General features: G+C 38.9%; 2 protein-coding genes across 3 annotated transcripts; both read left to right on the forward strand.

Annotated features, from left to right (window-relative positions):
* The first annotated feature begins 9,240 nt into the window (after positions 1–9,240).
* Positions 9,241–30,480, forward strand: polr2c (RNA polymerase II subunit C). The gene is made up of 9 exons (XM_028809899.2): positions 9,241–9,410; positions 9,585–9,634; positions 11,464–11,532; positions 15,429–15,481; positions 15,828–15,956; positions 16,760–16,811; positions 19,151–19,319; positions 29,071–29,145; positions 29,497–30,480. Exons 1-9 carry the CDS (start codon positions 9,325–9,327, stop codon positions 29,639–29,641), a joined length of 828 nt encoding a protein of 275 aa, XP_028665732.1. The 5' UTR covers positions 9,241–9,324; the 3' UTR covers positions 29,642–30,480.
* Positions 30,481–41,633: 11,153 nt separating this feature from the next.
* kiaa0895l lies at positions 41,634–114,460 on the forward strand. 2 transcript variants are annotated; one of them, XM_028809900.2, is made up of 7 exons: positions 41,638–41,875; positions 61,172–61,912; positions 84,389–84,532; positions 85,521–85,653; positions 89,662–89,967; positions 105,247–105,344; positions 111,958–114,460. In XM_028809900.2, exons 2-7 carry the CDS (start codon positions 61,190–61,192, stop codon positions 112,120–112,122), a joined length of 1,569 nt encoding a protein of 522 aa, XP_028665733.1. In that variant the 5' UTR covers positions 41,638–41,875; positions 61,172–61,189; the 3' UTR covers positions 112,123–114,460. The 2 variants fall into 2 exon arrangements, with proteins under 2 accessions (XP_051787795.1, XP_028665733.1); XM_051931835.1 differs by lacking the exon at positions 61,172–61,912 and having other exon boundaries at positions 41,634–41,875.
* Positions 114,461–144,179: the final 29,719 nt, after the last annotated feature.

Raw genomic sequence — 144,179 nt, forward strand, 5'->3', positions numbered from 1 at the left:
ATAAAAGAGAAAAGTTACGAAATGCTATTAAAACTGAAGGTATGTAACCGACACTGTGATTTTAAAATGCTGCCTAACACGTAATGCTGGGGAAAAACTCTATGCGCTAGCAGAAGGGAGAGTTGTTACAATGTGAAGAGCTTGTAGTGAACTGTACGGCAGCAGTAGTACAGTAAGTAGTAGGCGCTGGCATGTGATTTTTTTTGTTTTTGTTTCATTTTTTTTTACTCTGACGGTTAATCGAGTGAAGGATAATCAGTATTTTACTGTATTAAGAAATGGCAGTTAACAGGAATGGTGGTAGTCAAGTTGAGGTCTGGAAGACCAAGGAAACTTTCTGAAAGAACTGCTTGTTGGATTGCTAGAAAGGAAAATAAAAGGCCCATTTGACTGCAAAAGACCTTCAGGATGATTTAGCAGACTCTGGAGTGGTGGTACACTGATCTGCTGTGCAGCAACACCTGAAGAGATATGAAATTCATGGTAGAGTCAGCAGTAGGAAACCTTTACTGTGTCCTGAAATTTGCAAATGAACATCTAAACAAACCTGATGCATTTTGGAAACAAGTCCTGTGGACGGATGAAGTCAAAATAGAACTTTTTGGCCACAATGTGCAAAGGTATGTTTGGAGAAAAAGGGGTGCTGAATTCCAGGAAAAGAACACCTGTCTAACTATTAAGCATGGGGGGTGATCGATCAGGCTTTGGGCTTGTATTGCAGCCAGTAGCATAGGAAATGTCATTGGAAGAGAGAAGAACTGATTCAAATAAATACCAGCAAATTCCAGAAGCAAACTTCACACCACCTGTAAAAAAAAAACATCCAAGTTAAAAAACAGGATAGGTCCTATAACAAGATAATGACCCGAAACACACCTCAAAATCTACAATAGAATACCTCAAAAGGTACAAGATGACAGTTTTGCCATGGCCCTCACAGCCCCCCAATCTAAACATCATTGTAAATCTGTGGATTGATCCCAAAACAGCAGTGCATGCAGGACAGCCCAAGAATCTTACAGAATTAGAAGCCTTTTGCCAGGACAATTGGGCGAAAATACACCAAAGTAAGAAGAGAAAGACTCTTAGCTGGCTACAAAAAGCATTTACAAGCTGTGATACTTGCCAAAGAAAGTGTTACAAGCTTTTGTTTCAGGCCCTTTTCATTTTTTTGGTATTTTGTACCTGTAAATGATGGAAATAAAAATGTAACCTTGCTTTAAATGTTAAAGAAATGTGTCATCTTGACATAACGTGTTTTGGTGATCATTTCATCTTCTGTACACTTACTGTAAATACTCCCAGTAACAGACAGTTTAGGCAAGGGTGCCCAAACTTTTACATACCACTGTATGGGCAGAAATGTTTGAAAAATTAGTGTTGGTTAACTTCCTCTACTAAAGGACTTTACTGAAGGCACATTATGCAGAGGTTCAGCTGCCAAAAGTTATCCTTACAGACCTCTGTCGGCAGCTGCAAGTTCACAGATAGTACAAGTTCTCTCGGTACTTGGCTTCCTTGCAACAGCAACGTTTCAGAGAGAACATGCAGACAATTGGGAATATCTTGGCCTCCTCTCAGTTGAATTGTGCCTGCTATAGAGAAGGCTATTATTTGCTTTGTCCACAGTTCATCAATTTCTCCATACTGCATTCAGTATTCTGCGGTGGGTTGGCACCCTGCCCAGGATTGGTTCCCTGCCTTGTGCCCTGTGTTGGCTGGGATTGGCTCCAGCAGACCCCCGTGACCCTGTGTTCAGATTCAGCGGGTTGGAAAATGGATGGATGGATGCATTCAGTATTGGCAAGAAGAAATACAGTTGTGTGTTATTAAAGCAGATTGTGTTTGTCTATGATCATGACTGAGTGGAAGATTAAACTACATTTTTATGAGTAATTAATGCAGACGTCCAGGTAATTCTAAAGGATTCACACAACTTTTCTTGCAACTGAAGGTAGCCATGAAGTTCAATTAATATTAAATGTGTCACTGTGGCCTGCGTATTCAATAAGCTTTACACTATATAACCTGCATATCAAATATCATTATGACATATACCATTTCTAATTATTATTATGTTATACTGCTTTGTTTGTCTTTCTGTCAGACTCTTCTCTGCCATGAAAAACAACAAACAGACTCTTCATTTCCAAATATTTTCCAGCTTGGACACTCTCAGTTAAACAGCAATTATTTTATTGTAACAAAACAGTATCAAAGACCTGTTCGACCCCAGGACTACTGAATTTCGACCATCCATTTACCTTCAACCCTCTAAACTTCTGCAGGCCCTGACAGCATCTGGAGAAGATAGCAGCCAGAGCAATGAGGACAGCACCTTAGCTACCTTCAGTGTTCAAATCTGTTAACTTTATTTTTGGAGGGGGTTCCCAGCATCTAAATACAAGATCAGTATAAAATTATTGCTGGTGTCATGATTGTTTGTATTGTTTTGACGTTGATGCAGCAACACTGTAAGAAGAATAACTCTTTCACATGCATATCCCACCCAGCATTGAACCTGGTCCATCCGTGGATCTAGTGCTTCCTGCTGGACATAGTAACTGCATGTGAATAGGAAATGTCAACATTAAATCATTCAGATCACCAGTGATGTTAATGTGACCCTGCTGAATGTGGTAGACTTCTGCCTGGTTCAACTCCTGATGCATTTATTCAAGGGGAACCACAGCAGAAATCACGTTGAGAATGGAACTGTTAAAAACAGCTGACTTCTTGGTGAGTGATCCGCTAGATTCAGGTAATATAAGTTTGTGATAAGAACATAATCGGACTTTAACATCTTTATTCTAGATGGTAGAGACTATCCACTAAAAAAGTGTCTACCTATCCCACTGGTTAGCCCCAAAAATCAAGGTCTGTTGCAGATGATTCAATTGGAATGTTAAAAGGCCAGTGACTATTCTTAAACACATCAGGCAGAAGATTATGTTATTATCCTTAAAAGATATGTTAAATTATACTGATATGCTGCAAGCACCACAATGCGGATTAGAGTCATGGCCTTGAAATGCTCCATTAATATTGCTAAAGAAGTGGCTGAAAATGATTTTCTGGCAGCCCACCAGCCCAAGTCAGTTTCCATCCAAAAAAGGCAGGAAGTAATATAACTAATATGATTTTAACAGAGTATGTGAACACATCAAGCAAGTATGTAATTTGTCACACATGCACATCTGGGAGCTACTGTATCTTCCATATTCTGAGGAGGTAAGCAGTCCTGCTCCAGGACAAAAGGGGGTGCCGACACTAATGGTACCCTCTCCTTTTTCTCCAGCGGCGAACTACCACCCAAAGAGAATACCTAGCTACATGTTGAATGAGAAGGCTCCACCCCTTCCAGTCCCACCACTATAAAAACAAGCCATTCCCAGAAGGTGGCGTCTCAGAATGACCTGACTGTCACTGAATACAGAGCTCCCTGTAGTTAACACTGAGTTTCAAGGCAATGCAGCCGCTTGTTTGTTTTTATGTTGTACGGGCCATTGTGCCATCTTTTTTTGTGATTTATTAGTAAAGAGAGTGACCCAGTTGGTACTCCAATCAATTTTTTGAAGTACTCTAGTTTCTCTTTGGTCATGTTACACATTTTACAGGCAACATGCTAGAAAAGCACAATATAAAGGTTAATTTGTTTTTATCAATATCTTCAACATGACCACCAAGAGTATTTTTGACATCAAGAAGGACTGGGTTAATTCTCCCTGATGTTATATTTCTGCAGGGTTCCTCCCCGGCTAGGATTCATTTCTTTGCTTCATGCCTTCTTTGTTTCTTTTTCATTCTTTTATTTGTATTGCTTTTGTTTATTTTTGTTTTACTTTTGTCTATGTCCATATTTCAATGCCATGGATTTGTGGGTGGTCCCCCAGGATGTGGGGCTATTTGCCAGTCACTGCCAGTAACTGCCCTCTGCCATATAAATCTGGAAGTTCTCCAATAGTTCCCTGCAGTTAATTCTGAATGCACTTAGGAGTGGTGAGAGTTATAGTGATTTTTCTGTGCCTTGTGCTATTTGTGACCTTTTGCTCTCTATTTTGACTATTCTTGATACTCCATTCTGGGACTTGTATGCTTGGATTACATTTTGTTTCAAGCAAATCCTTAATGTCTTTTTTTTTGTGCTACAGAACTTCACTGGGTGACAGTGCATTTTGTGAAAAATAAACCTTTTTATTTTTAATAAAGATTTTGCGTTTACCTTTTTATCAGCCCGGGGATTGTTGAAATATTCCCCTTTACTTGGCATTTTTGGAAGTGATTTTTAGGACTTATGCACCTTGGAACTCCTAATCTGCTAACCTTTTCTGTAGTTTCAGGACAGTACTGGCCAAGAAGATCCAGCACACCTGAGTTTGTTTGATACAGCAGAAGAACCTCATATGGTATGCTGTGTTCTGAGAGCCCTCCTGGTAAGCAACAATGTCTGTGAGTGCTGCAAGATTAGTAAGGCATCAAAAGGACCAGGAAGGAAGCCGTGATGGGAGTGGTCCAAGACTACTACAGCAGCCTCTACTTCCCAAAGTCGACTGAAGCAGACGCAACCAACTGATTCCTAGTATTAACAAAACCCTGGACCCTGCAGATAAGTCAGTCTTAAATGCACCCTTCACACTGGGGGAGCTGCACTTCGCCGCCAGATCCTTCAGACCAGGCAGGACCCCAGGATGTGAAAGAATACCAGCTGATCTCTACATCACGCTTTGGTACCTCATCAGCTTGGACCTGTTGGAACTGTACCAGGAGATGCTGGCTGAGGGCGGGATGCCTCCATTATTGAGAGAAGGAATGATCACTGTCCTGTACAAACAAAAGGGAGAGAGATGCAACCTGAGAAATAGGCGTCCCATCACCCTCCTGAATAATAATAATAATAATTCTTTGCATTTATATAGCGCTTTTCTCATATGTTGTATAGAAATCCTCACAGAATGCATCAGACAAAGGCCAGAGATCAGAGAGATCAACGCACCAGGGGCCTCATGCATAATGCCATGCGTAGAATTCGTACTATAACATGACGTAAGCACAAAAGCCAAAATGTGCTTACGCACAGAAAAATCCAGATGCAGGAATCTGTGTGTATGCAAACTTCCACATTCTTCTGCTACATAAATCCCGATCAGCGTGAAAAGTAACGCTTGGGCACACGCCTGCTGTGCCACCCCAACTCCTCCCAGAATTACGCCTCTTTGAATATGTAAAGCAATATAAATAGCCCTGAAGTTCAGCATTCTGTGAAAAGACAATGGGAAAAGCAAGAGGGAAAATGGAAGAATTTCAGCGAATACCAAGTGGACGCAAGGAAAAACTTACTATTTGTTGGTGTAAACAGTGATATAAACAACAAAAGGAAGCTCATCGACTGACAACGTGTCGGAGAAACTCGAAAGCTCAAGTTCACAAAGGTGCACGGTGCCCGAAATAAAAAAGAAGTTGTCAGATATCAAAGTCGCCGTGAAAAGGCAAGACATAGCCCACCATCTGAGTGTCACATGAAAGCTTATTAGGGTACAGAGAAAAAAAAGGCACACAGTGGGGAAAAAGCACGAAATGTCAACTTCAATCTCGAAATTTCCACTTGAATTACATAGTTTATTTTGTCATTAAAGTAGAACATCGTAAACTTAATCTTAAAATCGTTTAATTAACCAGTTTCTCAAATCACATCGTAATTAAAGTAGCACGTTAAATGCTTTGTTTTGTATGTGTTCTTCTATGTGGTCTATGTGTATGAATCATTATGTGCTTCTTAAACCGGCTTTCTCTTCCTCCGACAGGACACAGAATCCATTACGTTCATGATATTACAGCTCTCTGAATAACTAAAATACTGAGATGTATATGTGATATAATTTTCATGATGATAGGAGTTAAAGCACGTTATTAAACATGGGAACACGGTGGCACAGTGATTGTGCACGACCTTCGATGAAATAATTTATTGCAGCAGTACTCCGGGGCGGCTATAGGCTCGTGGCGGCCCTGGGCAGAGAAAGAATCGGTGGCCCCTTCACCCGCCAATGTCAATATGGTATCTTATGCACGGCGGATGGCCACGTCCGTTGCTGACACTGCATAGCCGCCTCGTGCTCATGACACAAGCGTTTAACTTTTGCCGAAATTTGCCGCTGCGTTTTTAGCTGTGTCATTATTTTCTCTTTCTGTTTTATATTCAGTATATATTGGCATGGCGGCCCCTGGGATTTGGCGGCCCTGTGCAGATGCACAGTTTGCACATGCCTAAGGCTGCCCCTGCAGTACTGTCTCTTTCAAACGTACTAACCTCCAATTCCTATCCTTCCTTTTCTTTCTCCAAGTAACCGATCGCCACACAATCAGCTCTGTAATAGACGTTAAGCCATCTGTAAGTTTATAACGCCGATTCTTCAAAACGTTTAAGGAACATTGAAATATCTTCATAGTACATGTTTAAATATTCTATCGTTCATGCCTGTCCCAGTGAAGCATACAGTGTTTTTATCTGTATAATATAATAAACATATTTTGCTGCATTTCATCTTAAAAATGATATCATCATCATATATAAATACTTGCTTTATAAAGTGGCTCAGGTTGTGCAATATTATAACTGTAGTGCAAGTTTACAGTGAGGTGATTGTACTTATAAGTCCAAACAGTTCTACAAGGAGCACTTGATGGACTGATTGAGTGCATTTAGAGCTCTTGGGATGAAACTCTTTCTGAACCGCGAGGTCCGTACAGGAAAGGTTTTGAAGCGTTTGCCGTGTGAGAATCAGTTCAAATAAGAAGCATGGCTGAGGCAGCGTGTGCTTGATGCTGTATACCGATAATTCTCTTTCCAATCAGCTGCTCCGAGGGGTGCAGTGAGAGTAATATGGAAAAAGATGATCTGCTGTGGCAACCTCTAACGGGAGCAGCTGAAAGAAGAAGAAGAAGGTGCAGTGAGAGTAACAACGTTAAAGCAGTTATGGTATTTGGAATAGTTTGACCATTCCGTGATCCATTATATTGTTACTGGTTAATTACAATCAGATGCATTAAACTAATAAACAATATGTGGTTAATTTCAGTGTATTTATAAAGCTGCATTAGGGACATGGATCTGAAAAAAAAATGGAAACCACACAAGAACAGTAGCACTGCTTTGACGCTGGGTGCCGCCAGTCTGCAAAACCGAGCGAAGAACTTGTGTACGACAGGGTAGATAGATAGATAGATAGATAGGTATGAGGTACCGTGGAAATGTGGGTGGCTTTATGCCAAGTTTAGGTTTTATACATCGCGATTTGAATCTGGAAACTCACTCTACATGGACGACATCATCATGATCTGCGCAGATCAGTGATTGATGACGGCACAGGCAGAGACCCAAGAAGACTTTGGATGAGCTTCAGGGGCAAAGGCCAACTGCGGCAAGTCAGAGGCAATGCTTCTTCGAGAATGGCACCGCCTCCTCCTCTTCACCATTGGACCAGACTCTATCAAGTTCCTGGGCAGCTGCTTCGTCGGAAAAGGAGTGCCCAGAAGGTGTGGCAAAACAACCTTGTGTGTATTTATCAGTGTCTATATGGAAACATATTCCATATGTGGGACAATGGTTTATAGTTTACCTATCACCTTTGCCTCCTCATATGACCTTCATTGTTGCTTTGTGATAAAAATTTTGCTCAAAGTTTTTTATACCTTGTCTAGAGTATGGTTCAGTTACCAATTTTATTGATTCACTCTTACAAACAAGCCAGCAGTCACCTAAACCCGTGGTGCCCAGTCAATCTGGGACAGTCCCAATTTCAGGCTATGCATCCCGGTGTCCCAAAAAATTACTAAAATGGAACAGTATATCCTGGTTTTAAAAGGTTGCCCATCAAACAAAGTTTTATTGTGCAGCAAACATTATTCAGCAGAAGGAGACATCAAACCCCCAATCACACAAAAGGAAAGCAACACCATTTATGCTTCATACAGCTGTTAATCACAGTTGTCAACCTTAAATGGTAATTTACGTTAGGTTTATGGTTCCCAGCCAGTTTGGATTTAGCCTTAAAGTGTTCCCATCTTGCAGGAAAAAAATACAGAAACAAGGATGCCAACCCATGCTGTTAATCTCACAAATTAACCATGCCAAAGAGAAAATGCATTTTTAATCAGGGGCTGCAGTAACTTCCCTTTTCTCATACCAATACCTATAGCGTTGTCTACTTAATTGCAAAAGCACTTTTTTTGTCATGTGTTGAGGAAAGTCAGACATTGATGACCACCTGTCCACTTCCCATCCACAAAATGCTACTGAAGAGCATTCATTCTTCAGGCGAATATTCTAGCACACCATGTCAGTAAACTAGGCTAACAAATGAACCTAATGTTTACAGAAAGATATAAATTAATGCATATAATAGCGCATTCACGTTAAATACGGACCTTAAAAAAATGCTCTGGACTTGCAATAGTCGAGGTTTATCCATCCATTAAGAATCCAATTTAGAATCGCCAATCCACCTAACCTGCATGTCTTTGGAATGTGGGAGGAAACCAGAGCGCCCGGAGGAAACCCACGCAGACACGGGTCCCCAGGTGTCCCAACTGCGAGGCAGCAGCGCTACCCACTGCGCCACCGTGCCGCCCAGTCGAGGTTTATGCAAAATGAAATGCACCATGTTTGTCCCTGAATGTTTATGCAATATGTTTTGGCAGTGTGATCTCCAAAAAGCAGTTTGTCCATTAATGAAATGTACTGAATGCCCTGAGATATTTAAAGGAACATGGATGAAATATAAAAATTCAGTTTCAAAAATGTCTAGTGATTTGATGTAGAAGCATATGTTCTTACTTTTGAAAATGTGTTTTTTTCCCTACACTGATCGCTGTCTGATGATGAGGAGACAAAGTAAGCATTAAACAAATGAGAATGGAGATTATGCGTGGGCACGAGTTAGCACGCAAACATAGAATACATGATACTCCATTGTCCCAGTTTTGGATTTCGAAAATCAGATCATCCTACCGAAACCTTATAAAATACATTCATTACAGTTTTCCAGATATATGAATTCATTTACCTTTGGTAGAACGTAAAAGTGAGAAGTGTGAATTTACCCAAGAGAATGCGGCTGCAGAGCGACAGTTCCAAACTTTTGTTTCCTTTCTCACAATTGTCCGTTAGTTTTCTGAACAGGTAATGAGATATTCAGCCTCCAGACGGTAGATGGCAGTAATAACAGGGAAGCGCAAAATTAGTATTTGCAATAACGAAAATAAAGAAAGAAAAATAACTTGACCCGCGAGTTCTGCACGGTTTAGTTCATTGTTAAGAATTGTATCATGCCGTATGCTAACCAGCCAACGGTAAAAATTACGGAATTGACAGATGAGAATGTGAAGTTTGTGATCGAGAATACTGATTTGGCGTAAGTTGGATTATGAATTTCATTAGTGCAGTTCTGTTGAAAATATGTGCTCGACGAAGCTGAACGTTATCGGCATATGCAGGTGGTCTTGTCACCAAATTCTCTTCATCTCTAATAATTTAAGATGCTCGCGTGATACACGGTATTGTACATTAACTTATTTTATTGTTTCAGGGTGGCCAACTCTATACGCAGAGTCTTTATGTCTGAAGTACCAACGATAGGTAAGCATCTTGATAATGCTGCTTTGTATTTTCATTGATTTATTTATCCTTTTTTAATTCTGTTGTTCGTAATGCTCGAAGGGCTGAATAAGTATGGGTTATTGTTTAAATCAATCATGGCACCAATATCCAGTCTTTTTGCAAATTTTTATATTGTAGCCGATCCTTTTTTTGATAGTACCTAGAAAAACTACTGGATAGAACTATGCCCATGCTATTAAAGAGAAACGTGTAAGTGCTGATTTTCAAAAAAATTAATAAAGTATTTTATCAGGAAACAAAGATGGATTATGAAACAAGAAAATGTAAACATTTATTTAGTTTAGTCTTAAATCTGTTTTATGATGGACAGGCATTTTTGCATGAAGGCATCTTTTATGTTGTTCACGATCTCACATAATATTATTATAGTAAAACGAACAAAATATTTTAAAACCAGAATGTTTTAGTAGCTAAACTGGCAAATCAGATGTATAATCTTGTGCAGAATTTTGACTGTTGATATAAATGAAGACAACGTTAAATATGTAAAGTTTTTCATGGCCCAATGGCATTCATATATTCATCTTCTTTCTCCATGCTTCTCATTTCCCCCTAGTATATAGGTTTTCATAAAATACTAAATACATCACATACTGAAGGATTTTTAGTATATTGTACTGTATGATACGTTTTACAACGAAAGCAAAAACAACAGTATCAAATGTACTCTTCTGAGGGAGCTAGCAGCAAATCATTAATATAGAAATGTTATTTTTCTTTTTCATTTTGTGAGCAACCATTCAGCTGAAAGCCTTATGTATACACAACTATATGTAGCCTCATTTGTACATCTTAACTTTTCTAAACCTGTTACTGTTGATTGCATATTTTTCTGTATATGAATGCCTGGAAATAATGGTAAAAGTTAAAACCTTTAAATATAAAAAGTGTACATGCTGTAAATACATTTGAAAAAGTGGATCCAGAGTTGCACGTTTAATAATCTTGTAGAAGAGAAAACATATGAGCCACATTTAACCTCATGTTTTGGTACTTTTACATTTTAAAGTGACAATACCATGATTTGAAAAATGGCTTTTATGAAGATGTATGTAATATGTACATACTGTACATCTTTTTAGGCAAGACACTATACAGCTGATACTAACACAATCCAACCTATTGAGTTGTTCAAATAACTTTGAGTAACTTTTTTTCAGAATCTGTAAGACTAAAACAGTATCCATCTTTTAATATATGTATGTAGGTATATACAGTACTTTAATACACACATACACTGTAGGTTACATAAATCTGCACACCTTTATTGAAACTTATCTTATGATGATGTAAAGCTAAAGCAACCATTACTAAGATCTTGTGACTGGTAATATTTAAGATCACATTAAGAAAAAAGATCATTCAGGCTAAAAACATCTAGTGCCTGGTATGCTGAAGTTTGCACAACCTTTAACCAATATTTTATGGGCACACATTTTGCTTTGATTGCAGTTGTAAGTTTGCTTGATAAGTCTCTATATATAATTAGTATCCTAGAAACGTAAACGTTCCAATATAATATTTACATTCAAGATCCAAATGAACAAAAATATAAACAGAATTATATGTTTAGGAAGCCTAGTGAGTTCAACTTTATAATAAATGATTTTATAGATTCATTTTATTTTAACCTTTTACTAAATGGAATGTACATGTTTACTGTTATAATGTTAATAATGCTAGAACAATGTTTTTTTATATATAATGCTTAATAAGAACAAAAGAGAAAATCACTTCTGTCCTTGTCATCTGAAAACAAAATCTCAGATGTTGCTTTTTCATTTCAGCAATTGATTGGGTCCAGATTGATGCAAACTCATCAGTTCTTCATGATGAATTTATTGCTCACAGAGTTGGTAAGCACACACCATCATGTACAAAAATGTTTCCATAGCGTGTATGTGTTGGTCTTAAAATTTTCTTTTTTATTCACATATGAAACTGTTTATGCTCTTAACTTATTCATTGATTTATCTTTGAGGAATGTATGTAATGACCTATTCATATGTCAGATAGAAAAACAAAGCATCTCAAATATTTGGTAAGTCTTAGCACTGGGAAATGTGTTTCACCCAATAAAAGAAAGTATTGGGTAGGTATGTTTCATTATTCCTTTTTGTAAAAATACTTTGAGCACTTCTGAGTTAATTTTATTTTTGAAATGGAGTGGACTCGTCCTTAATCAATCCTAAAAAGAAAATAATTCTTAGGCTTGTTATATACATTTAAGTAAAAACCACAATACTGGAAAGTAAAATTAAGTGACCAGAAATCAATTTGAACACTCCTCCTACAGCTTGACAAGTCATTAGTAATACAAAAGATAGCTCACAGTACAAAAAAAAATATATATATGTACTGGTTGCCGGGAAAGGCAGTGGTTTCTAATTACTCCATACCAGTGAAGGTGAATTTAAATAATGAAAAGACATATCTGTTTATAGGGTCATAATTGTCACATTTACAGAGAACTGTAAAATTACTTCTTGTGTAAGCTAGTCAACAATCAACATGTCACCACAGTTACTGATTATAACTGCCTTACTCTGAAAGTCATGTTTTCCTTGCTTACTATAACAGTATTTTCAGTTGTGCAGTTCTGTTAGTAATGCAATTAAAAATTAGAACTTAGGTGGATGCAGTACACACACACACACAAACACACACACAAAAAGTGTTTGTTGCAGTTCTTTTAAACCAAATCTTTTATGTTTATTTTACAGCTTGTATAGCGAACAATACAGAGAAATGTAATTAAGGTTCACTAATTAACAATCTGTTGTCCAAAGGTCTTTGCTCACTGGGGTACTTTCAACAAGGACCACTTAAGAAAACTGTGGTTTATTATAAGCCCATTAAAATTAACAAAATACATTCCCCTTATTCATTTTATTTCAACCTTGCAGCAGCACCTTAATGCAAGTTCTGCCCTCTAAAATTAAGCTTTGCCACATGTCTGGAGTATTTGAATTCAAGAATATTTCTATAAGAAACACCTACACCTGCTATTGCTATTTTTGATTAATTTTACCTGCTTTACTTATAATACATTTTTGATGTTTTCTTAAACTTTTCTTAAGCTTTATTGCCCTGTATGATGTTTCAGGGAACATACTTCCACCTATACTCTGACCTACTAATCCAAATTGAAAGTTACTGGAAGCTATCCTAGCAGCACTAGGCACAAGACAGCAACTAGTCCCAGATCAGGCTTATTGCAAGTAACACTCGCTTACACACATATGTCCTTATCATGTGATCACAAAGTTGCCAGTTAGTCTGATCTTTACACCTTTGTTATAAATGAGGAAAAACATGTTTTGTTATGGTGTAAACAGCTTGTTCATCTGCAGTATTAAGCATATGATCACAATATGATCTGGAGAATGACTGCCTAAATACATAAAACATTACAGTATATTGCAGTGATCCCCCCCACCCCAACCATTTACTACATCTTGTCTATTTGTTAGTATATCATGTTTACCTGTGTGCCATATTTAAGTTCATTTCCTAGATACATCTGAGGATATGAAGTGTGTTTGAGTTTTTAGGTTACAGTAATATGAATTTTTTTTTCAATTTAATATATATGGTGTATCTACAGATAGTGTTTTCACAGTAAATGATATACGTAACATATATAAGATATTTGTTTTTGAAAGAGGCCACATCTGTTGTTTTGTTCACTTGCCTACCACTTTCTTATTAGTTCAGAATGCATTAGCACAGAGTGTCTGATTTATGTTCTACAGTTGTGCTTGAAAGTTTGTGAACCCTTTAGAATATTCTATATTTCTGCATAAAAATGACCTAAAACATCATCAGATTTTCACTCAAGTCCTAAAAGTAAATAAAGAGAAACCAGTTAAACAAATAAGACAAAAATATTATACTTGGTCATTTATTTATTGAGGAAAGTGATCAAATATTACATATTTGTGAGTGGCAAAAGTACAGTATGTGAACTTCTAGGATTAGCAGGTAGTTTGAAGGTGAAATTAGAGTCAGGTGTTTTCAATCAATGGGATGACAATCAGGTGTGAGTGGGCACCCTGTGTTATTTAAAGAACCTGGATCTATCAAAGTCTGCTCTTCACAACACATGTTTGTGGAAGTGTATCATGGTACGAACAAAGGAGATTTCTGAGGATCTCAGAAAAAGAGTTGTTCATGCTCATCAGGATGGAAAAGGTTACAAAACCATCTCTAGAGTTTGGACTCCACCAATCCACAGTCAGACAGATTGTGTACAAATGGAGGAAATTCAAGACCATTGTTACCCTCCCTAGGAGTGGTCGACCAACAAAGATCACTCCAAGAGCAAGGCGTGTAATAGTCGGCAAGGTCACAAAGGACCCCAGGGTAACTTCTAAGCAACTGAAGGCCTCTCTCACATTGGCTAATGTTCATGTTCATGAGTCCACAATCAGGAGAACACTGAACAACAATGGTGTGCATGGCAGGGTTGCAAGGAGAAAGCCACCGCTCACCAAAAAAAAACATTGCTGCTCGTCTGCAGTTTGGTAAAGATCACGTGGACAAACCAGAAGGCTATTGGAAGAATGTTTTGTAGACAGATGAGACCAAAATAGAACTTTTTGGTTTAAATGAAAAGCGTTACATTTGGAGAAAGGAAAACACTGCATTCCAGCATAAGAACCTTATCCCATCTGTGAAACATGGTGGTGGTAGTATCATGATTTGGGCCTGTTTTGCTGCATCTGGGCCAGGATGGCTTGCCTGCATTGATGGAACAATGAATTCTGAATTATATCAGAAAATTCTGAAGGAAAATATCAGGACATCTGTCCATGAACTGAATCTCAAGAGAAGGTGGGTCATGCAGCAAGACAACGACCCTAAGCACACAAGTCGTTCTACCAAAGAATGGTTAAAGAAGAATAAAGTTAATGTTTTGGAATGGCCAAGTCAAAGTCCTGACCTTAATCCAATCGAAATGTTGTGGAAGGACCTGAAGCGAGCAGTTAATGTGAGGAAACCCACCAACATCCCAGAGTTGAAGCTGTTATGTACGGAGGAATGGGCTAAAATTCCTCCAAGCCGGTGTGCAGGACTGATCAACAGTTACCAGAAATGTTTAGTTGCAGTTATTGCTGCAAAGGGGGTGTCACACTAAATACTGAAAGCAAAGGTTCACATACTTTTGTCACTCACAAATACGTAATATTCGATCATGTTCCTTAATAAATAAATGACCCGAGTGTAATATTTTTGACTCATTTGTTTAACTGGTTTCTCTTTATCTACTTTTAGGACGTGAGTGAAAACCTGATGATGTTTTAGGTCATATTTATGCAGAAATATAGAAAATTCTAAAGGGTTCACAAACTCTCAAGCACAACTGTATCTCTTTATAAATCACTATTGTCCTGTGGTGTAAAACTACACAGTAATTGTCTTTGAAGGAAACAGTTATCGGTGGGTTATACTTAATGTGTTCATGAAACATAATGCCACAACTGTACTTTTAGATACTGTAAAATATCCATCCATCCATCCATTTTCCAACCCGCTGAATCCGAACACAGGGTCACGGGGGTCTGCTGGAGCCAATCCCAGCCAACACAGGGCACAAGGCAGGAACCAATCCCGGGCAGGGTGCCAACCCACCGCAGGAATACTGTAAAATAGGAGAATATTAATTTTATAATGCAGTATAATGTTTATTTGCACATTTGTTCTTTCTAATATAAATAAAGTCATTAATATTAATTCTTTTTTGTTGTAGGACTTATTCCTTTAACCAGTGATGATATTGTGGACAAGATGCAGTATTCTAGAGTAAGCTGGGTTTTTTTCTTACTGCTTTTATGTCATTGAAGAATATGTTTGGTATATCCATGTTAGAACACAATTTCCAGTAGCAAATTAAAGTATACTGTGATTATTAAAAATAACTTGGAAAAATGCCCAGTTTATCTTTTAAGTGCAACACTGTTAAGTTGCATTTTAAAGAGTCAACACTTAAGTTTATTAATATTCAAATTAAATAGAAATTACTTGTATTTGTTCACTTTTTAATATTATATGAAGTTTGCATTTTTCTGTTTAAATTATGAACTTATTAAGGCCTTTAATCTGATTACATAAGATAGATTCCTTTGTGTGGTATGTTTTTTGTTTTAAGGACTGCACATGTGATGAGTTTTGCCAAGAATGTGCTGTAGAACTCACTTTGGATGTTCGGTGTACAGAAGATCAAACTCGTCATGTTACGTCACGTGACCTCCTTTCTAATAACCCCAGAGTGATTCCTGTAAGCAATTTCTTACCACATTCTACTACTGAAATATAAACACAGATAAGTAATGATGTACATGTGACAATTATGACCCCATAAATCTATAGGTGTCTTTCTATGCAGACATAACAGTTTTTATTTTGAAATCAACTAACAGAAATTTTGATTTTGGTGATTGTAAAAATGTTTAAAGAAAATTGCAACTTTAGGTTCTATCCATGAATTTTTAGATCGATTACTTTCATGAAAGTTGAGCAAAAACTGAGACCTCACTGATGTATTCACACTATTTTCCTAGTTTAGTCTTGCAGATTTTTGTTTGTCTGTATTCTTCATATTTGTTCAGTAATATTTTGTGCAGTACTGTCCATACATTTCCAGAATAATTTTCAGAAACCAGATGCACTTACCCAAAATATCAGAATAGGTTTCTGCTTAGTATAATTACTTATGAGTGCATTCTTTTTTGACAGATATCTTTTTTGCATGGTACAATAAAATCTTATGTTTAAGTAATTAATTTCAGATTATTAGTGGTGTGACATTTCAATACTAACCCAAGCAGTCAGCAAGTATGTTAAAAAGAAGAACATAATGTCAACAGGGTTACATGTATTAATGTAAAAATAAAATGGTTTACTCTAGTTCCTTTCAAGAAGAATGTTTAGTACATTTGCTTCATGTATAAAAATTGTGTTTCATAATTACAACTTCATGATGCCTAAACATAAAAGCTGTTAAATTTGATTTGAAAACCTTGAAAGTTTTTTTTCTTTACATTTTTTGTAATTTATAATCAAAATTTTTGATTTTCCTAGGTAACATCCAGGAGTAGAGATAATGATCCCAATGATTATGTAGAACAGGATGGTAAGAGTTGCTTCTTAAGCTGTTTTCTTGCTAATATACAGTTTCACTTAAATACAATGTTGACACACATAAGCTGATTAACTCTAAGTGCAGAAAGACGAGAAAGAATAGAAAAATTTTAAAGTAAAAAAATCCATCCATCCATCCATTTTCTAACCCGCTGAATCCGAACACAGGGTCACGGGGATCTGCTGGAGCCAATCCCAGCCAACACAAGGCAGGAACCAATCCCGAGCAGGGTGCCAACCCACCGCAGGACACACACAAACACACCCACACACCAAGCACACACTAGGCCCAATTTAGAAGTAAAAAAATCTCCAGATGATTTTGTTCTTCAGTAATTATTCAAGTCGTAACCTCACATCTATATGTTGAATAGATTATCGATTGCTGTGAAATTCTTAGGCGCCATATGATAGAAAGCAAGGAAATTAAATTCATCCTGATTTTCTGCGGAAAAAACACCATTTGACATAACAGGTATGTCCACTGTTGTTCTGAAGAGACAATGGGAATATCCTTTAAGGTAGAAATAATGAAGCTGGCTTTATGAGATGTAGTAAGTAGGCTATGTTAAAACTCTAAGTAAAAGGTTAATCTGTTTTCAGCCTTTTTCAGTTCTGTCTTTAAGTTAAAAATGGATAGGTGGCCTGGAAAGTTTCTTATTTGGATGGTGTCATTTTTTAATAATTATGCAAAAAGAAACACATTGCCGTGATATCTTTAGGTTTAAATACCACCAAATATCAACAAGGTACAGAGATTAAATATAAGAAAATATAACTTCTTTATGCATTTCCCTGTGCTTTCTATGCACTCTTGTCATTCGGTATACCAGGTCAGGAAAATTGAACTGAAGCAAAAAAGAGCACTCTCAATGTAAAGTTTGTTTGCAGAAGAGCAGAGCCTCTGCTGCTGATGTAACAGCCATATTATATAATGGAAGTAATACAGGGTGAGTGGTACAAAATAAATGAATTCAGTCCTGTCTGTTAATTTCATGGGGTGTGTTCAGTTAACCTTTAAATGTCATGTATGATTATAAGGTTATGAAATTGGTCAAATGCCTTAATATGCATGTTGGATTTAAGAGTAATAAGAATAAACTGCAAATTGGTCTGTTTAATTCATTAACATACATACACATAAGACTGTTTTTTTTTATTATTTAATTGTGCAAGTTAAGGATTTTTTTTCCAGAGTTCAATATTAATGTATTAGGGTTGACTTTGCTAAAAATACGCATTGGTATCTTTGTAGTATAATAATGCAATTTGTATCTAAATAAAAGGATTAAAGTAAGACTAAAATACAGAGTGCCCTTTTTTATATCTGGTATTTCTACCCAAAACTGCTTTCATGATTTGAATAATAGAACTTCTTGTATTTCACACCCACTGGTGTCCACGCATAACAAATTCAGAGATGTCAAATGACCTGGCCTACTTAAAGGTATGAACCAACTTTGGACAAAGTGTCAGTTTATAATGGAATGGAAATAATCTAGCATACATACTGAAGTGGAAGAACATCAGACTACCTTGACAGAACCATGTATGAAAAGGAGGGGATATGTAAACTGAAAGACAGTTTACAGGAAGTGAACCCAGGCGCTGTATATAGCATAGCTGACCATTGTATTTCCCTCAGTTTTAATTTACATAGCTAAAGGGTTTTTTTTTTTTAAAATGCCACAGCTCCACCTATTCATTTTCCTAATCCTCATTTTCCATTACAGGGTTACAGATCGGTTAAAACAGATTTATATTTTTAATATATGCATTCATTTTATATTAAGCACATAACAATTGTAAACGATTACAGTATTTTATATAAGAATGTTATTGTGAGATTTAAACTGCAAAAAAAGAAAATTTATACTACGGCCAAGTATAAATCATCCATCTCCACCTCAGTCTGCCTGGCTGAGTACAGTGTTTAAGTTATTTTGTAGTGCAGGAGTTGTATGTTGTCAGTAGCTTGTTTTCGATGATAAAGTTCAACTACATTTGTGTTCATTAAATTATCAGTTAAATTAAACTTGCAGACAATCCATGTCCACCTCAATCTACCTAGCTGAGTACAAAATGTTTAAGTTATTTTGTAGCATAATAGTTGTACCTTGTCAGCTTGTTTTCATTTGTTTTGGATGATAAAGATCAACTTCATTTTTGTTCTTATCAATTGAATTAAACTTATAGATATTTTGAGCCTGTCAGCGTAATGTTTAACCAGTAATATTACAACCTTTAATGCGTTATTTATTTGATAGTTGTGTATCTAAATGCAAATATAGTTTTCTTGCTTTGATTCTGCTGTTCTTCTTCCTTTCTAAGACATTCTGATAGTAAAACTGCGAAAAGGCCAAGAACTAAGACTAAGAGCTTATGCTAAGAAGGGATTTGGCAAAGAACATGCGAAATGGAATCCAACGGCAGGAGTCTCATTTGAGTATGATCCTGATAATGCCCTCAGACACACAGTCTACCCACGTCCAGAAGAATGGTATGTTCAATGATATAATTATATATCTGAAGTCTTTTTTTTTTTAATATATATCTCAAGTTGGAACTGGCGTCTATTACATGTCTTCATAAGTTCTGAGATAGAAAAGACAAAATTATTGTTTTTCTGTATATTTAAGCTATTTTATCTGATACAAAAGCATAAATATGTGAACAAGTTATATAAAAAAAGTGGCTCCACTGTCTCACCTAGAAAAAGCACAGTTTCCTGTTTATTTGAATGATGAAATTTGGCCAAATTGTACATCTGGGGCACTAAATACTGTTAAGAAAGGACATTTCGATGTTAATATTTGGAGGTAAACCAAACCCACAGAAAAACTAAATACACCAGAATCTCACAAAATGCTTTGACTGATTTGAATGAAATTTGGTGATGTTGTAGAAAGAAAGTAAAAAAAAAAATAGCCAATGTGAGTTTTTTGTAGATTATTTTTTATATTTATTATTAGTATGCTAATGTAAATGCTCTGTGCTACACTAACAGGGGATTTATGCAAATAAAGGACGGAGCAGAAGCAATTGACTGGCCACACAAATAGCACCACCAACTAATACTGAACGACTGAAGACAGGGGGTGCCCTTAACAGGAAAAATTAAATATGATAACATTGTGAATTGGAAAGAAAAAGTTCAGCAAGGCTCAGTAGTTAGCAAGTGCCATTTTTTGCTGTCCGCTGCCGGCACTGCTAGATTTGTACTAGCTCTCAACTTGGTTGTCTGTTCCTGTCTATTGACCTCCAGCACCCCTGGTCAAGACACTGGAAGTGACTCCCTTCTGCTCCTCAACCCTCCCACCCAAAACGCTGGCTCTTCAATCAGGGAACACAAATTGTGCAAAATTCCAGTATCGGTCTTAGATTGTGGTGCTTGAATTTATAATGGGGAAGCCACAGAAGTTGCATTGCAATGCTCAAAGCTACTGCACTAAACTCCTTGCTTTTCATAGTAATACATCACTGTAACACTTTAGGGTACAAGCACTTAGTACTTGATTGAATTTTGTAAACAAATGAAAATCATAAACATCCAATAATGGTAAAATAAACTTGGATGTCACATTATTCCTACTAATCTCCCATTTCAATTCAAGGAATATACTTTCCTGTAAATTACGTTTTACAATGATCATCAACAAAAGCCAATTCACTAGGAAAAAGTAAAATTACTAATGGACAATTGTATACAGCATGTTCAAGATTAACCAGTTACCTAATAATATTATTACTTATTATTTGACTGGTGCCTTTATCCAAGGTTTACAACATTTGAGATACAATTAGTTATATTTCTTTTGTTTTTTACAATTGGATCACATGCAAGTGAACCAACCTGCTCATGGTCCTATAGTGTTAGTAGCAGGATTTGAATCCACAATCTGAGGATTTATAGTCCAAGGTTGAAAGCCTTAACCACTACACCACACTGCCATAATATTAACCCTTGGTATTTAAATAAAAAAAAAAAAACTACAAATATTGAGTGCAAAAACTACAAATATTGTATACAGAAATGCACTTAGTTACACAGTACTTCTGTACAGCCGATTAAATGACAGCACCATAACTGTGGCCTAGTGTCTTATGAAATTAATACTGCTAGTATTACAATGTGAATGAGTGAGTTTAGCTTTAGGTATAAATACATTTAATCAATTTAATATTCTTTATTGTATTATAGTGTGCTTTCTAATAAGCTGCATTACAATGAATTTCACCAAGCTAATAATGTAGTTAGGTGAGATTTAAATGTACATGAATGGTTTTACTGTAGCTTTACTCTTCTAGACCCCTCTAAAATGATTGGAAATCTTAAAATTGAAAAGAGACTATATAAGATGTGTAATAGAAGTACCAAGCTATATTATAATGTACGCTACAAAGATATAACTTGGTGGCTAATTTATTAGGTGCCCTTCCAAGGGCCTCATGTATAACGCCATGCGTAGAATTAACACTATAACATGGCGTACGGACAAAAGCGGAAATGTGCTTACGCACAAAAAAAGCCAGATGCATAAATCTGTGCGAACGGCAACTTCCACATTCTTCCGCTTCATAAATCCCAGTCAGCGTGAAAAGTAACGCACATGCACGCGCCTGCTGTCCCGCCCCAGCTCCTCCCAGAATTACGCCTCTTTGAATATGCAAATCAATATAAATAGCCCTTAAGCTCAGCCTTCTGTGAAAAGACAATGGCAAAAGCACAGGGGAAAACAGAAGAATTTCAGCGAATACCAAGTGGAGGCAAGGACAAACTTATTATTTGTTGGTTTAAACAGTGGTATAAACAACAAAAGGAAGTTGATTGACATAGCGTGTCGGAGAAACTCGAAAGCTAAAGTTCACAAAGTCGCACAGTGCCCGAAATAACAAAGAAGTTGTCAGATATCAAAGTCGCTGTGAAAAGTCGAGTTGTAGCTCACCATCTGAGTGTCATATGAAAGCTTATTAGGGTACAAAGAAAAAAAAAGGCACACAGTGGCGAAAAAAGCACGAAATCTCAACTTTAATCTCGAAATTTCCACTTTAATCATGTAGTTTATTTTGTCATTAAAGTAGAACATCATAAACTTAATCTTAAAATCGTTTAATTTACTAGTTTCTGAAATCCCATCTTAACTAAAGTAGCATGTTAAATGCTTTGTTTTGTATTTGATCTTCTATGTGCTCTATGTGTGTGAATCACTACTTGCATCTGGGCTTTACATTCGTAATATTACAGCTCTCTGAATATTTAAAATACTGAGATATATACGTGATATCATTTTCATGATGATAGGAGTTAAAGCATGTTATTAAACATGGGAACACGGTGGTGCAGTGATTGTTCATGTCTCACGCAAAATGCTTGCTGCGTCATGCGCGACCTCCAATGAAATGCTTTATTGTAGCAGTACTGTCTCTTTCAAACGTGATAACCCCCAATTCCTATCCTTACTTTTCTTTCTCCAAACACCCAATTGCCACACAATCAGCTCTGTAATAGATGTTAAGCCATCTGTAAGCTTAGAACGGCAATTCTTCAAAACTTTTAAGGAACATTGAAATATCTTCGTAGTAAATGTTTAATTATTCTATACATTCAATGTCGCGTCAGACCCAGCAAGAATACAGCGCGAGGCAGGAAAAATCCGTGAACGGAGCACCAGATCCTTGCTAGCGCAGCGACAGATTATTTAAATGAAGTTAAAGTTTTATCTGTATAATATAATAAACATATTTTGCTGCATTTCATCTTAAAAATGATATAGTCATCATATGTAAATACACGATTTACAAAGTGGCTCAGGTTGTGCAACATTATAACTGTATCACAAGTTTACAGTGAGATAATTGTACTTATAAGTACAAACAGTCCTACAAGCGGCACTCGAAGGACTGATTGAGTGTGTTTATAGTTCTGGGGATGAAACTGTTTCTGAACCGCGAGGTCCATACGGGAAAGGCTTTGAAGCATTTGCCGTGTGAGAGCAGTTCAAATAGGCAGCATGGCTGAGGCAGCGTTTGCTTGATGCTGTATACTGATAATTCTCTGCTGTAGATCTGCGATTCCCCACTCAGATATAGTGATATAAATACTCCGAGTGGTGCAGTGAGAGTAATATGGAAAAAGATGATCTGCTGTGGTAACCCCTAACGGGAGCAGCTGAAAGAAGAAAAAAAAGGTGCAGTGAAAGTAACAACGCTAAAGCAGCTATGGTATTTGGAATACTTTGGCTATTTCCTGGACCATTATATTCTTACAGGTTAATTACAATCAGATGCATTAAACTAATAAACAGTATGCAGTTAGTTTCAGTGTATACGATAAAGCCGCGTCAGGGATGTGGATCTAAAAAAGAAAGGGTAAAGACGCAGGAACAGTAGCACTGCTTTGACGCTGGATGCCGTCAGTCTGCAAAACTGAGCGGAGAATTTCGCGATTTGAGTGTGGAAATGTTCGTACGTAGCATTCTTGTACGTACGCACCGTTTATACATGAGGCCCCAGGTGATTTATACATGTGTGCAGAAATAGCTATTTATGCAGGTACTGTTGGTTCATTTGTAAAATTTAATGGGAGAATGACCAAAATTAAACATTGAATTGACTTTGAACAAGTATGGGCTACCTACTGTAGTTATAATGCACCAAAGTGTCAGGAATGTGCCAGGACTGTAAGACTAATTGGTTTCATCTCAAAATCACAGTTTGATAGAACACAATTTTAAAAATGCAAATAACACAATTTTTAAAATACAAGAGCTATAACTTTAGTTAGCTTAGACATTTATTAAAGTGTTTCAGCATGTAATGCCAAGTCCCTGAAGTATTCCCATAAACCCACCCCAAAATAAAATAAAAAAAACTTGCTGTTAGATGGCAAAGAGCAAATGTGTTGTATAGGGAAACATAGCTCAATAACAATAAGAACATGCACTGCTAATGGAGTTCAACTAGGAGCAGCCAAACATATTATAGTTGCATAATTGAAATTTCTAGTGGCTTCAGTAGATCCCAATGCTATTTATTTGTGTATGTACATTTAAACAAGTAAATGTATGAATGAATAATTACGCACATTATAAATTATTTTATGAAAATTCATTAACCCATTGTTGAAGTCGGTCTCCCCCCATACACTAAATACAATAAGCATATAATTACAGTACATCATTAACACACTCTTAATGAAATAATTACTCTCCATATAAAACCAGTTATTATGAAGTCAGGCAAAAATGGTATAAATGTCATGTAAGCTGCAGAAGATCATCAATCACCAGATCCTGTAAAGAAATAAATTGATTTGTCCTACATTGTATTTGCTACATAATGGATTAAAATGCAGCTTCCTTCTACTTCACTCACTCTACTGCTGCCGACAAAACACTGCCTTTTCTTGTAATCTCTTGTGGGATGAGAATGAGAACTATAGAAACATATTTATTCTTTGCTCTTCAAAGAGATTAGGTGAACCACCACCCCTACCATCACTAACACCTCAGCACAAAAACTGCTCCATAAAATCAAGTCACTGTATTACATGTAACATTCAGCGTGGCACAGTGGGTAGCATTGCCCTTCACTAAACAGGCATACTTAATAGGTTATTTTATTAACATGTTTCATATAGTGTTATCCTGTCAGTATGTTGTGAGAAAAAAATTTGATGTTCTTTTTCCCCACTAACCTCTCTCTTAATGTTTTTTTTTTCATTGTTCATTTTATATGCAAAAGCATTTGACATTACAGTAATCCCTCCTCCATCGCGGGGGTTGCGTTCCAGAGCCACCCGCGAAGTAGAAACCATATGTTTATATGGTTATTTTTATATTGTCATGCTTGGGTCACAGATTTGCGCAGAAACACAGGAGGTTGTAGAGAGACAGGAACGTTATTCAAACACTGCAAAGAAACATTTGTCTCTTTTTCAAAAGTTTAAACTGTGCTCCATGACAAGACAGAGATGACAGTTCCGTCTCACAATTAAAAGAATGCAAACTATATCTTCCTCTTCAAAGGAGTGCGCGTCAGGAGCAGATCATGTCAGAGAGATAGAGAAAAGCAAACAAATCAATAGGGCTGTTTGGCTTTTAAGTATGCGAAGCACCGCGGCACAAAGCTGTTGAAGGCGGCAGCTCACACCCCCTCCGTCAGGAGCAGAGAGAGAGACAGAGAAAAACAAACAAGCAAAAATCAATACGTGCCCTTCGAGCTTTTAAGTATGCGAAGCACCGTGCAGCATGTCGCTTCAGGAAGCAGCTGCACAGAAGGTAGCAACGTGAAGATAATCTTTCAGCATTTTTAGACGAGCGTCCGTATCGTCTAGGTGTGCGAACAGCCCCCCTGCTCAATCCCCCTAGGTCAGGATCAGAGAAAGTCAGCGCAAGAGAGAGAGAGAGAAAAGTAAGTTGGGTAGCTTCTCAGCCATCTGCCAATAGCGTCCCTTCTATGAAATCAACTGGGCAAACCAACTGAGGAAGCATGTACCAGAAATTAAAAGACCCATTGTCCGCAGAAATCTGCGAACCAGCAAAAAATCCGCGATATATATTTAAATATGCGGAGTGGTGGCTCTGAGGCTAGGGATCTGCACTGGCAATCGGAAGGTTGCCGGTTCGAATCCCGTAAATGCCAAAAGGGACTCTGCTCTGTTGGGCCCTTCAGCAAGGTCCTTAACCTGCAATTGCTGAGCGATTTGAGTAGTGAGAAAAGCGCTATATAAATGCAAAGAATTATTACATATAAAATCCGCGATGGAGTGAAGCCGTGAAAGGCGAAGCGCGATATAGCGAGGGATTACTGTATTTATCGTATTGTTATGCTTTTCTTCTTTCATTAGAGGTTGCCACAGCGGATCATCTTCTTTTGTATCTTTCTGTTCTCTGCATCTTGTTCTGTAACACTCATTACCTGAATGTCCTCTCTTACCACATCCATAAACCTTCTCTTAGGCCAGGGGTCGGCAACCCGCGGCTCTGGAGCCGCATGCGGCTCTTCAGCCTCCTTGTAATGGCTCCTTTTGGCCTTGACAAAAAAAAAAAAAAACATGAAAATGAATAACGGCAATTTCTTAATTTAATTTGTATATAATATATGTAATATATATAATGTTTATTTACTACTACTACTGTTATACACTTTAACATCTAATTTTTATTTTTATTTATAATTTGTCAACTAAAATATGCGTCACATCTACGTCTATAGCCCTCGCCTTTACCTGCAGGTGGCTTCTGGAGTGTGCGACCCCTGCACTAACCATGAATAAATCCCAAAAATGAAAAATCCCAGAAGAGAACAGAGAGTTTAATTCTGCGTGGACAGAAGCATTTGCCTTCACCGCCAACGACGCTGGCTTACCGGTGTGCTTAATATGTGGCGATAAATTATCAAACAACAAAAAATGTAACGTTGAAAGGCATTTTCGAAACAAGCACTCAGCATTCACTGAAAAATACCCAAGTGAAGATGAGCGAAAGAGAGCAATTTCGGAACTGCAACGGAAAGCTGAACAGAGCAAACATACTTTCAAAAAGTGGATCACTTCTCCACAATCAACTACAGCTGCTAGTTTTGTGGCAGCTCAAGAGATCGTAAGGAGGGGTAAGCCGTTCACAGACGGAGAATACATGAAAGAATCGTTCATAAAAATATCAGAGCATCTATTCTCTGACTTTAAATGTTTTGGTGTTTGAGCGCATGATGACAGTGTTTGCCAGAGATATACAGAAAGGTACACTCTCTCACTTCCCCTCCCTGAGAGAGTTCAAAGCAGTGAACATTCACATAAATTGTGATTATTTCCACCGTACAATTATTGCAATGCAAGCTGCATTTAGAGAAAGATTCAGTGAGTTCAGAAAGAAAAAAAACACTCTCTCCTTCCCTGGACATCGACCCATCCCTGCTGAACACATCCGCATTCACAGGAGTAAGTAAGCCCGATCTAGAAATTGAACTGGCCGCATAGCGGATAAAGATTTATGGGTGTCCAAGTTCAAATGCCTGACAGCGGATCTTGAAGAAGTCGCCCGTCAGAAGGCTACTCTCGCTAAAGAGCACAAATGGACTGATATTGAAAACCTCCCCAAACCCGACAAACTTGTTTTCAATACATGGAGTGCCATTCCCGAAACATATATGAACATGAAAAAATATGCATTTGGAGTCCTGTCCATCTTTGGCTCAACATACTTATGTGAGCAAGTTTTCTCAAGAATGAACTTCATAAAGTCCAAATATCTCTCCCACCTCACACATGAGCCTGCAGTCCTGTGTGAAGGTCAAAGTCACATCATATAGCCCCGACATAGAACAACAACAACATTTATTTATATAGCACATTTTCATACAAAAAGTAGCTCAAAGTGCTAGAGATGATCTGCAGCGAACTTCAGAAACAGAAGTCACATTAAACAGGTGAGAACAATAGCATTTAATAGGCTAATATTTAAAAAAAAAAAAAAAAACACATTTATTTCAGACCCGGAGCTGATGTAGGTTTTTTTGTATGTTCAGGTGCTTCAGTTGATTGCTGGCTGAGAGGGAAACCTGAAGAGGATGAGAGCATACTGAAATGGAATTTTATGTTTACTTTTTTAAAGCTGCTAAGCTACAGCTAAATGTTTTATTTATATTAAAGTGGGCTAGTTTTTATTTTAATTTTATACAGGTATAGGAAGGACTCAAATAGGCCTGCAGAGTTCAGTTAAATTTATTTCAAAGTAGGCCTACACATGCACACTGCACTTCTGTTTGTTGTATTCCGTGGTTGTAACATGTAAAATCTAAAAAAAGATTAAAACTTAAAAGTTTATAAGCTGTGTTATGTTTTGCGGCTCCAGACTATTTTTCTTTGGAGGAAGAGGGAGCAAAATGGCTCTTTTGATAGTGAAGGTTGCAGACCCCTGTCTTAGGCCTTCCTCTTTTCCTCTTCCCTAGCAGCTCTATTTTTAATATCCTTCTCCCAATATACTCAGCATCTCCCCTCTGCACATGTCGAAACCAACGCAATCTCGCCTCTCTTTGTCTCCCAACCATCCAACTTGAGCTGACCCTCTAATGTACTCATTTCTAATCCTATCCATCCTCATCATACCCAGTGCAAATCTTAGCATCTATAACTCTGCTACCTCCAGTTCTGTCTCCTGCTTTCTGATCAGTGCCACCGTTTCCAACCCATATAACATAGCTGGTTTCACTACCGTCCTGTAGACCTTCCCTTTCACTCTTGCTGATACCCATCTGTCACAAATTACTCCTGACACTCTTCTCCACCCATTCACCCCTGCCTGCACTCTCTTTTACACCTCTCTTCCACAGTCCCCATTACTCTGTACTGTTGATCCCAAGTGTTTAAACTCATCCACCTTCGCCAGCTCTACTCCTTGCATCCTCACCATTCCACTGACCTCCAACATTGCCTGATGTGGTGACTCCCAGTTCCTCTGGTATCATGCTAGTAGAAAGACCATCATATGAGTTAATATATTTACCTTGACAGGTTTCAACATTGCTGGTTTTTGATTGCAGTGTAATGGTATGGAATGTTTTCATGGGACATTGTTTTCAATGATCCATTGTTAAAAATAGATCATGTTTTGTTGATAGTTCTGCGCCAGTACATTTTGGAAGTGAGGAGAAAGTCCAGATGAACAGTTATTCCCACAGCCTTGCTATATTATGTGCATTATTCAAGGGTGTTATACCATGTTGGCCATTATGGATGTAATGAGAAGTCGAGCAAAATTACACCTTTTATTGGATATCTAAAAAAATTACAATATGCAGGCTTTCAAGGCAACTCAGGCCGCTTCTTCAGGCAGGATGGAAGGGCAGGACAAGACAATAACACCTACCATAAGTAACTCCCTTCCATTTATGTATCTGTTCGAATATCATTCTTTTTATTGTTGTGAAGCAGATTAACTTGTGAAATTCCATATCCTTTTCACAGAAGTACACAGATCTCTAGAGCTGAAAAACTGAAAGAGGCTCATGATAAAACACATTTATATCAGGTAGTCTGAGGGATTAGTATCATGTTTTAGTGTGTAACAGCATCTAATTGTGATAAGAAATGCATTACCTTCTGAGCCAGTCAAGATTAACGGCAGCAATAGTAATGGAACTGCATAATTGTGTGTGTGTTTGCAGAGCTATTGCACAAAAGTGCACTATCATCTTTAAAAAATTGCTCAGTTTCTCAGAATTTTTAAACATAATTAATTTCTTATGTTTAGGCCAAAAAGTGAGTATTCGGAGATTGATGAGGATGAGGCACAGGCCCCCTATGACCCAAATGGAAAACCTGAGCGGTGAGTTTTATCTTTCATCTCTCTGTTTTTTTTATACTGTCTTTCTAATAAGACTTGCAGGAAGTGGGTGCTTTTACCAATAGAGAAGAAGGGATGGTATCATAATTTGTACTGTATATTTTTTTTCATGTACTCTTAACACTTTAGGGTCTTTTCAAAATTAAAACAGACTTCCAGAGGAAAATCTAACCGATCATGGGAAGAACATGCAAAGTCTTCTGCAAGTCACCCTACATATTACATACTTGCTGTTATACTGTGCTGCTGCTATGATTTTTTTTACATTAAGAGCTGTCTTTGTCAAAGCTATAATTTTCTGCTAATTTTTTCCCCTCTGTATCTGTTTTCAAGGTTTTACTACAATGTGGAGTCCTGTGGCTCACTACGTCCAGAGACTATTGTATTGTCTGCTTTAGCTGTCCTGAAGAAAAAGCTTAGTGACCTGCAGACCCAGCTTAGTCATGAGATCCAGAGTGACGTCCTAACCATTAATTAAATTGATCCTGACCTTTGCACTGTTACCAGGGTTATATTCTGTGTAGGCAAATACAAAGCTGAAAACCTTGAAGCTGTAGGTGGCTTTCTTACTGAATTCACTGCAGTTTATTTGAGACAGTGTGTTGTATTTTCTTATTTGGACAGAATCTGACACAAAACAACTGCATATACTAAAGGACCATCAACGGTATATTTGCAGTCAATCATCTGTTCAGAGCAGTGCAGCTCTGAGTCTTGTTTTCCTATTACATCTGTTATAGGTGTTTTTAAGCAATACTTTGTTTTTGTAATTACTTTAAGAATGAAAAACCATCCTTGGTATGGCTCTGAGAAGTATATTAAAATTATGAAATATGTGAAATATAATTTATTTTTGCTTGGCAATTCATTTTAACATGGATTAGTAATTTTAAAAAGATGAATTTTTACATCTAAGGCAAGGAGGTTGGGGAATAGAGATCAGAAATATGCTTTAAATAATAAACATAATAATGTTATTTGTATCTCATCACTTTTTCTTTAAATTCTCAAGACTTTTTTTTTAAATAATTTTTGTTTTGAACTGCAAAACTTCTACAACCATATGTGCATTTCATAGAATGAACTGAAAGAAATGTGTACATTTTAGAAGTAATTTTATGTTTAAAAGTGTTTTTTTTATAGTGATCTGCCAAAAACATTTTAAATTATGTACAGCTATTACACATCTAGGCAGGTAGGCCTGTGGGGGTTGCACACACCTCATATTTTTGTTACATTGGCTTTTAAGTGAGGTAATGTAAGAGTAATGCAGATATAGTTAAAATTACAGTATTAAACATAGTTTTATCACTGTGTAACAGAGCATTTGTGATACAGCTTGTGCTTAAACATTTTTAAAAGCCTTTACAAATTTTTCTTCAGTCAAACATGGAATATAAAATCAATGGCATGTTTAATAATTAATTGTCAGTATAGGATAAAAGCAGAACCTTTATTCTCTGTACATTTAATCATAAATTTGAAGACCCAAAATCTCTATTGTAACAAGTAATAGATAAAGTGATATTATGTGTATATTCCACATGGGAGGAAAGCAGCAAAAATTCAAGCAAACATACATTTATGTTAAAAGTACTTAGACTCTCTTTCAATTTGATGGTTTTGCATCAAGGAATAAAGAATTGTTTATTCTTCATCAAGTCTTAAAATGGACAACAGAAAATGGATTTTGCATATGGAGGCACACCAGATTCATTCCCAAAAAAAAAAAATTGTATTATGTCTCCTCGGGGGCTCCATACATTGTCATAATTATATACTGTAAAAATCAGGCTAACATGCAAATTCAAAGTGTTAGAAAGTAAGTACACTTGTATTACCCCTATATAAGTTAAGATAATAAGGGCTGAGTGGGGTTAAGTAATTGATGGTAAGGAAATACTAACACCTCTGTATTTGACAGATGGGGCTGGTGAGTTCAGATAATTTCAAAATGGCAAAAACCACCCACAGTGATCTTGGGTAAGCAGTTACTGCTGCTTATCTGATTAGAAATAGTTATGAGGATATTTAAGAAGTCTTATATTTCTACAGTAAGCAAGAATTATTTACAAATAAAGAACATTCATACTGTAACGGTTTCCAAGCAGTCTAGGAATGGCCATGACATTAAATTCATTTAAAAATAAAAGATAAAAGTTACATGCAGCAATCCATTGGCCCCTGTCAACATCATTGGTATTACAGATCACGCCTCTACTTTTAGAAAAGACTGAATGTGGCTTTCTCAGAAGTGTAGTCCTAACAAGGACACCTTCAATACAAAAGAACATGGTTTTGGTTTTCCAGGTTATATCTAGAAGAACGACGGGATTCCCAAAATAATGTGCTTTCAAAGGATTCAGCCAGTCAGGATTTGTGTGGTCTTTGTGCAAAATGCAACTTTTATCCTAAACCAAACATGTTGCCAAAGGAGCACATACCAACCGGTGGAGGGTTCACATGGGGAACTGAGAGGTAGCAGAACTGTTATTCTAATGAATCAGCAAATCCACATTTTAAGAAGAGAAAAATTGAGGATGTGGAATCAAAGTTTAGATCTCGGCCCCATGGAGTTGCTCATTCATACTGTAAATGAATGGTCACAGACATCAATGAACTGAAGTAGTATTTTAAATAAAAGTAGTAGACCAAAATTACTCCAATAAGATGCAAGAGAATGATAATTTTACATAAAAAATGGTTATTACACTTGTGGTGTACTTATTATTAACTTATGGTGTCTGTGTGCTTTTTTTTTTTTTTTTTTGTTCAATAGGTAATGGAAATGTCTTCTTCTTACGGCTGCTCCCGTCAGGGGTTGCCACAGTGGATCATCTTCTTCCGTATCTTTCTGTCCTCTGCATCTTGTTCTGTTACACCCATCACCTGCATGTCCTCTCTCACCACATCCATAAACCTTCGCTTAGGCCTTCCTCTTTTCCTCTTCCCTGGCAGCTCTATCCTTAGCATTCTTTTCCCAATATACCCAGCATCTCCCCTCTGCACATGTCCAAACCAACGCAATCTCGCCTCTCTGACTTTGTCTCCCAACCATCCAACTTGAGCTGACCCTCTAATGTACTCATTTCTAATCCTATCCATCCTTGTCACACCCAGTGCAAATCTTAGCATCTTTAACTCTGCCACCTCCAGCTCTGTCTCCTGCTTTCTGGTCAGTGCCACCGTCTCCAACCAATATAACATAGCTGGTCTCACTACCGTCCTGTAGACCTTCCCTTTTACTCTTCCTGATACCCATCTGTCACAAATTACTCCTGACACTCTTCTCCACCCATTTCACCCTGCCTGCACTCTCTTTTTCACCTCTCTTCCACAAAAAAAGTATTTAAACTCATCCACCTTCGCCAACTCTACTCCCTGCATCCTCACCATTTCACTGACCTCCCTCTCATTTACACACATGTATTCTGTCTTGTTCCTACTGACCTTCATTCCTCTCCTCTCTAGAGCATATCTCCACCTCTCCAGGGTCTCCTCAACCTGCTCCCTACTATCACTACAGATCACAGTGTCATCAGGAAACATCAAAGTCCACCGGGACTCCTGTCTAATCTCGTCTGTCAGCCTGTCAATCACCATTGCAAATAAGAAAGGACTCAAAGCTGATCCCTGATGTAATCCCACCTCCACGCTGAATGCATCCGTTGCTCCTACCGCAGACCTCACCACTGTCACACTTCCCTCGTACATATCCTGTACAACTCTTACATACTTCTCTGCCACTCCCGACTTCCTCATACAATACCACAGCTCCTGTCGAGGCACCCTGTCATATGCTTTCTCCAGGTCCACAAAGACACAATGCAACTCCTTCTCTGAACTTCTCTATCAACATCCTCAGAGCAAACATTGCATCTATGGTGCTCTTTCTTGGCATGAAACCATACTGCTGCTCACTAATCATCACTTCTTAACCTAGCTTCCACTACTCTTTCCCATAACTTCACGCTGTGGCTCATCAATTTTATTCCCCTGTAATTACTGCAGTCCTGCACATCCCCCTTATTCTTAAATATCGGCACTAGTACACTTCTTCTCCACTCCTTGGGCATCCTCTCACTTTCCAAGATTCCATTAAACAATCTGGTTAAAAACTCCACTGCCATCTCTCCTAAACACCTCCGTGCTTCCACAGGTATGTCATTTGGACCAACAGCCTTTCCATTTTTCATCCTCTTTATAGCTGTCCTTACTTCCTCCTTGCTAATCCGTTGCACTTCCTGATTCACTATCTCCACATCATCCAACCTCTTCTCTCTCTCGTTCTCTTCATTCATCAGCATCTTTCCATCTGCTCAACACACTCTCCTCGCTTGTGAGTACGTTTCCATCTTTATCCTTTATCACCCTAACCTGCTGCACATCTTTCCCAGCTCAGTCCCTCTGTTTAGCCAATCGATACAGGTCCTTTTCTCCCTCCTTAGTGTCCAACCTCTCATACAACTCATTATACGCCTTTTCCTTAGCCTTCACCACCTCTCTCTTCACCTTGCACCTTATCTCCTTGTACTCTTGTCTACTTTCTGCATCTCTCTGACTATCCCACTTCTTCTTTGCCATCCTCTATACTCTCCAGTATTTCCTCATTCCTCTTTCCAGATGTCACGCCAAGCACCCTTCTTGCTGTTACTACATCTGCTGTAGTTTCCCAACTGTCTGGTAATTCTTCACTGCCACACAGTGCCTGATTCTCCTCCTCCCTAAACTCAACCTTGCAGTCTTCCTTTTTCAACTTCTACCATTTGATCCTTGGCTCTACCCTCACTCTCTTCCTCTTCTTGATCTCCAGCGTCATCCTACAGACCACCATCCTATGCTGCTTAACTACACTTTCCCCTGCCACCACTTTGCAATCTTCAATCTCCTTCAGATCAATTCTTCTGCATAGAATGTAATGTACCTGTGTGCATCTTCCTCCACTCTTGTACGTAACCCTATGTTCCTCCCTCTTCTTAAAATACGTATTCACCACAGCCATGTCCATCCTTTTGGCAAAATCCACTATCCTCTGACCTTCTTCATTCCTCTCCTTGACACCATACCTACCCATCACCTCCTCATCTCCACTGTTCCCTTCACCAACATGCCCATTGAAATCTGCTCCAATCACCACTTTCTGTCCCTTGGGTACACTGTTCATCTCTTCATCCAACTCACTCCAAATATCTTCTTTCTCACCCATTGCACACCCAACTTGCGGTGCATATGCACTGACAACGTTCATCATCACACCTCCAATTTCCAGCTTCATAATCATTACTCTGCCTGACACTCTTTTCACCTCCAAAACACTCTTGACATACTGTTCCTTCAGAATAACTCCTACCCCATTTCTCCTCCCATCGACACCATGATAGAACAAGTTGAATCCACCTCCAATCCACCTGGCCTTACTCCCCTTCCATTTAGTCTCTTGCACGCACAATATATCAACCTTCATTCTCTCCATCATATCTGCTAACTCTCTCCCCTTACCAGTCTAGTGCTGCTGCTTTGCAGTAAGGAGACTGTGGAAGATTGTGGGTTCGCTTCCCAGTTCCTCCCTGTGTGGATAGCGCTTTGAGTACTGAGAAAAGCGCTATATAAATGTAATGAATTATTATTATTATTATTATTATCATACTGCCAACATTCAAAGTTCCTACCCTCAGTTCCACTCTCTTTACTTTCCTCCTCTCCTCCTCCGGACACGTCTCCCCCCTCTTCTTCTCCTTCTTCTTCTTTGGCCAACAGTAGCCCAATTTCCGCCAGCACCCTGATGGCTAACAGTACTGGTGGCGGTTGTTGTTAACCCAGGGCTCAACCGATCCAGTATAGAAATTTGTATTGTTGTCCGCATATTGATTTGGCAAAATTTTACACCGGATGCCCTTCCTGACGTAACACTCCCCATTTATCCGGGCTTGGGACTGGCATGAAGAAACACACTAGTTTGTGCAATCCCCTGTGGCTGGGTTAGGTAATGGAAATGTAAACTGTTAATATGTTTGTCTTGTCAGTAAAGGTTAGATTAATAATCGAGATTGTTAGTTATGTCCTAATATGCAATACCTAAAATTGAAAGAAAGTACACTTACTTTTTCACATTAATGTTTAAAGAACATGTAAACTGCACACAACTGGTGACAAAGCTTAGAATTAAACCCAGGAACTGTGAAGCACAAGTGCTAACCACTCTACTGCTTAGATGTGGATACACAAAAGCTTAAAGCAATTTCTTGAATTATGAACCTATTAACAATATAATGGATCCAGAAAAACAAACATGGAAAAACTGAAGCACTAGGCCACAAATCCAACTTGGGTGGGATGTTCCTGAACAGTTATATGTAATATGATAAGATGCGCATTTAATTTAATTGACGGACATGATTGAATTACATCTGTATATCAAAATTCATGTCATCTGCAGGGATGTGGTTCAGGACCTTGCAGTGGTTAATTTTATATAATAAAAATAATGCTTATTAAAACAAATCCACATTAAATGTTTATTAAAGCCAGCCAAAATGTTACTTTTTTTCTTTTGGCTGTATGTAAATTCTTCGTATTTTCCAGATTATACAAAATGTGTGGAAAATCAGCAGAACACCTACTGGCTTCCATTATTTCATTTGCATGTAAAGTACATTTGTGGCTGGTGCGCAGGCTTAGATAGATAGATAGATAGATAGATAGATAGATACTTTATTAATCCCAATGGGAAATTCACACTTATGACCTGTGGATAGAAACTGTCCGTCTAGTGGTGCAAATGTTATTGGCCTTGCGCTGTGATACGGAGCACTGAACACATGCCTTTGCAAAACTGATGAAGTCTTTAATAATACTGTTTACCTTTCCAAATAAGTGTTACATACTGTATGGACTGAATAATAAAGCTGTGTGCCAGTGATATTCTGAGTTGATTTCACCAATCTGCATAATGCAAGAGGTAATTGAACAAAAACAGGACACAAGACATCACTCTATACAGGTATGTGTATGTAGGCTGCTTTCCCAGAGGGGGAAAATATAAGCTACTTGACTGATAAAGTAGGCAAGATTGAAAAGCAGTGTTAGAATAATGGTGAGCAGTGGGCCACTATTCAGTTTTCAATGCCTGTCACCAGAGATCTATCAGCTGAAGCCAAAACATAAACTTTCTGCAAAATAATTATCTCTGAAGACAGAAATTACCTTGCTGTGATGCAGCCTGTGCTCATGTAATTTGGCTAGATTTACAATACAACATTTATTTATATAGCACATTTTCATACAACAGTGTAGCTCAAAATGCTTTACAAGATGACAAAGAAAAAGTTACAAGAAAAGAAAACTAGATTAGGCAATAATATTAAAGAATAAATAACAACAAAGCAAGGTAATGTCAGATGGCCAGGACGACAGAACAGACCAAAAAAAAAATCCAGTTAGACTGGAGAGAAAAAAGGCTAAAAGACTGCCCAGCCCCCACTAGGCATTACTTTTAATATTTACCAAAAAAAGAAAAAAGTATACATAAATGAAAGCATTTATAAAAATACTTACAGTTTGGTCCATAAATATTTGGATAGAGACAACTTTTTTCTAATTTTGGTTCTATACATTACCACAATAAATTTTAAATGAAACAACTCAGATGCAGTTGAAGTGCAGACTTTCAGCTTTAATTCAGTGGGGTGAACAAAACGATTGCATAAAAATGTGAGGTAACTAAAGCATTTTTTTAACACAATCCCTTCATTTCAGGGGCTCAAAAGTAATTGGACAATTGACTCAAAGGCTATTTCATGGGCAGGTATGGGCAAGTCCGTCATTATGTCATTATCAATTAAGCAGATAAAAGCCCTGGAGTTGATTTGAGGTGTGGTGCTTGCATGTGGAAGATTTTGCTGTGAACAGACAACATGCGGTCAAAGGAGCTCTCCATGCAGGTGAAAGAAGCCATCCTTAAGCTGCGAAAACAGAAAAAAACCCATCTGAGAAATTGCTACAATATTACGAGTGGCAAAATCTACAGTTTGGTACATCCTGAGAGAGAAAGCAAACACTGGTGAACTCAGCAACGCAAAAAGACCGGGACGTCCACGGAAGACAACAGTGGTGGATGATCGCAGAATCATTTCCATGGTAAAGAGAAACCCCTTCACAACAGCCAACCAAGTGAACAACACTTTCCAGGGGGTAGGCGTATCGATATCCAAGTCTACCATAAAGAGAAGACTGCATGAAAGTAAATACAGAGGGTGCACTGCAAGGTGCAAGCCACTCATAAGCCTCAAGAATAGAAAGGCTAGATTGGACTTTGATAAAGCTAAACATCTAAACAACATCTAAAACATCTAAAAAAGCCAGCACAGTTCTGGAAAAACATTCTTTGGATAGATGAAACCAAGATCAACCTCTACCAGAGTGATGGCAAGAAAAAAGTATGGAGAAGGCGTGGAACAGCTCATTATCCTGAGCATATCACATCATCTGTAAAACACGGTGGAGGCAGTGTGATGGCTTGGGCATGCACAGCTGACAGTGGCACTGGGACACTAGTGTTTATTGATGATGTGACACAGGACAGAAGCAGCCGAATGAATTCTGCTCAAATCCAGCTAAATGCAGTCAAATTGATTGGGCGGCGTTTCATGATACAGATGAATAATGACCCAAAACATACAGCCAAAGCAACCCAGGAGTTTATTAAATAAAGAACTGGAAAATTCTTGAATGGCCAAGTCAGTCACCTGATCTTAACCCAATTGAGCATGCATTTCACTTGTTGAAGACTAAACTTTGGACAGAAAGGCCCACAAACAAACAGCAACTGAAAGCCGCTGCAGTAAAGGCCTGGCAGAGCATTAAAAAGGAGGAAACCCAGCATCTGGTGATGTCCATGAGTTCAAGACTTCAGGCTGTCATTGCCAGCAAAGGGTTTTCAACCAAGTATTAGAAATGAACATTTTATTTCCAGTTATTTAATTTGTCCAATTACTTTTGAGCCCCTGAAATGAAGGGATTGTGTTAAAAAAATGCTTTAGCTGCCTCACATTTTTATGCAATCGTTTTGTTCACCCCACTGAATTAAAGCTGAAAGTCTGCACTTCAACTGCATCTGAGTTGTTTCGTTTAAAATTCATTGTGGTAATGTACAGAACCAAAATTAGAAAAAAGTTGTCTCTGTCGAAATATTTATGGACCTAACTGTAAGTTGCCTTAATTTTCTCACTTCTCTCTGTTCCATTTATCATTGTAGGATGCAGTGGACATGGCTGTCCAACACATCTTACAGCATGACTTTGCAGCTACTTATGCCAGGACCTTATTTGTGGATTTCAGTTCTGCATTTAATATAATCGAACCAGAGCTTCTTCATAACAACTTCTCAGTATGAATGTAGTAATAATTAGTGTCCCCTGACCCTGACAGGGCTGTGCTGTTTCCTCTGCTTTTCTTTCCCTGTACCAATGACTGCACCTCCAGTTGGCCCATCTGTTAAATCGTTGAGGTTTACTGATGACACCAAACTGATTGGCCTGATTACAGATGAGGATAAGGTGCCATATTGAAGGGAGGTGGACTAACGGGCCAGTTGATGCACCCTCGAGAATGTCAACCTGAACTCCCTGAAAACAGTAAAAATGACTGTGGATTTTTGGAGACGCTCTTCACCTCCTACACCCTTACGTATAAATAATGTCACTGTCAACAGAGAGGAGTCATTTAAATTTCTTGGCCCAACTATCACTCACAATCTGAACTGGGGTGAAATACAGTGACCAGACGTCCCGGTTTACCCGGGACAGTCCCTATTTTTGGATCACCCGTCCCGGCGTCCCCGAAAGATCAGGAAATGTCCCGGCCTGTGGCGTTTTCCGACAAAATGCGTACTTTTCCCTAGAGGCCTAGTCCCCATTCAGCCTTTCTGATTTCAAATCATACTTTCTACCCATCATGATGTCAGACGGTTAGTCGACCTTCTTCTGAGTCTGATGCCTGCTAGTGGCCATTGTTTGCAGTATGGAAATGCACGGAAGGCGAGAAGGCGGAAGCGGACGCATCGTCGGATGGTATCGGCCGTGCCTTGTGATACGACACGTTTTGGCTATGTTACGCTCTGAGCCAGAAATTATCTTATTATTCCTGCTCTGAGCCTGATATAAGAGCTGATGCCTGATTCAGTCATTCACTCGTCAATACGGCGTTCGAAGTGAGCCGTTTTCACTGAAGTTAAAGCTTAAAGTTAAAAGAGTTAAACTTGCCAATTTATTTTGTACGACAAAATTGAAAGTGCTGAGAAAGTTTATTTTTTTTAACTTTAATTTTAGCTCTTTATTCTTTAAGTAAGTTCTGCTGTACACACTTTACTGTATAGTCTTAAGTCTGCAGACTGTACTCTCTGTAAATTTCGTCGTAGTTGTGAATCTGATATTAATTTATATATTAAATTATATATTATATATATTTAAATTTTTATATTAATAATGAATGAACAGATGTTCAATAGATGTTCAGAAGTTGGTTTTGTGAATGACATATTTCCTGACAAGATAAATGACAATGAACTGTTTGATGAGATATCCAATATCCAAAGATATGTCACTGCAGAAAAAGTTAATGAATGGGGTACAGCAGAATTACCAATAGAGAAACGATGGATGGAAATCTTTCAGCACTTTGTCAACCATTACGTTCCATGTAATAATATGAAACTCATGGCAGAATTTGCATTATGTCTTCCAGGGACAAATGCTCCCACTGAAAGAGTCTTTTCTCTGATTAACAACATGTGGACACCAGAAAAATCGCAACTTAAAGTCGACACATTGAAACATATGCTGGTTGTGAAATGCAATTTCAGTCATTCATGTGACAAGTTTTATGACATGTTATTACAAAATCCTGATGTCCTGAGAGCTATCCACTCATCTCAGAAATTTTAGTGTTTCATGATTATGAAAGTTACTCATTGAAAAGCTGTTTTTCCTTTATAAACATTGAAAAAGTGTCATGTTCAATTCTGAAAGTATTAATAAATTATTCACAAAACATTTCTGGCACTTCTCTACTTTCACTGCGATTCCCGATTAACAACGTAAGGTTTCGGTACGTCCATAACATACAGTATACTATATAATGTATACTAATGAGTTTGTTATTTGCTCTTCAGGAAAGCGTGTCTTTCAGACAATTTTCACGAACTGTTTTTGACAAGATCTAGCCTGTAATTTCACGAAAAATAGCATACAATGGTATAGAACCCTACTTTGAAAATGGGCATATGTTTGTGTTTTAATAATATGATTGTTTCAAATGGAAGAAACTCGTACAGAATAAGATGCAGGAAACACAAAAATAGGCATTTCCATTATTAAAGTCTATCTGGCTTCTGGAGGTCTCCGCCCCCCAGACCCCCCACCTGGTGTCCCAGGTTGCCCCCAGAAAAATCTGGTCACTGTAGGTGAAAACATTACTGAACTTATCAACAGATGCTTTTCCTCCATCAGCTTAAAATGTTTAGCATAGTAAATAACAGTATAGTGCTGTTATTTAAAGCAATCTCTCTTTCTCCATAACAGTCTGGTGTGGCAGTGCACCTGCTCAGTCAAAATATAAAACTCCAGCAGTTTATTTGGACAGCAGAAAAGACTGTCAGTCTGAAACTCAAAACTCCTGAGCTCCTGTATACATCACTATGTCAGGAAAAGTGCCAGAAATGTAATCCAAGACTACTATGTCTTTTATTTTCTGTTTAAATGGTATAAAATAAATAAATGGGGTAAATGGTATTAAATAAATAAAATGTTGTTTTAGTCTGTGCTGTTTTTCATAATATTATTTATATTACTTTTTGACCTTTGTCTGTAACTTGTTCCAGTGGAATAATGATGTTTGCTTGGTACATGCTGCACAGTGCTTTGCTGGTATTTTAGAAACAATTCTGCTACATTAGTATTGGTCGCTCAGCCTTTTAATTCGGCAGGAAGGCAATTTAATTGACATAAAATATTCCCATCACCCCTACTCATTACGTCATAACGTATTACAATACACTAAAATATGTATGCATGTTTACTAATATATCTTTTTATTAAATGTTCTTTTCTCTTTAAAACATATTGTCTTTATGATTGTAAATAAAAAGCACCAATTTTATTTGATCAATATTTCACTTGCAAAAAATATAATAAAAATATCTGCATATTTTGTTAAGTTTTCCAAATTAACAGTGACCTTAAGGATATTTTATGTTCGGAATTTTTTTTCATTTTCCGTATTTACTTCATTTCTGATTTAGACCTATAAACAAGATGCGAATTGAACATTACGTCACCTTCCTTTTCGGCCTTTCACCTCCTAAACCACCAGGACAACTTCCGCGTCTGTAGATGGAAACGCGTTTGCGGAAGGATCTGCACCGGAAGGGGTGGGGACGAAGTGACGAGACCATTGGGAAAAGAGGCGTGGCTATGAATAGTAAATGCAAGAATGAACGATTCTGATTGGAGGCGATATTTCTAATGTAAAAGGTAGCGCTATGCTGCGGCGTTGTGACAAATATGATCGCATAGGTTTGGGCGCTAGTCAATTTGGAATAGAAGCGCTGGGTTATCTGCGATAAAGGTTTCATGGAAGTGTAATTCATTTCAAGTATCCAAATCATGCCTTCTCAAGTCGCCTGCTCAGACGTGGTAATGATTTAACAGCAGCATAGGTAAGTTTTTTTATGATTTTTAAATTGTTTGGCTGCAAACCCTAACAGTATACACTTTCACCAAAAATATATGAAAACTCTATACTATAGTCAGTCTGCTTTCTGCTTTTCATTAAAAAGACATTTGTAGCGTACCCATTGGCTGGTTACACTGTGCAGGGTAACACTTGCTGGCTTGTTTATGTCGTTTTGGTCGTGTCTAGCGGACACAAGCTGTGCGAACCTCAAAAAACTGGCATTTTAAGTTATTCTACTAATTGTGAGTAAGATGCATACTTCTGCGGTTCTTCCGGTAATTAGTTCGTCTCGTTTGCATGCCAAGTACCGTTATCGATACAGACCGCTATTCTGCCATTTCGTATTTTCAGATTCTCTATATTTAGCACTGATTTCCAAGTTGTTAATCTCTACAGTATTCGATATACTTTCCGTATTCTGTATGCCAGAAGCACTGAAATTAAAGTAGTAGGAAAACAAAAACATTTTATTAAGAGGCAATTATTGTATTACCAAAGGTAATGTACAAAGTGCGGTAGACAGTTTTAAAAATAGTTCAGTTTTCCTGCATAAACAAAAGAAACCTGAGTAAATGAAAAGATGTTTTCGCTCTTTTGTTTATCTTTAGTAAACAGGTTTCAATCTATTGGAGACCCGTTTTAAGTCTTTAATAAAATGCACTAGTGGAAGTTACTGTAAATTGCTATATGTAATTAGTTTTTCACTTGAGTAAACTGCTTGGATAGATCTAGACAAAGACAGAAAAAAAGTAATGTTTGATATCTCAGTTAAAAAAAGTTTTGTAGGTCAACATTTATGAAGACTATGGAACTAAGGAGAAAGATGCACTTGAAGGATTATGGAATGAGGTTTTATTAAGTCATTTTTTAATTTGTTGTAATTTTTTCTTATACCAATGCTTAACATTTGACAGGAATATAATAGTGTAAACATTAATAAATATAAAACTATTAAAAACAAAACACATTAGATAGATAGATAGATAGATAGATAGATAGATAGATAGATAGATAGATAGATAGATAGATAGATACTTTATTAATCCCAATGGGAAATTCACAAAATACAAAAATACATTAATAGATATATAATAGTTAAACAAAACACTATATAAATGCAAACATTCATATTTAATAAATATCTAGGTATCAGTATTTTTCATTTTTCTAATTTCACATTGGTAATAATTGAAGCTGACACAAGTTAGACAGCAAAAGTGTAGAGGAAATTCAAGCTCAACTTCGTAAAAAGGTGAAAAACAAACTAATTCATACAATTCATGGAGGTAAGTAAAACTGTCATGGTGCTTCAGAAAGTGCAAAGCCAAAGGCAGTTGGTTATATCAATAAACAGACTGTCATAATTGATCTTTGTCATAGGAGCAATGGAATGTTGAAATTGAATAGACTGTGAAACACACTGCCTCTGGCTTACAATTTTATTGATGATGCAATTGATATTGGTCGCAGAATAAATTATCACGTATACAAAAAAATCTTTTTTTGTCAGTGGCTGACTTTAAGAATTGGCAAACAATCACAAAGGAAGATACAGAGGACCGGTTGATGTTTATAGGTGGCACCGTCAAATAAGTTCTTGAATGTAACATTATGATGACTAGATTGTCCGTGAACACTTCAGTTGTATGTAAAATTAAGCTATCCCTATATTTTCACATCTGGAACTAAAAGGATTGGGTTAAAACAATTATCATACAACATATCATGAATACAAAGGAATATGTTTATATCAAAAGCTGACAACCTTCAGTCTTTCCTTCTGTGCTTCTTTTTATCTGAATTTAAAAAGAGTGGTAACAGAATACTGTAGTACAATCTTTAATTTACTGTCTGTGGAACAAAAACAAAAGGAAACAGAAAAATGTTTGAGATTAGCCATCCCATATACTTGAAACATGGCATTATACACAAGGAAGGGCTGGAGAAAGTGACATCCATAGAACAGGAGCCAGAAGTAACACTGATAGATCTGGAAGTGATGTCCTTAGACTCACATGGGACTTCCTTCAGTCAATCTGCAGAAGAAGGAGAGAAAAGGTCAGTGAACACTGCCATCTCCTGGTGTAGCATGTAATTACATCCATATGAACCAGTTAGCTGCCTCCCATGTGCACATATGTGACGTGTCCCAACATTTAGCTAGAGTGGAGTATCTGTACTTCAACTAACACATTGACTCATGACCCACAAATGCTTGTTAGGATTAAGACTCAGTTGGTAATTGATGAGTCTACAGCATTAAGATGAACTTGTAGTCATGTTCTGGAGCCATTCTGGAACTTTCTGTACTTCATGAAATTCCATTTTCCTTCAGAGAAAAGCCCACTAACACAACAGTACCCTGCTGTCATGAACTAAAGAACTTATTGTATGCACAACAGTATGGTCAGGATCTTGCATTTTAATGCTAGGCTGAGTGGATGTAATAGCATCCACTGTAACTGCATTTTTTTTTTGTTTTTTCCTGATGAATGAAATTCACTGAGGCTGGTGGCCGTTGTAACCTGGTATAAAGCATTCTGAATTTTTTTTTTTTGGGTGCCATTGTTGTACTCTGCTGTTAGTTGACTCACTGTAGTCACTACACTGCTACTACTCTGAACAAACGTGTCAACTCTGTCAGTCCCCCACTTTGTCTATTTGTAACCACTTTAATCACCATTGGGTGGCTAGCTCATTCTCTATGATATGATGTGTGAAAACTCATATCATGGTACTGGTGTTGATTCAGCCACTCTGGATCATACAATTGTTTGTTCTACCCATTCTCCCTCTTAGTATTTGCCTACTTACTTTTAGTATACAGTGGAACCTTGGATTGCGAGTAACTTGGTCTGCGAGTGTTTTGCAAGATGAGCTAAAATTTTTAATAAATTTTGACTTGATAAACGAGCGAGGTCTTGCAATACGAGTAGTCCGTATATGCTTTGTCTGCCGAGTGTTACGTGATCACAACTGAGCTGATGGTTCTTCTCTCTCCCTCTGCGGGATTGTGGGTAATCATCTCCCATTCTCGGGCTTAGATAGATAGATAGATAGATAGATAGATAGATAGATAGATAGATAGATAGATAGATAGATAGATAGATACTTTATTAATCCCAGGGGGAAATTCACATAGTCCAGCAGCAAAAAATATTAAATTAAAGAGTAATAAAAAATGCAGATAAAAAACAGACAATAACTTGAATAATGTTCAACGTTTACCCCCTCTGGTGGAATTGAAGAGTCGCATAGTTTGGGGGAGGAATGATCTTCTCAGTCTGTCAGTGGAGCAGGACAGTGACAGCAGTCTGTCGCTGAAACTGCTCCTCTGTCTGGAGATGACACTGTTTAATGGATGTAGTGGATTCTCCATAATTGATAGGAGCCTGCTGAGTGCCCGTTGCTCTGCTACGGATGTCAAACCGTCCAGCTCTATGCCAACAATAGAGCCTGCCTTCCTCACCAGTTTGTCCAGGCGTGAGGCATCCTTCTTCTTAATGCTGCCTCCCCAGCACACCACTGCGTAGAAGAGGGCACTTGCCACAACCATCTGATAGAACATCTGCAGCATCTTACTGCAGATGTTGAAGGATGCCAGTCTTCTAAGGAAGTACAGGCGGCTCTGTCCTTTCTTGCACAGAGAATCAGTATTGGCAGTCGGCATGCCTCACTCATATAGTCAACATCCGTACGAGCGTATGCTGTTTACTATAGCATTGTGATCGCATGTGTGTTGTAAGGCCAGGTTTATACTTCACACAACACATCGCATGCTTCAGCGGACACTCCTGCTACGCAAGCATTTTACTATTTATACTTGCGTGAGTACTTTACGGAAATGTGGAGGAATCCACCAGGTGGCAGTGCAAGATATCATCATGGTGAGAACAGGTTTGGCTTCGCTGTGTTGTGAATTGCCTGGAACACCCATTAAATTCTGATGACACCTTGCTGCAATATCTCTGAAAAGGATGTTTAATGATTAAATCCATCAATCCAGGGATTTGTCCATTCCAGCAAGCATTGGACACGAGGCTGAAACAATCCCTGGACGTGCATGAGCTCATCGCAAGGTGAATACAAGCACTCACATATAGTAGCGTCACTTTAGTGTCACCAAATCTGCATATCTTTGGAAGGAAACCGGAGCACACTGTGAAAAACCAGAAGGAAAACATACAAACTCCAGGCAGAGAATACCAGTGACTTGACTCCCTGCGAGACAGCAGTGCTATCGCTCTGCCACTGTGTCACCCCTATGTGTGTAATTATTAACAGTATTCATTATTTAAATGAAATTAACAATTTATCTGTAAAATGTAACATACATACTTTAATGCATTTCATCATGAAAGTGATATCAAGCATAAATGACTCTGAGGCTAAGGATCTACGCTGGTATCTCGAAGGTTGCCGGTTCAAATCCCCGTCACTGCCAAAAGAGATCCTACTCTGCTCTGCCCTTGAGCAAGGCCCTTAACCTTCAATTGCTCCAGGGGCGCTGTACAATGGCTGATCCTGCGCTCTGACCCCAAGGGGTATGCGAAAACTAACAAATTCCTAATATAAGAAATTGTATAAGGCGAAATAAAGAACAAAAAAAAAATCTTAGGATTCTTAATGTGCAGAGAGTTGGAATATCATACATTTAATGTGTTCTGTGTGGCGGTCTATTGCTGTTTGCCGCTGCTGTCAGGTCTGGAGAAACCCTAGAAAAAAAGACAGCAGAGAAGACGGTATGTGAGACTTTTAAAATGTATTGTGTCGTTACAATCGGGAATATGCGACACAAGAATATAAAAGCACCACGAATGCATCTGTATGTCGGCATTTTGCTTCACCACATCGAACCATTCATGAAACATCGAAGCACGCACATCGATCTCATAGGATCCACAAAGTGGCTTTCTGTCACATGTAGATAGTAACCAGAAATTCTAACGTCACATTCAAACTCTTAGCACACTGTGCCCCCCGACTTTTTACTGGTACTGCAACTCACGCACACGTCGTGTTAATTTCTGAGGACCTGCTCAGAGGACGTGTCAAATTAACACTGGGAACGCGTGGCAGCCATGATGTGGGCGTGTATGCGTTCTGAGTGTTAAGTATAAATGAGCCCTTACAGTGTATGATTAGCCATCAGTGGTTCACAATAATGAATAACCAAGGTGATCTACGGTATACCTAAACTGTTACAATTTCTAAGCAGCATGCCCATGCCAAACCCCTAGTTTTCCTTTCTTCTCCCGTGAAGTTAACACTATTTCTGTTATATATGCTTATATTGTATACATTTTTTCCAGGCTTTGTACATTTTTCTTGTGACCTACATGTTCTGAGCGTGAAGTATAAACGAGCCCTAACGTTCGAGTCCCTGTCTTGCACCCCAAAACACAAAGCTGAGTCTCAGTACTTTAGCAACAGCAGCTTTATTCAACTTGAAACAGGAACAGCACGGTTATTTATTGTAGTGGAACCTGCCACTCTCCTATACACAGACACAGGAGTCAAGGCAGGGTCGGGGCTAGGTTAGTGGTCAAGTAATACTGTGCCCTGCATTTATAATTTTCCTTGTATCACTCATCAATGGCAGGTGCTTATAGCATGTCCGCGATCTTTTCGGATTCACTTTTACGGCAAACTGCTATAGCGCTGGGAGCTTGCAGTTGCTTCGGCACGCTCTTCCGCGCAATGGGACGTTGGGTGGAATCCCAAAAGAGTTCAGAAACTCACTCACACCATCCATGATTCTTTTCAAAGGTAAAGTGCAGGTTAATTTGTTGTATGTATTTTTACTTTATATTTTATAGTAATCATTTTTATGTGAATAGTTTTGGGTTGTGGAACAAATCATCTGAGTTTCCATTATTTCTTATGGGGAAATTCGCTTTGATATACGAGTGCTTTGGATTACAAACATGTTTCCGGAACGAATTATGCTCGCAATCCAAGGTTCCATTGCATATTATTGCATGAACATATGATGCACTGTGAGGCTTAGCATTAAGTTACATAGCAAGAGAAGGTGGGCCTAATAAAGTGGTTGCAAAGCATATCCTAGATTGGGCTCTATAGGCACCTTAAAGTATTAGGGTTGCATTAGATACAAAATATGAACATTAATAAAGGATATACATTCAGTCAATGGTTTACTTACAGTATTTAGGGACAGCTATCATATGTTGTATCAGTCTCATCAGCTAATCTGAGCCTTAAACAAATATTTGTTTCACTTTCTGCGTTTTCATATTTAATGGTGGTGTTTACTATTGTTACTTAAGGAAAATGTAATAAAAACTGAAAATATTCTTTAATCTGATTTGAATATTTTGTTAAAGGAATCCTACCAACGTATTTGCATTTAAGAACTTTTAGGATCCAGCTAGTTATATTCTGTCACATAATAGACATAGTCATATTATGTAACCAGTATGAGGATTGAACAGTGCATCTTGGGTAGGATCTGAGTCTGTGGCCCTTAAGGCCATTGTCTCAACCATTATGCAGAACTGGGTGACTGCACCCTCCGTTACAACAAATGAGACTGATGTGATTTAAACCAACCGCATTCCAAAAAGAAAAAAAGTGCATTCTAAAAAGTAGAATGATTCTTTATTTCTTTGAAGAACTATCACAGACAGTATATTTGGTAAATCAAGTAAGTGTGTTTTCTAATATTGTTTTCATTGCAAATTTATATATTCTTTTTCCATATGCTTTTTTCAAATTATACCCGTAAAGTGAATGATCGCATCATTATAAAATAACGTTTTTATTTTTTGGAAGCATTTTGCAAATTTCTGCGGTGGGTTGGCACCCTGCCCGGGATTGGTTCCTGCCTTGTGCCCTGTGTTGGCTGGGATTGGCTCCAGCAGACCCCCGTGACCCTGTGTTCAGATTCAGCGGGTTGGAAAATGGATGGATGGATGGATTTTGCAAATTTGCTGTTTAATTAATGTGAAAAATGGAATTGTGTGCAAGATGTCACAGATGATCCTTGTCTTTTGTCTATTTCTGATCTCTTGCATAACAGGTTGTAGCTCTGCATAATATAATCTGACATCTGCTTTCCACAGCTTTCTTTCAAGGATATTTCGGAAGTCCTGTCTACTCCTTTTAGATATTCATCAAGTTGACAGCCATATTATACAGTTTTTTTTCCAGCTCTCCATTCCTTGAACATTTCAGATTTGCCCGTAAGGTAAATATTGATATGCGTGGAACAACATAATTTATCTCAAAACTGAGTGTCAAAATTTTACTGTTTTGAAAACATGTCATTTTCTAAATCAGTATATTGTGCCTCGCCAGTTACATTCAGTAGCTGGGACATTTTATTGCATCTGACATGGACAAGCATTGACTCCTAATGTCAGTATACAATAATGGCTACATAGAATGTATTGTGTACTCACAATTATATACAACTAGTGGTTCTAAACAAGCTTCTTGAATTTACGTCTAGGTCTGCTTGCATTGTCTGCATGATGAGGCAGTTATAACATATCAATAAATCTAACTTTAATATTCTTAGTTTCTGTTCACAAAAAGTATCTTACAAAGAAATTCATATTATGGTATGTACTGCGCCATAATAAAATATTTTTGACAATCTGTCAGTCTTAATAGTGTGAATCTCTGAATACCAGATTGAACAGCAGGTTATTGAGTATAAATCTAAGTACTGGAACAGATGGATCTTCAGGAACAGACTACAGAAGAGCACTCCAGGGGGTTTGCTGAAAGCAGGACAGCAAGGTTTTGAAATAAGGAGGTTGGCTTCCACCATTGTCTCAAGAGTAGTTTTCATTTCTAAGGTGCCTTGTTTAAGTACTCTGTAAATAACTAGCAGTGTTTTGGCACAGTATCTGATATTGCATAGGCTTATATTGCATAGCTGTACATTTTTTTTCCTTAGTTGATAGATTTCCTTAGATAGATTTAAAGTGGTCTTTCACAAAAGTTACTCTACCATTTACAAACCTTCTTAATCCAATTACTGTTGTGTGTGGCTAGAAACAATCCCAGCAGCATTGGATGCAAGGTGGGAAGCAGCCTTGAAAAGTTTGCCAGTCCCTCACAGGACCCACTTACGCACAGTGCCTCGCTTACAATCATACAAGGACCAGTTTGGTATCACCAGTTCACCTAGTCTGCATGTTTATGGGCTTGTGTGAGGGGAACCCATGCAGACAAGGGAGAACACGTAAACTCCACATAGAAAACATCTGGGTTTGAAATTCAAACATGGAACACTGCTTCACTACAACACCTTGAGGAGGCAGTGTGGGTGTGGGGTGAGAAGATGAAAGTTGAATTCAGTGCAAAAAAATAAAAAGATGTTTGAGAAACAACATTTTGGCTGTATACGTTTCATCAGATGACAAGCATGCAAGGCTATCTGTCAAAAGGACAGTGTACTAAAACATTCAAGGAAATCAACAGCAGAAAAACACAAACAAGAAGGAATGGAGAATTCTTCAGTGTGTAGACGTAAAGTGGATTGTACAAGTAAGAAAGCCCTTAGACATTACAGCATTGGAGCAGCTTTGCATGAAGAAGTGGGCAACAATTACTGTATATCTAGTAGATTTAACTGATGGAACTGTTTCAAGAAATAAGTCTGCCAGCCGCCATACATATGTGCCCTGTATTTATCAGTGAATTTTGAAACTTGAATCTCGAAAAAATTTGTTAAATTCATTAAGATAACAAATGCATGTACAGTGTACAGGTAATTAAATTTATGGATGTTTTCTAAATACTTCTTTTATTAGATGTCATCCTAAACGATCAGTGGGACATAATGTACAACCACAAAAAATTCAAATATACAAAAAGAGAACTCTTGTTTTTTTCTTGATGGTTATTAGAATGATATAATGCAGAAAGTAGCAGTCAGAGAAGTTCACAACTGCAAGTGGTCTTTCCTATGAATTGACATAAGGAAAAAAAGAAGCCTTATGCAACATTAGTTTACATTTTTTTCCCCACATCAAACAACTCTGAATACCCCAGGATGGCAAAATGAAAACAGGAATTCAGAAAATTTTCAAATTTTTCAAAAAAAAAAAACCTGTAGTATTTATATTAATACAAGTATTTACACTCTTTGCTATGACACTTGACATCTGGCTCAGGAGCATCCCATTCTAATGATCATCATGGAGATGTTTCTACACTTTTTTGGAGGTTAACCTGTTTAAAATGATTGAACATGATTAGGAAAGAAAAACACCTACCTTTATAAGGCCCCAAAGTTGACAATGTGTATCAGAACAAAAACTGTTGGTTGAAGGAATTTCCTGCAGAGCTTAGACACAGAATTGTGTTGAGGCACAGACCTGAGGAAGGCTACAAATAGAAATCTCTGTAGCACTGAAAGTCCCCACAAGCACAGAGGCCTCCATAATTCCTCCTAGAGCTGACCGTCTAGTCAAATTGAGCAATCTGAGAAGAGCCTTGGTAAGAGAGGTGACAAAGAAACCAATAGTCACTCTGGCTGAGCTCCATAGAACCTGTGTGGAGAAACTTCCAGAAGGACAACCACCACTTCAACACTCCACTAATCTGGGCTTTATGCCAGACTGGCCAGATGACAATTAAAAGCCTTCTTGGCACCTAAAAAACTCCAGATTATGAGAAACAAGATATTTGGTCTGATTATCCAAGATATACCTGTTTGGCCTCCAACCTAAGCATCACATTTGAAGAAAACTAGACACCACTCATCATCTGCGCACTGCCTTTCTAGCTGTGAAGCATGGTGGTGACAGCATCAGGCTGTGGGTTTGGTTTTCAGAGGCAGGGACTTGGAGACTAGTCAGGGTTGAAAGAAAGCTGAACTGAGCATAGTATAGAGATACCATTAATGAAAACCTGCTCCACAGCATTCTGGATCTTGGACTGGGCCTTTCAACAGAACAGTGGCCCTAAGAAAAAAATCAAAGACAACACAGGAGTGGCTTGGGGGCACCTCTGTGAATGTCCTTGAGTAGCTTAGCCAAAGTCCAGACTTGAACCCAATTGAACATCTCTTAAGAGACAAGAAAATAGCTGTCCACTGATGGTTTCCTTATAACCTGACAGAGGTTAAGAGGATCTGCAGAGAAGAATGACACAAAATCCAGGTTGTTACATTTAATCCAAGAAGGCCGTAATTGCTACAAATGCTGTAAAGGGTCTTAAACCATGTGTCAGTGTGATAATGCAGTTTATTTTTGCATAATTTTGTAAAATCTTGTTTTCACTTTGTCATTCTTCAGCATTGATTGTTGCTTGATGAAGGAAAAAATTAGCATAAATGATTTTAGAACAAGGCTGCAACATAATAAAATGTGTAAAAAGTGAAAGGGTCTGAATACTTTGTGAGGGCACTGTATGACTTCATCATCACACGTTTTTTAATGTATATGGTTACATATAATTATTTCTGATGAGTTTCATGTTCTATTTTTGTACATGGAATCTCCTAGAGTAAGCAAACGGGTCTATTTTAGTTGGGCTTGTCACACACCATTTACTGTACATAATTGTCGGTTTTGCAGATTTTGATTTATGAAATGCTAAATCAAGATACTGGTGCTTCCTACCTACATCATAACATGAAATGTGAGATGTTATAATAAACTCACTTAAATCCTTTTTTAAGAAAAACGCGTCCTAGACCAATCAATTATTCTATCAAAAAATTGTTTTTTTATTAATCATTTTCTGCTGTTTTACTTTTACTGTTGTAGCATGAATTTTTATTTGTCACATCAGTTTTTTCATCTTTTTATTTTTTTGGTCAAAAACATTGGATAAAAAAGTTTTAAAACTAGTCATTCTATTACTTAGTTTACCTCGTCATCTGATTTTTGTGCACTGTCTCCTTTCACTCCTCTGAAGGTGTATCATTTTGACTTTGAGAATGTCAACAGTATGACCTCTTGATTCCAACATATCTCTATTTTGAAGTAAGGAGAATATTAATGTACAAAAGCTTATTCCCACCAAAAAAAATGTACATTATTTTGCAAAAATGTGTTATTACGGAAAAGATATTGCCTGGTATGGTTGATATCATTGGGCATGGGAGTACTAAAAGCATCCTGTGACAGCTAGTAAGGTGTATATTAAGGATGTGGATAGCATGCAGTCAAATGACAAGAACTGAATAAAAGTCATAGGTATTGTACAGGGTCAGTCAAAATTATGTTAACATTTGAATGGCGGAAACAGTTTGTTCACAAAACATACTTCATATGTGCAAGGTGATTCATGTGAATGTCTCAACCTGTTCGCCATCATGTTCAGCACATGTACCATATGTGGCATATAAACTGTCCACAAAAATTGTATATAAGTATATACATAGCAGTACCATTTGTGTTAATTAGTGTTAGTGTGTGTGTGTGTGTGTGTGTGTATAATATATATATATATATATATATATATATATATATATATATATATATATATATATATATATATATATATATATATATATATATATAAAATAAATAAATAAATAAATAAAATATGACAATACAAACTGTAGAAGCACTTGATAACATACTGTATGTCATTGGTTGTAAGTTTGGCACTCATATTGAAAAGTGAAATTAAAGATTCACCTGACAAGTAGTTTATTTATAGGGAATGGTCATTTCCACAATACCACAGCAACACAATTTGTGAAATGTAGGACTCACATATTTTTACAAAAAAAAATTATCTTATAGCATGTGCTGATTTATTCATTCAATAGATGCCTACAGTAAAATGTTATTTTACAGTAAGACTATTAAAATGAAAAGGAATGTACACATTTTGATTAACATGACCTACACAGTTGATAAATGTGCCAGTTCAAAGTGAATTCTGTTTGTTCATTTAGATAACTGAACTAAAGCATTTGAAATTTTTGAAAAATAACTTTGAAATGTTATTTTGCTGTGAGAAAGTGACGTAATGGTGTGGAGGTTTTCACATATACTTTGAGAACCTTAAGTGCCATTCATGAATTGGTCCAAAGCAACTGAGAAGAATTGTACCAGCAAAATTCAGCAATGTAATGCTGCAGTAAACTGATTCTGTTAGTATCTATTTCATTTGTTTATCCACTTTGGTTACAGTTACAGTGCCTTAATAAATTCAAAGATAAAATCTTGTGTCTGAGGTGTTTTGTTAATTTTTAATTACCTTCTCTGTCTAATCCTTAGATCTCATTTTACAGACATCTGAGTAAGTAACAGGTGAAGCTAATACACATTTGTACTAATGCTTCAATCATTAAAGTTAACTGCAGTGTGGTGCTAGTGCAAAATTTCACTGTAAAAATACTAAACATTTTTGTGTAGCCTGCCACAATAATGGTTCTGGACAAGTAGGTTTTCTACCATTTGCTTGAAAGAGAAAATCAAAATGAAATAGATACTGTATTTGCATAAGCAGTGCAACAAGTGTTACAGCAGTAGTGAATTGCCTGTGTCAATGGGAAGCAATCACAACTTTATTCCAATCATATGAGGCATGAAACCAAAAAAATGAAATAGTTTTTTTTTGTTTTTGTGTGTTTTTTTTTTTGGACATTGTACCACTACAATTAGAGAGATTAACAGCAGAATACTTTTAATGTATCAGCAGATATTTAAATTCTCTTGAACCTGTCATAATTCCCAGAAATTGTATTTAATATCAATGTATACACTTTAAATGATTCACACAGCTGGTATTTTATTAATGACATTATAGAAATATATCGGATCCTCCTTCTAGCTAAAGGTTATAAATAGGTGGCTCAAAGTACTGGATTCAACTATCTTTTAACACCAGTAATGACTTGGAGAAGCAGAACCAGTTACAGTAGCATCAAACACCAAGAAAAATTTTACTAGGAATGGAATAAACTTACTCGCACTGTATCCATTTAGATACCCCACCTACCACATAGTTGTAATTTATAAGTAAAAGGAATACCAAGTCACTGAATATAACTGACCTTGAGAGAGGGTAAAAAAAAACTCCAGACAACAGGAACTAGGCTTGTAATTAATATACTGTAGGTCCTTATGTTTTTATGCAGCAATGCTAACCATTACACCACCATGTTGTCTTAGCACTGACTTGTGAATGCTAAATTGATTTTTTTTTTCTGTCAAGTCATGAAAGTGATAGTTGTCTACTTAGTCTATTTGTTTCTCAGAACATGTAATATGTAGTGGGAAACAGTAAGAGTATAAAATGTGCTTCAGTGCAGCTACCTTTTTAGAATATATAGCTAAATAAATTACCATAATAGAGCTAGATTAGTTATTACCATTATATTGGCACTGAAGTCTAATGCAGGTACTAAAGAAGTATTCTGTGACATTCTCTCATACCAAGAAGGTCACACCTTTGAGACAGTTTTAAAATTAGTAGGAGACCAAGGTGTTCTTTGTGAATCTGTTTATCTGCTTTGATTGAACATTTCCTTTCTAACACTTGATACTAGGGATGGCTTAGACTTTAATATAAAAACATGGAAGGAAAACTGAGAGATAGAAGTATTTCTTGTTTATCTGTAAATTTAAAAATTAAAATCAAAATTCTTGCTGTTGATATACATATTCATTTCCATTTTACTTATTTGTCTAATTCACAAATTGCAGGATGTGCAGTGAAATTAACATTGTAGATGTTAATTAACACAGTATTTAACATTTGAATGAAAGGGAAATGTTATGCTATGTTAACATGAAGAGCAATACAAATCATGCTTTACATATAACTATTCTTTAAGACCATGTTAAGGTCATAGAGTCTACTCAGCAGTTAAAAGTGTTCCTATGCTCCTGTGTCACATTTGTCTTTATAAATAATGTTTCTTCAGGTTGTTGTGAAATTTGGAGTCCTATGTCTCCCACAAAGCAGCATCTGATCACTTCTGTTTGGACATTGTGCACAGTCCTCTACAATTTTAGTCTTTTTCTTTTTATTTGTGAGTCAAGCACTTCACTTATGAGCAGACCCCAAGCACGCTCACAGCCTTACCAGGAACCCATCCATCCATCCATCCTCTTCCGCTTATCCGAGGTCGGGTTGCGGGGGCAGCAGCTTGAGCAGAGATACCCAGACTTCCCTCTCCCCGGCCACTTCTTCTAGCTCTTCCGGGAGAATCCCGAGGCGTTCCCAGGCCAGCCGGGAGACATAGTCCCTCCAGCGTGTCCTGGGTCTTCTTCGGGGCCTCCTCCCGGTTGGACGTGCCCGGAACACCTCACCAGGGAGGCGTCCAGGAGGCATCCTGATCAGATGCCCGAGCCACCTCATCTCACCACTCTCGATGCGGAGGAGCAGCGGCTCTACTCTGAGCCCCTCCCGGATGACTGTGCTTCTCACCCTATCTTTAAGGGAGAGCCCAGACACCCTGCAGAGGAAACTCATTTCAGCCGCTTGTATTCGCGATCTCGTTCTTTCGGTCACTACCCATAGCTCATGACCATAGGTGAGGGTAGGAACATAGATCGACCGGTAAATTGAGAGCTTTGCCTTATGGCTTAGCTCCTTTTTCACCACGACAGACCGATGCAGAGCCCGCATCACTGCGGATGCCGTACCGATCTGCCTGTCAATCTCACGCTCCATTCTTCCCTCACTCGTGAACAAGACCCCGAGATACTTGAACTCCTCCACTGGAGGCAGGATCTCACTCCCAACCCTGAGAGGGCATTCCACCCTTTTCCGGCTGAGGACCATGGTCTCGGATTTGGAGGTGCTGATTCCCATCCCAGCCGCTTCACACTCAGCTGCGAACCGATCCAGAGAGAGCTGAAGATCACGGCCTGATGAAGCAAACAGGACAACATCATCTGCAAAAAGCAGTGACCCAATCCTGAGTCCACCAAACCGGACCCCCTCAACACCCTGGCTGCGCCTAGAAATTCTGTCCATAAAAGTTATGAACAGAATCGGTGACAAAGGGCAGCCCTGGCAGAGTCCAACTCTCACTGGAAACGGGTTCGACTTACTGCCGGCAATGCGGACCAAGCTCTGACACCGGTTGTACAGAGACCGAACAGCCCTTATCAGAGGGTCCGGTACTCCATACTCCCGGAGCACCCCTCACAGGATTCCTCGAGGGACACGGTCGAACGCCTTTTCCAAGTCCACAAAACACATGTAGACTGGTTGGGCGAACTCCCATGCACCCTCCAGGACTCTGCTAAGGGTGTAGAGCTGGTCCACTGTTCCGCGACCAGGACGAAAACCACACTGTTCCTCCTGAATCCAAGGCTCAACTATCCGACGGACCCTCCTCTCCAGAACCCCCGAATAGACTTTTCCAGGGAGGCTGAGGAGTGTGATCCCTCTGTAGTTGGAACACACCCTCCGGTCCCCCTTCTTAAAGATGGGGACCACCACCCCGGTCTGCCAATCCAGAGGCACTGTCCCTGATGTCCATGCAATGTTGTAGAGACGTGTCAACCAAGACAGCCCTACAACATCCAAAGCCTTGAGGAACTCCGGGCGTATCTCATCCACCCCCGGGGCCCTGCCACCAAGGAGTTTTTTGACCACCTCGGTGACCTCAGTCCCAGAGATGGGGGAGCCCACCTCCGAGTCCCCATGCTCTGCTTCCTCATTGGAAGGCATGTTATTGGGATTGAGGAGGTCTTCGAAGTACTCCCCCCACCGACCCACAACGTCCCGAGTCGAGGTCATCAGCGCACCATCCCCACCATATACAGTGTTGACACTGCACTGCTTCCCCCTCCTGAGACTCCGGACGGTGGACCAGAATCTCCTCGAAGCCGTCCGAAAGTCATTCTCCATGGCCTCCCCAAACTCCTCCCAGCAACCACCGAAGCTGCATTCCGCTTGGCCTGCCGGTACCCATTAGCTGCCTCCAGAGTCCCACAGGACGAAAGGGACCGGTAGGACTCCTTCTTCAGCTTGACAGCATCCCTCACCGCCGGTGTCCACCAACGGGTTCGGGGATTGCCGCCACGACAGGCACCGACCACCTTACGACCACAGCTCCGGTCAGCCGCCTCAACAATAGGGGCACGGAACATGGCCCATTCGGACTCAATGTCCCCCACCTCCCTCGGGACGTGGTCGAAGTTCTGCCGGAGGTGGGAGTTGAAACTACTTCTGACAGGGGGCTCTGCCAGACGTTCCCAGCAGACCCTCACAACATGTTTGGGCCTACCAGACCTGACCGGCATCCTCCCCCACCATCGAAGCCAACTCACCACCATGGTGATCAGTTGATAGCTCCGCCCCTCTCTTCACCCGAGTGTCCAAGGCATGTGGCTGCAAGTCCGACGACATGACCACAAAGTTGATCATCGAACTGAGGCCTAGGGTGTCCTGGTGCCAAGTGCACATATGAACACCCCTATGCTTGAACATGGTGTTTGTTATGGACAATCCGTGACGAGCACAGAAGTCCAATAACAAAACACCACATGGGTTCAGATCGGGGGGGCCATTCCTCCCAATCACGCCCTTCCAGGTCTCACTGTCATTGCCCACGTGAGCATTGAATTCTCCCAGCAGTATGAGGGAGTCCCCAGAGGGTATGCCCTCTTAGCACCCCCTCCAGGGATTCCAAAAAGGGTGGGTACTCCGAACTGCTGTTCGGTGCATACGCACAAACAACAGTTAGGACCCGTCCCCCCACCCGAAAGCGGAGGGAGGCTACCCTCTCGTCTACCGGGGTAAACCCCAATGCACAGGCTCCAAGTCGGGGGGCAATAAGTATGCCCACACCCGCTCAGCGCCTCTCACCAGGGGCAACTCCAGAGTGGTACAGAGTCCAGCCCTTCTCAAGGAGATTGGTTCCAGAGTCCAAGCTGTGCGTCGAGGTGAGCCCGACTATATCTAGCCGGAACCTCTCAACCTCTCGCACAAGCTCTGGCCCCTTCCCCTTCAGAGAGGAGACATTCCAGGTCCCAAGAGCCAGCTTCTGTAGCCGAGGATCAGACCGCCAAGGTCCCCGCCTTCGGCCACCACCCAACTCACACTGCACCCGACTTCCTTGGCCCCTCCCATAGGTGATGAGCCCATGGGAAGGGGGACCCACGTTGCCTCTTCGGGCTGTGCCCGGCCAAGCCCCATGGGTGCAAGCCCGGCCACCAGGCACTCGCAATCGAGCCCCACCTCCAGGCCTGGCTCCAGAGGGGGGCCCCGGTGACCCGCATCCGGGCAAGGGAAAACGCCGTCCAAAGTTTTTATTCGTCATAGGAGGTCTGTTGAACCACACTTTGTCTCATACCTCACCTAGGACCAGTTTGCCTTGGGTGGTCCTACCAGGGGCATAAAGCCCCGGACAACAGAACTCCTAGGATCATTGGGACACACAAACCCCTCCACCACGGTAAGGTGGCGGTTCGAGGAGGGGCAGACCAGGAACAAGAAGGTTATTTGCTCTTGTTGCTGCACTACCTTAAGTAGATGATAATGATCTTGAGTATTTATTTATCCAGTATTTAAAGCATTTTCATTCCAGCTGTCTTCCAGAACAGTTCCTAGGCACTTTAAACTGCTCTCTTTCTGTGGATAGCTTATTGGCAGGATAACTGTGAAACTCATCATTGTGAAAGTGTAGATTATTAAATAAACTACATATGAATCAAAACAAAAACCTAACCATTGCAAAGTCTTTTGCACCTTTCACTGCATTGATGTGTTTCACTGGTCAGCAAGCATTTTTTTACTGGGATTCTTTCATCTGTGCTTTAACAAATTTCACTTGCTGACTCCAAATCTGAAAACCGTTCTCGTCCAGCACGTGCCATTTTTTAGTTATGATGTTCCAGGTCTTGGACAACTAGGGTGACTGGACAGTAAAGGTGATGCATTTCAGCATTTAAGACATAAGTTTGGTCTCAAGAAAAGTGAAGCCAGAATTAAGGAAGATTTTTTGTTGGCCCTGAAATACCTGAACTGATGCTTGACAATGAGTTCAAAAAGAAACTGAAGCCAACTGAATCAGCACCCTCATTTGTGCAGTTTGTCCAGAATTTTCTTGACAGTCACAGAGTAGAGAATTATACTGCGCTTGTGGAGAATATGCTGAAAGTATATTAGCTTACGGGAGCCAGAAAGTCACTGAAGATGCATTTTTTACATTCTCATCTTGACTTTTTTCCACCAAATGTAAGCGATGTCAGAGATAAGCATGGGGAAAGATTTCATCAAGATATAAAGGTGATGGAAAACCAATATCGGGGAAAATTTACTCTGAGCATGATGGGTGACTACTGTTGGTTATTACAAAGAGAGACGGATGTGCAGTACAAGCACAAAAGCGAGTGCCTCCAACATTTTTGGACACGCTGACCTCATTTTTATATTGAGGTACATTGATATAGATATGCTTTAATGTGTCTCTGGTATATTCTTCTGGTTTGTTTTCAGAATAAACACATCAAAACAATTTTGGTGGGACACAGTCCAAACTCCAGATATCGTGTTGATATATTGATATTCAAAAGTGTCAAAATATCAATGATGTGTATTTCAAAAACCTGATGTGCTAGCTTAATTCTGATTTCATATATGAAATCAGTGTAAAGAACTTAATAAAGAGATGCTCTGAAGTTCCCAGAAGCAAACAAAAAATATTTTTTTGTAGACCAGTGTTTTTAACCGGCCTTGTCAGCGCCTCATTTGTGTATGAGGAAAAAACCTATTGGCATTTAAATGTATTTAGACATTGTGCTTTATTGGACTTCAGTACATATTTTACTTTGATTTCTTCTAATTTGTTGTCATCTTATGGTGACTGAAGCAATTGCATTGTATTTGACACAGTAGCTTAATTTTTCTAAGAAACTGGTTTTAAATTTTGGCCTGGACATTGCATAAGGTTTTGCACATTACCTTTTGTCACTATAGATTTTCCTCTTACATCCTAAATATGTGCAGACCAGGATCATAAGAATAAAACTCAATGAATTAAAGTTTTAACTCTCAATAGGCCCATTTAGTTTATCCTTTCCCATTACTCTTCTGTATTTCATTTGAGGTTGGCCACATATTTTAATTATATTTTAAGTAACCATGAAAAATAACATGCTTACCTTAATTGTGCTTAGAATGCAAAATTAAATTATTGCTATTAACATTCAATCTGTTCTAATTTAATACTGACAGCAGTAATTTTACTTTAGAATGGAAAGAGGCTTCGCCTCACCTTGGCAGTAGATAAAGTAAACGATATAGCTTTTTAGAAATGTCACATTATTTTATGTATAAAAAACTTCTTTATTTCTTTTTACTATATTGTCTTTTCTAGGCCATAACAGATTGCAAGATGGTACTGGATGTAGGTGAAGGGACTATGGAGCAGGTAGCAGGCCAAGGCAATCTTTGCAATGAAAAGCTTGGTGTAATCAAGAAAGAACTACAGCGAAATGGACTACGAAATACTGCACACTTGTCACCTTCCTCTTTTAATCAAACAAAGCCAAATCTTAGCTGCCAGGATCTTGGAATGGTTGAGAACGAGTTTATGAAGTCATTGCGTGCAGATACACGGAGACCAGAATGCAAGAAGTCACTGGGACTAGAGGTAAAGAGACCTTCTGTGTCAGAAGTAAAAAAGACCTTGGAGTCAAATATTTCAAAGCAGTTGGGATCAGCAGACATTAAGAAGCTTAACGTATCTAAGACGACTCGGGCTCCTGTGCCACCATCTCGAAGTTTGACCAGCCCAATGTTTAATGGACACCGTGCTTGGATGCGCCGAAGTGAGAGCACATGTGCCATGAATGGAGAAGAAATCGGGGGTCGCGGAAGGCTACGTCCTGCTACCTCTCTTCCTCATATTGCTAGAGCAATGCCCCTCACTCCACTGCCAGTATCGGGACGCAATTCTTGCCTTCTTGTTGCTCTACGACCAACCAATATTGAACAGGAGAGAGAAGCTTTTTTTCAGGCAGACTTTAAATATGAACCACAGTTTGAATATGCAGAACCACGGCCCACCAGTGTTCTTGAAAAGTATTCGGAGGGGTCTGGCCAGTTCCTCACACAGGTATATCTATGTCCTGTTGAGAGTTTGACTGCATGACTATATCATAGAATGTTACACTAAGTAACTTTTAAAATCTTTGCCAGAATCTTTTTTTTTTTTGTCTGTCACATTTTTTGTAACAGTTGCTACCTTTGTTGATTGTTGGTCTATTGATGAGTTTCCCAAATGCAGTCTCTTTCTCAAAATATGTTTGTCGTTGTAAACCATGTAGAAAAGTATGTTTCAGAAATATAAAGAAATTAAATAAATAAATAATCAGATACTTATTTTAATGGACGACTTAGTTAATTTAAATAGTATATTTCTGGAAGTTTAATTGTGTTATTTGTAAATATAGTCAACATATTCCAGATTTCATTAATATCATGCTAAAATCTTTATTATTTGTTTCTTCATATCATGTTTTTCTATAACAGAATTGAGATGAGGGTCATTTAAGAGAGCATAGTTGTCAAAATGTAACTTCCATAGAGTTGTCTAAAATGAAAAGAGATCTGTTGAGAAGATTCTGTGTTCAATCCAGCAAGAAAGCTTTTATTAGTGACAAAATAGAACTAAGACGTGTTTCTAAAAAGAGCAATAACAGCATTTGGAAGAGGGAAGAATGTATAAATATAACAACACACCCACAGTATGGTGCTTTTTTTCAGACTTTTGTGTTAAAATGATGAAGAAAAAGTTTAATTTCAAGATTTATATTTTTAGTTTGATGTAGCTGAACTATGTTTGATGAGAACAGTAAATTCAAAGTGCAGTAAAAAATGGGTCTTGCTAATACTAATCTTTTGCTACATCTTTATTTATTCAATACAATTAACAATTGTGTTAAGGCGAGCCTCTCACAAAAGGACTTCACCCCCAGATTTACTGCCAGTAGTATTTACAAGATAAATAAAATTTCACCTTTAGTAAACACAAAAAAAGCTACAGGAAGGGATGATCACAAGAAGAAAAAAGTAGTTAAAAACCAACAAACCTGCTGCCTGTCTTGATCTAGCTACAAAGGCTTTGCATATTCCTTCATGAGCGGTGCTTTTCACAGCACAATTCAACAGCAAGCACTCCATTTACCCTCACTCTTTCTCTTTACCTCTCTTTTTATCTTTTTCTGACCCTAGCTATAAAGTCTCTAAATTCATCCTGCTTCTGTAATGCCATCCTAGAGACAACATTGACATTTCCACTAAAGACACCTCCCACTTAAGCCCATGTCACATTTGACGACTTTTCCGATGGTTTTCTTTCTCAGACTTCCTTTAAATAATCTTTGCGACTCTGGGGAAGTTGCGACACACTCCCTTGACTGCCAGTCATGTAACCTGATATATCCAGCGGCTCACCTTGATGTAGCTTTTGTCTTAGGGGCAACACTGTGTATGTGAGGGCTAACAAACACTGAGTGTTCAGGGCATGTAATGCAGGTATGAGAAATAAGTAATGTCTTGTTTTGGACCTGATAAACCAAAGAAACACTAGTCTTATTAATGTTGCATGACAAAATGGACAAAGGGCAGAAAATGTGGCTAAACTCACCATACCTATAAAACCTTTGCATGAGGACCTGTGCTGTCAGGCAGCAAATTATTGGCTGTCAGAAAAGGGGTAAGCGCACGATACTTTGTAAATGTGAAACTGCAGGAAAGTCATTCTTCAGTCTAATCCGACATACCCTGTGACTTCTAGTCATGTAATCTCACATCCTCTGGCAATGAGATCTGCAACTGCAACCAACTTTCTTTCTTTCTTTCTTTCTTTCTTTCTTTCTTTCTTTCTTTCTTTCTTTCTTTCTTTCTTTCTTGAGGTCTTTGTAGTTCCACTGCACCTTGCAACTTTTTGCCAACCAAGCACCATCCACAACTACTTCCGAGAGAGTATTGTTACAAAGAATTGTATGACATGCAATTGAAAGAAATTACAGTTTTAAAGAGTAGTGGGTTTCAAAAAAACGTGACATAAAGTTTTCAAAAGGGTGCTATGGATTGACATTTCTGAAACTGCATCAAGTTCTAAGAAAATAGTGATAGATACCACATCATTATAGTATTACAGCGGAAATGTCTTTTAATTTGACAGTGAGGTCAGAACCCATAGTGGAAAGAAAAAGATATTCATATTTATATCAGTGGTTCAGGTTAATGGAAGCTTTTTAAATATTGGTGGAGTCACACTTTACAATGCTCTTAATTTAAAGTTCGTTGGATTTCTATAATGAAGTGACCCAATTTTGAATAGCCAATAAGCTTCATTTCTGGTTTTGTGAATCAAAGTGACCTGTAAAAAGTGGTGAATGAGAATGTGTACAGGTTTTGTACCTGCTCAACTGGACTGCTTTCTCTGCTCTATAAAATAAAAATAGATAGACAAACCCATACTGAATTAAAAATTTCCAAGACCTACCACTTACTGAATGTACACAAAGCAAAATGTTAAAAAGAAAGAGTTAACAGCTGCTGAATTGTATGTTGAGTTACCGGAGTTAACAAGAAGTTGCATTTAAGGGAAATCTACTTTTGTGTTTGTGTAGATGGAACCTGTTCTGCCTAGCATTACGGTAACTCTTACTAGTTTGAGATGAGCAGGGGAATGAACCACTCTAAAGGTGTAAGATGAGAATGTCCACAATAAAACATTCCTCAGTCTAGACAGTATCAAATTGGTTTAATACTATTAGTATGTTAGTCTGTCTGCTGTACAATCGATTTAAGTAGCCAAGTATGTAATAAATAATTCAAGTTATCCTTAATCTGCTCATTTTTTGCATCTGGCCTCATTGGGGTGGAGTGGGGGTCTGGGGGTGTTTATTACCAGCCTCCTTCCTTGAAGCAGATTTTATACACAAATTGCTTTAAATGAAATGCCATAACTGCTCAGTAGACACTGCAGCTTGCCAATTTTAACAAAAGTACAATAAATTCCGTTAACCCATTTGTCATGCAGTCCTAGCAAATGCTGGTGTCTTTGGCATCAGGTTGAATTTTTGCATGTTTTGTTTACTGCAGTGCTGCAAACTGCTGAACTTTACTTCAGCGTTTCTTCCAGTTACCGAGGCAACCTGTAAATAATACACAGACAAATCAATTCATATTTTATGTAATGTTTATCTTCTGGAAAAACAGCTGTGTATCCAGGAGTTACTGAAAGAGTAAAACCTCAATATAACATGAAGTGGATTTACAGTGAAGTGTAAATGTCAGAGGAAACCGAGATATACATGTCTTGCAGTGAAGTTTCAGATGCGAAGAATGGCAGAAAAGTGATCAGTGCCCATTATTCTTTACATCTTTTCCAGTCATACATGTGTCGTTTATCACATCCAGGGTTTACTTGGTTCGCAAGAAATCTGCGAGCTAAAACAACAATTTACAAAACTATAATTCAAACAGAATTGCTCCAAAGCACTGTGACTGACTTATTTGTTTGCTTAAATTGGATTTATTTCACTTTTTTATTAAGCTAATAGGAGATAACGATAGTGTAAGGTCCTTTTGGGTAGCTGAGAGTGCTGTCCATCTAGAGCTCAGAATTGCTTACTGATGAAATGGTTGTTAAGTGCAGAATGCATATTTTCAGCTACTGTATATCACTGCTTGTCTCTCTGTTATAAAAGAAAAATCTTGAGACAAAACTATTGCCAAGAGATTTTTTCAAGTTGGTAGAGGGGGTCCCGCCCTCCTTTCAACCATTTCTGGTTAACGGCCCACGGCCACAGTCCTCTCACGTCTCATTCGTGTGAATGCTTTTGTCAGACACAGTTCTTGCGCTCTCAGCTCTTATATATTTTTACTTTTTCCTCACTTTAAGTTCCCAATAAAAGAAGACTTATTATGTCCAAATCTTATTGAAGAATTTTATCCCGTAGGGTTATCAACAGAAGAAATGAGTACACGGGCAATCCTAGCACTGAGAAACGATGAAGTCAAACTAATTAACACGAAAATTGTTGATCCGTTACAGGGCATATTGGTTAAATGCGTATCAATAGACTATGCTGAAAAGGTTGGTGGTGATGGTGCAGAACATGAAAACATCAACTTACAATATCTCATAGAATATCTACAACCGTTTAAACCGTCCGGTCTTCCACCGGCCGAATTACTATTGAAAGAAGGATGTATCGTGATGTTATTGCATAATTTATGAGTGATGGGCCATGCAATTGGACAGGATTAGTTGTATTGAAAATTGGTCGAACAATTTTAACATGTAAAATTTTAACAGGTGACAAGAAAGGTAATGTAGCACATCTTCAGCAGATAACATTAGACGCCAAAGGAGATCTTGATATGCCATTCATAGTAAAGCATTTACAGTTTCCCGTTAGAATACTTGAGCGAAGCGAGCACGGGGCAGAGCCCCCTAGTTTACTTGAAAAAAAAAATCTGAAGACTGTCGGCATGTGATTGAAATCCTAAATGAGTGTGCATACACACGTCTTTTATTCTTTTTGTATACATGAATACAGGTTGCTCCCATAAGGAGAAACCTGTGAGCATGAATGCTAAGCAACCCAGAGGGATCTGTTTTAAATTTAGCAGCACACAATGGATTGATCAGCAGCCAAAAGACAGTACACATTAAATCTATTTTTTTTAATGAGGGGTACCCTGATGACTAGGAGAAAAAGGTTGTGAATCTTTTAGAAGTTTCTTTTCTGATCTTTATCTAAGTTGTCAAAAAAGACAAAGAACATCTGATTAAATAGACTGCAAACATATAAAGAATTACAGCATCATATCTTTATTAAAATGTATTGTGTAAATATTCAACTTCTGGTATGGCAAAATCATTTGAGCTCTTAGAATTAATAGCTGGTTGAATCTCTTTTAGAAGCAAATTTGATCAGACAGGCATTTTAACCCATCACACTGAATTTCCTCAATTTGTTGGCTGCCTGCCTGACTGTTGTGAAGAACAGGAAGCCAAACTTGTGGGATATTTTTATAAGAAAGGGGAGCTCAAATTAGCATTTAAATGCCATCTCTTTGATTAGAATACCTTATTCTAGTTCTCATCTTGCCTGACATATTGTTCCATAGTTGACCCTTTTGAGTAACAGATCCAAAAAAGAAATAACAAAGTACAAATTTGTGCAAACTATTTTTCATACTGTTATTTGATGTATAAACCATGTTACAATTAATGAATTACAGGTCAGTCAGACATAACATGTTACATTTTATTCCAATCAAATATGATATATCATCCCCTACCCATGTAAAAAACAAGAAGTCAGATGATTTACCATTGTCACATAACCATAATTATAAGTCAAAATTAAAAAGGACTCCTAACAGATATGCCATTCATAAAATTCTTGTAAAATTTTAGATTGTTCCTCTCTCTGTCTCTCTACAGGTTTAGAAATCATTGACTATGTTCACCCTTTGCCCCCTTCAAAGGTTGTATTGGAGCAGACATTTTACAGTTCCTTATAAAGTAAATTTGATTTTTTTTCTAATTTTAAGTACACTAGGGGACATCATTTTATCCTTTCCTCACAGCGTTATGGTATGTTGGTTAGGATTTTACCAGTCAGGTAAAATAAGGTGACATGCTAGCTATGTGGTGTACATTTTCACAGTTGATTGTTCATTTAGCAGCACTGGCCTTCTATTAGACAGATATTATTGTGAAAGTCTGATCAACAAATTAACATTTTTTTTAATGGGCTAAGTGTGGGACATTTTCAAAACATCTTTTCCCAGCAAGGCAGATTTGTGACAACAGTCATCAAAATTGGAAACTTGATCTTGAGTAATTTCAAATAATCTGAGTCAGGAGAAATATGTGTGTATACAATTTTAGATTGAAGTAAACAAGTTTCCTAATAATTGTATTTTATCAGTTGCTGACTTTGATTATTGTGTTTCTTTTATCAGACTGTCATTTCTGCTATTATTAACTTAATACTGATGAGAAGTAATTCTTGCAGTAATAGAGAATATACCAAGGGTTCTTCTATAAAACTACTGTATATTTTGTCAGTTCACTTCAGTCCTTCATCTATATTAGGAATAAGAAAGACTTGCTTTTCCTTTGCTGATTAGCTACCAGAATTACTAAAACTACAGAGCTCTGCAAGGCAGTCTTCTTGATTTTTAAGTCAATATTTCCATTGGCTGTAGGGCATAGAAAAATGTCAAAAATGTTCAATTTGTTCTCAATACAGTAATCCCTCCTCCATCGCGGATTTTCTTATTTCGCGGGTGGCTCTGGAACGCAACCCCCGCGAAGTAGAAACCATATGTTTATATGGTTATTTTTATATTGTCATGCTTGGGTCACAGATTTGCGCAGAAACACAGGAGGTTGTAGAGAGACAGGAACGTTATTCAAACACTGCAAACAAACATTTGTCTCTTTTTCAAAAGTTTAAACTGTGCTCCATGACAAGACAGAGATGACAGTTCTGTCTCACAATTAAAAGAATGCAAACATATCTTCCTCTTCAAAGGAGTACGCGTCAGGATCACTGAATGCCAGAAAGTGACAGAAAACCAAACAAATCAATAGGGCTGTTTGGCTTTTAAGTATGCGAAGCACCGTGCAGCATGTCGCTTCAGGAAGCAGCTGCACACAGAAGGTAGCAACGTGAAGATAATCTTTCAGCATTTTTAGACGAGCATCCGTAGCGTCTAGGTGTGCGAACAGCCCCCCTGCTCACACCCCCTACATCAGGATCAGAGAAAGTCAGCGCAAGAGAGAGAGAGAGAGAGAGAGAGAGAAACAAAAGTAAGTTGGGTAGCTTCTCAGCCATCTGCCAATAGCGTCCCTTGTATGAAATCAACTGGGCAAACCAACTGAGGAAGCATGTACCAGAAATTAAAAGACCCATTGTCCTCAGAAATCCGCGAACCAGCAAAAAATCCGCGATATATATTTAAATATGCTTACATATAAAATCCGCGATAGAGTGAAGCCGCGAAAGGCGAAGCGCGATATAGCGAGGGATCACTGTATACTGAAACACCATATCCCTCTTTTTTTTACTGTTATGATTCCTATAGAACAGGACAGAACAGTAAAATATCATGAATAAAATAACATTCTCAAAGCCACTTAGTCCAGTTCAGGAGCTTTTGAAGAGCCAGAGCCTATCTTAGTACAGGATACAATGAAGCGAACAGTTCTGAACAGGGGGTTTGGTCATCGCTGGGCCCACTCATGTACTCGTCAACACTACACGGGAGATAATTTGCAATTGCCTGGCAATCTGACCTGCTCATCTCTGGGGATATGGTAGGAAGCGAGAGTACCCACTGTGCCACCGAAAATATTACAAATATCGGTTCTAACTGTTGTGACATCACTAGGGGGTGTACCAGCCACCCTACCCGACACAGACAGATGCTAGAGTTACAGTCATAAAAGCACACATGATTTATTTTTCTTTGTCCCTTGTGGGAAACACCTTCCCCAGTCCCCACAAGTCTAACATGCAGTCCCAAAGCACAACACACTTCTTTTCTTTCTTTTTCTTATCTTTATCCTTCACTGTCCCCCGGCAAGTGTTGTCCTCCTCCTCCTCCTCCCGACTCTGGCTTCCGGAGTAGTGGCTGCATCCTGGTGCTTGATGACCTATTTCTGCCAGCACTTCCAGGTGTGACTGAAGAGCTGCTCTTTAGGGCTCAGCAGCAGCTACAGCACCCCTGGAGGCACCCAAATGTCCCAACAGGGCTGCACCAAACTCCAACTCCCATGAAGCCCTGCGGGAGTCCTAGGTTCCGGCTACAACTCACGGAGGCTGCCATCTGCTATCCAGGGGAGGTAATGCTTTGGATTGGCTGGCTCCCCCGTTCCTCCCAGCATGGAGGTGTCCCGGCCAGGCAAGGGCCCCGGCTGTCCGCCACACTGTCTACTACTGAATGAATACTTACCATTCTCGCCTTACATTTTCTTGCAATATGTTTACACTATTTATGTCATTAAAGTATAGTTTTCTTGGTATCCTAAGTTGCTGAATTTCACTTGTTGGATATTTTTCGCTACTTTCATGAAGTTTAGGTCTTTAGTTCTGCAGTTCAGACTAAGCATTCATTCAACTACAGAACAAGTACACATACTGGAGTATTCAGAAGCAGGGTCTTCTAGGCAAAGCTCAGGCTGATAACATACGGCTTCTGAGAGCCGCTATAAACCAGACATCATAGGTTCAGTGCAAATCTGCAAACGGTGAGTCCATGACAGTACAACTTTCAAGAAGGCTGTTCTTGTATGTTCCTCATTTTATTATGTTGCTGGGCAGTGTTGAATTAATGTTTAAATAAGTGATACAACTCCATTTGTCCTCACAGGTGGCACAGTGGTACTGCTTTGCAGTAAGGAGACTGTGGAAGACTGTGGGTTCGCTTCCCGGTTCCTCCCTGTGTGGATAGCGCTTTGAGTACTGAGAAAAGCGCTATATAAATGTAATGAATTATTATTTTATTACATCACTCCTCCCTTTTTTCTCAAGTTGCCAAGACCTTTTTGGCAATTTCTAGGCCTGCAGCTGTAATTTTGGTTTCTATCATCTTGCCATATACCTTGTTGCACGGCTCATACAGAGTCTCATTCCCAGTGCCAGCTTGAATACACTTATATGTGTCTACATGCAACCTAAATCTATGTGTAAAACAAGCAAGTATAGCAAAAGTAATATGTGATTCTATGTATGACCTATTAAAGAATTAACCATTGATTATGTTTGCTGCACACTACTGGCATGCTGTTGCAAAATGAATATGTGGGATAATATAAATCTTACTTGTTTATCAGTATTATCATTTTTTATTTGTTTATTTATTTTTCACTCCTGCACATTTCTGTTTGTGAAGGTTAAGATCATTCTGTGTCATCCACATGATTAACATCTGAACAGAAAATAAGAGTATTACAAGTTGATGACCTGTAAATGCAAGTTTTTTCTGACAGTCATTGGAGATATTGTGAATAATGGAAAAGGGGGAATCATTTTTCTAGGTTGCTATAGATGTGCTCAAGATTTGGTCTCAATTACTCTGCTGATAAGGTAGTATCATTCCCTTAATATGACTTCCCACTTACTTCTCAAATGTTTTTCATAATTCTAAAATCTTGAAAAGGTTTATTTTTGATGGTTCAGTCATTACTCTCTAGTGCCGTGATCAGCAGTTATTTATTCCTAGTGATGCATAGGCATTACCTTAAAGTCCTTTACAAGGAGTCTGAATGTTATTTGCATGCTTTATGATAGCTAAGGTTTCTTCAGAGTGTGCCAAGGAATGAAATTTTGTTGTCATAACATTCTCTTTTATGGGTCTGGCTGTTGTTTACGATGGAATCTTGTGTGGTGTCATTTGTTACTGGGATAGACGTGCTGGTGACATTCTAAGCAGAAATAAATATATTGGAGTGGTCTTCAGTCAACAAATGCAGGTTTCTAAATATATATATTACATTAGATATGATTATTTTTTATGATGTAGACCGTGTTGAAACACTGGCCTGAAGTCAATCTTTCACTTTCACACATGCAATTATACACAGTATACTACAGGTTGTGATTTAAAAAGATGTATGTGAATTGCAACATATGTAAATCTGTAGATATATCAAAAATGTGTGTAACACTGTAAGCTGTTGCCCTCACAGAACATCATTATAAGCTCCATTGTTTTTTCATACAGTACATTCATTTAACTCAAATTTATGGTGAAAAATCAATGTTTTCAGTAACTGTTAAAAATAACTTTAGCTTTAAATGTCATCAAGGATAAGTAGGTTTTACTTTAAATATGTATGACCGCTGACCTGCCCAAGAAACACTTTTATGCAGTTATGTTAAAATGCCTCATTTTCATAAGCAGAAAAGTAAAAAGCAGTGAATAGTTAACTAAAAATGGACTAGTTATGCCAAGCCAGTTCCTAAAATTTGAGATCCTATGGTCTAATAGCCCCAAATCCAAAACAGCTGACTAATTGGCAAGATGACTTATGGAAATGGGTGCACGTCATGGCCAGATGCATTTTTTTTTATTGTTGACTTTACAATAATATTGGGATTAATAAAGTATCTATCTATCTATCTATCTATCTATCTATCTATCTATCTATCTATCTATCTATCTATCTATCTATCTATCTATCTATCTATCTAATGAAAAATTCCAACTGTACCAATCCCTATCTGTATCTACAAAAAGTCGGTTTGAATCCTTCCCCACAGGCAGGATGACTTGGATTTTTATGTTCCTGAAGGCTGAGATACAACCTGGTCAGTGCAATAAGAAGTCACCTTCCTGTCAGGGTGCCCGTTCAGTCTATGGGTATTGTGGAAATGGTAGGCCATTCAATTATATTTGGTTGGGCAAAGCTGTATAACCGTGCAGATGCACTTTACTGGAAGGTAATACCGTTAAATTGTTGTTTTATTGTTACCATAATTTATTTGTGGAGATAGGTAGATTATAGTCTATTCATTAAAGGCCTTTGGCCAAAGTAGTACATTCAATAAGAAAATTAATTCACCAAGAATTGGAGGATAGTGTTTGTGATATTCCAGCCAGCTTCATATATGTACAAGATACAAGTTCTCCCCTAATTTCCTAATCTGGGGAATTTTACTGTGGTGTGCACTTACTGTTCTCATTTACTGTTTTCATTTTGCTCTACTGAAGACAAATCACAATATAGTGTTGCTGAAACTTTGTTCACTTTTCCTGATTTACTTTTAATATTGAAATTAAAAAAATGAAGTCTACTCTGAAGCATCCCAGGACACACATGATCCACTGTACAGTTAAGATATTTTTATAATTTTTATAAGCTGTGATTTATACATTATTAAAATAAAAATCAGTATTCATTATTGTAATCATTAACTTAAATGAATAAAGCAGCCAGTGCAGACCTTTTTGTGCATTTTATTTTTATTTTTTTTTTACAACAGGAGTTTTTGTAACCAAGTTAGTTTTTGGAGTAGGTATGGTAATTGATTGGCATCTTTCTGCGAAATGAAAAGTGGATAGAAACAGTTAAACATCTTCACTTAATACATTAGAGCTCTGTGAGTAAGTGGCTAACGCAGGTCTCGCCTGCTTTGGTGGGTTTTTCAAATTTAGTGCCTTGAGTTACAGAAGAGTGCTCATCTTTTGGTGGTGGGTGTAGAGCTAAAAGGAGCCCAAAGGACACTCTCTTAATCTTGAAAAGGCTTGTGATCAAAACATTCTTCATAGTGGATCTCCTTGTTTTTCCAGTTGTTATATTAGCTATGCACTTTTGGTAGGTTTTCTCTCACTTCAGTAGTCCAGATTTGCTTGACAAAAACAAAAGCACAAGTACAATTTCTGGAAAAATGTCCCCATTGTTAGTTCTGCTAAGAATATTATGGACCTGGGGCAGCTTCTTACTTGGGGCATGTAATCAAAGAACCCAGTTTATAGGAGAGAACTGCTCTCTCTGCAGTTGTTGGTACAAACAGTAAGTCCAGAGGAGTATTAGTAGGGCACAGTTCTGCCTCGTCAAGTCTCTGCTCAACAAACGGATTGGACAACATGTCACCTTGAACATTCTTTCACCCTGCTAACAGTACATTTCAATCTGGGAGAGAACAGGGCCCTCTCTAGCTGCCTAAAATTTAAACACTCAAGTACCTTAAGATAGGATAGTTTTTTTGTGATCCTTAAAAAACATGAAAAAGCTGTGCTACCACTTTAGGCTTATGATACATTTGTTCTAATGTCATTTTTGCCAGTAATTTAAAATGTTCCACTGCATATATTTGTTCAATAGAGGAGATCATACAGGTGAAAATGGTATATCAGTTGCATGTTGACTTAAGCTTCAGATAAAAAAGCAGAATATTTACATTCTAAAAGTGACATTTTACTATTATTTCTTAGTCTGATTTGTGATCGGCACTGTTGTTGAGAAAACTGATCCACAAACCATCTGAATGTGCTTCAAGATAAATGGTATATGTCAACTGCCTCAACATGACATTGACACATACAGTCTTCTTTCACAATTTGTTTTTGGGTTGTTGTATATCTTGATTTGTCACAATGCTTGCGCTCTGAAATTAAATATATAAATTGTTATGACCAGAGGTTTTCTTTCAACCAAAATAATTTCAAGAGCTAAAGTGTTAAAGCTACAGCAAAATTTCCTAGTTTTTCCAGTGAGACTTTGTGTCCTCTACCAATGCAGAGGTGTTCACCTCCCTTTAATATGAATACTGGTGCTAATGCTTATAGCTGTTAAGGGGCTCTCTGTAGTCACATACGGTATGGTACCCCCTGGTGGTGTCCATCTATCATACTAGCATCACAGCTTGTGTTGCCTTTGCCAGTGCATTCACTGTCAGGGCCTTATATGGCTCTGTCCCTTTCCTGTACCATATTGTCCTGCCTGCAGTCCCAGCCCTGACTGTGATCTCCTTTACAATATGGATCTGAAGCTAGACAAGCATTTCAGAACAGTTTTCAGAAAAATGTTATAATGTTATCTGTATACAAAAACTAAGCCTAACCAATAACTCGTACTTTACATGGACATGGTTGTCACAATCAAAACTCTTACTGGTAAGTTCAAGATGTAAAGGAAGGAGATTTCAAAGTTCAACCCCTAAATTTAGAAGCTGTTATGTAGATCTACACTATTTGGTTACAAGGCCTAGGAAGCTGTGATAGAGCAGGTTTGTGTTACAGTATGACAGATAGAGGTAAACGTCAAGTCTGTTTAATCACATTACATATGAATTCATCACTAGGAAATTATGTTTAGTCTTTTTCTTCAGTAAAATGCATTTTATAGCTGTGTACAAAATATGTAGTGATAATAGTTGAAGAAAATTTTTATCATTACATGAATCCTAGTTTGGGTATCTTTAAGAAATCTAAAAGAAAATATAATTCATTTGGACATTTTTGAGATATTAATTTTCCCATACTGTTCAAGGAGTCCGTCTGAGTAAAAAGTTTATGTTAGGAATCAGTCTTAGATGGGATGTCATCCATCACTGATTTCATTTACTTACTTACAATAAGACAATTTATCTTCATCAATAAACACAACAGGGAAGACATGCAAACTCACTCTGGGAGGTACACCATCAGTGAATCAAGTTAGGGTCTAATTCAATTAGAGCAGCAATGATGCTTGTTGATCTTAAATTTGTGAAAAGACCTACATATGATTCTAAGTGTTTTTGATATATTGAGAAATCATACCTAACAGAATCTGCTCATTGATTTTTGTTTGCACCTTGCACCAGAGGACTTTTTATTTTTTGAAAAAAAATGGATTAGAAATTACAATCACATATATTTTGTTATGCACCACTTACTCTGATACTAGATTTAAATATAGCAAATGAAAGATGAACTTCAGAGTTTGGAATGATACTGCATTTTAGGAGCAAATCACTGAGCCGTTTTTACAAAATAGCACCCAGAAGCTATGATCCTACAAGTATTATACAATCTAATTAAACAATGTATGCTGAAAAATTAAGCTACATTTAAACATGTCAGAAAATGTAGTATTATGCCATTGTCAGCCTGTCCCATATCATATAAAGCCTTTTCACATCTGTTGTCATGCCTGCAATTAAGATTCAATGAGTCACAACCCATTCATTAGCACAAACTAAGAGAACTGCTAGTTTCTCCCTGTGTGGATAGCGCTTTGAGTACTGAGAAAAGCGCTATATAAATGTAATGAATTATTATTATTATTATTATTATTAAAGTTATGGGACTGGATTTACTGTGTCTAACCATCCAACTCTATCAGTTCTTTCTCTATTTTGTTTCTGTTTCCATCTATCCATTTGTTCAACTTTATCCCACAAGGGAAAGATTTTGACCTAGGCATGACAAGTTAAGGACAGAGGTTCATTCACTCTGTGACAGGGGACACACTCATTCACACTGAGGCAATTCAACTTCATTAATAGACCTAACATGCATGACTTTGTTCATATGAAAAGATACTACAGTACCTGATGAAAATCCAAGAAACCCATGGAAAAAGTGTGCCAACTCTATACGTTTTGATTTTTTGCAAAATAATTTGTGGGCCGAGAAAATGTGAAAACAGAGCAGAGAAACACAAACGCTAGCAAGTAAAGCTAATTAAGCATTAAAACATAAATAACAAGGGTGTAGGTGATGTTTTAGAATTGGGCCCCTCTGTGAAACAGGTGGTGAAATTTAAATCTAATGCATTGTGTTAGGGTCCTATTATCGAGAAGTTATCATGTCGGCCAAGAAGGAGAGTGACAACATCCCAGTGATGTTAAAGGCAAGCAGCTCTGTGAATCACCAGTGCAATTGTCTTAGCTCTCAAGAAGCCCCTCCTTTAACAGTAACATGCTTTAGAAGAAAGGCAAATCTATTACCAATCTACTCTAAATATATTTAGTGAAATAATTCCATCGTTTTTGTCATGGCAGATTCTGTAAGCAAAAAGAATATATTTTGTTGCACAGAGGTGTGTGATGCCAGCCAGGTGTAATAACATGCAATAAACAGCTGCTTTAGTCCACAGTCCTGTACTCCATATACAATTTACACATACGGATCAGTGAAAAGCAACAACATTATTAGAGAGTGTAAGACATTTTGTGCCTGTTAGCTGGCTTTCAGGGGAGACGATAAAATATTTAGTTTTCCAAATAATACAAAGATTTTTTTAATATTGGACTTGCTAGGTGATTTTGATCCATTTGCTTCAGAACCATGCTGTTTTTCTTGAAGGTTTCTTGAGTGGTCTGTAGTTTCAAGCTCATATGCCATATAAAGAAAGCAAAGTATTTTGCCATTGTCATTGATTTTGCATCTACAATGGTTGATATTAATTATCTTAATCCTTGTTGTTTAACATTTACTGCAGAGATATATTTTTGAAGATTGTCAGTTCAATCAGTTACTGAGGTAAAACTATAGGATGAGTTTTGATGGGCACAGACCAGGGGTCACATTTGTACAATTTTATGTGAATTTGAGCATGAAAATATGCATACACAAAAACGTGTATGGTGAAGAAAAAAAAATGAAGTTTATAAAACTTGGACCGCTCACATTTGTATGCAGTTTACTCTTCAGAAATCGCAGTCATCTTGTAAATGTGCATACATAAATGAGTCCTGAACTATGTCCGGTTGCCACCCTGAAACAACCGTACAGTGGTGTGAAAAACTATTTGCCCCCTTCCTGATTTCTTATTCTTTTGCATGTTTGTCACACAAAATGTTTCTGATCATCAAACACATTTAACCATTAGTCAGATATAACACAAGTAAACACAAAATGCAGTTTTTAAATGATGGTGTTTATTATTTAGGGAGAAAAAAAATCCAAACCTACATGGCCCTGTGTGAAAAAGTAATTGCCCCCTTGTTAAAAAAATAACCTAACTGTGGTGTATCACACCTGAGTTCAATTTCCGTAGCCACCCCCAGGCCTGATTACTGCCACACCTGTTTCAATCAAGAAATCACTTAAATAGGAGCTGCCTGACACAGAGAAGTAGACCAAAAGCACCTCAAAAGCTAGACATCATGCCAAGATCCAAAGAAATTCAGGAACAAATGAGAACAGAAGTAATTGAGATCTATCAGTCTGGTAAAGGTTATAAAGCCATTTCTAAAGCTTTGGGACTCCAGCAAACCACAGTGAGAGCCATTATCCACAAATGGCAAAAACATGGAACAGTGGTGAACCTTCCCAGGAGTGGCCGGCCGACCAAAATTACCCCAAGAGCGCAGACACGACTCATCCGAGAGGTCACAAAAGACCCCAGGACAACGTCTAAAGAACTGCAGGCCTCACTTGCCTCAATTAAGGTCAGTGTTCACGACTCCACCATAAGAAAGAGACTGGGCAAAAACGGCCTGCATGGCAGATTTCCAAGACACAAACCACTGTTAAGCAAAAAGAACATTAGGGCTCGTCTCAATTTTGCTAAGAAACATCTCAATGATTGCCAAGACGTTTGGAAAAATACCTTGTGGACTGATGAGTCAAAAGTTGCACTTTTTGGAAGGCAAATGTCCCGTTACATCTGGCGTAAAAGGAACACAGCATTTCAGAAAAAGAACATCATACCAACAGTAAAATATGGTGGTGGTAGTGTGATGGTCTGGGGTTGTTTTGCTGCTTCAGGACCTGGAAGGCTTGCTGTGATAGATGGAACCATGAATTCTACTGTCTACCAAAAAATCCTGAAGGAGAATGTCCGGCCATCTGTTCGTCAACTCAAGCTGAAGCGATCTTGGGTGCTGCAACAGGACAATGACCCAAAACACACCAGCAAATCCACCTCTGAATGGCTGAAGAAAAACAAAATGAAGACTTTGGAGTGGCCTAGTCAAAGTCCTGACCTGAATCCAATTGAGATGCTATGGCATGACCTTAAAAAGGCGGTTCATGCTAGAAAACCCTCAAATAAAGCTGAATTACAACAATTTTGCAAAGATGAGTGGGCCAAAATTCCTCCAGAGTGCTGTAAAAGACTCATTGCAAGTTATCGCAAACGCTTGATTGCAGTTATTGCTGCTAAGGGTGGCCCAACCAGTTATTAGGTTCAGGGGGCAATTACTTTTTCACACATTGGTTTGGATTTTTTTTTCTCCCTAAATAATAAAAACCACCATTTACAAACTGCATTTTGTGTTTACTTGTGTTATATTTGACTAATGGTTAAATGTGTTTGATGATCAGAAACATTTTGTGTGACAAACATGCAAAAGAATAAGAAATCAGGAAGGGGGCAAATAGTTTTTCACACCACTGTATATGGACCATGCTAATCACCCTCATACATATGCATTCACGATGCTGCCGTTCTTCATTGGCTGACAGAGCAGCCTCCCACCTGATGCATCCAGGCACTGCCATCTGCATTTGATGAGTCTTATCATGTGCTCTACAATGGAGCATGCAAGAGTATGCGCAGCATTTTAGCACCTCTGCTCTGTGCTTTGGGGGTTGGGGAAGGGCATAAGGTGCCAGCGTCTGAGCAGGTCGCCAGTATAATTTGGCACATGTAGTGAGATGAATGCTGTTACAATGAATATTATAGGCTATTTGAAAAGCTGAGAGTTTGCCTAGTTAACTACCAACAAGCCGGCCATCACATACAGCACCATCAGCAAGTTGTCTTCCAATGCTACTTTGCTTCAATATAAATGAGTCATGGATAGACCCTGCCCACCACAGATGACTTGTACATTAATAGAATGTAACTGTGTACGATTAGCAAAAGCAACTTCATTACAGTTAGGTGCCTTTGCTGCAATTTGAGTGCAGTCCATTGACCCAATTATGTTAGGAAGACCGGACACTGCTGCAAATTCCTTTTTGTGTTAGTTTGTCCACCCACTCCATACAGAAATTGTTTTTGCTTCCAGTACAGCAGGCATGATGGCGCTGAAGCTTGGCTGAGATGTTTCTGACCTCTTGGCCAGTTCCCACAGGTTGGTGCCTATTGTCAGAAAGCCAATTGTTGTTAAAACCTGCACATGAATATACTGTATATAGCCTGATTTTGGACAGTCTGTTTTTCTAATGCCAGTCCCAACTGAGTACATAGTTCTTAGAAAATGGCTCTTGGATGCCTAAATCAGCTCATAAGCCATTCATGATCATGGCCACAAAAATGTAGCCAGTCCCTAAAAGCTCATTCCCTTTGTATATGACCATTTGCCTAGTTTTCAAGCAGTGCAAAACAAGCCAAGTTGTGTCAAACATCTAGGCAATGAACAGGCCATACGGCACAATATTTAACATGTCTGTACTCATGGAGTAAATCCCGCTTCTGTTTTTACTTCATGCAATTATTGACAACAAGGGATTGCTTTGGTTTCTTATCCTGAGAAGTGACAACACATACCCAATATAAACTGAGTTGTTTGGTGCAGATACACAGCATTGGCCCTCATAAAGGGCAATTAAAATCGAGTCTACATAATACATTCAGTACTTTCGAAGTTTAATATGTTTATCGAGTCAACACACATTATAATAACGGCTCGTGATATGTATTATTATATGTATTTTCATTTAGCTGATATTGGCTACATTTCCCTACTTGATCAATGGTGTTGTCATTTCTCGCTTTCTCCAAAAAGTTGCATATGGATGGGTTACAGTTGCCATAAACATATTCTCCCATCAGATTATCTTTTATCAATCACGATTTATGAGTGGAATGTTGTGCACGCACATTTCAGACATGTCTTTGTACATAGAGAGAGAGAAGGGAGTGTTCATCAGTACAGCACATTGCTGCACCCAACACATGAACAACCACCTCAGGATCCCAAATTAGGACCCGAGTGCAGTCATGCAATGGGTAACACCTCAGCACCACACTAGTTCGAATGGAATGGAACAGTGTAAGATTTTTACAGTGGTTGAAGTGCCAATCCTGCACCCAACTCCTGAGTTTTCCCTGCAAGCTGGAGGACCTGCTTGCAGGGCTGGATGCGTGTTAACGTCATACCCAAGATGGACCAATTGCAGGTTAAGGGCCTTGCTCAAGGGCTCAAGAGTAGAATCACTTCTGGCATTTAACTGGCAACCACCTCCTATTTGTGCATACAAAGGTTTTATAAACCTGACACTGCTCATTGTTGTTTGTAATTATTAGGATACAATTAAGGGAACAAATTCCACAGATAAAAAGTGAATCAATAAAAAATATGACAACCATGTTAATGCACAGGATGATGAATGGCAGACAGTAAAAGACCAGTTTAGGGTCTTAGCCAGAGAGACAAACAATCCTTTGTCAAAGCCAGCATAAAAAATAAAAATCAAAGTCTAAATTTCCTAGCAAAGTCTGTATCTATATATTGTAACACTAAACACTCAGCTGAGGTTCTTTGGAAAGGTATCCACAAACCTGACCAATGAAAGACATGCAACTTAAATACCATTGCGCTGACTTCTAGCAATGAGTTGTCACAACGTGGCAGTGGATACCCAAAATGCTGGTCCCCACTAAAAAGCTGGAAGGTGTTCCAGAGTTTCATAAACATTGTGATAGAATAAAAGAACTCAAATGAATGTAGAAACTAAAAGTGAAAAAGAGTTCTTCAAGTTTCAAGACCCCAATCAGAAATTATCAGGTCCCAAGAAAAATGTACAAAGCCTGGAAAAAATAAGCATATATAACAGAAATAGTGTTAACTTCACGGGAGAAGTAAGGAAAACTAGGGTTTTGGCATGGGCATGCTGCTTAGAAATTGTAACAGCTTAGGTATACCGTAGGTCTCCTTGGTTACTCATTATTGTGAACCACTGATGGCTTATCATACACTGTAAGGACTCATTTATACTTCACGCTCAGAACGCATACGCGCCCGCATCATGGCTGCCATGCGTTCCCAATGTTCATTTGACACGTCCCCTGAGCAGGTCCTCAGATATTAATACGACGCGTGCGTGAGTTGCAGTACCAGTAAAAAGTCGGGGGGCACGGTGTGCTAAAACTTGGAATGTGACGTCAGAGTCTCTGGTTACTATCTACATGTGACAGAAAGCCACTTTGCGGATCCCACGAGATCGATGTGCGCGCTTCGATGTTTGATGAATGGTTCGATGTGGTGAAGCAAAATGCTGACATACAGATGCATTTGTGGTGCTTTTATATTCAGGTGTTGCATATTCCCAATCGTAATGACACGATACATTTTAAAAGTCTCACATACCGTCTTCTGTGCCGTCTTTTTTTTCTGGGGCTTCCTCCAGACCTGACAGCAGCGGCAAACAGCAATAGATCGCCACACAGAACACATTAAATGTATGATATTCCAACTCTCTGCACATTTAGAATCCTAAGATTTATGCTTGATATCACTTTCATGATGAAATGCATTAAAGTATGTTTGTTACATTTTACAGATAAATCGTTAATTTCGTTTAAATAATGAATACTGTTAATAATTACACACATGGGGGTGACATGGTGGTGGAGCGGTAGCACAGCTGTCTCGCAGGGAGTCATGCCGCTGATATTCCCTGCCTGGAGTTGTGTATGTTTTCCTTCTGGTTTTCCACAGTGTTCTCCGGTTTCCTTCCAAAGATATGCAGATTTGGTGACACTAAAATGACGCCAGTGTATGTGAGTGCTTGTATTCACCTTGCGATGAGCTCATGCACGTCCAGGGATTGTTTCAGCCTCTTGCCCAATGCTTGCTGGAATGGCCAAATCCCTGGATTGATGGATTTAATCATTAAACATCCTTTTCAGAGATATTGAGGTAAGGTGTCATCGGAATTTAATGGGTGTTCCAGGCAATTCACAACACAGCGAAGCCAAACCTGTTCTCACCGTGATAATATCTCGCACTGCCACCTGATGGATTCCTCCAGATTTCCGTAAAGTACGCACGCAAGTATAAACAGTAAAACGCTTGCGTAGCAGGAGTGTCCGCTGCAGCATGCGTTGCATTGCATGAACTACATACCTGGCCTAATACTGTAGTCTGGTTTATCCATTATTAAGACAATTGTGTAAAACTAGAGTCCAGCATGTAAACACAACTGTATTAACCTCCATCCCTCTGATGGTGTGGTATTCTGAGAAGGTGTCCCATCTGCAGAAGTAAAGGCCTGGCGTGTGACCCAATATTTCATAGCGGGGCTAACAGCACTTACTCATTAAATCACTATGCAACTAAAATAGTGATGATGTTTTTGAAAGCATGGACATGCTCAATACCTTTTTCACTTAGTTATTTTACTTTATTTGTATCTTTTTTGCAATAATTATGGAAACATATGATCAGTTACTCTTTCAATACAATTTAAATTTCTTTGACACCTTCATACATCATTATCAGTATGTGATTTTTTTCTATTATTCCTCTCATCTCTGCATTACTGTTTGATTTATAGTGACTTTGTACTGAACAAAGACAAGTAATTAATTTCCAATCATTCCTCTCTTCTCATTCACTATACATTTGAATATGTTAGAATTCATCATTTTTAACTTTTGAGTTTACATTGCACGCAGCACAGTGACACAGTAGTGAATACTACTTCCTGAAAGGTCCAGTAACCCTGATGCTATCGCCAGCAATGAATCAATCAGGATCCCACCATTCCCTTTTTCGCATCCTCACCTTTGACTTCAAGTCAGTAAGCAGCACCTACCAACCTTTCCATGTGAGGTGTGAAATTGACAGGGATGAGGCCCTGAGTGATTTCTCATCAGTGATATATTTGATTTCCAACCGATTTTCTTGTCCTCCCCGTGTACACAAGTACATCACATACCAAAGTTGAACCTTTTAGGTTAATTGGCAATTGAAATTTTAGCTTTATTTACGTGTGACCTAATATTGGACAGGGTCCCATCCTGGCCAATTACTCTCAGTCCACTGTTTCTGGTGGGAATGGTTCTGGCAAACCCCAAAAGCCTAAATGGATGAGTGTAATTCTAGACATTTCAGTTGAATTTCTAAACATATATTTTGTAATGACAATACAAAATATGTTTATGATGCAACTTATTATATTCAGATTATTAAACATTAGTCTAATAAGAAAGGTTTGTACAGTGGGTATACAGTATGCTATCACAACCATATTAACTGAGTAGCACTTTAAATGTGCTTTGACTCAACAAATTATATTTGGGCAAGATGAATTATAACCATATAACCAGTGTTTTTGTCCTACTATTTTTTTTAGTTATTGACTTTTACATTAGTTATACTGAAGATAGTTCCATAAATTGAAATGCTTAGTAAACTAACATGACAGTAGCTGAGGAACACATCTGGGTACAAATGATATCATATTAGTTTACCCTATGTTGGCTGCCTTGCTATTTACAAAAAATTGTTAACAAGAAATCAGATAAAAAATAGGCAAGAAATAATTCTTATTTATTGAAAGTTAAGATGGCAAAAGGCATCTTCCTGATCTGTCATACAGAAGTAAGCATTTAATTATTGCTAGATTCTCGGACTGCAGATAGAGTCATCCAGCCAAATGTCAATTTCTATTAAAACAAGGAATTAACATCTAATTAAGATCAATATGTTTAAATACCATACCCACAGAATGCAGTTGTCAGGGTCTGCATGTGGTGGCCCAGAATGCACTTCTGGATCTGTAGAAATGTTAAAGGACTCAGCTGGCCAGGGTAGGATGCTGATGCTAGAAAAGTAATAATTTTATGAGTCATCACTATCATGCATTGACATCTGTAACATCTGATGTTTCAATTACTTTATATGTGCATTCAAAGATTCATAACAAGAGCTGACAATAAAAATACGCAAAAGTCTCACTTGAACTTAAGTAAGTTTAAAAAAAATGCTATATTTTATTTGAAAAGTCAAACATAAAAACATACTTGTTTCGGAACTAATTGTCTAGAAATGCAGCTGTGATGTTCAAATGCGCCTTCAGTGATACTCTGGTATTTACTAATATATCACAATGTATACCATTATGTATTGTAATTTTTTATAGATTGTGTTCTTCTCTTTAGGCTGTGAGGATCATGCACTCTGTCCTCCGAAGATATGGCTCCTATGAGAACTTTGAATTAGCCAATGGTGGCAGCATCCTCCCTAAAAGCAGAGTTTGGGCTTCTGTGCGAAAGTACTTACAGAAAGAGGGGTGTGTGGGAGAGGTAAGGCATATTACATTATTAGGCTTTGTCTCCAGTTACAAACAAGTCAGATATGTTTAATGTATAAATAAGGTTCACCAAACACTGTGTCCTTTCAGTTCAGTGAAGGTGTTTAATTGTGAGGGTTTTTTTGGCCTGATAATATTATAATTAAGAATAACATGGATGTCCTAGTTGGCAAGTAGTAACAGAATGAATTCATTTTTATCATATTTTGCCCTCCATAGTGTATGGGACAAAGACACACTTTTCCTTGATTATTCCTTTGCTCTACGTGATTAAAGTGCACATTGCAGACTTTAACTTAAGGGTATTTGTATATATTTTGGTCACACCATGTAGATATTACCACACTTTTTATACATGGTCCCCCGATTTCTGTGCACTTTAATCATGTCTGAGTTGTTTTGATTTGTAATTTTAAAGTGTGAAGCAGAAGGGTAAATCAAGAAAAAATGTGTCTTTGTCTCAAATATTATGGAGAGCACTGTATAGTGTTTTTATATAAAGATATAAAAGTCACCGATAACACTTTATAATAACTTTAATTTCTTTCTTTAATAAACCTTTACAATAGATGAATATTTCCAAGTTTGGATTAGGTACTGCAAAAATGTATTTAACTAATTAATAAATAAGTTGTAAACATGCAAAGAAACATTATACAGTTTTTGATCCTGTATTAAGTTATTAAATATATATGATTTATCATTTAAAGACATAACTAACTGAATGTACAGTACATGAAGTAATAATCTCTTAAGCTTGTTACAATCTTTGTTAATGAAAGTTATTATAAAGTGATTCTGTATCTCTTTATAAAACAGTTTACTGCAGAAAAATGCAGAGTCAGTAACGAAAGACTGGAAATGTGGTTCAGCAATTTTTTTAAACTGCTTTAAGCATTTCTTTTCACTTTCTTACTGCAGCTAAACGAGTAAATCTTTCTGTTTCTCTCTTTCTCTCCCTCTCCTTTGTGCATGTCCAGGTGGTGGTACGTTTATCTGAAGAGCTGCTTTCACAGGCAGTAATGATGGTCGAGAGTTGCAGGCCAACTCTCACCATCAACCTGGCAGGGGCACGACAGCACTGGCTAGAGGGCATGTTGCGTCATGAAATTGGTAAGCAGTCATAGATTATGACATCCAGGGTTTCATGTGATCAGTTTGTTATTAGCTTATTGAACAGATGTCAGAAGCTCACATCTGTCTCATAGGAATGGACTGTTTGTTGTCTGCTGAGAATGTGTGAAGATTTATTATCATTAGTGATTTAATGAGTCATAAAATATGCATTAAGGACTTTACTTGAGCCATTGTCCGCACTAAAGCATTATTAATGCAGTGACCAAGTGTCAGGGAAAGTCATGTTCACAAAAATCAAATGTGCAAAATCTTCAGCTCTTCATTTTCCTAGAAGAAAGTTTTTCTCAAATATGTTGCATTTCCAAAATGGTTATAACTTAGTTGCAGTAAGTGCTTAAAGTTAAATTAGCATTTGTAGTCTCAGGAGTAATAACCAAGGGTACAGTGCTGTAATTAAACAAAAAAATAAAACTTACATTTTATTTAGCTCATTTCTATTGTGAACTCAGTACAACTATAGATCCATAATGTAATTGTTTGAATTTATTTTACAATTAAAACGTAAGGAGGGTATATAAATTGTCATTCAGTGAATCAGGAGCAGGGACTGAGCAAGCAGTCATATAGTTAAATTCCAGTAGGCTGCAATGTTTTGGAAACAGAATAGTTAACTTCAAAAAACAATTTTCATAAATAGAAGTAGTGAATAGTAGAATTCGATTGACTTGAGCTAGTGCTGTTTATAATGTTTTACTGTAAGCTGTATACAATATTTGTAATGTGATTCTATAAAAGCTCATATGTGCTTACTGCACATGAGCCCTGTTATCACTCTTTAAATAGGTGTTAATGAACCTAATAAACCTCCCAGCAGACGTAGTAGGTACCTATTAGTCCATTATTATGTCACTAATAACAACTGAGATGATGCACTTTAAAAGAAATAATAATCATATAATATTTTATATAGCACCTATTATCTATAATAAACATTACAGCGTGTTTCACACACAAAAAAAGCAATAATACAACCAAATAAAATGTAAAAGTAACAAAAAAAATTAGGCAAGCATACTTAATAAGCATAAATTGAAATCAAGAAAAAGTAAAACAAAATTTTTAAATTAGTCATACAAAGTACTAAGTGTAGAAGAGTTTCTGGATCTATAATAAGCATATGTAGTCTCTCCACTACATTTAAAATTAACTGAAGGTATTTCTGATAAAGAACCACAACTAGAATGAAGATTCCTTTTCGGCTTATTGAGGGTTAGACTGTGAGGAGCTAAACCATGTAGAGCCTTATAAACAAATTAAAAACCTTACAATCAATTCCAAAATTCACAGGTTTTTCAAGAACAGTCGTAATATGCATTTGTTATTTGATCTTTTAGCAATTATACCATTGCATTTTGAGTCATTTATACTGTAGATGTTCTGTCAAACATTAAGTCATAAAATACATAATGAAATGTGATTATAAAAACTGATTGACTAAGTGTTTTACCTTATTTTTGCACGATCTTGAATTGAGATACAATCTAAGGAATGTATGCATCATATATTTACTTAAAATGTTCTGAACCATCACTGTATTTATCGTTATTCAACTTTAGGGAACCCTATGTAAGTGGTAAACATCATTTAATTAAAAGTAAATTTATTTATATAGCAGATCCATGATATAAGTCACCTTTGCACTCTACCCAGTGCAAAACATAGAGCATGCACATAATATGAAAAAATAAAAGTTGTTGCCTCATATTCTTATAGTAGTTATTTGAAAGAAATAATTGAAATATATTTATATAAATTATGGTGTTAATATATTAATAACAAATGCATATATTTTTTTTATTCACAAAACATAAAGTCATAAGAATATTCATTTATTTAATTATTACTTTTCTAAACTTAGTTATTGCAATTCAAGGTTTCAGGGACCTTTCCCAACACCATCAAGTGCAAGGCAAGATCCAAACATGGACTGGTCTGGTCATCAGGTACATTCTTGGGCATATTCTTACGCAAAGACCCACCTACTCATAACCTGAGTTAAACCTGAGTTAAAGTCACCAATCAACTTAGCATGGCTTTGAGATGTGAGAGGAATCAGAGTAACAATTAAATGTAATAAATTCCTTCCGTGATCTCTTGTTTATAAATATTTAATTTACACTGACATTCTGCACTTTTAAAGAATAATGCAATTACATTGTGCAGTAGAAAATGAGCGCAGCTCTGAGACAAAGATCAGCACCTCGGACAGCACCAGGCATTCAGTAAGGCAGGATTGGAAAGATAAACAGGATATACTGTATAATAAACATTGAAAGATATTTGAACATCTGTTTATTATTTGAGTAATTATGTTTTTCATGTATCTACTTAAATTAGAAGTACATTTTTATTATGTGTCAAATTAATTTATTGGTAACATTAAGCATCCTCTTGTTACCTGACAATACATTTTAGGCATCTTAAAATGTGCAAAGGCATATTTTTCAACATATTTTAAAATATGCATCAATATGCACACTTTCAAAATCCATAGGTAGTCAGAGCATATAGTGGCATCATTTACTGGTGGGGTCGGGACCAGCTGCAGATCTGAAATGCATGTGATGTTTGTGGCCAAATGTTTTGACTACATAAACAGATCTACTGCAAAATGTGAATTTCAAGCAGATGCTGCATATACTCTAAATATGTGTTGATGACATCATAAAAAGTATTTTCTTTTCTGAAAAATGCATAGGAAGGGTTCTCATCTTTTTTTCAAAGAGCAGTGGCTCATATTTGAAAAAAAAGAAATATATTCTAGTATTAAATTAAAACAAAGCTGCCCAGCTACTATGCAAATAAATTGATCAGTATGTTGTATTCAGGTCAGGTCAGGTTGGCGAGCTTGCACTGGTACAGCATGTTGCCACAACCACCACATGATGAAACAGCATGGGATAACAGTTGGCAACCCCCCTGGCAGACATGTGGTCCAATCCCACCCTCCAGAAATGGCCATCTATCTGATGCAGCCAGGTGTTATGTGGGTGTCTTCTTACCCTGGTCCAACCACTCATGTCCTCAACAATGAGGATCCTGTGACCTGGATTTCCCACAGGGAATTGGGCCACATGGCCATAGCGCCATAACTGACACTCCCTCACAATGCAGGTCATGTGCCTCATTCAGTACTCTGAGCAAGTGCTCGTTCAACCCAAAGTCAAACCAGCGGTACCCAAGGATTCTCTGAAGAAACACAGTACCGAAGGAGTCCAGTCTCAGGTCACTGAATAGCGTCCATGTCTTGCAACCATATAGCAAAACACGAAGTATCAGGACTCTAGATGACTTGGACCTTCATCCTTTTGCAGAGATATCAGGAGCACAACACACCCCTTTCTAGCGACCTCATGATCCCCCCAAATTCTCCCATTCCATCTACTGACTTCATATGAAGAGTCACCAGAGACATGAATGTCGCTGCCAAGGTAAGTAAACCCTCTCAATGTGGTTGGCATTTCCTCCACAGACAGACACACTGTTGATGGCTGTGCCCAGAAGGTCATTAAAGGCCTGGATCTTGGTTTTCATACAGGATACTTGCAAGCCCAGACACAAAGACTTCTCACTCAGTATCTCCAGAGCTCCAATCAGAGTCTCCATGGACTCAGTGAAGATCACAGCATCGTCGGCAAAGTCAAGATCAGTGAATCATTCTTCATCAACAGATGCCCTTCACAAGCTGGACCCCACGACCCTGCCCAATGCCCAGTCCATTCCATCATTGAACAGAGTGGGAGCGAAAACATTCTCATTATGAAGCACGTAATAACTGGGAAAAACGCAGAGATTTTGCTTCCACTCTGCATAGCACTCACAGTATCACTGTACAGGCCGGCCATTTTAAGCATGATATAACACAGAGATAACTTTTTGCAATCAATAAATAAGTTACATGAGCCAAAAAATTTAATTTCTTCAAAAACATTTTCTGTTGTGGATTTGTAATAATCCAATTTTCTATTCTTCTCATCTGTCTAGGTACACACTATATCCGTGGTGTCAATAATAGTCAACAGCCATGGCACAGCAAAGCAGGACGGAAGCAGTTTGGACTGAAACCTGCCAACCCAACTGAAGAGGGACTGGCCAGCCTACACAGTGTTCTCTTCCGCAAACACCCATTCCTATGGCGGGCTGCCTTGCTTTACTATACTGTTTATCATGCTAGCCACATGAGCTTCAGCCAGCTGTTCAATGATATTGGGCAGTTTGTGCAAGATCCTGCAGTCCGTTGGGAGTACTGTGTCCGTGCCAAGAGGGGCCAGACAGACACTTCCCTCCCAGGTATGAAAATGATGTTGAGTTTTTCACACAGTAACTTGTCTTGTTTTGCAAATCAAGTTTTATGTGCACTTGTTGGTTACAAAATATTTCAAAAAAGCAGGATGAAAGGACCTGTTACAAAGACATGATTCAGCTCTACTGTTCATTTACAAATGTTAGAAGTTTAAAAATCAAAACTTGTGTTTGTGTATGCTTGAAAGTTTAATATTTTTTTGCCAATTTCCTGATAGTAGAAAATTGTTTTTTTAAAAATTATTTATTCTGGCTAGTGTGAAAGTCTTCTCAGCTAGTCAGGTGTTGCCCAAGGACAAAGGGGTATCTAAAAATACAATCTGAAAGTAAAAATCGTTTTTTGAAAAGCATTGCACTGATGATAAGAGAATTCTTCCAGTTGCTAATTAGGCAAAAACTGTGGGATCCTGGAACATGTATAAAGGGGAACTTCAGATCAAGAAACAGTAAAGAAAAGTCAGGCCCACCTGTTTCACTCTTTGGAGCAGCAAGGATGCTCAGGTAATGTGTGCTGAGGTCCAGCAAGTGTTTCTTTGGTCATAGACTGTACTCTTTACCAGTGACTCCTTTTACATAGTGATAGCATACTGTATGTGGCTCACTGACCTGAGGTGTGTCTGATATTGTACAGCTTATTGCTTGAATTTAAAGTGTTGTTCCTAGATCAGTTGTTGCAATTTAAAGTCTTCTGTTGGCTTTTTGTCCCTCTAGTGATTTTTGGTCCATATTTCTTTTCAATTATGGACAATAAGTGGTGATCTTAGGCTATGATCAGCCCTAAATATTGGCAAAATTGCCAAAAATATCCAGAAATAACACTTCACTGGAAAAAATAAAAGGAATGGAAAATGTGATATTAATAAGAGAACAATTCTTAACACTTGCTTCCTCTCTTGGCCAGGAAATGCAGATGAAATTAAGTTTAACTCCACAGAATGCCACAGGAATCCACGTAGCATCCAAAAGATCCCCTGGCTACCCTCTAGTGGTCTGGTGATGCTCTTGTAAGTTACTCTTTATCCCCTAGTGCCATTCCCCTGTACCATAGTTTTTATGGTATAGGGACATTCGTAGTCGTGAATCACCATTGTATTCTAATAGAAAAGGGCTGCATGTGGTTTGCAAAGTGTCCCCCTCTCCAGGATGTCTGCCATTGGTGGTTTTCCAAGAGAGGCCACTCCCCAAGATCTAGTTGGCACCAAATCTTAGTGGGAATCTCCCTGACCTCTGGATAAATATTAGGTGTGATTCTCCAAGTCAGAGGCCCCCACTTCTAGATCTCATGTTCGTCAAGGACCGGGTCTTAGAGACACTAAGAAGAGAAAGATAGGGTTGTGAGAAAAAAAAAGTTTAAGAAACACAGTCCTATACAGGACTTAGTCCACAGACATTACTGTAAAAATAGGCACATCCACCCCTGGTAGTATTCTCATCTGTTTACAGTTTACTCATTTCATATTATCAGAACTCTGGTTTGTAGCAGTCCCTCTGCAGTGGAGTGGCTAACCTTTTACAACTGTGCTAGTTGGATCAGCTTACTGCCCACTTATGATTGACTGTATACTCTAGCCAGTACCTTCACCCTTGTGAGTTTTTTTTTTTTTTGCTCCCGTTTACTATGGTCAGTAAACCATAAGACCATAAGATTCCACTGAAGCACACGTGGAGTTAGTGCAGTCATTAGTACAAGTCCAGATCTTTGTAGAGTAACTGTACAATCAACTAATAGTAAAAGGCAAGAATTTAAAAAACTTTACATACAGTGAAGTGATGTTCCATAATGCACTCGACACTTTGAAATACAGTATTCTTGTGGACAAAACATTTAGTGATTTCTCTGGGATAAGGGTGGATAACTATTTTTTATGGGGGGCCACATGGGAAAAAACAGCTTGGTGAGGAAGGCCGAACACATTCTGTCAAATGTTACATTAAGGTAAACATGTTATATTTCTTTTTTTCTGTATAAAAAAGTAATATAGACTACATATTCACAGATTTTGTTTGATTCATTGAACCATGGAACATACGCACACTATAGTGTACTTTCTGACACAACATCATGTAAAACAAAATAAAAACAAAATAAGAAATACTTTTTACTGTATTAATCATTGATAAAGTATTTTACTGTCTCTGTACCTTTGACAACTTAATGGGAAGAAAGAGGTCTTTGATGAGCTTCAGCTAGTGCACCGAAGTCAGGTGTAATTCCTGATGTTGGTATTTGCAGTACAGCAGACAGATGGTTATAACTGACAGAAGATCTGTACCTGGATTTGTTGAATTTCATTAACTGAGAATCTTCATATATAATATGCTACCATGGCTGTTCGTTTGTCTGTCCAGGATTTTAAATCACCTGTAGCTCACAAACCGTTTGACCTATTGACCTGAAATTTGGTACACATATACTACATGCCGTCTACTATCCGCTTTCGGGATGATTGACCTCCAAGGTTATTCCTTATTTTTATTTTATTTTATTGTAGAATTAACTCTCAGCAGCGGCCAGCAGGGCAGCTGTGCAGCACATGCATACAGGCGCTGTTCTCATCCCTACCACCTTCACCGTCACTTCCCCTACCTTTTCATATCTTAAATCATTCTTGAGGCAGATTGAAGACTTAAGTGCCAGCTTAAGTGAAAAATTAAAGAAAATGTACTAACTAATTGCAACACAAACACTGACTTAATCAGTTTTAACGCGAAATGATGCCGACAAAAGAAGAGAAGAAGTGGGCCACTAGGATTTAGAAAAGAAGAGCTGCTCAGGAAACAGCTAGCGCATCAGCATCTGAGCAATTGAATGCTAAACTTACATAGAAAAAGTATGAAAAAAGTCAAGTGTATTCACTGCACGTTATCATGCAGTGCGCCGTTACTGGTGTTTATATATATGTATATTGATCCAAAGAGGACAAGCTTTCTCTGAGCTAGTCTTCTCAAGTGTGGGAAATTCTTCTTTTTGAGAGTATTGTAGAATGTCAGTAATTGCATTGACTTGAAGTGTTCTGCCAGCAATGCATCAGACTGCAAGACTACAAGTTCAAGTTGCACCTCACTGGGGACACTGTCCACATCACATATGAATGGAGAGGAGATAGTGAACATTTCAGTGTCCACTGCTTTGAGGTCTTCAAATTGCCTGGAAAACTCACCATGCTGTGTCTGGAACATGACTGCATATCTGTTAAGCTGATCAGCAGATAGATTCCTCCCTCTCAGTGTGGGAATGAGTGTCAATGTGTTCCTCTTTACTTATTGAGAGAGAAGCAGCAGCTTCCTCATGAAGGCCTTGACTAGGCTGAGCATATCATGTGCAAATTTGTGTTCAGTTCATTCATAAGTGCACTCACATCAACAGCAAATGTTAAAGTTAAGTTTAAGGATTGCTTTTCCTTTCATTTAACAGAACTGATGAATCTCTGATTTCAGATCCCAGATCTGTTTGAGTACTTTGCCCAAGGTTTAGCAGTGGGATTGGAACCCACATACTTAGGATGTAGAGTCCAAAACCTTAACCAGTATGCCACTCTGACTTTTAGTCAATATGTAATCAGTTGTAACATTTCTGTAAGCCTTGTGTTTACCAATAAATTTTGTTATTCTTTTTGGTAAAACAAGGGTGCTTCAGTCACCCTGATGTAAGTCTAACAGCCAGAGAACTACCTCCTACAACAAAGAAAAGTAAGGAAAAATAAGGTGGGAACCTTACCAAATTATCTAATTAATAACTACCATTGCTAAAGGCAAAACTGATAATTAATCATTTGATTGATTAACATTGATTGAACAGTTCTTCTCTCCCACACCATTCCTACACTACATTTAATTAAAAAGTAAAGATAAGGAAGATAAAATAGGAGCCTTATTGGTTTATCTAATTAATGCCTGCCTTTGCCAAAGACATAACCAATAATTCATTATTTAATTGATTAGTTCTTCTCATACAAACCATTCCTACATCACATTTAATTAAAAAGCAATACAACTGAACAATAAGAGACAACCTCAGCAGCAGTTCAGACAAGAGTATTCCATGGTAAAAGAATGAGTTATCAGCCTTGATTTAAATGCCTGTAATTGGTGGGACTTCTCTGTTATTAGTAGGTAAGCCATTCCAGATTTTAGAAATCCTGTAGTTAAAGTCTCCACATCCTACACTGGTTTTATTTGCCCCCAAAATTTTAAAGAGGCCTAATTCTTTCAATTGCAATGTCCAATCTGGATTATAACTTCTAATACATTATGTAAGGTATAGAAATGATCTCAGCTTCAAACCCGGAGGAACACTAGATAGATAGATACTTTATTAATCCCAAGGGGAAATTCACATACTCTAGCAGCAGCATACTGATACAAAAAAGCAATATTAAATTAAAGAGTAATAAAAATGTAGGTAAAAACAGACAATAACTTTGAATAATGTTAACGTTTACCCCAACCCCGGGTGGAATTGAAGAGTCGCATAGTTTGGGGGAGGAACGATCTCCTCAGTCTGTCAGTGGAGCAGGACAGTGACAGCAGTCTGTCGCTAAAGCTGCTCCTCTGTCTGGAGATGACACTGTTTAGTGGATGCAGTGGATTCTCCATAATTGATAGGAGCCTGCTGAGCGCCCATCTCTCTGCCACGGATGTCAAACTGTCCAGCTCCATGCCTACAATAGAGCCTGCCTTCCTCACCAGTTTGTCCAGGCGTGAGGTGTCTCTCTTCTTTATGCTGCCTCCCCAGCACACCACTGTGTAGAAGAGGGTGCTCGCCACAACCGTCTGATAGAACATCTGCAGCATCTTATTGCAGATGTTGAAGGATGCCAGTCTTCTAAGGAAGTATAGCTGGCTCTGTCCTCTCTTGCACAGAGAATCAGTATTGACAGTCCAGTCCAATTTATCATCCAGCTGCATTCCCAGGTATTTTAGTATATATATATATTTTATTTTACTATGTGTACCTGAGGACAGGAATGAGGGATAAGTGTAAAATAAACAGCTTAAGCTACTAGAGCAACTGAATTGTCAAGCTTGTGTGGTTGAATGCTGTGGTCAGCTGTCTCAAAATCAGTACTTAAGTTTAAAAACATAATAATAATGATAGTTATTGCACTGGAGGGCATTTAAATATCAGTTCCAAGACCAGTTATAGCAGTTTCTGTGCTGTGAATGGGGTAGAAGATGTATATTACTGTAGGTGACATCTGGAGACAACCAACAATGCTGCCTTGTGGTGGAGCAAGTGGGAATGTAACGTAGTCTGACACAATGGGCCAAAATGTACAATTTCTAGACTATGATCTGAATATACGGTGCACCATTTTTATTGTTTTTGGTATTTCTTTTTTTTTCCTTCCCCATTTGTGTTTTGATGCTTTTTCACATCTGAGTGACCATATGTGTGCCCACAGGTATCATGGTAAAATGCATGCTGCCACATCATGGGCACAATATTCCATAAATGTAACTGGAGAATATGAGTGTTTTTCAGTGAGAGGCTGCTCATTTCGTGATCTATGTTTAAGTAAAAAATAAGAAGAAGAAGAAGAAGAAAAAAACCTGTACAGTAATCCCTCCTCTCCACCACTTCGCGGTGAAAATCCGCGAAGTAGAAACCATATGTTTATATGGTTATTTTTATATTGCCACGCTTGGGTCACAGATTTGCACAGAAACACAGGAGGTTGTAGAGAGACAGGAACTTTATTCAAACACTGCAAACAAACATTTGTCTCTTTTTCAAAAGTTTAAACTGTGCTCCTTGACAAGACAGAGATGACAGTTCCGTCTCACAATTAAAAGAATGCAAACATATCTTCCTCTTCAAAGGAGTGCGCATCAGGAGCAGAGAATGTCAGAGAGAAAGAGAAAAAAGCAAACAAAAATCAGTAGGGCTGTTTGGCTTTTAAGTATGCGAAGCACTGCCAGACAAAGCAGCTGCAAGGATGTACAATGTAAAGGTAGTCTTTCAGCATTTTTTAGAGGAGCGTCCGTATCCTCTAGGCCAGTGTGCGAACAGCCCTTCTGCTCACACCCCCTCCGTCAGGAGCAGAGAATGTCAGAGAGAGACAGAGAGAAACAAACAATCAAAAATCAATACGTGCCCTTCGAGCTTTTAAGTATGCGAAGTACCGTGCGGGAAGCATGTCGCTTGACAAAGCAGCTGCACAGAAGGGAGCAACGTGAAGGTAATCTTTCAGCATTTTTAGACGAGCGTCCGTATCGTCTAGGGGTGTGAACAGCCCCCCTGCTCACACCCCCTCCGTCAGGAGCAGAGAATGTAAGAGCAAGAGAGAGAGAGAGAGAAAAGCAAACTATCAAAAATCAATACGTGCTGTTTGATCTTTTAAGTATGCGAAGCACAGTGCGGGAAGCATATCGTTTGACATAGCAGCCATATATAAGCCCAGCAAGGAAGAGAGCAATATGAAGGTAATCTTTCAGCGTTTTTTGAGGAACGGCCATATCCTCTAGGGGTGTGAACAGCCCCCGTGCTCACAATATATTTGAGGAGTTTTATTTAATATGTAATACGCGCTCTGGTTGGGTAGCTTCTCAGCCATCTGCCAATAGCGTCCGTTGTATGAAATCAACTGGGCAAACCAACTGAGGAAGCATGTACAAGAAATTAAAAGACCCATTGTCCGCAGAAATCCATGAACCAGCAAAAAATCTGCAATATATATTTAAATATGCTTACATATAACATCCGCAATAGAGTGAAGCCGCGAAAGTCGAAGCGTGATATAGCGAGGGATTACTGTAAACAATGTACTGACCAAAGAGAAAAATTCTTGGTTTTGTTGCTTTGATTTTGACTTTTGTGTTTTTTCTGTTTTTCTTCTTTTTTGATGAACTAGTTACATTTTGACCTGTTTTTTTTTTTTTTGCCTCAACTTGTTTTTGTGATTTAGAGTTTTTCAAGTGATGGGTTTCGTAATTGCCACTAACAATATCATAACCAAAATGAAAAATGAGTTTTCTAGTTAGGGCTGTGTGATATGTATCATCAATGACAATATTTTATTTGTTGTTTTAACAATGTGTTAGTTGACTTTGAGTATGTCAGTCAATTTGCAGAAAACAATCAAAAACACACATTGAGAGCCCACACATTCACTGTGACATGCAGCTTAATCTTGTGGGACCATGTAGAAGGACAACCTGTTGAAACGTTTGTAGTGAATAGTGGTGAAATCTTGCACCCACAGGGCTTCTTCCTAAACACCCACCCCAAATTCCTCCAGTCCATGAATTTTAAACTGCCGGGGTTCAGGGCGAGTGCAAAAGAAACTGAACAAAAGACTCAATGCTGAGAGAAAATACAAAATCTATGTAAAATTGCTGTTATTAGTACAGGAGCTCAGTAGCACAAGGTAATTGAAGCTTAATAATTAATTGATACATTTTAATGAACACTGCAACAGAAGAAATTTGTCTGAGAAGTGCTTCTGCCTGCTACAATATCGTTCTGTCGTTTTGACTACTGCATCACTATATGTCATAAAAGCAAACAGAGTATAGATCAGGATTGTAGTCTATGGATATACAATGGGATAAAACGTTGCAGCTATTCTGGCATTGCATGTTTGCATTTCCAAATAGACAATAATGTTATATTTCTTTAGGTATTTATCTAGAAGTATCGTGAGATGGTGAATGCTGGGTAGCCTCCTGTGCGCTTCTACTGGTGGTGTTAGGCAGATTTGTTCTACTGTGGCTCTTCATTAATGACTCATTTAATGGCAGCCCCTATCACTTCTTTTCCATGGGGTGTGGCACATCGTTTACATCAACACACATTTTGCAATTCATATTTTCACAAATATAGCAGTTTATTATAATCATAAGCTTGCTTTCTGTCAGATCAAATTAACAAGAGCACCTTGGATCTTTGGAGTTCAAAATCACCGCCCTTAATATGAGCACCGCCTCCATGAGGCAATGAATTGGTTTAGAAATGTGATGCTCAGAGAGTCGTTCCCAGCATTCATGATTGTCTCTACACATATATAATATACAGTATGTCTGCCGCAGCGAGTCTACATGTAGAATAGTAGTAAATGCTATAATTGTATTTTTTTTTAATTTTATGCAGTATTTGACAGAACTTGAAGTTCACAATATGTTTGATTTTTGTTCTTCCTTACATGCTGCACAATTCACCTTAAATATAGCAATTGAATGTTTATCCTTGTTGTGTAGTTCATTTATGATGAGCATTTTATGTCTCTTTAATTCATGTCTTGTTTACAGTAAAGGGAAGTGTCTGTTGCACTCATTATAATAGTTTCTGTTAGTGTTTGTGCAAATTTTTACAAAGTAAATCTTGGAGGCCAGGATTTACTTTGAAATGGTATACCCATACTTGCACTGTTACTTTGATCTCACTAATACTTGCACTGGTGATTTGGGTGTTTTTGCATTGTTTTTATTTAAATGCTTCAGTTTCAAGTAAGTAAACAAGACCTATTTTTGTTAAATATGTTGTTTCCATTATTATCATTATTAAGCAACAGTTAATATCCTAATAACAAGAGCAAGGTAGATATTGTAAAATATAAGACTTTTTAACAAACACTTTTTTGAAGGATGCAATATATTGTATACTTTATTATCGACAAAATGCAAGAAAATATGTGCCGTCTTTTTTTATTTTTTTATTTTTTGCACCATCTCAACAGCATCAGAATGTACAGAAGCGTATTTGAGCCACAGTGAAACAAAAAAAATTGGGGACACAATTGGGCACATACGTTTCAACTTTAACCTCGTAGTTTATTTTGTCATTAAAGTAGACTGTCGTAAACATCATCTTTAAACCAACCCAGCTGTTAATCACTACATGCTTCTAGGGCTTCCTCCTGCGCTGACAGCAGTGGCAGGCAGTGATTGCCACACATAACACATTAAATGTATGATATTCCATCTCTCTGCACATTTAGAATCCTTAGATTTGTACTTGATATCACTTTCATGATGAAATGTGTTAAAGTATGTATGTTATATCCTGGTGAGTCTCCATGGTGTACAGTAATCCCTCGCTATATCGCGTTTCACTCCATCGCGGATTTTATATGTAAGCATATTTAAATATATATCGCGGATTTTTTGCTGGTTCGCGGATTTCTTAGGACAATAGGTCTTTTAATTTCTTGTACATGCTTCCTCAGTTGGTTTGCCCAGTTGATTTCATACAAGGGACGCTATTGGCAGATGGCTGAGAAGCTACCCAACTTACTTTTCTCTGTCTCTCTTGCGCTGACTTTCTCTGATCCTGACGTAGGGGGATTGAGTAGGGGGGCTGTTCGCACACCTAGACGATAGGGACGCTCGTCTAAAAATGCTGAAAGATTATCTTCACGTTGCTATCTTTTGTGCAGCTGCTTCCTGAAACGACATGCTGCACTGGTGCTTCGCATACTTAAAAGCTCGAAGGGCACGTATTGATTTTTGCTTGAAAAACAAACTCTGTCTCTCTCTATCTCTCTTTGTCTGCTCCTGACGGAGGGGGTGTGAGCTGCCGCCTTCAACAGCTTTGTGCCACGGTGCTTCGCCCTATTGATTTGTTTGTTTTTCTCTATCTCTGTGACTTTATATGCTCCTGACGGGCACTCCTTTGAAGAGGAAGGTATGTTTGCATTCTTTTAATTGTGAGATGGAACTGTCATCTCTGTCTTGTCATGGAGCACAGTTTAAACTTTTGAAAAAGAGACAAATGTTTGTTTGCAGTGTTTGAATAAAGTTCCTGTCTCTCTACAACCTCCTGTGTTTCTGCGCAAATCTGTGACCCAAGCATGACAATATAAAAATAACCATATAAACATATGGTTTCTACTTCGCGGATTTTCTTATTTCGCGGGTGGCTCTGGAACGCAACCCCCGCGATGGAGGAGGGATTACTGTACTCTGGTTTCCTTCCAAGGACATGCAGGTTTGGGGATTTGGTGATCCTAAAATGACACTAGTGTATGTGTGTGCTTCTATTCACCAACTGTTCCAGGAATTGTTTCTGCCTCATGCTTGATGCTAGCTGGAATGGGCTTGTCCCTGGATTGATGGATGTAATCATTAAATGTCCATCCTTTTCAGAGATACTGTAGCAAGGTGTCCTGGGAATTTAATGGATGTTATGCAAAATTCACAACACAGAAAAGCCGAACGTTGTTTTCTCACCATGATGATATCTCTACCACCTATTGGAATCCTCCAGATTTACATAAAGTATGTACACAAGTATAAACAGCACACTGTTTGCATAACAGTAGCATCCGCAGGCACAAGTGTCACTTTGTATCACATGAAGTATAAATCCAGCCTTCCTCCTCTCTCCTGTCTCAACAATGGTACTGGTGGGTTTCACTCCTTTTTCTCAATTTCCTTGTCAGGTGAGCCCTTGCATCCACTTCACTCAAAAATCCAAGCTCAACAGGCTTTGACAAGGAGGGTTCTTTTAAAGTTTAGTCCTTGAATACTTGCGGGGTCCTAATCCTCACTCGTGGCTAGGAGAACTAATATGTGGTCTCTAGTCTTCTTTTGGCCACCTTCACTTCCCAGATCGCTTTTTTTCATCTTGTCTGAGCATTGGTTCTGACTAGTTCGTGTATAGTAACTTGGCTTAATGTCCAGGTAGTGATCCCAATCCGGTTCCAAAACAACACAAAAAAAAACGTATGCAGTGTGTCTCTGCACCATGCAGAGTTTCATTATTGTCACTAAGTACAATGGCACTGCTGAATTTTTAAAAAGTTAGGTTGTCCCACTCACTGTCTCTGCCACCACTGCCCTGCTAGCTGGAAAATTCTCATTTTACAGCAAACATCCACTCTACTGTAGCAAATCTTCACTTACATTTATTGGCAATTTTATCTTATTGTATTAAATTTCTGACTTTTGTCTTAACAGAAGGTATCTTTGTGCTCATACTGTAGTAAAGTCAGAATCGGGAAAGCAGAACACATCTTTTACTTACTGATACTGAAGGATTGTTTATACAAAGGAGCCAGGTGTTCTCCAGCATCCCCAGTCATCACAGCTGATGTTACTCTGCAGGCTCCACACGTCTTCGGCTTATGAATGCTCCAGGTGGAGGCTTGTCCATAGATGCCATTAGGGTGCCCCACTGCAAATATGAAAATAACACGTTTTAAGTTATTTTAAGGATTCAAGCAAAATATATTGTGGCACGCAGCTGGGGGTGGTACCTGGCCGGGACTCCCAGGAGGACTGGAGGAGGGCTTGCGCCTCCTCCAGACCACGAAGGGGCAACCGCCCTGGTTGCTTTGGGGACCACGGGTACAGAGCTGTGAAGCTCAACCCTGTAGGGGCCCATGGTCACTGCCAGGGGTTGCCCCAATGCCTTTGGAGCCCTGGACCTCAGCACTTCCGCCACACCCGGAAGTGCTGGGGGGAAGAGGATCGGGGACACCCGGAGTGCTTCTGGGTACGCAGCCGGCACTTCCACCACACTGGGGAGTGCCGGTGGAAGATTGCTGGGAAGCACCTGGAGCACATCGAGGTGATTATAAAAGGGGCCGCCTCCCTTCATTCAAGGTTGGAGTCGGGAGGTCGAGAGATGAGGTCTTGGAGGAGGCAAGGAGGCGGCCTGAAGAGTGAAAGAGGCATAGTGTGGTGTTGGCCTGGACTTTGGGGGAGTCTGTGGGTTTGTGGTGCACTTATTATTGTAAATAGTGACTGTAAAATAAACATGTGGTGGTGCTTTTAAACATGTCTGCCTGTCTGTGTCCAGGGCTCGTTCCACAATAAATATTTACAGAATAAACTGTGTTATTCTTCTTGCAGTTCAAAGAGAGTGGTTGCTGGCAAAGAGAGAATTTATTTCAACATTGACAGTAAATCACAGCATGATAAATGTTTTGTAGGAGTTTGTCTTGGCTATGGCTGCCAAAAGCTTCCAGTAACAAGATAAACTGATGATAACACATGAGTAGGGTTCAAATCTTTATATTCCTTTATGCTATGATACTTGCTCACTTTAGAACAGTAACAGCGTGAGCCAGGAAAATGTGAAACAAATTAATTTTAATTTGAAAACACATCTTTTGAGAAGGTTAGGAGTCATAGTTGACTCTACGCTATCAATTTCCAGACAGTGTTCAGAGCCAATAAGAGGGCTATCATAATGTTAGGTTATACAGCATGGTGTGTAGAGCACATGTCCAAGGAAGTTATGCTTCAACTGTATAATGCACTGATGAGGCATCACCTGGAGTACTGTGTGCAGTTTTGGCCTCCTGACAACAAAAAAGACAAAGCAGCGCTGGAAAAAGTCCAGAGAAGAGCAACTTAGCTGATTCTAGGGCTACATGGGATGAATTATGAGGAAAGATAAGAAGAGCTGAGTCTTTTCGGTTTAAACAAAAGAAGAGGTAACAAGTGTTTAAAATTATGAAGGGAATTAGTACAGTGGATCAAGACTGTTATTTTAAAATGAGTTCACCAAAAACACATGGACACAGTGGGAAACATCTTAAGAGTAAATTTCATACAAACACTCGGATGTTTTTCTTCACACAGAGAACCTTGGAATGAGCTATCAAGTAGTGTGGTAGGCAAGGGCCTTCAGATGTGTGAACCTATTATAACGCTTTTCTTAGAATTATGCTTTTATCAATTAACAATATTATTCACAGATTTGCAATGATTTTGTTGGGAAAATTTTGTATTAAAACAAATTGGCTGAAAAGTATTAAATTATTGGCGTTACTGTCCTGCTTGGTTAATAGCATTAAGCAGAGTGTGAAGAAGACATTTTAAGAATACAATGTATAATTTTTATTACTATTATTTGTTCAAAAAGACAATAAGACTAGTGAGAGATTATGTCTTAGTGTATCACAAAATAAGACTGACAGTTTGTTAAACATGCTCCAGAAAATAAACACCAATCTATCTATTTTCTCTTCTGCTTCTCCATTGTATGGTCAACAGGAGCTGTTCCCTATTCCACACACACACACGGGCAAACACACCAGGCTAATTTACAATTCTGAGTTTTCCCCAGTTTTCATAACAGACACACCTTGAAACCACTGGGGGCAGCACAAAGTTGAAATTGCATGATTTGCTAGAAATAAAGTGAGGGCATAGATAACAAGAAAACAAGAATGGAAGCATCACTTAACCTTCCAATCTCCAGGACTGATATCATGTTAATACAGTTACTTTTATCACTGCATATTTATTTAATACTATTTTATGGAGACATGCAAGTAAAAATGTAATTTTACTACAGTATGTACACTTTGAGTAGTGAGAAAAGTGCTATATACATGTAAAGAATTATTAGTATTACTCTATATAACCTTGAACTTGATTCATTAAATTTTCTTAACTTTAGCATGCTGTTTTAAAACACTCAAAGAAATAATTAAGAATATGAAAGGCTGTATTTATCAGAATAGTAATCAGTAAGATAAACTTTATGCTTGCATAACAATCTGAATCCTACTTAATTCAGTTAGTGTCATGGAGCCACAGAGCTTATCCCAGAAGCTTTGGACAAAAGGAGTGAAGCAACCCCAGGCAGAATGCCAGTGGCCATCCCTGCACCGTTGATCTGATATCACCAGGTCTCTGCCTAAAAAGACCCTTACTTTCTCATTCCTTCTCTTTCTCGTTAAACAAATGTGAACTTCTGTGCCTTTAAGTGTAATGTCCCTCCTTTATAATATCAGAGGCTGCCTTTTAAGCTGATTTATTGAAGGTGGGTGACTGTCCTGGAATAATAACTGTGATGTTATCCATGGAACAGAAGTAACTCAGCTCATCTCTCATGCACACAATCCTGTCTGTAGGGTGTCAGTAGACACCATATATTCATCTTTTTAAAATACGAAAAAAATACACATGGCAGTGCTGCAAGGGAAACATGGATGTGCCTCCTGCATTCACTCTTTTACTGTATCTTTAATGTTCTAAATTATTTGTTGTTCTTTAAGTTCTGCCTAGCAACTGTAGATCATTTTCAGTATGTCTTTTTATTACTCTTATGTGAAGTTTATTGGTAGGATATTTTATCCCATTTTATCCATTTATCTATGAGGCCATAGCTTTTTAAACTTATAAGAACAATTTCAAAAAAACATGTTCTAAGATATCAGAACACTTTATTATTATTGAAGATGTAATTATTAAAGCTGTAAAAGTTTTTCATTAACTAATAACATCAGCAAAGAGAACAAACTCATTCATGACTCCCTGATTGACTTAGCCTGCGATGCCTGACAGCACCTTCTAGAACGCCAGACCTGACAGATTATTAGAAAGTGTTATGTTGTCCCTGTTACCTGTTCCAGTTGGCATCCTGCAATTGTCTCTGAGCCTTTGTGATTCAAGAAGTGCTTATTGCCTTATTGATTACCTTGTCGAGACTACAGAGAATACTAAAATATTATGAGCTTAAATGTGTTCTTTGAATGCCATATTTCCATGATTGTACTCTAAGTAATCGTAGAACATTCACAACCTCTGTATTTTCACAGAGTGTTCTCTAATGCATCCATAATAAATCAGATCAATCAAGAGGGGGCAACACTGCAAGGGCTTAAAACTGCCCAATGTACTTTATTCTATTTTCGATACTTCTTTATTACAGCCTTATGAGCTGCACTGTAATGATAATTAATTATTCCTTATGAGCTGCACTGTAATGATAATTAATTATTCATGTTTTCTCATACTGCCAAGCTGCAGATCTTTGTTTTTGGTTATTGTTTATAATCTTCAAATATTCTGATTTATTGGTGATTTTGTACTTCTTTGTACTTGTTAAATGATTTCTTACAAAATGTAACAGACTTCATTCTGAAGTGTTGCACGTTTACTACTTCTCCTCAATGTCTTTTTTTTTTATTCGATTTATTTTTATATACAATAGTATTCACACATTCAGACCCCAGCATTTGTGTGTTCTTTGAAATATGATCCTGTTCTCATTGCTTCACAGTCTGCAAGCATATTACTTGTATTTTATTGGTAGCATACTGTATTGTTTGGGAGAGAGCAGCCTCAGTTTCCCACTTTCGATAACCAAACTTTTTAATTTTTAGTTCTTTCTATAAGGGTCTGATATATGATGTTATCTAGATGGAGATCTGCAGAAACTTAATTTCCCTTAGGCTGTAGTTTGATTCAATTATAGAATGAAAGCAGGCATGGAAAGAGAGGGTGGTGTGACAGGAATGTTTATCAGATGGGATTAACTTCTCTCCATCGGTTTTGCTATTTCACCTAATGCATTTTTAATTCCAGGTTGTTTCAGCAAGGACCAAGTTTATCTGGATGGAGTCCTGCGGATATTAAGACATCGGAAAACCATTGATTTTAAAATGCTTGCTTCTTTAGGCAAGGTGAGTTCTGTCAGTCACATCACATTGGTTTACTGTTTATTCATCCATTCATTTTCATAACCCACTTTACAGGATTATAGGACGGATCCTATCCTGCCAGTCTAGGATGCAAGCTGAGAAACAGGGTGCCAGACACTCCCTGGGTTTATTCACTCCCTCTGGGCCAGTTACCCTGGTATACATGCCTTTGGGGTATAGAGGGAAACTGGAGTATCCAGAAAAGCTTCTCAGTGCACATCAATGTATGTTTCTGTTTTTCTGTCTTATTTACTCGTTATTATACCTGAACATAGTGATACTGAAAAGAAAAAAACTGTTAAGATCCGGCCTCATTTCTTTGTTTTAAACAAGCTGTGTCCCCATACCTCCCGTAATTGCTCCTGGGTGTGAATTTGACACCCATTGAATGACATAAAAAAGAGAGCTTTGTGAGGTTTTGCTGCTTACACAAGCTGTAGGACTATTTTATTGCAAGTCAAGTCATAAATTCTATCAGAGTGATTTTAACATGCAGCACCTCAGGTTTGCTTAATGCATTTAACTTGTGTTCTGTGCATCTCTCAACACTACCTGCTGATGAAATGACTCTGAAAAAAGGAAAATAAATAAAGCACTCCGTATTGCTTATCCCCATCAGCATGTTTAACATGAATCAATGTAAAATGCCCAAAATGTTTAGCAAAAGCACAGTAATTCAACTGAAGTTGTTGAACACTTCAAAGTATTTTATCATTAACACATTAAATTCACAGTGATTTATAAAGTTACATGTGAACCGTCGCATAGTAAACAATAACATGAAGTTTTTTTCCATTAAACTTTTAACATAAGCACACTGTCTAAGAATACAGATACTTTATTGTGATGCCCAGTTTGCCCATAGCTGGCACACTCCCTTGAACCCTGGCCATCAATAAACATAACTAAGGATGGACTGTGAGAATGGGAACACATAACAACAAGGTCTGGTGCAAAGCACATTTTATTCATCAATAAAGTGTTCAAAAAGTGAAGTGCATTTTAATTTTAAAGTAAATGCTTCATAAAAACACAGTACTCTGCTGAGAAAGTGAAAATGAATAAATAATCCTATAAATATTCTATTAAACTCAAGAGTAAGATCTGGGTTAGAATTGGTCTTTCTGCTCCTCTTCACAGTGCTGCTTTTTCACTCTCTCCTCACGTGTGTCTCACTGTCTCCTCTCCCTCCACTCACCTAACACCCAGGTTTACTCAGCTGTTGTCAGATACCAGTGATAATGGTCACAGTCAACACCCTCCCCGATCACCTGTCCATCGGTGTCCGTTAGGATGTTCAGAGCCCAACTTCCTGGTCCTGCCGCTATGCCTTGGCATCTACAGGACCTCTTGGATCACAAACTTGCCCCAGATCTCTCTACTTTTCACCAGAAGCAACCTGATTCACTGCAGGAATGACTCTCACTCAGCTCCTTCACCGGTGTTCCACTGACCACTTCACCAGCTTCTCACTGCACTCGCTTCACTCGATTCTTTCTACTCTTTTTTTGTTCTTCATGATCTCACTTCTTCAACTCCTTCTTTAATTTTCTTTTCATTTTTTTCTTGTTCAGTTCCCTCTTTTACAGGCAGGTGCAGGTGCCTTAAGTATGAACTGCAGAGCATTAATGAGGGAATTGGCTAAACTGCAGAAGTCTGCACTTGAATGCGTACTCTTCCATTTCCTTCATCAACACCCTGGGGCTGTCTGCCATGTTACCATGCACATCTATTCCCCTCCGAGCCTGAGCACACTGTTTTTGATAAAAACTGCACATCATCTCTAAACAAGCTTTATCATACTTATTTCCTATGTAAAAAGTATTCACATTAAACTTTGTCATTAAATAATCATTATTGTCTACTTTTTAAACTTGCTATACACTCGATTTTGACCACTCTTTTGACTACTGCAGCTGACAGTGACACTCCATGTGCCTTTCCTACTTCACACTTAAACTATTAACAAATGCTAATAACAAATAGCAAATAGTAACCCATGTCCAAATAAACTTTCAGTAAATTACAATATGATAATCTTTCAAAATTTCAACAATTGTTCTTAGCTGCTTACCTGCAGAAGAAAACAAATAAATTAATAAATTGTGACCAGTGTCACTGCCAGTTAGCCTCCCATAACGGCAGCAACCATCGCTCATGTGCAGTTCTGTAGTTCCCCTGCTCTGTTTTTCCTTCCGCATAGCGCCGCCATATGGATACTCTTACGCTCTTAACCCCAAGTAATCTCTATGTTAAACAGTAAAACTATGGCAAGGAAACACTTCAGAAACTCCCTTTTAAACAGTATTTCAATGAGAAACAAACACACTCTTACCGTCCCCTTTGCAGAATCAGCTGCCTTCTTGCAGGCTTACCATGCAACGTGTTTCTCATGTGAGGTTTAGAACATTTAAAAGTCGCGGCCTACCTATCAGCTCACTCTCCTGTCCTCTTTCCCTCAGACTGCATCTGCCCCAGTCGCTGCTACCAAGCTGTTGAACCCACTTGATTAGGAGGACTTTGTGTTCTTTTGACGTGGAGAGGGGAGCTGGACTGCCACGTTTGACAGTTGCAACCTGTGTGCTTATCTTCTGATGCTAATCCCCTTCTGAATAAAGTTTTGTGTCTGTACCTGCCAGTTCAGCAATAAACATTTTGTACCTTGGAAACCTGTGTAACTCTGTGACCCAAACTTGACAAAATAAGTAATAACTCTACGTTATTTGTCCTCATCACAGTCATTATCACGAATGGGCTAAAAATAGTGGGAAATGCTTCTCAATGTGCTCTTTCAGGTATAATCAACCCCTCATCAAATCCTAAAGACAAGACCTTATAATTAGATAATGGATCAAGTGTGCAAAATGAAAATATTTGATTTCCACCTATTGCACTGTAACATAATGTTTCAGTGCTTACAATATGTCTGGCATGTAATGTGCCATATAAATGCATTTTTTTGCCTATTTTGAACTTCTCATTTGGTTTTGTTATTTGTATGCATCATTGCTTTAGACCCTGTTGCTTTTATCATAATCTTGCTATCTTCCTAGTGACTGCTGTTTCTTGCCAGGAAGTCATTTTGGCCTAGAAGAAACAATATTTTTTATCAGAATAGAATTACATCAGTGCAGTGCTGTATTTTGAACCAGTGTTTCAAGTAGGAAAAAAGTGCACATAATCCCATGTTGTCATGTTGACATATGTGTCAGCAACAGCACTGGATTAGCATTTAAGCAAAATAAGCAACAAGGGACGGGGGACACCGCAGATTTCATCCCTAAACAGCTATCATGCCCCTGACACAACTTTAGTACATTTTTTTTGTGTATGTTCTTATCTTCAGTGTTTGACTTTAATCAGCATTGTTAAAAAAGGATTTCTTTGGCATTATGAGTGATAAACGTTTGGTTTGAAGGTGTCACCAGACATCAGATTCATTTCCATCTCACAAATTCCATTAAGTGTAAACCCAGCTGGCCTTAATTCAGTCCTGGTCAGCCACTATGAGCAAATAATATTACATTTTGAATTTCTGCTGTGAATAAAAGTTACTAGGAAATATTGATAACATTTACAACGTACAGTATGTTTCTTTAATAAGGTACACAACTTCCAATTATTCAAACGAAAATCTGTATATGGCTATGGTGTATGAGGCCCTCAAGATAACAGACCTTGCTGAAGAGCTTTGAAGTAGCCAGATGAAATCCATGTAGTCATATTTCTGCTCTAGGAGCCGCTGTGTCTCTTATTGGTAAAACAGTTTTGTGTGAGTTAAATCCACCCCATGTTCACTGTATTTAATTGATGTAAGCACACATTAATTGCCATATCTGTAAATGTCATAAAATGTTCAGAAAATACACAGCAACCTTTGTCATATTCAGCCTTGTGCATTTCTTGAATTTTTATGGATTTCATTACATGAAGCTCTCATATGTATGCCTGTTGCTTTTCTGTGTGATACTGAATCATTGCTTTCCTTCTTTGTTTTCATACAGAATGTTGCTGTTTAACTTTTTCATTGCTGAAGGAAATAATCAAAACACTCAGTCAATGTGCGTCTGTGCTGTTTTTGAGCTGCCAGTGAAGTCACTTTGTTGCATATATTGTATACCAGTATATTGTCTGATGATAAGCCAATCATTCTGATAGCAAACAAATATCATTTGCTCCTTTGACGAACAGTCACACTGATCATCTACACAAATGTTGTATATAACATGTTTAGCTGACATACTGTATCAGCAGGCTCCAGTAGTTGCTAAGGCTGATCTCTACCAGTATTTATTCTAATATGTTTGATGGAATTTGATTCAGTTTGATTTCATTAGAACACTAGAACAATTTAGACGAGAACAGGACCTTCAGCCCAATGAAGTTTGCCAGTCCTATCCACTTAATTCTTCCAAAATAACATCAAATCTAGTTTTGAAAGTCCTTGAAGTCCTGCTGTCTACCACACTACTTGGTAGCTTATTCCAAGTGACTATGATTCTCTGTCTAAAAGAAAATCTTCCTAATATTTGTGTGATGTTTTCCCTTAACAAGTTTGCAACTGTGTCCCAGTGTTCTTGATGAACTTCTTTTAAAATAACAGTCTTGGCCCACTGTACGAATTCATATATCCACATAATTTTATGCTTAAACTGAAAAGGCTCAACTCTTAATTTTTCCTCATAATTCATCCCCTGTAGCCCTGGAATCAGCCGAGTTGTGCTTCTCTGGACTTTTTCTAGCACTGCTATGTCGTTTTTGTAGCCTGGAGACCAAAACTGTACACAGTAATCAAGATGAGGCCTGACCAGTGCATTTGACTTATACAATCAGGACGCTATATAACCCAACATTCTGTTAACCTTCTTAATGTCTACAGTTGATAGTGTTGAGTCCACTATGACCCCTAAATCCTTCTCATATGGTCTACTTTCAATTTTCAGACTTCCCATTGTGTATTCAAACCTCACATTTTTACTTCCTACATGTAATACTTTACATTTATTTACATTAAATTTCATCTGCCACAAATCTGCCTAAGCCTGTATGCTGCCTAATGGTTTAACAGATTCTGCATTATCTGCCAGTCCACCTATCTTGGTATCATCTGCAAACTTAACCTGCATCTTACTTACATTTCTATCCAAATCATTTATATATGTTAGCGGAAATGTGTGAAAAGCAGGTATTGTATAGAATGCCTAGGAAATCTATAGAATGTGTGATGTTTTTAGACAAAGCATGACATGTCTGTGTTAATTTAATATGCTATATATTTTCCCCAGGGCATTGTATATAATACCAAGGCATTATACAGAAACAACTTGCCAATTTGCCTTTTGGCATTGCATAGAATGCCTAGGAAATGTTTGAAATATTAATCATTTAATAAATTGATGTCCCATTTTCATCATTTTCTAGATTTCCTAGGCATTCTACACAATGCCTAATTTCACACATTGACGGTAACATACTGTACATATTAAAAATCGCAGCAGCCCTAGCACTGACCCCTGTAGAAAACCACTCAACATTGCCTGATTCTGATAGGGTTCATCTTCAAAAGACATTCTATTTACACCTGACCCCTTTAAAGTCTGTGGACAGCCATTCTCCTGGGTTGCACTATGAAGCACATTATTGGAAAGGCGCAGAATAAGCATGAGCATGCTTTGCTTTCCCATCAATGGTACTCCATTCCAATGTTGATGAGGACCACTATGTCTAAAGAAGATGTCACTTTTTGTCATTCAAACGTTTCATGCTTCACATGCCCTCCTCTAGATATAGTGTACCAACCAACCTACCTGGAAAGGGGTCTCTCCTTGAACTGCCTTTCCCAAGGTTTCTTCCATTTTTATCCCTACAAGGTTTTTTTGAGAGTTTTTCCTTGTCTTCTTAGAGAGTCAAGGCCGGGGGGCTGTCAAGAGGCAGGGCCTGTTAAAGCCCATTGCGGCACTTCTTGTGTGATTTTGGGCTATACAAAAATAAATTGTATTATATTATTGTATTGTTGAAAATGATGGCTTTCTGTTAGTCTCAATGGAATCAAAAGAAACACTTTATAATTCACATTATTGCACATGCAGCAGGGAAAATGATGAGACATGGCAAAACCCTGTTTAATTCAACAAAAAAAAACTAAAATCAAACATGTGCTTGGTGGTGTTTTCTGGCTGGGACACTTCCCCGGGTATAGTGCTCTTTTGAAAGGAACGCACTCTTGTCTCTCTCTCTCTCTCACTCTTTATGGTAGTCAGGTCCGAAATGAGACACCACCTTCCAGGAGCATCTCCCTTTTATACTGAGCAGACCAGAAGGGGCAGGGCTTCATTGGCTTTGTTGTACCCAAGGGGCTATTTCTCGAGGCTGTGACAAAAGGGAGACAAGACTGTTAGCGACAGCACTCCCTCTGTTGCCACATACCTTAGGTAAGCCTAGAAGGTGACCCACTGGCACACACGTGTGACATACATTATAAGTATATGACACTTTTCAGCAAATACTTACCCTAATGTATCACACAAATTAAGCAGAATACAATACAATTAAAAGGTAATGGTTAACTTTTATATATTTCAAATCTCTTCTTTAGGTATCCTATGAAGATGTGGAGTCTTTGAGAAAATATGTTGTTTTAGAAAAAATCAGAATCCCTCACTTCATGAAAGATGAAGAGCGCTACCTTGAACAGCTGGATCACATCATCGCGGTCAATGAATTAACGGATGAAGAACTGAGTCAGCTGATTCCTCTGTGACTGTGTCCAGCAGCGCTAAGCTAACTCCAATTGTGTGTCTCTCTCAGGTACAGAGCCGGAGCAAGACTGTCAAAAGTGTTCAGGAAAAGGTCCATTCAGGGTAGGCATGCCAGCCAAGGCAAGTTGTTTAATTTCCAGTTTCCATTAAGATTTCTCCTTCAATTAGAGTCAGGACTAATTGACATAGTACACACTTCTGTCCCCAGCTATATGAATAACACACTAGGCACAGTAGTTCAAAAAGAAAGACTGAAGATATGGAATTGGAAATAAGCACACTTGAGGTCTCGATTTTCTTTTTCATGGGGGTATGACACACACAAAGTTTGCAGTCTACGAAGTTTCGCTTGCTGGTTCAGTTACAGAATTTACGATAGTGAAAACAATCTGGATACATTTTCCCAGCTGAGTATTGATTTTGTATTGAACATAACATAAAATTCTCAAGCCCCATTAATCCAGTTCTGGGTCATGAGGAGTCGGACCTTTTTCCAACACGGGGCATCAGACCAGTGTAGAACCCAATCGATTATACAGCAACACTGACGCTCACCTGGGCCAATTTGAAATCGCCATTTAACCTAACCTGCACACACATCTTTGTGGATTCCCATGCCCACATGGAGCCCTGAGCCTGTTAGTGGTCCCCCTTGGTGTCCAGAGTGCGCGCCTCCTGAGTTTACAAAACAGTTCCCCTTGGTGTTTATAGCGTGGACGAGGGAGTGAGAGTGGGCAGAAAGATCTGGAGCTTGTGTTGCTCAAGTTACATTAACAGTGCCCCTTGGTGTCCATAGCATGGACCGGGGATAGGGCAGGGCAGAAAGATCTGGAGCATGTGCCACTTGATTTACATAAATGGCACCCCTTGATATCCATAGCACGGCAGAGTTTACAGAGCAAGCACCATTAGAGTGACCTTAAATGGCACTCCTCAGTGTCTGGAGCGCACATCCCTTAACTTTCATGCCCCTCTGGTGATGGCACACTAGGTGGCTGCCTATGTTGCCTTATGGACTGACCGGCTCTGACAGGAAGAATGTACCAACTCCACATGGACATTTTTCAGGCATGGCATTCAATGCCCAGGCATATGATCCTTGAGGATCTATTCCACGTTGCCAGTCTAGATTGAACAATATCACTAAAACAGCATTTGTCTTTCACGTGTAAACAAATGGTCCAAAAGTGCAATTTAGAAAGTAGCCTAAATATCCGATTTTGAAGTAAAATAAATGTAATCTTTAAACATCCTAATAATTTTGAATAAACTGAGCTGTTATCAACATAAAAACAAGAACATACAATAATAAGAATATTTTAGGATACAAAGAAGCAGAATGGGATTTAAATTTGAATCCCCAGTGAATAATACCTTTTTTCCAAAGGTACTAAGCATCACTTTTCTTGACACTTCCCTTAATTTAACTAATGCAATGAACATGTCCAGAGGAAAAGCTGGCCTGACAATCTTGTACACATTTTGAAAAACTGGACTAATTTAGGTATTGTTGTTGAAGTACATGAGTTAAAGTGTTGTGTTCCCTTAGTGAAAACAGCCAGCAACATGAAAGAGTTTTTTTAGAATGATCTGACCTGAGCTACCACCTGCCTTTACTTATTTTTAACCAAAAACTGTGGCACAATCTGTTTTATAAGCTGCAGCATGTTTCAGTTTAATACATAAAAGACAAATATACCTATAAAATATTACAGGAGAGTTAGAAGGAAATTTAAAGTTATCAGCCTAGATAAAATGTCATTCTTTCTGCACTAGTGATGCCTTTTGAAAAGGCTGTCTGTAGCAGAGATCACTTAATCCAGTCTTTATTTAATTGTTGGTAATTTGTGCACCAAATTGTTGCCGATTACTGTTGCCCAGCATTACCTCACTGAGGCTGTAGAGATGAAAGCTCTATGTTAGAACCATAAGCTATTACTAATAAATTAAATAAATGTTTGCAATCCCAAAATAACTGAGACAAAGACACAATGAACAAAAATATGTTATTGTCTTGCAAAGGAGATTGTTTTTGCTGCTTTAGTAGTCAGTGGAAGTCCTTCACGTGATTGGCTGCTTATTACTTAATTTCCCAATTATTTGGCTAATTCCCTATAGCTGCCCTAGTAGTAGGAGCCATGAAGATGCTTTAAGTGTTAAATACCAGGATTACTGCATATGTAATGCAGTACAGTGTTTGGCCTTTATGTGCATGGTTTTTGCACACTGTGCTATTTATTTTTAAAATATTTATTAAAACATATTTTGCTAAAAGAATGGAGAACCTTCCTTTTGATGATGGCAATATATTAAAAGAACATGGTAATACAGATAAGTAAATGTGGTAATTGTGTTACTGTTCCTGGTGCATTTTATTTAAAAAAAAACTTACATTGCTTTCTAGCTGCTTTTTCTCACGAGAGTTGTGGATGCCTTGCTGGACAAACCTGGGCACCCCCTGCTCAACACATTTTTCCAGATCCACCTGTAAAATATGTAGACATTTCCAGGGTAGTCAAGAGATATAATCCCTGCCCTGTATCTGCCCCTAGACTTTCTCGGAATGGGTCATGCCCACACTGCCTCAGTTAGCTCTATGCAGTCCAGAGGAGCAGCAGTTGTACACTGAGGTCTTCAGTTTTGCTAAACCCTCACCAGGTCATAGAGAATGAACCCAACAACCCTGCACATGAACCTCATTTTGGCCACTTATACTAGTGATTTCTTTTTGATCACAGCTTAGAGCTCATGACCATGGGTGAGCAGGGTAGTGTGGACTGACAGATAAATCTAAAACTGTGTCCATGGACTTAGCTGCTGCTTCACCAACATGGTCCAGTACAATGTCCAAAAAATGTCCTTCAGTTCAATGATGTACTGGTCAGACTTATGGTCATCTCTACCCTGACTTGACAACAAGATGACAAAATACTTGAACTTCTCTACTTGAGGCACCTTCTCACTCTTGACATGTGGGGAACAAAAAGGTCTTTTCCTGAAGATGATCATGACCTCAGATTTGGAGCAGCTAATTCTCGTCACAGTCATCTACAAACTCCTCAGTGTGTGCTGTAGGTGATCACCTCTTGAGGACAAGAAGACAACATCATGAACAAAGAGCAGCGGTACAATCCTTTGTTCTTTAAAGTCCAGTTTCCCCTGAATATACTGTCTATAAAATCACAAATGTTTGAAGGAGTCTAAAGCTCACATTGAAAGGACTCGTCACAGAGTATGCAAATACAAGTCTTGGTTCAGAATACAGGTACAGAGTGGCACACAAATATGACCCTGTTAGCCCCTAAACTTGTTGTTTCTTTTACAATACCATGAGGTACACATATTTTCCATGTCCAAAAAGCTCATGTAGACAGAATTGGCAAGCTTCCATGATCCCCAGATTTCTATGTAAGGACAAAGACATGGTTCACTGTTCCAACAACTATGCTTTCCTAGGGAAGCTGAGGAACGAGATCCCTTGAAAATCAGAAATCACCCTTTACACTCCTAGTTAAAAATAAGGACCACTACCCCAGTCTGACAGTCTCTTCAACACTGAACAGGAATATTAACCAAAATACCCCCTACGGTCTTACCACTTAGGAGCCTTTTGAACACCACAATGCCCTTAACCACAAAAACAGATCCAGACCCAGCCAGTGCTTCCAGCACTTACTCCTCACCAGGTTTAGGAGTTCCTTAAAGGACTTCTTCAGCCTCTTGATAATATCTCCAGTTGAAGCTGACATTTTACCTGCCCTTACTAATAGCAACCTGGGTAACATCTTACTTTCCTGAGTCACAAGTGGTCACCTGAAGCACCTCAAAGCTGTCTAGTCCTTCTCGATGGGGTCAACAAATTCCATCCACATATGGGCATTGCTGCTTTGCAGCTGTTGCCTTTTTGGACTGGAACACCTCAGTTAGATCAAGAGTCCCTTCTGTTCACATTTAGACTCAATTTCTCCAACTTATCCTGAAATGCAGGAGATGCTCTTCCAGTGATGAATTGGGTCATCTGTTGGACATTTCTGCACATTTCACTGCCTTTTCAAGTCATCAATTTTTTTCTATCAGTAGGAACATCTGTTGGGCATTTCTGCACACTCTCACTGCCATATTTGTCTAGCAGATGTGTTGTCCATTTGAGAGGGGTCACCTCACCACCAATGTACATTAAAGAACCTTATACTCTTCTGCATACTTTGACTACGTGTGGAAGACAAAAGTTTCCAGGTGACATTATCATGGTGCCAGAGAGTGGTGACGTTACATGTTGATTAGCTCATGAAAGAAAGAATTTCACTTTTCTCTTCTCACATAAAAAAAATGATGCTATAAACGGGGATACTGGAGCCAGAACTGCAGATGGTATTTGCCAATGAGTTGCTGGAAGCTAAGTCACTGACTTTGTCCTGTGGGGTTCAGCTCACTGATTGTGAAACTGGTTGGAATTCTGGGTGGAGTGGTGGCTGTCTGGGTAAAGTTTCTCAGCTGGTAACTCGAAGGGTGCGGGTTCAAATCCTAGCAGTGACAGAAGGAATGCTACTCCATTGAGCCCTTGAGCAAAGCCCTCAACCTGCAATTGCTCCAGGGGTGCTGTACAAATAACTGACCCCCAAGATTCTCCATGTGTCTCCGGAGAGTAAGTTGGGATATACAAAAAATGACAATTTCCTAATACAAGAAATCGTACATGGTAAATAAAGGATTAAAAATCACTGAAAACCCACAGCCCACAGGGTTGCTTGGGACGGAACTTGGAAACTATTGCATTACAGCATGACTTATAAGTTATGTTATTTTTATTGAATGTTTTAATGTTCAAAACCAAGATTACTGGTTGCATATTATCCACTGTATCAGAAACAAAGCAGGACCCAACCAATCAACAATATCAGGCGCTGCTTTGCACCACATCCAAACACACACTCTCACCAGGCCAGCTTAACCTACCATCCATGTCTCTGGGATGTTGGACAAAGTGTAGGCACTGGGAGGTGTGGACTGGTTGGGATCATGCTGGGCGCTGTGATGTCCATTTCTATTATTATAACAACAGTAAATTTATAGTGAAGTCAGACTCATAATACTGATTTAAATCTGCTTCCATACACCTAAGCATAGCATTTCAAAACATCCATTTTCCAACCCACTGAATCCAAACACAGGGGTCTGCTGGAGCCAATCCCAGCCAATACAGGGCACAAGGCAGGAACCAATCCCGGGCAGGGTGCCAACCCACTGCAGGACACACACAAACACCAAGCACACACTAGGGCCAATTTAGAATTGCCAATCCACCCAACCTGCATGTCTTTGGACTGTGGGAGGAAACCGGAGCACCCAGAGGAAACCCATGCAGACACGGGGAGAACATGCAAACTCCATGCAGGGAGGACCCGGGAAGTGAATCCAGGTCTCCTAACTGCGAGGCAGAAGTGCTACCACTGCGCCACCCACATTTCAAAACATTGCTCCAAAATTTGTAGCAAAATGAGAAAGTCTCGTGATGAATGGGGGTTAATTAAGTCATACAGTTACAAAACTTTTTAAACATTTTGCCATAGGTCTGAATTGGAAAAATGAAGTACAAACTGATGATCTGAGAGCAGAGCAGACATTCTGCCATTCTTTTTTATCTGTTTCAGTTAACAAAAATACATCTGTCATTTACAGCAACAGAAGAAATCGTTGCAGCCTGAGCTCGGTTGAACAGGTTATCCTTTTTAATAAAAACATCTCATTGCCCGAGCTCAGCTGCACAAGCACTCTCCCTGCAAATCATTGTATTTATCATCAGATCATTACATGCACTTGCTCTATATATACACACACACAGAATTCAACATATGCACCTCTTCACTATCTGCACACTTTATTGTGTTATGGGTTTCATTTTTAATGGATACATTTGCCATTTTTTTGCTCTTCAGTCCACACTCAATAACCTATAATGACATAGTGAAAACATATTTTCAGAAATTGTAACAAATTTATTAAACATCAAAAACTGAAATCTCTGATTTACATAAGTTTTTCCCTCATTCCTGTGGCACTGTAAATTGTGGTCAGGTGCATCCCGTTTGCTTTAATTCTCTTTGAGATGTGTCTAGAACTTGATTGGAGTCTACATGTGGCAAACTGAATTGATTGGACATCGTTTAGAAAGGCACACAACTGTGTATATAAAGTCCCACAATTGACTTTGCATGTCATGACAAAATCCAAGTCATGTCCAAGGAACTCTTTGTAGACGTCCGCAATAAAATTGTGGTGAGGCACATTGATCAATGGGTAAAACCATTTATAAAGCTTTGAATATTCCCAGGAGCACAGTGGCCTCAAATGGAAGAAGTCTCGAACCTCCAGGTCTCTTCCTAGAGTCGTCTGTCCAGCCAGACTGAGTTACATGGCAAGAAGGGCCAAAGAGCTTCACAAGTTCTATGTTGAGATGGACGAACCTGTCAGAAAGACAAGCATCTCAGCAGTACTCCATCAATCAGGCGGTTATGGTAGAGTGGCTAATTTCTGTTCAGAGTTTGCCATATGGGACTCTGAGAGCATGAGGAAAAAAAGATTCTCCAGTCTGATGACACAAAAATTGAACTCTTTGGACAGTACTATGTACTGTGTTTAAGGAAGACCAGACACTGTTTAACATTAGTGATGAGCAAACCCCACTGAATTTGCTTTACCTCAAGTTTTGGCAAAAGCACGCAAGTGTTCAGGAATTTTGGGGAATTTATCAGAATGCAATGAAGTTAACAGGGAAGGAAAAATGAACTAGTTTTGGGTGGATTATAATGTTGCAGTAATCTTTTAAATGTCCCTGAGGGCAAGGAATGCATCTGCCAACTATGCTGGACCAATTACTGTAGCCAAAAATGTGACCAGACCTGCGAGCCAGAACTGCTGACTGCTGCATTACAGTACCACCCTGAGATAAAATTATACTCTGAGTCCTTTATCTCTTATCTGTGCCTCCTGAGCTCTTAACACTGTGATTAAGTCACACCAGCAGAGCCTCTGAAGCAAGGGATCAGCGTTATGTACTTGGGGTAATGGGGCTGTCCCTGTCACTACCCAATCTGCACTACATAGCAACGAACGTAATATGCTTACTCTAGCAGTGAAGACACAATGTACACTGAATCTATGCAGAACAATTAAGTATTTTCATAATATTTTCATTGCAGTACCCCTAAGATGAAAATACTGCAATTTTTTTTGTTTCTTTTATTTTGTTTGTTTTGTAAACGCACACAAATCCAGCTGGAGTACTGAAAGAAGAGTGACATGATGCATGTATATATTAGCCATAAAGGATGAGGTGGAGTACATTTACAATCGATAGATAGATAGATAGATAGATAGATAGATAGATAGATAGATAGATAGATAGATAGATAGATAGATAGATAGATAGATAGATAGATAGATAGATAGATAGATAGATAGATAGATAGATAGATAGATAGATAGATGATACTTTATTAATCCCCAAGGGGAAATTCACATACTCCAGCAGCAGCATGCTGATAAAAACAATATTAATTAAAGAGTAATAAAAACACAGTGCAAGTTAAAAAATACAAGGTGGAGAGTGCGAGGCAGGTATAACAGTCAATAACATTGTATAATGTTACCGTTTACCCCCCAGGTGGAACTGAAGAGTCACATAGTGTGGGGGAGGAATGATCTCCTCGGTCTGTGAGTATTGGTCAGCATCAGTATTGGTAGTCCAGTCCAGTATACATGTGTTAAAGTCTTGCACATTTGTGACGCAAATCAGGAAGGTAGAGAAGAACTGGAAGTGCAGTGGTTCTCAGACTTGTTCTTTTGCAGCAAGGAACATGGTCCACAGTACCCCCTCCAGATTTTTTATTATGGGTTTTGTAGGTTCTAGAAGAAGCTCAAATTCTATTTTCCTCTGGGAACGGTATATAACTTCAGTGAAAAGTAAATAAATTAATAAAAAAACATTATTAAAAAACACTTTTGAAACATAAAATAATTGTTTTATATTTACATATGAAACATTGCATAGCTTTGCAGCCAAGAGAAGAAAAAACGAATGTCCCATTTTCTTTACTGTTCGGTACAGAGCAAGCTTATCTTTTGGGCAAGTAGCTTATTTGCTATGCAAAGTGATGTGAAAATATTGCCAGCAGTGACTTTTCTCATATTTTCTGTAAAAGGCTCATGAGTCACATGATCGGCCAAACCATCTGTCCCTGGCAATCAAGTGTGAGCTTTCTCAAAGTAGGGAATATCTAGCATATTTGGTATATGTATTACAGCAAAACCAAGTAACTGGTGGTGGATTTTAGGAGGACTAGGCCCCTCATGGACCCCGTGATCATCAGGGGTGACTGTGTGCAGAGGGTGCAGACCTATAAATACCTGGGAGTGCAGCTGGATGATAAACTAGACTGGACTGCCAATACTGATGCTCTGTGCAAGAGAGGACAGAGCCGACTATACCTTAGAAGGCTGGCAACTTTCAACATCTGCAATAAGATGCTGCAGATGTTCTATCAGACGGTTGTGGCGAACGCCCTCTTCTACGCGGTGGTGTGCTGAGGAGGCAGCATAAAGAAGAGGGACACCTCACGCCTGGACAAACTGGTGAGGAAGGCAGGCTCTATTGTAGGCATGGAGCTGGACAGTTTAACATCTGTGGCAGAGCGATGGCCGCTGAGCAGACTCCTGTCAATCATGGAGAATCCACTGCATCCACTAAACAGTATCATCTCCAGACAGAGGAGCAGCTTCAGTGACAGACTGCTGTCAATGTCCTGCTCCACTAACAGACTGAGGAGATCGTTCCTCCCCCAAACTATGCGACTCTTCAATTCCACCCGGGGTGGTAAACGTTAACATTATTCAAAGTTATTGTCTGTGCATTTTTATCACTCTTTAATTTAATATTGTTTCTTTATCAGTATGCTGCTGCTGGAGTATGTGAATTTCCCCTTGGGATTAATAAAGTATCTATCTATCTATCTATCTATCTATCTATCTATCTATCTATCTATCTATCTATCTATCTATCTATCTATCTATCTATCTATCTATCTATCTATCTATCTATCTATCTATCATCTGCTTATATCAGTATGTATTCAGAATTTGATTCCGATTTTCCAGTTTTGTTTGTCTTTCATTTCATGAAAGGGTACCAACATTCCATGAGGAACAACTGCTCATCAACAGGTAGGTCTGCCCTTACTTAAAACACATGCTACAGTTCTGCATAAAATGTGTCAGGTGTCTGCTATAGCAGTAAAGGTTTCAGTATACGAAGTACACAACCAATCTCAGAAATTAGAACACATAACTTTGCACATTGTGTAATGGATTGATTGACACGTGAATGCTGCGCGCTTACACTTTTTTCACAGACACGGCAGACAAGACAATGAATGAAAATGCAAAAAGAAAGTCAGTTTCTCTGCATGTGTATGCATCTGCAATCAACTCACGTATGTGAGTCAATAATTGTGCAATTTTGTGTGTATGTAATTTAATACATGCACCAGCATTTCAGTATAGCTGTACTCAAATCATATTTTTTGTCCTATCAAGTCAGCTGTGTCTGTAAAAACGTTGTGAGAAAGCCATCATCCACCGCTACACTATTCATTCATGGCTCAATCACTCTGTCCACTAAGTGCCACTTCACATGTCAAATTCCACTGCCTCGTGAAATTCATTCTGGCTGTGTACTTAGTATTCCATGGTGTGTGAAAAATAATGAGATGCCATTTCATGTGAGTTGTTAGTTGCTTTTTACCTAACTGAAATAACTAGAGCGCCAACAGTTTTCAGATTTGTTTTTCTCTTCATCATATGAAAAACAATGTAATTGTAAGTGTAAGTGTAATTGTGTGAGCCAGAGGAGACAGACAGCAATTCATACTTGGGTACTAATTTTCAATGGCACTGTTTGGTGGTGGTAATAGTGGGTCTTTCATGTAAAAAAAGAAAAGTTAATTAATCATGTTTTCTGAATAGAATGTCACAGTTGCAAAAACATGGGTATTTAAAATGCAGGAAAGCATGAACAGCATTTGTGGAACTACAGAACATCTGGAATTCCAAGGAGCTGCCAGTCAACACCAAAGTCAAGCTCTTCAACACCAACATTAAAGCAGTCCTTCTATATGGAACAGAGACATGGAGAACTACAGCCGCCACCATCAAGAAAGTACAGGTTTTCATTAACAGCTGCCTGTGAAATATTCTCCACATTCGCTGGCAAGACATCATCAGCAACAGTGAACTCTGACAAAGAACAAACCAGCTCCCCACAGAAGAAGAAATCAAGAAACAGCATTGGGGCTGGATAGGACACACCATACGAAAGTCTGCAAGTAATATCACCAGACAATCCCTAACATGGAATCCCCAGGTAAAGCGGAAAAGAGGCCTACCAAAGAACACCTAGCGCCGGGATTTGGAGGCAGATATCAAGACCTGGAGCCAGCTGGAGAGAAAAGCCAAAGACAAAGATGCTTGGCAATCCCTTGTTGGCGGCCTATGCCCCAGGAGGGCTAGTAGGTGAAAATGAAGTGAAGTGAATGTAGGAAATGTTAAGGAAGTACAGGAGCTTGACATGCACATTGATGAAACAGTTAAACATTTAAAGACACAATGCCAATTGGCATTGTCCGTGGCGCTTCTAGTGTTAAATTATTTTACCTCTCTGCTTCTTGAGGTGCCCCTTTGAAGACATGCACAGTTTAATAACAGCTGGTCTAGTGATATCCCCATCCAACATTGGCTGTGACACCTCTATGATGTCATGATGGCTTTCCAAAGCATAATGGTGACCTGGGAAGAAAAAGGTTGCCTAGCTGCTAGGGTGACAGATTGCCTTTCAGCAATGACTCAAAGCATACAGCCAAGACAACACTGGAGTGTTTAATACATACATCCTAGATCAGGGGTGTGAAACGTACGGCCCAAAACCGGCCCGCTAGGGGGTTCAATCCAGCCCGCTGGATAAATTTTGAAAGTAAAAAAATTCATAAAAGACACAAACTCGAAATTCGTAATAAAATGCAATTCCTAAATCATCCGCTAGGGTGTTAGTCAGAGGAGAGGGGTGCACTGTTTTAATTAGAGTAAAAGAAGCAGCAACTCTGCCACTCAGTCTGAACAGCAGATGGTAGCAAAGCACCCTCTGCTAGTTATGGTGTAGGCTACCTTATTTTCTACTCACCTTGACACCCTCATTAGCCAAAATGTCTTTGTCAAAAAGGAGAAAAGTGGATACCGAGTATAGGGTTTTTCAAGAGAAATGGACCGCTTCCTATTTATTCTCAAAGATAAATGGGAAACCTGTGTGTTTGGTGTGTAATCAACAAGTGTCGGTGCTCAAGGAAGGGGAGGCTATCAGGGGGGCCCTGCCTCCTGGGGCGCCATTCACAGAGTACACAAAATGACAACACATTTAAAGAAACACAAATGCTAAATCATACAAAGACATAACAAACTTTGTAAAAACATGAAGAAATAATATTTCAAAAGTAACAAAAACAACAAAAAGTAGAAGATAAATACAAGCCAGGAAAAAAAAAACCCTGGCTATAACACAACATTAGCAATATGACCCCCATTGGACCCAATTGTTTGTATACCTAAGAAATGCTTACAAAAGCAGCAAGTTCCAGTGTTTCAAAGTCTTTATTTGCTCCCACTGCCTTGTTGCCGTTACTTATTTCATATCTGGAAACGTGGGCTTTCATGCAAGTTGGACCACTGCTTCTCAGTGCAACTGTTTTCATGTTCCAGAAAGCACATCTGAGAAAATCGATCCACTTACTGAGCCTACTTAATCCAGTCTACAAATTGCTAAATAGCTGGAGGTCAAGAGCAAGCCAATAACATGTTGTTTAAGTAGACCAATCAACCAACCTTAATTTTAAATGTGCTGAAATTAAAATGTAGTTAATTTCGTGCCCAAAAAAATACAAAAAAAAATATTTGATGTATTGAGCTTTCTTTATGTGGGTAGTATGTTAACTTTATATACTGCATTTTACATTGAATGCTTTTCTATATTCATCGAAATGTTGAAACATTTAAATGTGAAATTTAGCAGAATAATGATGCATGATTGGCTGTCGACTGTATTAGTGATTATAACACAATTTTTCATTAGGGACTTTTCAATTGCAGTGTATTATCATGGGGTTAGTGGGATTCATGAAGTTTGTAATGGACTGGTCTGCTCTCGCACCTTAAGCTTAACACAAACACACACACAGATTCTATCTCTTCTTCTTCTTCTTCTTTTGGCTGCTCCCGTTAGGTGTCACCACAGCAGATCATCCTCTTCCATATCTTTCTGTCCTCTGCATCTTGTTCTGTTACGCCCATCACCTGCATGTCCTCTCTCACCACGTCCATAAACCTTCTCTTAGGCCTTCCTCTTCTTCTCTTCCCTGGCAGCTCTATCCTTAGCATCCTTCTCCCAATATACTCAGCATCTCTCCTCTGCACATGTCCAAACCAACGCAATCTCGCCTCTCTGACTTTGTCTCCCAACCGTCCAACTTGAGCTGACCATCTAATGCACTCATTTCTAATCCTGTCCATCCTCGTCACACCCAGTGCAAATCTTAGCATCTTTAACTTTGCTACCTCCAGCTCTGTCTCTTGCTTTCTGGTCAGTGCCACTGTCTCCAACCCATATAACATAGCTAGTCTCACTACTGTTCTGTAGACCTTCCCTTTCACTCTTGCTGATATCCGTCTGTCACAAATTACTCCTGCCACTCTTCTCCACCCATTCCACCCTGCCTGCACTCTCTTCTACATGTCTCTTCCACAATCCCCATTACTCTGTATTGTTGATCCCAAGTATTTAAGTATTTAAACTCAATCACCTTCACCAACTCTACTCCTTGCATCCTCACCATTCCACTGACGTCCCTCTCATTTACACACATGTATTCTGTCTTGTTCCTACTGACCTTCATTCCTCTCCTGTCTAGAGCATATCTCCACCTCTCCATGGTGTCTTCAACCTGCTCCCTACTATCGCTACAGATCACAATGTCATCAGCAAACATCATAGTCCACTGGGACTCTTGTCTAATCTCATCTGTCAACCTGTCCATCACCATTGCGAATAAGAAAGGGCTCAGAGCCAATCCCTGATGTAATCCCACCTCCACCTTGAATGCATCCGTCACTCCTGCCGCAGACCTCACCACTGTCACATTTCCCTCATGCATATCCTGTACAACTCTTACGTACTTCTCTGCCACTCCCGACCTCCTCATACAATACCACAACTTCTCTCGAGGCACCATGTCATATGCTTTCTACATGTCCACAAAGACGCAATGCAACTCCTTCTGGCCTTCTCTATACTTCTCCATCAACACCCTCAGAGCAAACATTGCATCTGTGGTGCTCTTTCTTGGCATGAAACCATAATGCTGCTCACTAATCATCACCTCACTTCTTAACCTAGCTTCCACTACTCTTTCCCATAACTTCATGCTATAGCTCATCAATTTTATCCCCCTGTAGTTACTACAGTTCTGTACATCCCCCTTATTCTTAAATATCGACACCAGTACACTTCTTCTCCACTCCTCAGGCATCCTCTCACTTTCCAAGATTCCGTTAAACAATCTGGTTAAAAACTCCACTGCTATCTCTCCTAAACACCTCCATGCTTCCATAGGTATGTCATCTGGACCAACGGCCTTTCCATTTTTCACCCTTTTCATAGCTGTCCTTACTTCCTCCTTGCTAATCCGTTGCACTTCCTGATTCACTATCTCCACATCATCCAACCTCGTCTCTCTCTCGTTCTCTTCATTCATCAGCCTCTCAAAATACTCTTTCCATCTGCTCAACACATTCTCCTCGCTTGTGAGTACGTTTCCATCTTTATCCTTTATCACCCTAACCTGCTGCACATCTTTCCCAGCTCGGTCCCTCTGTCTAGCCAATCAGTACAGGTCCTTTTCTCCCTCCTTAGTGTCCAACCTTTCATACAACTCAATCGTACGCCTTTTCTTTAGCCATCTCCACCTCTCTCTTCACCTTGCGCCTTATCTCCTTGTACTCTTGTTTACTTTCTGCATCTCTCTGACTATCCCACTTTTTCTTTGCCACCCTCTTCCTCTGTATACTCTCCTGTACTTCCCCACTCCACCACCAGGTTTCCTTTTCATCCTTCCTCTGTCCAGATGTCACGTCAAGCAGCCTTCTTGCTTTCACCCTTAATACATCTGCTGTAATTTCCAAGCTGTCTGGTAACTCCTCACTACCACCCAGTGCCTGTCTCACCTTCTCCCTAAACTCAACCTTGCAGTCTTCCTTTTTCAACTTCCACCATTTGATCCTTGGCTCTGCCCTCACTGTCTTTCTCTTCTTGATCTCTAATGTCATCCTACAGACCACCATCCTATGCTGCTTAACTACACTTTCTCCTGCCCCCACTTTGCAGTCTTCAATCTCCGTCAGATTGACTCTTCTGCATAGGATGTAATCTACCTGTGTGCATCTTCCTCCACTCTTGTACGTAACCCTATGTTCCTCCCTTTTCTTAAAATACGTATTCACCACCCACAGCCATGTCCATCCGTTTGGCAAAATCCACTATCCTCTGACCTTCTTCATTTCTCTCCTTGACACCATACCTACCCATCACCTCCTCGTCTCCTCTGTTCCCTTCACCAACATGTCCATTGAAATCTGCTCCAATCACCACTTTCTGTCCCTTGGGTACACTGTCCATCACCTCATCCAACTCACTCCAAAAATCTTCTTTCTCATCCATTGCATACCCAATTTGCGGGGCATATGCACTAACAATATTCATCATTATACCTCCAATTTCCAGCTTCATAATCATTACTCTGCCTGACACTCTTTTTACCTCCAAAACACTCTTGACATACTGTTCCTACAGAATAAACCCTACACCATTTCTCCTCCCATCCACACCATGATAGAACAATTTGAATCCACCTCCGATCCACCTGGCCTTACTCCCCTTCCATTTAGTCTCTTGCACGCACAATTTATCTACCTTCCTTCTCTCCATCATATCTACTAACTAATACTGCCAACATTCAAAGTTCCTACCCTCAATTCCACTCTCTTTACTTTCCTCCTCTCCTCCTGCCTCCAGACATGTCTCCCCCCTCTTCTTCTCCTTCTTCTTCTTCGGCCAACAATAGCCCAATTTCCGCCAGCACCCTGTACTGGTGGCGGTCGTTGTTAACCCGGGGCTCGACCGATCCAGTATGGAAATTTGTATTGTTGTCCGTATATTGATTTGGCAAAATTTTACACCGGATGCCCTTCCTGACGTAACCCTCCCCATTTATCCGGGCTTGGGACAGGCACAAAGAAACACACTGGTTTGTGCATCCCCTGTGGCTGGGTTACAGAGATTATATCTCGAACAATGATAATAAGTGATGCCGCCACTGCCTGTCTCTCCTCAGTACTCCACATAAGATAGTGGTACCTAATAGCTAGAATCCAATCCTGATCAAACCCAAATGCAATTAAATCTGATCCATGTACTAAACAAAAATTCACTTATTTGGATTACTTGTTTTCAGTGGCAGTGCGCATAAAAAATAGTGCTATGTAAGTAATCTGTCCTCAAAGCATTTGTTACTGGTGCTCTTGTATCTGGTGTAGTCACAGAAGCTGCAATGCTGTGTGCGTCAACTTGATGACATTAGCAAGGTCCTCCCTAAACATCTAACTCTGCCATTGTGCAGGCTGCAGTGAGGACATTCTTGGCAAATTAGCAATAGTTAATACTCATAGAAAAAGTAAAATAGTGTGTTCAAAAATGTTAAGCACAAAGAAAAGGAAGTAAACAGTAAAAGCTGCACATTTAGGGATGAGTGGACTGAAAAGTATACCTTCATTAATCTGGAAAAAAAGTAAGAAACCAATGTACTTAACTTGTCATTGTAAAGAATAACATGGTGAAACAGGACCGTGACATCAAACACAAATACTTTGAGAACTATCACCAGGGCACTGCGGTAAGAGTCATATGAAATCATCATAAGAAGCTATAAGCAGAATAAATGTTAACCTCCATAGTATTAACCCCAAATCTCTCTTGGGCTTGAAATGCTAAGTAAAAACAGTTAACCTCAAGTGTCTCTTGTGGTAAGCTGTTACGATTCAATGTGCCACCCAAATAACACTATGGACAGTATTCTGCTGGCATCTAGTGGATAAAATAATATCATGTGGCAAAAAAATCATGAAAATTTCTATGCATTTTATCACTCAATAGTAGCTTATCAATATACATGAGTGGAGCGGAACCTTCAACCAAAATACACAATAGTGTGTAAAACATAAAGCTGTAAAGCCTATTGTATAACAAACTAAAACTGAACCATTAATTGAATCATGCAATAGTGATGACAATGTGAATTGGTCATCAGATGTTGACACGGATAGTGAAACTGATACATATGACAATCTAGGAACAAACTACCGAGATATGCCTGGTGAATTTGGATGCCTGAAGGTTCACGGTGGTGCAAGTAACTGTGTGGAAAAAAGGCAAAATGATTGCAATCAAGTGCAGGGACAGAAAAGATGTTACCCTTCTTTGTGCAGGGTAAAGTCTATTTCATATGTCTATCATGTTTATGCATGTTCCTTTTATACTATTTAATTATTAGGCAGTTTAGTTTTCATGGATTGTTGCATGCTTTTCTATGTCACTTGTGCTTTGTGGGTAGCCAGTTTCAGATTTTGAGGGCAGGCGCCCTGAAGCCAGCAGGAGAGACTTGAGACCTGGCCTGATTAAATGTGCCTCTGCTAGGCACAGCAGTGAGTATACTGACCTGCTCAACTGTGGCCCAATGAGCAAATAAACATGGAACACAACTATGTCCAAAACAATGATCCAAAAATGTAAGAAATATGTGCAAAGTAAGCATTGCAGTTTTAATCAAACAGTATGTTTTACGATGGCATGTATGGATGTGCCATCCTGGAGTACCCGTGAAACTGAATCGGCTGCAGGTACCGCCTCATGCTACCAGTAGTGACAAGGACACTAGAGAAGAATCATAAGCATAAGCATAAGGAGAGAGCCACCACCTGCAAAACCATTCCATTTTGGGGGGTTGTCTTCTGTTGCCTCTCCAGTGGACCTCTTGTCACTATCATTTGCACCAAAGCAGGTGAAGTTCACTATTGCATATTGACTATTGGATGACGTGCAGACATAATGTAGAAACGGCTCCTGCTATGCCCTGTAAATGAAGACTGTCTTAAGCTTGGTCCGTACTTACCGCGTGACTACGACGTGCAGTTAGAAAATATGTCCTTTTCCAACGTGCGCAAAAAAAAGGAGAATGTCTCCAAATCTGACATCATTTTCACCACGTGGCTCTCATGTTTGGCGAAGAGGCGTCAAGTGAAGCCAACTTACAGAGCGCACTATAAAGCACGCGCACAGAAAGCTCCCAAAACATATTTACTCTTGTTGGAGCCCGTTATATCGCCACGTCGATATTGTCCTAGTCAATAAGTGTCAGGGTGTGGTCAGTGGCGCATCGCTAATAATGTCACAGCAGAGGATGTGCGACTCTTCTGATGGAGCAACAGTTGTGCTTGTAATTACTGACTTTAAGAGGAAGACAAGGGGAAGAAAAGACCAGAAATATTGAACGAAGGTAAAGTGTAATATACTCGTAAGTGGGTCACCTACACAGGGCCGGATTTTCCTATAGGCTAACTAGGCTTCAGCCTAGGGCCTCAAGATCAAGAGGGGCCTACATTCAAATTGTTAGCAAAATTTTATTATCTCTCATGTAATTTACAAACTTAAAAATGGAAGGTGAAAGGGCCTCATAAGTGGAATAGCCTAGGGCCTCTTTTCATATAAATCCGGCCCTGCACCTACATGATGAGCAGATGCATTTTAAATGTTTTTGCATGTCCTCCCTGTGTTTTGATGACCTGTTGCGTCATGCTCAGCCCATTGTTCATCGTTCTGGCAGCCACATAACCATCCTCTCCTTCAAATTTATCATTTGGATACATGGTCGCTGCAACTGTGCACACCATAGTTAAAAAATGTCCGTGCGCCGTGCATGTCTCCAAATCTGATGTCATTTTCACCGCACGGCCCTCGTGCCTGAGAACCAATAATATCCACTTGCAGAGCCGCAGCACCATACGTCACCGCAGTTGTAGACATAGACATATATAGGTAGATGCACATTCACTGTGTTGCCCAGTCGACACGATACATCAGAGCATCTGCCATATTGCGAGTGGCAAAAGTGCCTTTTAAACTAAAACAGGTAGACGTGGAAACCGGGTTTTCTGATGAAAAAACAATAACGTTTAAAACAGTATCGTTTACATACAACAGATTTTGGCAAATCGTTTAAATGCAATTTTTTATATCCATTCATACACTAATGATGGCAATTATTGAGATGAAAACTTAACCAATGTCTGAAATTCAAAATAGTAATACTGCAACTGGTAGTCTCGACTTTCTTTAAACAGTGAAATGATACACTTGATGACAAAAATAAACAATTTTATTGTATACAAGTTGGCTTAATTATTTCTGAAAACATTTCACTCATTCCTCTCTCAGTCTCTCTCTCACACACACACAATGTGGTTACTTAAATACTGTATATACAGGATAGGATCTAAAGTCCTTGAAACAGAATTGTCTTACATAGATTTTTCCATGTGTTGCCACTGTAATTTGAGAGTATTCAGTCTGGCAATATGGTGCAGCCTTAGTTTGTGGAAGACAGACACAACTAAAGACATGAGCATAAAATGATGGTTGTCAATTTCAAACTGTGTTTTCTCAATGTGCTCCTTGAGAAGAAGCACATCATCTGAACCAATCCCAGCCCGAACAAACTGATTGATCAAAGATCTACCTACAGCTTGCCCTAATGTCGACTGTCGGATAACACGCTTAGCTACTTTAACCACCTTGACTGTACCCTCAGAAGGAATCATCAGACCTCCTTTGTTTTTTAATGTGAGCAAGTGGTAGCTTTGACCATATGATGCCGGTACAGCATCTGTTACCAAACTAGCAAGGCACACATCACGGGACAGCTTTCTCAAAATCTGTCGAACAACAAACCCTGAGATGTAAACAAGAGCATTTTCCACGAGGCCACCAAAGCAGGTTGGTAAGTAGCTACAGTCATATGAAAAAGTTTGGGAACCCCTCTTAATTCTTTGGATTTTTGTTTATCATTGGCTGAGCTTTCAAAGTAGCAACTTCCTTTTAATATATGACATGCCTTATGGAAACAGTAGTATTTCAGCAGTGACATTAAGTTTATTGGATTAACAGAAAATATGCCATATGTATCATAACAAAATTAGACAGGTACATAAATTTGGGCACCCCATCAGAGATATTACATCAATACTTAGCTGAGCCTCCTTTTGCAAATATAACAGCCTCTAGACGCCTCCTATAGCCTTTGATGAGTGTCTGGATTCTGGATGGAGGTATTTTTGACCATTCTTCCATACAAAATCTCTCCAGTTCAGTTAAATTTGATGGATGCCGAGCATGGACAGCCTGCTTCAAATCATCCCATAGATTTTCGATGATATTCAAATCAGGGTACTGTGATGTCCATTTCAGAACATTGTACTTCTCCCTCTGCATGAATGCCTTTGTAGATTTCGAACTGTGTTTTGGGTTATTGTCTTGTTGGAATATCCAACCCCTGCATAACTTCAACTTTGTGACTGATGCTTGAACATTATCCTGAAGAATTTGTTGATATTGGGTTGAATTCATCCGACCCTCGACTTTAACAAGGCCCCCAGTCCCTGAACGAGCCACACAGCCCCACAGCATGATGGAACTTCCACCAAATTTGACAGTAGGTAGCAGGTGTTTTCCTTGGAATGCAGTGTTCTTCTTCCGCCATGCAAAGCGCTTTTTGTTATGACCAAATAACTCAATTTTTGTCTCATCAGCACTTTGTTCCAAAATGAATCTGGCTTGTGTAACTGAGCATTTGCATACAACAAGCAACTCTGTTTGTGGTGTGAGTGCAGAAAGGGCTTTTTTCTCATCACCCTGCCATACAGATGTTCTTTGTGCAAATTGCGCTGACTTGTAGAACGATGTACAGATACACCATCTGCAGCAAGATGTTCTTGCAGGTCTTTGGAGGTGATCTGTGGCTTGTCTGTAACCATTCTCACAATCCTGCGCATATGCCACTCCTGTATTTTTCTTGGCCTGCCAGACCTGCTGGGTTTAACAGCAACTGTGCCTGTGGCCTTCCATTTCTTGATTACATTCCTTTCAGTTGAAACTGACAGTTTAAACCTCTGAGATAGCTTTTTGTAGCCTTCCCCTAAACCATGATACTGAACAATCTTTGTTTTCAGATCTTTTGAGAGTTGATATGAGGATCCCATGCTGTCACTCTTCAGAGGAGAGTCAAAGGGAAGCACAACTCGCAACTGACCACCTTAAATACCTTTTCTCATGATTGGACACACCTGTCTATGAAGTTCAAGGCTTAATGAGGTAATTCAACCAATTTGGTGTTGCAAGTAATCAGTATTGAGCAGTTACCTGCATTCAAATCAGCAAATTACAAGGGGACCCACATTTTTTATTTAATTTCATACAACTAAATACTGCTTCACTAAAAATCTTTGTTCGGAAAACACCCCAGCACTCATATGTTCCTAGGAAATGAAAGACATACCACTGTTATCTTTTTTGTTGAAAGTAAATTATTATGCAGGCTGAGATGGGTTCCTGAACTTTTTCTTATGACTGTAAATGTTAATAGTGTATTTGACAGAAATGATCTGTATTGTTTAATTTAATGTATGACACGACGTGATGGCAGAAACCCTCTGAACTTCACAATGATGCATATTATTTGGTTTGATGTACTGTTTTTCCTTCTCATTTTTATCGCTAAATTTCTGAACGGGTCCTTGACCCAATGCTACTTTCCAGGCTTTGCCGAGACCTGCCGAAACCTTCCAAAAGTAATTTTACGAAGTCAGTCCTGAAACGGCGAAGACGTCACTTCCGGGTCTGTAACTGCAGGTCTACAAATGCGGTGATGTATGGTGCTGTGGCTCTGCAAGTGGATGCTACTCCCCGAGAAGGGTTTTGTTGCAGCTTGGAGTAAAGGGGGTGCAGGAATATCTACTGGTCGCGCCCTGCGCAGATGCATCAAAAATAAACTAGAGTTTAGTCTTCTACCATGAGACTCTGTCTCTTTACCTGTTTCCTCAGTAACGTTTCCCATAAGAGACCATCAGTGGCATCAGGTATGTCAGCTAGAAAAAGCATTACAACCACCCAGTTTGGAAACGATAAAAGACCTGACATCCACGGAGGTGCACTCGTGTTTGCTGTAAATTCCTAGAAGTCAAGTGTAGCGGCAGACCGAGTTCTCATTTGGGATTGCACTCATTTGAGGATTCCATTAGTCTGACAAGTTTGTTTAACTTAGATTGTCCTCATGCATCAATTTTTTGGTTAACAAATATTTATAAGATGCCTTTTATGGTGTGCACCACCACAGGCCACGTTACTGACAATAAAAAAAAATCATTAAAATACTCAGTAAATCACAGGAAAACACTGAGACATAAAGCAAAGCAGGGTTCAACCTGGCATTTAGTAAGACATAAAATTTAAAAAGTCAAAGGTGTGTAGGAACAGAGTCAGCATCAGTGTGGTATGCAGAAAAAGGGGCTTTTACAAAAGAAATGAAATCAGCAATGAAGGCAGCTGTGCACCAGTATAGAAGCATGGCTTGAATTTCAATTTGCATCATGTATGAGACTGTCAGCTTGGAGTATCTCACTGCCTCGTGTATGCTTAGCTGCGGCCCCTGAAAAAGATAATAAGAGAAGTTTGAGTGAACCCATCATGTTAAATGACATTATGACATTTCTTTATTTTATTACTGATATTCCTTCCCAGAGGCACAGAGGAACAGTGCTAATGGTTTGCTTGCCCTCTGTTAAGCACTGCTGCCTCAGTGATGTGCTGTGATGGCGCCTTTCAATTCCCTTACCGCCACGATGGCAATTATGTGCTGCCAAACAACCCAAAACAGATTGGACTCAAGCCAAGGAGTCAATGATGCAAGGAATGAGCGTACAAGCCAATGCTGAGGCAGCGGGCTAAAGAAAAGCTTTAGCTTCTAGCATAACATAAATACAGTAACAGGTTCAAGCTGTGACCTTGTGATGGCCAACCCTCCAGCAAAGTGGAGAAATGAGCTCAAGGAAAGTTCCATTAACCCAGCTGGATCCTCTGGGTATTCTCCAGTATGTGCGGGATGAGGTCTTTGCAGATCTTGTAACAGCCGCTCACCTTTGTTCTCTTATTACATCACTGTTTCAGTACATTTTATGAGTTTTGCACTCGCCTCTCATTGCCGCCTCTCATTGCCTTTCATACTAACTCTCTGTGAAACACTGGGGTTTTACTTGAAAAGCATTTGACAGCGCAAGACTAGCCAAGCAGGGCTGCCTTTTAATGCAGGCTGCAAAAGCTGATTCATTTCATGGCTAAAGTGATACAAATGCAGGGAGTGAGGCGTGAACAAAAAGAGGTGTGCATGGCACCTTTCACAAAGAAACAGGCATCAGATTTTAAAGCAAAGACACCAGAGACCACACGTGCATGGAGGGATTATATAAATAAATACAGGGTGAGTCAAAATTATGTTAACACTAACGGTACTGCTATGTATATACTTATAGATAGATAGATAGATAGATAGATAGATAGATAGATAGATAGATAGATAGATAGATAGATAGATAGATAGATAGATAGATAGATAGATACTTTATTAATCCCAATGGGAAATTCACATTCTTCAGCAGCAATTTTTTTTTTACAATTTTTGTGGACAATTTATGTGCCACATATGGTACATGTGTTGAACATGATGGCGAACAGGTTGAGACTTTCCTGTAAATCATCTTGCACATATGAAGTATGTTTTGTGAATAAATTGTTTCCGCCATTGAAATGTTAACATAATTTTGTAAATAAATAAATAGATAGAAAAGTACTGTGAAATGTGACAACGAATATATAATAATAACATAAAATGCAAATGTCAAAAATAATTAAATGTGTCACAACATTTATTCTGTTGATTATTTCTTTTATTTATTTCATTGACACACAAACACAAAACATGAAATAAGCCCTGAAATCAAAACTGTCACCTTCACTCGTCAAAGCTGAAAGGGTGGGCCCTATCAAGTACTGTTTTTTGATTGGTCAGTGGACATATGCACTTTGCTTGGCTTGGAATCCTCTGGCTCATATGTTTGCTCAAAGTTGTGCCCTGTCACTTTAGATACGACTGCAGGTTGCCCAGAATTACTGTGCAAAGCAGCTACTTTAATTCAAATAACCCCAACTTCATCATTAAGAGTCAGCATCTGAAGTGTCTGCTGTAAATGTGGCACTTGATTGGCCACTCTAATGATGATTCACCAATCAAAAAACAATACACGCTAAAGGGCTCATTTCATATTGGGTCCTATGGCACTGAAATAAATAAACATGGAAACAATAAAGGAATAAGCAACAAAAATCTAAATTTTGTGACACATTTCATTATTTATACTCGTATTTCATGTTAATATTTTTTACTGTCCTATTTCACAGTACTTTTATTTGTGTATTTATTTCATTCAGAAACACCTCCATACATGTGAAGACTTTCAGCGACAAATGCTATATATAAATTTAAGCCAACCTGAAAAAAATATTACCATGAAATGGAGAGTGATGAAAGTGTGAAGTTTTACAAGATTATTAAATCTATACTGAAATAATTCTGTCGGCACGGTGGTGCAGTGGGTAGCACTGCTGCCTCGCAGTTAGGAGACCTGGGTTCACTTCCCATGTTCTCCCCGTGTCTGCGTGGGTTTCATCCGGGTGCTCCGGTTTCCTCCCACAATCCAAAGACATGCAGGTTAGGTGCATTGGCGATCCTAAATTGTCCCTAGTGTGTGCTTGGTGTGTGGGTGTGTGTGTGTGTGCCCTGTGGTGGGCTGGCGCCCTGCCCAGGGTTTGTTTCCTGCCTTGCGCCCTGTGTTGGCTGGGATTGGCTCCAACAGACCCTCGTAACCCTGTAGTTAAGATATAGCGGGTTGGATAACGGATGGATGAAATAATTCCTTTCACAAAAATTTAATTTTTCCAAAAAAGTTTTGTTTTTTCAGTTTACTGGCAAAATGCAGCTTAGTCTATTGGTTCTCCACAGCATGGTCCATATGCATATAAGCAAAAAACAGATATTATAAATGTACAAAACAGAATAAATTAAAATAAATTAGTAAAAACTATCCATCCGTCCATCCATTATCCAACCCACTATATCCTAACACAGGGTCACGGGGGTCTGCTGGAACCAATCCCAGCCAACACAGGGCACAAGGCAGGAAACAAACCCCGGGCAGGGCGCCAGCCCACCGCAGTAGTAAAAACTTACCAAATGCATTTAATAATAGTAAGACTAAGGTGGGAAAAATTACATCAAAAACACGGAGAAGGTGAAAGGCACAAGAAAAAGCAAAAGTACCCTTGGAAAAACGCAGTAAGAAATGTCACAAAGACGAATGGAATCAAGCAGTTCCAAAGAACGATCAGTAGAAAGGCTCATGAAGCGCCATTTGGAAATTAAATCACTCATGACGCAACATGTGTCTGCTACTTATTAAAGCACAAACAAGTTAATATAGCAACAACAAACTTTTTTTAGAAAATTACATAAGAGAACAAGATTTCTGAAAGAGTTTAGGTCACCTAAAAAGCAAACAGAAACAGAAATGGCCAGAATCGGCAGCATGTTGCAAACCATTTTTCATCTCCTGTGCTGCTGCTTCCAGCATGAGAGAGTGAAGGAGCAAATGCTAGGCTGCCAAATATAAAACGTTTAAAATCCCATCACCTAATGCAAAATTAAATTAACCAGCTACACACACAACACTAGTAACAAATGAACAAGATGCGAACAATGTTCAAACAAAGAGTGCCAGACATAGACTGAGGGTCTGGGAAATGCCGGGAGGCTACAGCACATTATGCCTACACATCACTTCATTTTTGTGGATTAAGTATATTGCTCAGCACAATGCAATTAAAGTTTTGCTTTTTGGATCTTTCTGGAATTTTTTTTTTAATATTTTCAACCTGTGGTCGGTTGAATCCATGAATACAAAGAGGCATGTGTATATAACCAGGACTCTTGTAGCTGCAGTACATTTAAGATGGTCTTTCACTCCAGGTGACAAATTTCTTCAGTTACAGAGCTTCTCTAGAGACCCACAGCAGCTTATATCATCCCCAGATGTAAAAGGAGAAAAAAAACTCACTATTGCCTGTTGTTTTACAGTAGTGGCCAAAAGTTTTGGCAGTGACACAAATGTGGCTTCAGTTTTTGCGATGGCAATTCACATTGTTTTCAGATTATTGTGCAGAGTGATCAGATAGATAGATAGATAGATAGATAGATAGATAGATAGATAGATAGATAGATAGATAGATAGATAGATAGATAGATAGATAGATAGATAGATAGATAGATAGATAGATAGATAGATAGATAGATAGATACTTTATTAATCCCAAGGGGAAATTCACATGCATATTCATTAATTGCAAAGAGCTTTCATAGCATAAAAAGCTAACTTTATCACAAAAATCCATTTTTACTTATTTTCACCCTGGCACAAAATGATCAGCTAAAAGTGTCCAGAAAGCACCAGAACCGTCTCTTCCTGAGGAGTCAGCTACAGAGTTGTGTTGCCACCAGTGGAAAGCTTGCTCAGTATTGGCAGCAGGTGGGTATGAGTGCATCTGCACGCACAGTGACGTCAAGACTTTTGAACAAAGGCCTTGTATCAAGAAGGACAGCAAAGAAGCCAATTCTTTCCAAGAAAAACATCAAGGACAGACAGAAATTCTGATGGAAGTACAAGGATTGGACAGCATTGCAAAGTTGGTGCAAAGTAATTTTTTTGTATGAAATCTCTTTGCAACAGTTTGGGACATCTGGAAAATCTATTGTTCAGAGAAGGAAAAGGTGAAGGCTACCATGAATCCTGTGTCTTAACAACAGTGAAGCATCCTGAGACAATCCATGTGCGGGGTTGTTTCTCATCCAAGGAAGTTGGCCCACTCAAAATTCTGCCCAAGAGCACTGCCATAAATAAAGAATGGTATCAAAACGTCCTCCAAGAGCAATCCAGGCGCAATTTGGTGATGCTCTTTGTATTTTCCGCATAATGGAGCACCATGTCAGAAGGCAAAAGTGATAATAAAGTGGCTCAGAGATCATAACATTGAAAGTTTGGACGTGTGGCCAGGAAACTCCCTAGATCTTAATCCCATGGAGAACCTGGGGTCAGTCCTCAAAAAGTGGGTGGACAAGCAGAAGCCCAAAAATTGTGATCAATTCCAAGCACTATAAAGGCAAGACTGGATCATCATCAGTCTGGATTTGGCCCAGAAGATGATATCCAGCATGCTAGAGGGAACTGCATAAGTTATGAAAAAGAAGGGACAAATGTTGACTCTTTACATAAATTTGACGTATAATAAAATCCTTTGAAACTTATTAAATGTTTATAATTGTTCTTCAGTATGCCATAGATACGTGTACAAAAATAAGCTGAAAATGCTGAAGCAGCAAAGTTTGCAACACACAGCATTTGTGTCAATGCCAAAACTTTTGGTCACTACTATATATGTTCTGTCTATTCGGCCTGCTCATCCTGAGAATGTTGAATCTTGCCTCCCTATTATCCTTTAAAAACACTCAGTAAATAATTACTATACCAAACTGAACCTTTTGTCAGACAGAAAATCAATTAATTCTTAAACCTTAACTTAATTCAATTAGAATGCTAAAACAAATACAAACGTACACCTTAACTAACTCAAGCAATTCCATTAATGCCAGTTCAACACATCAGTCTGTGAGTTCTCCCTTTCAGTCTATACAACAAAGTCCACATAATTCCTCCTGTGGATGCACCTCCATCATCAGAATGGCACAAATCAGTTAAAAATTATGAAAACATTGCAAGTTCCAAAATTATCATCCACAAGTCCAGGGCTGGTCAAGGGTATACAGTGGTGTGAAAAACTATTTGCCCCCTTTCTGATTTCTTATTCTTTTGCATGTTTGTCACACAAAATGTTTCTGATCATCAAACACATTTAACCATTAGTCAAATATAACACAAGTAAACACAAAATGCAATTTGTAAATGGTGGTTTTTATTATTTAGGGAGAAAAAAAAATCCAAACCAACATGGCCCTGTGTGAAAAAGTAATTGCTCCCTGAACCTAGTAACTGGTTGGGCCACCCTTAGCAGCAATAACTGCAATCAAGCGTTTGCGATAACTTGCAATGAGTCTTTTACAGCGCTCTGGAGGAATTTTGGCCCACTCATCTTTGCAAAATTGTTGTAATTCAGCTTTATTTGAGGGTTTTCTAGCATGAACCGCCTTTTTAAGGTCATGCCATAGCATCTCAATTGGATTCAGGTCAGGACTTTGACTAGGCCACTCCAAAGTCTTCATTTTGTTTTTCTTCAGCCATTCAGAGGTGGATTTGCTGGTGTGTTTTGGGTCATTGTCCTGTTGCAGCACCCAAGATCGCTTCAGCTTGAGTTGACGAACAGATGGCCGGACATTCTCCTTCAGGATTTTTTGGTAGACAGTAGAATTCATGGTTCCATCTATCACAGCAAGCCTTCCAGGTTCTGAAGCAGCAAAACAACCCCAGACCATCACACTACCACCACCATATTTTACTGTTGGTATGATGTTCTTTTTCTGAAATGCTGTGTTCCTTTTACGCCAGATGTAACGGGACATTTGCCTTCCAAAAAGTTCAACTTTTGACTCATCAGTCCACAAGATATTTTCCCAAAAGTCTTGGCAATCATTGAGATGTTTCTTAGCAAAATTGAGACGAGCCCTAATGTTCTTTTTGCTTAACAGTGGTTTGCGTCTTGGAAATCTGCGATGCAGGCCGTTTTTGCCCAGTCTCTTTCTTATGGTGGAGTCGTGAACACTGACCTTAATTGAGGCAAGTGAGGCCTGCAGTTCTTTAGACGTTGTCCTGGGGTCTTTTGTGACCTCTCGGATGAGTCGTCTCTGCGCTCTTGGGGTAATTTTGGTCGGCCGGCCACTCCTGGGAAGGTTCACCACTGTTCCATGTTTTTGCCATTTGTGGATAATGGCTCTCACTGTGGTTCGCTGGAGTCCCAAAGCTTTAGAAATGGCTTTATAACCTTTACCAGACTGATAGATCTCAATTACTTCTGTTCTCATTTGTTCCTGAATTTCTTTGGATCTTGGCATGATGTCTAGCTTTTGAGGTGCTTTTGGTCTACTTCTCTGTGTCAGGCAGCTCCTATTTAAGTGATTTCTTGATTGAAACAGGTGTGGCAGTAATCAGGCCTGGGGGTGGCTACGGAAATTGAACTCAGGTGTGATACACCACAGTTAGGTTATTTTTTAACAAGGGGGCAATTACTTTTTCACACAGGGCCATGTAGGTTTGGATTTTTTTTCTCCCTAAATAATAAAAACCATCATTTAAAAACTGCATTTTGTGTTTACTGGTGTTATATTTGACTAATGGTTAAATGTGTTTGATGATCAGAAACATTTTGTGTGACAAACATGCAAAAGAATAAGAAATCAGGAAGGGGGCAAATAGTTTTTCACACCACTGTATGGCACTCATAGGCACTATTGGGTGCATGCGCCTAAAATTGATAAATGACATCGAAGAATGAGTCACAATTGGCAGGTCCCCCTGTGGTGTATTCTCAATCATGTGTGAAGCTGAGGAGCGGAGAGAGATTGGCACCCTCACAACTGTAAGTAAATTTGAAGACCGAGAGGTAGTGAGGCTCCCCTTTGGAAATCAGCATGCTCACAACCACTTGTGAAATTGACCAGCCAGGGTGGAGAGTGAGCTACTTGAAGATCGTCATGCATCCATGGAAGGGGTGGGGTGCTACAATGGGTTTTGGCAACCCCAAGTCATGGCACTCTTAGGTCAGTGCCTATTCAGCCCATGCCTAGAGCTGGCCCTACAAAAATCAAGTGAGTATGTGGATTCTGCATTCCAGACATGCTGGTTTGTAAACAGTTTAAATCAATCTTAAAATAAACCAGATCACTTCAATAATTTGGTGGAGATGAATGTCTTTGGAAACAGTCCCAGAAAGGAAGCGCACTTCCAAAATACACATGGACAAAATAAAGAATCAACCGCAAATGCTGGGATAACACTACAACTGAAAACAGTTTGAGACATCAGAGATAATATGTTTATCCAGAATACCAAAAGTCAGGGTCCCCCTGTGCTCCTCCCCACTCCTTTAAAACTAGCACCCAATCCTAGGTGACCCTGCACTGGAGCCGTGGCCAGCTTGTGATGCCAATTGTTGTTGGGAAAAGCCAATGTCACAATATCATGTGGGCGATGCAGTGGTAACGCTGCTGCCTCGCAGTAATTAGACCTGGGTTTGCTTCCTGGGTCCTCCTTGCATGGAGTTTGCATGTTCTCCCCGTGTCTGTGTGGGTTTCCTTCCACAGTCCAAAGACATACAGGTTAGGTGTATTGGCGATCCTAAATTGTCCCTAGTGTGTGCTTAGTGTGTGTGTGTGTGTGTGCCCTGCAGTGGGATGGCGCACTGCCTGGGATTTGTTTCTGCCTTCTGTCCTGTGCTGGCTGGGATTGGCTCCAGCAGACCCCCATGACCCTGTGTTAGGGTATAGTGGGTTGGATAATGACTGATTGACAATATCATGTTTTTCTAAGACATGATATCAGTGCAGCATGGGTAAATCTTTGGGTAGCATTTCTAAAAATTAAATATGGTGTTTATAATTGATTTGCATTCAAATTCTTCATGTTCAGTCAAATGAATATGCTCAGTCTTACAGTATACTGACCAGACTTCACCTTAGCAGTCGCTGGCAGGTATGAGTGAATTGTGCATGTTTGTCTGTGACTCAGAGGCGTAATTAAAAACTGAAGAATCTTCAAAGATGGCTTGGTGGTGGGTCCGAGTGTTATCAGAAAAAGCATCATTTCAAGGGTTTTCATTTATGAATGCATCGTAAAAGATTGGGCATCACCTAAAAATATTCATCTAAAGGTGCTTCAATATTTAAAAACATCCCAGAAATAAAAAAACAGATGGACACTCGTGGGACTTGTGCAAAGTAACATAAACTTCCACAGTGAAGACTGATGTGAATATTTTGGAACTTAAAACTCATCTTAACCTTGTTATAGTTGGAAATTCACAACGGATCTTCACTCCTTTCAGCCAAAAAAAGATTGAGTCTAAGAAATATGTGGACACTCTTTAACTGATCTGAAGAATCCCAGTTCCTGCTGATTCCTGTTAATGGGAGACAGAGTACATGGTGAAGGCTCCTTAATTCCATGCAACTGCTTAGGTTGGTGTAATGGTCTGATTTTACAGAATCACCAGGTCTCCTAACATGAGTAGATCAATGTTCTTTATTGGCATTTTGTAACTCATATTGATATGGATGACAAAGTTCACAAAGACAAAATATGCATTGCCTGTGACACAACAGCTACAGCCTGTGTGATCACACATCATGATTTTATGGATGAGACAGAGAAAGGAGAACCGACTTCTAAGGTTACAGACTCAGAGGGCACTTAGAAAGCTTCTAAAGTGGAGAAATTGGATGACACCATTTAAACTCACTAACTGGTGTTTAGTTTTCTGAATTAGAATTTGAAAAGAAAGATACAGGGTGAACAACAAATTCAGAAAAGTATCAAAGACCTTTATAGGAAAAGGTCAGATCCGTCAAACGAAGGTTAATAGTTGCTGAATGGCACAAAACACAGGAGTCATTAAGAGACTGACTCAAAGAGAAGGTAACTTTTGTTCTGGATGGCCACATAGGATTGCATGTGTCAATTATCAGCAAAACCAAGGAACTGGTTATGGACTTTAGGCACACCAAAAAGCCTCAATGACCAGTCACTAATTAAAGAGTGGATGTGGAGGTGGTGCACTCCTGCAAGTACCTGGAGGTCCACATCAATGACAGGTTAGATTGGTCTTAGAACACAGAGGAATTATATGAGAAAGGGCAGAGCAGGCTCTTCTTCCTTAGGAGACCGAGTTCCTTTAATGTGTAAAGTGACATGATTCACATCTTCTATTACTCTATGATAACCAGTGCAATGTTCTACACTGTGGTGTGCTGGGCTGTTAACATCACTTCAAGAGAGGACCACTGAATCAACCAGCTATATAAAAGGTTAGACTCAGTTATAGGTTGCACTCTAGACCCCCTGAAGGTTGCAACGAATGATAAAATTGAAACAAAACTGACTGTCATTATGAATAATGCTGCACAACTCATCTCTGATAAACTAACACTGAGGACTCTCGGCAAACAATTATCCAGTAGAAGTGTCTCAAGAAATTGTATTGGGGTCCTTTATCCACCCATCCATCTATTATCCAACCCGCTATATCCTAACTACAGGGTCACGGGGGTCTGCTGGAGCCAATCCCAGCCAACACAGGGTGCAAGGCAGGAAACAAACCCCAGGCAGGGCACCAGCCCACCACAGGGCACACACACACTAGGGACAATTTAGAATCACCAATGCACCTAACCTGCATGTCTTTGGACTGAGGAAACCCACGCAGACACAGAGAGAACATGCAAACTCCATGCAGGGAGGACCCGGGGAGCGAATCCGGGTCTCCTAACTGTGAAGCAGCAGCGCTACCCACTGCGCCACCGGGGTCCTTTATATCAACAGCAAAATGCCTGCATAATACCTAATGGTGGCTGCTCTCTTATTTTTAGCTACTGTAAGTCAGAAGCTTTCTTCTTTATTTTTAATTGTTGTGTATTTGTTGTTGTTTGCTATAATATTTCTATATTTCTTGAACTTCTGTAAAAAGCTAAATTTC

Source organism: Erpetoichthys calabaricus, chromosome 9, assembly GCF_900747795.2.
Source record: "Erpetoichthys calabaricus chromosome 9, fErpCal1.3, whole genome shotgun sequence".
Lineage (NCBI taxonomy): Eukaryota > Metazoa > Chordata > Cladistia > Polypteriformes > Polypteridae > Erpetoichthys > Erpetoichthys calabaricus.

Excerpts from the sequence above, each read along its gene's own strand:
- polr2c (XM_028809899.2), top strand. The coding sequence starts at position 9,325 with ATGCCGTATGCTAACCAGCCAACGGTAAAAATTACGGAATTGACAGAT. Across the intron at positions 15,482-15,827 it reads ACAAGATGCAGTATTCTAGA|GACTGCACATGTGATGAGTT; the intron begins GTAAGCTGGGTT and ends TTTTGTTTTAAG. Across the intron at positions 29,146-29,496 it reads CCAAATGGAAAACCTGAGCG|GTTTTACTACAATGTGGAGT; the intron begins GTGAGTTTTATC and ends TCTGTTTTCAAG.
- kiaa0895l (XM_028809900.2), top strand. The coding sequence starts at position 61,190 with ATGGTACTGGATGTAGGTGAAGGGACTATGGAGCAGGTAGCAGGCCAA. Across the intron at positions 84,533-85,520 it reads AAGAGGGGTGTGTGGGAGAG|GTGGTGGTACGTTTATCTGA; the intron begins GTAAGGCATATT and ends GTGCATGTCCAG. Across the intron at positions 105,345-111,957 it reads TGCTTGCTTCTTTAGGCAAG|GTATCCTATGAAGATGTGGA; the intron begins GTGAGTTCTGTC and ends TCTCTTCTTTAG.